General features: G+C 36.4%; 7 protein-coding genes, 1 long non-coding RNA gene and 2 other non-coding genes across 13 annotated transcripts; 7 read left to right on the top strand and 3 right to left on the bottom strand.

Annotated features, from left to right (window-relative positions):
- The first annotated feature begins 44,326 nt into the window (after nucleotides 1–44,326).
- Nucleotides 44,327–46,597, top strand: ier5l (immediate early response 5-like). Its single transcript, XM_073840867.1, has one exon. The coding sequence runs from the start codon at nucleotides 44,469–44,471 to the stop codon at nucleotides 45,375–45,377; it is 909 nt and encodes a 302-aa protein (XP_073696968.1). The 5' UTR covers nucleotides 44,327–44,468; the 3' UTR covers nucleotides 45,378–46,597.
- A 2,156-nt stretch (nucleotides 46,598–48,753) lies between these two features.
- Nucleotides 48,754–66,140, bottom strand: ptpa (protein phosphatase 2 phosphatase activator). The gene is made up of 10 exons (XM_073839944.1): nucleotides 66,089–66,140; nucleotides 64,181–64,290; nucleotides 62,754–62,840; nucleotides 62,500–62,625; nucleotides 62,232–62,349; nucleotides 59,984–60,083; nucleotides 59,697–59,821; nucleotides 58,344–58,444; nucleotides 54,423–54,530; nucleotides 48,754–51,247 (listed from the first exon to the last, which is right to left on the bottom strand). The coding sequence occupies exons 1-10, from the start codon at nucleotides 66,126–66,128 to the stop codon at nucleotides 51,173–51,175; spliced, it is 990 nt and encodes a 329-aa protein (XP_073696045.1). The 5' UTR covers nucleotides 66,129–66,140; the 3' UTR covers nucleotides 48,754–51,172.
- Nucleotides 66,141–68,563: 2,423 nt separating this feature from the next.
- On the top strand, nucleotides 68,564–77,281 carry crata (carnitine O-acetyltransferase a). The gene is made up of 14 exons (XM_073839700.1): nucleotides 68,564–68,707; nucleotides 69,623–69,901; nucleotides 69,997–70,115; nucleotides 72,057–72,110; nucleotides 72,242–72,407; nucleotides 72,567–72,741; nucleotides 74,063–74,241; nucleotides 74,366–74,466; nucleotides 74,566–74,685; nucleotides 74,795–74,917; nucleotides 75,048–75,183; nucleotides 76,093–76,155; nucleotides 76,269–76,406; nucleotides 76,540–77,281. The coding sequence occupies exons 1-14, from the start codon at nucleotides 68,681–68,683 to the stop codon at nucleotides 76,753–76,755; spliced, it is 1,896 nt and encodes a 631-aa protein (XP_073695801.1). The 5' UTR covers nucleotides 68,564–68,680; the 3' UTR covers nucleotides 76,756–77,281.
- A 1,294-nt stretch (nucleotides 77,282–78,575) lies between these two features.
- On the top strand, nucleotides 78,576–95,946 carry fkbp15a (FKBP prolyl isomerase family member 15a). The gene is given in 23 exon segments (XM_073840055.1): nucleotides 78,576–78,640; nucleotides 81,107–81,213; nucleotides 81,324–81,402; nucleotides 81,495–81,564; nucleotides 81,647–81,721; nucleotides 81,811–81,909; nucleotides 84,943–85,092; nucleotides 85,520–85,588; nucleotides 87,995–88,138; nucleotides 88,235–88,366; nucleotides 89,285–89,404; nucleotides 89,520–89,604; nucleotides 89,710–89,789; nucleotides 90,057–90,144; nucleotides 90,277–90,383; nucleotides 90,470–90,568; nucleotides 90,646–90,740; nucleotides 91,603–91,670; nucleotides 91,889–92,020; nucleotides 94,493–94,633; nucleotides 94,636–94,772; nucleotides 95,461–95,604; nucleotides 95,690–95,946. Coding segments are annotated over 23 exon segments (2,442 nt in total). The 3' UTR covers nucleotides 95,846–95,946.
- Nucleotides 95,947–97,882: 1,936 nt separating this feature from the next.
- lrsam1 (leucine rich repeat and sterile alpha motif containing 1) lies at nucleotides 97,883–119,586 on the bottom strand. 2 transcript variants are annotated; one of them, XM_073839739.1, is made up of 25 exons: nucleotides 119,536–119,586; nucleotides 119,094–119,251; nucleotides 118,943–118,999; nucleotides 117,487–117,531; nucleotides 117,320–117,397; nucleotides 117,167–117,235; nucleotides 116,962–117,046; nucleotides 115,763–115,884; nucleotides 115,561–115,651; nucleotides 114,934–115,043; nucleotides 114,807–114,836; nucleotides 114,598–114,720; nucleotides 114,063–114,202; nucleotides 113,877–113,921; nucleotides 110,114–110,184; nucleotides 109,706–109,805; nucleotides 109,367–109,454; nucleotides 109,113–109,187; nucleotides 108,277–108,357; nucleotides 107,928–108,023; nucleotides 104,433–104,531; nucleotides 104,213–104,344; nucleotides 104,032–104,101; nucleotides 103,756–103,925; nucleotides 97,883–100,667 (listed from the first exon to the last, which is right to left on the bottom strand). In XM_073839739.1, the coding sequence occupies exons 2-25, from the start codon at nucleotides 119,163–119,165 to the stop codon at nucleotides 100,545–100,547; spliced, it is 2,172 nt and encodes a 723-aa protein (XP_073695840.1). In that variant the 5' UTR covers nucleotides 119,166–119,251; nucleotides 119,536–119,586; the 3' UTR covers nucleotides 97,883–100,544. The 2 variants fall into 2 exon arrangements, with proteins under 2 accessions (XP_073695840.1, XP_073695839.1); XM_073839738.1 differs by having other exon boundaries at nucleotides 119,458–119,557.
- Nucleotides 119,587–119,714: 128 nt separating this feature from the next.
- rpl12 (ribosomal protein L12) lies at nucleotides 119,715–122,985 on the top strand. The gene is made up of 7 exons (XM_073841007.1): nucleotides 119,715–119,850; nucleotides 121,257–121,330; nucleotides 121,588–121,686; nucleotides 121,773–121,854; nucleotides 122,403–122,489; nucleotides 122,738–122,850; nucleotides 122,941–122,985. The coding sequence occupies exons 1-7, from the start codon at nucleotides 119,814–119,816 to the stop codon at nucleotides 122,944–122,946; spliced, it is 498 nt and encodes a 165-aa protein (XP_073697108.1). The 5' UTR covers nucleotides 119,715–119,813; the 3' UTR covers nucleotides 122,947–122,985.
- LOC141335916 (small nucleolar RNA SNORA65) lies at nucleotides 121,390–121,519 on the top strand. Its single transcript, XR_012355655.1, has one exon. It is a non-coding gene; the product is annotated as a small nucleolar RNA SNORA65 (small nucleolar RNA).
- LOC141335915 (small nucleolar RNA SNORA65) lies at nucleotides 122,538–122,665 on the top strand. The gene has a single exon (XR_012355654.1). It is a non-coding gene; the product is annotated as a small nucleolar RNA SNORA65 (small nucleolar RNA).
- Nucleotides 122,986–124,059: 1,074 nt separating the features above from the next.
- pole3 (polymerase (DNA directed), epsilon 3 (p17 subunit)) lies at nucleotides 124,060–128,325 on the bottom strand. Of its 2 annotated transcripts, XM_073841009.1 has the most exons (5): nucleotides 128,198–128,325; nucleotides 127,913–127,991; nucleotides 127,690–127,775; nucleotides 127,474–127,592; nucleotides 124,060–124,777 (listed from the first exon to the last, which is right to left on the bottom strand). In XM_073841009.1, exons 2-5 carry the CDS (start codon nucleotides 127,976–127,978, stop codon nucleotides 124,602–124,604), a joined length of 447 nt encoding a protein of 148 aa, XP_073697110.1. In that variant the 5' UTR covers nucleotides 127,979–127,991; nucleotides 128,198–128,325; the 3' UTR covers nucleotides 124,060–124,601. The 2 variants fall into 2 exon arrangements, with proteins under 2 accessions (XP_073697110.1, XP_073697109.1); XM_073841008.1 differs by having other exon boundaries at nucleotides 127,913–128,316.
- A 676-nt stretch (nucleotides 128,326–129,001) lies between these two features.
- Nucleotides 129,002–132,375, top strand: LOC141335817 (uncharacterized). Of its 2 annotated transcripts, XR_012355628.1 has the most exons (6): nucleotides 129,002–129,088; nucleotides 129,328–129,673; nucleotides 129,893–129,922; nucleotides 130,391–130,561; nucleotides 131,549–132,250; nucleotides 132,296–132,375. It is a non-coding gene; the product is annotated as an uncharacterized lncRNA (long non-coding RNA). The 2 variants fall into 2 exon arrangements; XR_012355627.1 differs by having other exon boundaries at nucleotides 131,549–132,375.
- The last annotated feature ends 11,804 nt before the right edge of the window (nucleotides 132,376–144,179 follow it).

Raw genomic sequence — 144,179 nt, 5'->3', positions numbered from 1 at the left:
ATTCTAAGTCAATATATGTGTGGAGCCTCTGGAACTTAATTTTCTTTCATTTATGAATTGATAAAACTTGTACAATTGCCTTACAACATATGATGTTTTATTAACAAAGTTCGGGAGGAGCACGTCAGATACTTAGCCTAATTAACACAGCTGGAACTCACTCAAGTCAATCTACATCATGCATAAACACAGCTGACTTACCTCTACCCATTTGACGGATTATCAGCATCCCTCCACCACCCCATCTCCTCACTCCGAGTTCCTTCTACACATATACATGGGGGGGGGGTACTCTAGGTTCGGGCCATTCCCGAGCTCGGAGCCCTTCCCTGGACAGCACGCCAAACACGCTTTACATACTCAAGCTAATTATATGTAAGTGGGAACTCGTGAATAGGATTCTGAATTAATTTGCATCTCTGCCTTAAGAGGTTAACCTATAATTATAAAGTACTATACATGTTAATACAATATGTATGCATTCACATATAGCTTTTATGAGGTTATTAAATAGACCAACCTGCTTGCAGTCGTCTTCTGGAATAATTCAATAATTCAATACATTCACACTGTGTGGTTAGGAAGGTTGTTTAAATGTCATTACTTTTGAGAGTAATATGGTCCCTTGATGGATATTAATAGCATAACAATGAGCTAACTTTGCTTATGGCGCACCAAATCAGGATGCAAATCCTTGGTGCTTCTCAGAAGCTTTCTTGAAATTGTAAGCCATTTACTTCTTTATTGCCATAGATTCAGTCTTTAACTGTCAGTAGATGAACCCATTTAGCATTCGTTGGATTTCATTCAATGGATAATGACTAGAACAGATCAACAATGCTGTAATTTTCTGTTCCTTCCACGCTGTTTGCGACAGTTTTAGCTGTGGGACAAACAATGTCAACTTCCATGACAACAGAAGACATGTTGTAATGCTCCTTTATATAATGATTGTTTTCCAGTTTCTTTGTCAAATGAACAGCCTATTGTGGAATTCGACTGCATTCAGAAGAATGAATTCAGATTATAGGGATGGATATGATATGAAAGACACATTAGAAAACTTTGGTAACTTACTAAAACAAACTTTGTGAGGCTTACTAAACTAACATGTATGAGATTAATATGCAGTTTTAAGCAACAAAACTAGAGTTAACTTGCCACCCTGGACATTTCAAGCTTTGCTGTAACTAAAAAGAAATATCTTGTTTACTCAAGAGTGCACTCTTAATAACACTTTTCTGTTTCTTTTCTATTATCTTCCCTGGGAAAAAGTGACAGGGCTACTTTCTGTATGCAGGAAAAGTCAAAGATGACTACTATCAAAATCACTTCATGTCCCAGTGCATTGTCGTGGCTGAAGATGCTTCAGGACATTTTCTGATAATCTTTCCTGTTCCACCCTCTTTCCCTTTATAACTCATTCTCTATCTTCTGAACATGAACAAACTTGAACAAAGCTATCAGAGAGCTTGGGTTGTATACATAAAATGACTGGTTCAGCAGACTATGGCATAGCAATATGGATTCAATTCATAATTTTCTGCAAAACTTAAAGACTTGATAGCTACACATAGACTTATAGAAAAATCTAAATATTTGTCCACGGAATTAGCACTGTGGCTAAAAACAAAGCTTTGTGGTGATAAAAAGGGGGAGGACGTCACCTGGAATAATTAGAAAAATTTGTTGTTGCACTTCAACTAACGGCCTGCTGGTTTCAGCAATTCTAGACTATTTATCAGGGTAATTTCGCAGAGAATAGCTCACTATTCTAACTTGCAGAAAATTATTTATATACAGCATGCAGAATCACTTTCGGTGCAAGTAATGCCATCTGTTTGACATTGCTTCACAGAGACTGATAGAAACATTTAGGAATAAAATCGAATATGGTGTTGGCTGTAGTCCAAATGTGATTATAATGTAATCTGTACACATCCCAGAGGAAGTGCACATAAGTAAGTTTAATTTGCAGAAAATGATTTGGACAAGCTACACATGTTGTGCAGGCAATTGTGCTGCTCGGTGACTGAAGTTCATCACCTTAACTAGCTAGTAAGGTTATCAGGCTATCAAACATTCTTAATGAAATACCGCTTAGTACTTGATATATGACTGCTAAACTATTAAGATGCCTTAAACAGCTGTGCCTAAAGCTTTGGGTGTAAATTCATAATCTGAATCCATGTTACATGCAAATGTAATAATGCAAGACTCTTGTTAAAAAATGGATGGAATTGGAATTTAAATTACAGAAAGTGGAATTTGCTCATTCTAATGGTATTCTTGTAAATTAAGTGTTCTTCCACATTGGTTCATAAAATATAAATAAATGTATGAAATATAAATTAAGTACACATTTCTTAGTGATGTTTCATTCAAATCTGCCCGACTGTAAGGCCTATAAAATCAAACTTAAAAAAAAATTAATAATTTCCAGTTACTAGACAATATGACCTAAAATCAAAATCTCCATTACTTTAACTTTTTACTTTAATTGCTGAATTATTATTATTTTTTGCCCTGATAGTTATAGATGTAAATTTTTTATGATCTTTCTTTAAACGTTTCCGTTTTGGTCCGTTTACACAAATTAAGTCGGTTAGAAGTTCTGAATTTCGTTTTTTATTTTCTTTTGATTAACTGTACAGTGGGCTTAGCATTTTATTTAACATAAATTAACAAACTCAACTGGAATTCAAAAAGCATTTCCAATTCATCTTTTAATGGCACACAACCTTACATTAACATTAACTTGATTGACAAGCTGGTTTTCATTACAGAAACACTTTTATTACAGTGATTTCCAAAATAAGGTTCAAATATCACCAGGGTCTTGTGGGCTTTGAAAAAAAATTAAGACCACTATGTCCACAACCTTAGCATGCAGCACAAATCAAATGCAAAAAACTCGTCATCTGTAACCCCTCAAAGTACACTACTACAGTAAGATTGTTAAAATTGTTAAAATTGTTTTTTAAAGAAAACCACTAAGCTCTTCTGCTCACCAAGCCTGTGTTCATTTGATCCAAAGTCCAGCAAAAACAGTAACATTTTGAAATATTATTACGATTTAAAACAACTATTTTCTAGTTGAATATATTTTAAAAATTAATTTATTCCTGTGATCGAAGCTAAATTCTCAGCATCATTACTCCAGTCTTCAGTGTCATATCATCCTTCAGAAATCATTCTAATATGCTGATTTGACTGTTAGCGTACATAAGTAGGACTGCATCAACTTCTAGACGTTCTAGATATGGCTTTCATGAAACTCTATTTAATTTTTCCAACAACATATCAAACACATCACAAGACATCAGTGTATACAAAGTGAGATATCTCATTAGATCTTCATCTATCATCTTGTTTGAGGCCTGTTGAGATTAGAGAGGTATCTATTTCTTTACTTCATTTCTCTCACAGCACATTTTACTTCTGAAACCAATTTTTCATTGTCAAATAAAATCACGACTTTAATTTTCAATGATTAATGTGCATATAAATCCCTTGTCACTACCTTAACATCTTTCCAAATCTTGAAAACCTTCAAAATCTTCCAAGTATTACAGGCAAAATTTTGCAGCATACACTGCAGCAAAAAATGCTGGGTTAAAAACAACCCAGTGCAGAGTAAAATATGGCACTCACACATTGTCTGTGCTGTTCTGGCCCAGCGGGTGGGTTAAATGTCAAATATGAATTATTGCCAAAAACAAAAAATAAATAAATGTCCACCTTGATTACTGCTGATGCCTCTAGTAATTATAGTCAAACCAAAAATTATTCAGACACCAGATATAATTTTTGATATTTGTTCACTAGTGGGTGCAGGACACTGTAGCAAAATAAAGTAAACTGTGACATGTTATACCCAAGAATTCTTCATACAGTTGGCTACTAGTAAAATTTGAATAAAAAATTTTGGACCAAAAATTTGATTTGACACTTTGACCTGACCATGCTTTGTTACATACATTTCTATCAAAGTTATCTGACATTATCAAGATGAATTTGTTCTGACACCATTTAACTCTTGCGTTCTTGTCATATTTCATTAGCCTTTTCTAAATTATAGCAAATAAACTGTGATCATGTGAGAAATGTGAAGGTGTCTGAATAAATTTTGGTTTGTAATTCATTTGTAATTATCGAGATGAATTTGTTCTGACACAGTTAAACTGTAAGTTCTTGTCATATTTTATTACCACTTTCTTAACTACAGCACAACTGGGATAATGTGAGAAATTTAAAATGTGTCTGAATGAATTTTGGTTTAACTGTATGTGTCTGACATTTAATTTACAACCCATTTTGGGTTCATTTTAAGCCAGCCATATAGCCATATAGTAATTTTTAACTACATTTCCATATAGTTAATACTAACCAGAAGGCTGGGTTAAACATTTAACCCAACTGTTGGGTCAAAACAACCCAATGACACCATGCTTGATTTAACATGCTATCAGCCTCTTTATTCCAGCAATGGTGGGAAAATTAACTTAACTTCACTTCTATAAATGCAAATTTATATCTGTTTAGAAAGGATTTATTTCCAGTGCATACACCCAAACGCATACAGCCACCACATGTTTAAATTAAGCAAATATTCCTCTTTCTCTTCATCTCAACACAACCACGCAGCACTGCTGTGGAGCATTTTCAGTGCCGCAGCAATGTACAGGCACCAGCGACACACAAGGTGTCATCACGACCACAAATCACTTCCTTGTGAGTGTCTCTTCCCCCCCTCCAAACTCTCTTTCTCTTCCTCTCTCTTTCTTTTTCCCCTCTCCAGCGCGCCATATAGGACGGAGTTAGTATATATCTCAATTAGAGAGCAAGGGTTGGAGTTGGTGAGGGGGAGGGCTTGTGTCCAAGCTAACTCCTCCCCCTGGTGCCCCACACCAGCCCACTTAAAGTGGAAGCAGCAGCGCAGTGCCGTCTGGAGCCCTGTCAGTCAAAAGCCCTGCGGCCCTTTATGCAAATCAGTCTGTCTGTGGTGGACCGGGAGGGGAGGGGGAAACATGTCTAGATTTGTTTGTTATCCGTTATGCCCTCCCCTTCAATTCTTCCACTTCAATTTCTCTCTCTCTCATACACACACACACTAGCACACAAGCAAAGACTCTCCTATATTCCGTTTTTCTCTTTCTTCTCCTTCCCTCATGGTATGCCTTGACACTTTTATTCCTCCTCTTTCTCTCTCAGGTCCCATAACCTGTCCACTTCTACAGCCTTGAGATGAGAAATTGTGACATAGCTGTGAAACTGGGAACCAGTGAGGTGAAGCATGCAATGCTACTGGGCTCTAGAAACTGGGTCGCATAAAAAGGGAGGCTAGACGTGTGTGTGCGAATGTCTGTGCACATGTATAAGGACTGTAAGACAGATCTTGTTTTCAGAAAAGGTGCAACTGAATTTGATACTGATACAGATACTGATATATACTTCGATTAAAGGGTTGAAATTAAATTTCCAGAGCTGGAACGGAAATAAAGTGTCTTTTATCAAACAAGCTCTTATATGGGTCAATTTTGCAATTGTTAATGCACCTAGTTTTGGAGTTCTTTGAAAAAGCAGATGGACTATTTAAAAATTCCTCAAGGAGAATCACCACAATTCCTCATCCCCTTCCCCCCTAAAAATCCCCACTTTTAAAACTAGCAGAAAAGCGTCTGTTTTGAGAAAACAAGACGTCTCCGTGCACCCCTTTGGAATACCCCCTGTCGTGAAATTCCTCGAGATATCAAACTAAGACAGACAAGTGAGACAAGAGCTGCAATGATCTTTAAAAACTGGTGACCAAACATCACCCATCGGCAAAAAGGCAGCTGCATCATCTGTATAAATAAAAACAGCAGGTAAGATTTCAACTAAATCAACATACAAATAGTTCTGACAAGTCATCTGCTTGTCTTCTCCAAATCAGCAACTTCAAAAGTGGTAATGTTAAGACAGCATTGTCTGTCAAGCGATGACGGGATTAGTAGATGTTGATGTAGTAAAGCACAGCACAAAAATAAACTAATTTTAAAAACAAGGTAGACAGGAAGGGAACTTTATTTAACAAGCTGGAAGTCTTTCACTGACAGGATCCAGATGCCATATTATATATTTTATTATTTATTAATTATTTAAGAAAAAAGATGTGTAACAGTCAAGATTTTTAATGTTTTTTAAAAGAATTATCTTCTACTCACCAAGCCTGCATTTATTTGATCCAAAGTACAGCAAAAACTGTACTATTGTGAAGTACTTTTGCTATTTAAAATAACTGCTTTCTATTTGAATATATTTTTAAAATGTAATTTATTTCTGTGATCAAAGCTAAATATTAAACATCATTACTTCAGTCTTCAGTGTCACATGATCCTTCAGAAATCATTGTAATATGGTGATTTGCTGTTCAAGAAACATTTTTTATTGATATTACCATCAATATTTAAAACAGTTGAGTAAATGTTTTTCAGAATTCTTTGATTAATAGAAAGATCCAAAGATCAGCATTTATCTGAAATAAAAAGCTTTTGTAACATACGCTATACCATTCAAAAGCTTGGAGTCTGTTTTTTTGTGAAAGAAATGGCAATTAATACTTTTATTAAGCAAGGATGCTTTTAACTGATCAAAAATGATGATAAAGACATTTATAATGTTACTAAAGATTTCTATTTCAGATAAATTCTGTTCTTCTGAACTTTCTATTCATCAAAGAAACCTGTAAAACAAACTCAGCTGTTTTCAACACAATAATAAATGCTTTGAAATCACATGAATAAATTACATTTTAATATATAATCAAATAGAAAAGTTATTTTAAATAGTAAAAATATCTCAAAATTTTACAAATAAATGCAGGCCTGGTGAGCAGAAGAGACTTCTTTAAAAAAAACTTACTGTTTAAAACTTTTGACTGGTAGTGTAACTAAAAATACATTTCAATGTATTTAGCTTGAAGTGTACTCAACTTCATATTTAATTCAGAGTTATTTTTCAGAGTAGCTGCTTTCATCACTTTTTGTTTATGCATTGTGAAGTCACAAGGGTTAATATGTTTGAGGAAGAAGTCACAAGGGTTAATATGTTGGAGGAAGTTAGAGTGAAAAAACTGGCTGTAATGACATGCTGAAACTAGATCTGAAAAGGGTGTGTGTGTTTGGTAGTAACAGTGCTCACCTGTGGAGACCTGTTGTCTTTCTCTTCCACATCTGAAGACACACATGTGAGAGCAGCGCCACGCTTCTGAAAGACCACATAATCATAACTGTTAATCAGAACTTCAAACTGACAAACTTTCCAAGAGTAACAAAATATGAATAAGTGCTAAAAATACTGTCATCACGAGGCCCTGGCGCACACAGCAGCAGAATACGGTTGCCAGTACTGTTTAGGAGCTGTTCACACAGAACATGTACCGATTTTAAAACAGCTAACGTTACCTTAAAAGCGGCTTAAACGCGGGACGCTCAAAAACAGCTAACTTTAGCTGCGGAGCGCCTGTCAAAGACATCCATCTAGTATGTTTACACCACAAAACAGTCAAGTTGGAAGCGTTTGCTTGCTGTGAACTGGCCCATTAGTGCTAAAAATGGTTACGTTCACACAGTTCAATAATAAACAAGTGTGACACTCCTAAATGTTCAGGAAGCACAACCGTATTTTTATTATATGACAGATGCTGCATCCCAATTCGCATACTATCCGTCCTAAATAGTATTCAAAAGTTGAATTAGTATGTCCCAAATCGTAGTATGCTGGATGGTCTACTACTTAACTTCGGAATTCGAAGTGCGGATAAATGCACACTCTAACGGCTAATATTGCCCACAACACATTGCGCGGTGAACGAGGATTCGATTAGAACTACAAACATGCATAAAAAGTGTTAAAAAACTACAAACATGGAGGATATGCGCGACCAACGGACAGGTAGAGAAAGGGGTTTGAGTGATAAATAATCAATGTGTAACCTGATAAAAAATACATTTATTTAATGTTATCCGTGTTATATTTCAAGTGCAGCAACATTATGAACTTTTATAATGATAGGTTTGGTCATTAACGTTTAAATGCATAATTTTGCAATCAGAGCAGAGTTCTCGGCATGAAAGACTCGTGAAAGAAAGTGCCTCTTCATTTCTCTCTAATACGGTAGGAAAATAAATGAAACAAAATGTATATAAATATTAACTGTGATGATTGACAGGGCAGTTTAAACCATATTTATATATACGTAGATGCCTCATTAGCGACTGTTTCTATGGGCCTTTATATGTAAGCCATCCGCCATTTTGCTGCGGTCCACTTGACGTCATTCACCCATAGAACTATGTAAATCACCATAGTAATCACTGAATATTTGAAATGCCACAGTCCTGCAGCCGTTGGTCTGCGAACCTACAGTATGGTGAATGACGTCAAGTGGACCGTTCCAAAATGGCGGACGCATCTACGTGCTTGGAGAGGTCCAATGGGGTATCTACGTATATATATCTATGGTTTAAACAGTGACAGGATTCAGGTAACTAAGCAACAGAGCATCCGTTAAAGAAGCAGTTATGACGAAGTGGTATGTCCCAAAGCTTGCCTACTATTCTGCTACATTCTCAAAAGTATGTACTTTTTCTTCACAAAAAGAGTACATACTTTTAGTGCATAGTATAAGTAGGCGAATTGGGACGCAGCAACAGTTTGTCTGCCAAGTCATTCGATGTGCGCTTTTCCTGTGTGACGCGTTTTAGTTTTGGAAACTTACAGAGACAAATACACATTATAAACTGTGTGTCATCCAAAGAGTTCAGATCCAATCTTCCACTGGAGTCGCTCCCGTTCGTTTCGTGGTCTAGTTGCTGCACTTCAAACTCCTGCTTTCCGTTAATCAAGATTTGGCAGGTAAATTCACGCCGCTGTTATTGAGGTCGCCATCTTTAATGAATATTTCAGTCCCTGTCACTATGGTTACCAGTGATTTTCGCGGCTATTCCAAGAATAGAAAAGGGGCTGACATTGAATTGTTTTTCTTTTTTAGAAATATGTGTTACCAGTTTTTTATGAAAAAATAATAAAAATAGATATGTAAACAAAGGTAGCACATTTTAATTACTCATAACTGCACTAGTATTGTGGTGTATGGATCTTTATGTATTAGCTAAATAATTTAATATAGATTTGTTAATATATTAAATAATATCACACAACACACAGCCACAAGTGTTGTTTTACTGAATACAAGAAGATGTTTACAAAAGTTTTATTAAGTAGCAATGTTGGGGAAAGTTACTTTTCAAAGTAATGCATATTGTGTTACTCCGTAAGTTACTTTTTATGGAAAGTAATGTGTTATGTTACTTTTGCATTACTTTTTAAATCTGGGCAGGGCTTGCTTGTTTGTTTTTAATATAAAAAGTTCTATTTTTAGTAAATGTACAAGCCTCATGCTGAAGAAAAAGTAAATTTTCGTCTGTAGAGTAGAACGCAGAAGAAGAATGTTCAACAATCTTCACCAAAAATAAAAATAAAAATAAAAAGTTAGTTTTTTTGCTTATTAGCATGGTTGAATTTGATAATCAAAGGTTGGCAGCAAGTACTCTGGTTAATAAAATTGGATTAAATACATGGTATTATACAGGATACAGGATATTTAAATTATTTAACATATTTAATTATTGCAGGTTTGCATTATATTTTGAGTTGCATTTCACTGTATTCATTTTGATAAATAATGAATCTGTTTTTTGGGAGTGAGATGAATTAATGAATGTTTACATTTATTCTAAAACTAAAGTAACATCTTACTCTCAATTTCGCTCAACAGGCACAGGAGAGCTTTCAATTATTAAATAAGGGAAAAAGTCACTTTATAAAAGTAACTTTTCTTGTAAATTAAAAAGTAATGCATTACTTTACTAGTTACTTGAAAAAAGCAATCTGATTACGTAGCTTATGTTACTTGTAATGTGTTACCCCCAATACTGTTGAGTAGTACATAAAGTACTACATAGTAGGGTTGTCACGATACCATAAAAATGACTTACGATACTATACCAGCTGAAGTATCACGATACCAAGTAGTATCACGATACCATGCAGTATTCTGTTAATTTAAAATTCAAATCTACAAAATGAATTAAAAAAATTCATAAATAAAAAGATGTAAATGAAAACAGGCAAGATTTTTCTCTGAATACTTCACTAATGTGAATAAATGACTGGCTATTGTTATCCATGAAATCATGTCAACAAAAGTCATCTGAGCACTGCACAGAAGCTTCATAGAGTGACATTTAGATGTGGTATTTATGCATTTAGACTGTACTTATAATTGCATAAATAATGTTATAAGATAAATGTTTTAAATACAAAACTCTGAATATAGAAATATGTTGGGAAAGAATGGAACATGACGGGAAACTTAAAACCGCCAGCAGATGGCAGCAGTGTTCATGATTGAATCACTGAGTTGTTCAAAAGATTCTTTCAAAACGGCTGAATCATTCAGGGGTGAATCAAATGACTCGTTTTTATGAATGGCTTAGTGAATCAGTGATTCGCCCAAACTAACGCGAATTCAGATTCGAACACAGAAACGAAACTAAAACATCTTGCTCGTGTCTTATTGCTGAACTGTCACGAGCATTTTTGCTGCCATATCTTAAAATTTCCAAGTTAGCAGCTTGTATATTAAAACGTATTAATTTATAATTTTAAAAATACATTAAAATTCTGTCTAGTAAAATATTTTGATGTTTAATAATTGATTCTTGGGCTGATATTTTTTAAATAACATTAGACAGTCGTCTGAATCAGACCCTCTCTTCTGAAACTGCAGCGTGAACAAGGACGTGCGCGTGCAGCTTCTCATTTCAAACTGAACTGAAGCATGGTGAAACACTGAATAGCATATAAAGCCTATACACTGCTTGTACTACACAAAGCACAGCAGAAAGACATTTTGGCAGTCAACTTGTAATGTTTCTGCTGGCGTGCATGAACGTTTTAAACAGTGTTCCTGCCGTGCATACAACATATCTTATGGTGCTACCGTTTGGACGATACTACCGTTTCAAAAATGCAATGGCACCGCGGGTATTTGTAAGCTTTAGTATCGCGATACTACCGTAGTACCGGTATACCGTGCAACCCTACTACATAGAAAAGGCAAAATATAAACAAGTGATTCACATTTGGATGTATTTACAGACATTCTTTTATAATTATATGAAAAAATATACAGAATTTGACTAATAGCAAATGCATTTGGCTTTTTTAAATACAGGGACATTAATAATTTTTACAAATTGATTTTATTTTTCAAGCGAATGTTTAAAATCTCACATGGTCTGCTACTTTTTTTAAACATTATTAAACATTATTTATAAGAGTGTAGACTGGAGCATAAGACAGTCACGCAGCACTACCCCCACCTCCAGCCACCGTAGCCATGGAAATGCCACCCAATCCAGGGCCTAGGAAATGCAGTAAGGGCGGGAATGGCTCGGAGCCCTCCTTCAAACTCTCTCTCTCTCTCTCTAATAACACGCACAAATACATGGCATGATTCAAATGAGTGAGGTAGATATTTACATGCATACATATCAACATTGTCACTGCTCTCACTCATTCTGTCTCATTCACTGACACATAACACTGTGATGCTAACACGCTTGTCATATTTCTCTTTCTCTTAAATACATCGCTCTCAAGAATTTCAGAAAGACTGTCATTTAATGAACATTACAAACTTACCTTGAAATTAATATTTTCAAACATGGAAAAACTATCTTTTTTAAATAACCAGAACACCAGTGTATTTCAGTTCATGGCAGATTCACATCATGTGGTACATCTGTATTGGTACACTTCATGAGATACATTTGAAAGACTATTAATCTTGGATCATTTCCATGTAGGATCTAGAGCACTTATTGCAGCCTCTGTAATATCTAGTAGTACTATATATTTGTTTATTTCTCACACCAGACTCCACTGCAGTAACCATAGCTTTAGCAACCATCAAGGCAATCTGTTTGTCCAGCCAAATGCAAAATGGGGCATGTGCAAAAAAACATTGGAAGTAAACAGACATTATTTGATCATATATACAGTTGCAATCAAACTTACTCAACCCCCTTGACCTGCAAGACATTTTGCTGCAGAGAACAAAATTTTGTGAAAACAATTCAACAAAGGCATCAGTACACAGTTAGAAAAAAGTTTATTAATACACATTTGAGTATTACTGAGAATGTAAGTTGATGAATAATGAAAAAAAAAATCTAACTGGCTCTAAACATTCATGTTCAAAATTATTCAACCCCCAAAAGTAAAATTTTGTGCAAAATCTTTTATTATTTAAAACCACCACTAAACACTACTTGTAAGTGCTTAGAATCTTCTCTCACCACTATTGCAATCTTGCCCCATTCCTCACCAGCTTTCAGATCACTGATAATCTTTGGTTTTCACATTGCCACTGCTTTCTTCAATTTCAACCAAATATTTTCAATGAGAACTAAATCTGGAGACTGGATAGGCCACTCAAGAACATTCTATGACTGATCCCTGAACCATGCATAAGTAGATTTGGATGTATACTTTCAGGTGATTGTCCTGCAGAAAAGTCAATTGATCTTTATCTTCAGTCATTGCACCAAAGGCATCACAATTCTTGCTAAAATGGCTTAATACTTCAAAGAATCCATAATATACTTCATATCCTTCATATGGTCATGTTTTCCACTTCCCCTATAACAGGACTGATGCACCTCCATGTTTGAACATGGAGATAGTATTCTTCTGCTTATAATAAGCTTGGCCTTTTATTGCACTAGACACAATGCGCTGATCCATAGGTCCAAAAATTCCAGTTTGGTCACATCACTCTATAAAACAGAACTCCAAAGGTCTATCCAAATGAATTTCAGCATGTTCAAGTCAGCCTTTTTATTCTTCTTGGTCAAGAGTGGCATTCAACAAGATGCATCATCATGAAGGCCATGCTTGTCTAGTCTTCCTCTTATACACTGCATTAAAATGTTTTTCCTTCTTTTTGTCGGATCATCTTACAAGTCAAGTCTTTGGCTGTACATTTCAGGTTTTTCCGCAGTTGCTCTGATCAAACATTTTATGATATTGGGCTTTTATGTTCAACACCCTTAAAGGTTTTCTGGTACAACATACTTTAAACTAAGGAATAAGGCTGCCAGCTGTGTCTCTAGGAACCTTTAATGTCTTGGAAATCTTCATGCAGCCTTAGACTTTCTAATAGAATAAAACTATTTCTTCTCTATAGCTTTTGTGAGAGCTCTGTTGACTTTACCACATTTGTTACTCAACTTCAGCACATGCATGAGCTAAATGTGTGTATGTGTAACACCCCAAGCTAATTCTTGACTTACTCCTTTAGAAACTCTATTAAAAAACTCCTCCTATGAGTGTCTGCATGTAAAATTGTGTTTGGTCAGTTTGCCTAGATTGTTCAGTGTCCGTGGTGTGAAAATGATGGAGAGCGATTTATGTGAACAGGGCAAAAGAGAAAGAAAAAGAGATAGTTGTAAGTGAGGGTGTGGGCGCAGCCTCTTCCATATTGCCAAATCCAGTTATTAGAAGCGTCTTTGGATTAGTTTTTTTCCACTTCATGTGACACTTTAGAAAGTTACTGTTTCGGTATTTGTCCTATTTAAAACTTGACTCTTCTGCAGTTATATCGTGTACTAAGACCGGCGGAAAATGTAAAGATGTGATTTTCTAGGCCGATAAGATTAGGAACTACACTCCGTTTGCTGCCATAATATGGACGCAGAAGGCGCAGTAATATCACGCAACTCCTGAAATTAGTTCTCAGCTAGGTAACTTCCAACGAGGAACGCTCCCTGTGCATGCAGTTGGTGATGTTGTGCTGCGATGTGCTGCGTGATATTACTGCGCCTGCTCCAGCCATGTTGCAGTAGCAAACTTCCTTGACTATTACGTCAGAATGGGAGTGTAGTTCCTAATCTTATCGGCCTAGAAAATCACATCTTTTCATTTTCCGCCGGTCTTAGTACACGATATAACTACAGAAGAGACAAATACCGAAACTCGTTGGTCATTTTTGAACACGATGCTATTGGTCTAATAGGATTCAATGATCTATGCTAAGCTATGCTAAAAGTGATATCGCCAGAAAAGGAGAACGGCTGAATGGATTTCAAAATGGTAAAAATCAACTTATTAACTCGGGGGGAGTTGGAGAATTAGCCTATTTCCAAAAAAAGTGGAGTGTTCCTTTAAATGTGGTAGCACCGTTGCTATCTACGCAGGGTCAGAAAGCTCTCGGATTTGATCAAAAATATTCTTAATTTGTGTTCCGAAATTTAACAAAGGTCTTATAGGTTTGGAAAGACATGAGGGTGAGTAATTAATTTATTTTTGGGTGAACTAACCCTTTAAAGTGGCACAAAGATTGTAACTGCATATTTAGAGCTACCATATGTCAGTCTCCATTAACAGTCCATCCAAACAGTTTTGAAATAATAGTATTATTTTGGATACAATGCAGGTGTCCACGTAGGTTTGTAACAAAACACTTGCCACATGGAGTATGTGGGGAATTAGCTCCTCAGTGAAAACAGTAGATTGTGTAAGCAATCAGCAATATGATTCTACTAATCTCAAAAGCACCATCTTCATCACAGATCGACATTAAAATGCTAATTAGGATTCTCTAGATTTTTATGATTTTTCAGGACAGACTAAGCAATTGAGTTACTGTCACAAATGTTGTGCGTTCACTTCAAACAGCCGCATTACTGTGGCCATAATCACCACTGTCCTTCAAGTAAGTATGTGACTACATTTTACTATATTTCCTGTTTAAACAGCAAGGAGCTAAAGCTGATGTATGATACTTGTCAATTAAACAGACTTCTCGCAGGTTGCCCAGCGCTCTCCGCTTCCGTTTCCATTGTTGCAAGCAGCCATAGGCCTACAGCAGCCAGAAAGAGAGACTGCCAGAGAGGCCTCCAGGACCCAAAGCTCCTTAGACCCCACATTGGTACCCAGCCTCCATGCCTTGTAAACAGAATTGCAATTTCTTTCCATCTCCTGCCTAACACATTCTGCAACACCAAATATAGCCGCCTATTTCCAGCTCCCCAGCTCTAACGCGTATCCTCCCCCTCAGCTGTCTTGCAAAGGGGGCATCTAATCTGCTTTCTTCTTCACCACTCGCTTGCATTGTAAACCGATCCAAGAAAATATGAAGGGAGAGGGTGGAAGGTGCAAGGATGAGAGAAATAAGAGTGATAGATGGTATAAAAAAGAGAGTGAAAAGATAGAGAGCGAGGCCGAAACAGAACGGGGGAGAGGAGAAGATGACCTAATTACAATTGCCCACAGTGTGAACCATCTCCCTTTGAAGAATATGAAAATTGCAAAGAGACGAGGAAAGCCAGACCAGCCATGATGTGTGAGAAACACACGGCAGAAGAGGAGCGCAGATTGAGCGTGCCTTGTTTTTGAAATCCTTATCACACATTCAGCAAAGATTGTTGGCTGTTCTGACGATGTTTCATTCAAAAGGTCTAAGCTGTCTCCTAAAAGCTTGAAAACTCTGATGTAAATGTTCTATATTGTTTAGTGTTCTTCTTTTGAACAAATTGCTACCTTGTTGCATAGACAGATCAAATGCACCCCTGTCAAAATTCATGTTTTGTTTGGATAAGAGGTTTGAAAATGAACAGTGATTCATGTGCTTGTCATACGACACAGCTCCCCTCAGGTCACCAAGCAGTTGCCGTTGTTGTCTGGAGAACTGAGAATCATGATTTTATAATCTGTGCTGTTTATATTTATAAAATACATTTTGTAAACATGTGTTTCTCTAAATTTAACAATCCATACCAAGATTTCATAATTCAGTACAGTAATACAAATTGCAGTGAAATGTAAACATGGTCAGCTAGCTATATGTGACCCTGGACCACAAAAGTAGTCTTAAGTGGCACAGGTTTATTTGAAGCAATAGCCAAAAATACAGTGTATGGGTCATAATTATGTCAAAAATCATTAGGATAATAAGTAAAGATTATGTTCCATGAACATTTTTCAATATTTTAATTTTTTTTGCACCCTCAGATTCCAGATTTTCAAATAGTTCCTATCCTAACAAACCATACATCAATGGAAAGCTTATTTATGCAGCTTTCAGGTTATTTATAAATCTCAGTTTCAAAAAAATTGACCCTTATTGACTGGTTTTGTGGTCCAGGGTCACATATTGTGTTAAAAAAAATAAATATATGATGCTTAAAGTGCATTATATTATAGTAATATTCCTGAAGTATTCTCAGATCAGTCTGAGACTTCTGAGAATACTCCTTAGCGGCCTGATGGGGGTCTCCATAATGACTGTGTATGATCAAATGCTATGATATTGCCTCCTCCAGACCAAATAAGTAGACAGTATCTCAAATACAGAAATACTTTTTAAGATACAAGCCCATAAAGTACATGCACACTTTGATATATTATTTAGACAGATTTTCTAAAGCAGTCGAGAATAGAGAATCTGAAGTGAGAGAATATGAACGAAAAGATACTAACTTTTATCTATAAGAAATTCATCTGTTTTTCTACCTCTTGACCTAATTAGCAGCAAATTCCCCACAACACGTTAACGTTAATTATCACTTTCCGATGATTCATAAAACTAATTAGCTACACCTTTGAGTAAGGGATGTGAATTCAGTCCAAGCCATCACATCCTCTCAGAATATGAATGAGTCATTTGAAACAGTGTTTTGTCTTTTGCTATTGTTGGTGAATCAGGATTCAACCTGAACGCTACAATAACAAAGCCTGCCCAGAAAGGGAAATTACATGCATACATGAAGTAGATTTAAGGGGTTGGCAACCTTAAGCACTATTGACATGAACAAGAGAGGTTAATATTAATCTACATGTATTTACTTTATTAGTCGATTATTTTTAGATTCAAATATACATGTCAAATGACCCGTTACAATCCTTCCTCATAGTCATAACCTTGTTTTAATTAGCTATGAGCGGTATTTGGAAGGCTTCAAAAGCAATTGTGGTTTTCAACTGAACGGTACAGCGTGGGCAAATTATTTCTATGCCTCACTGGACAGTGTTATCTATTAGGCTAAACAATGCTTTTTGTTCCAAGAAATTATTCAAAAAGAAACATTTTAGACAAAAATTTTGTATAAAACTGATATCACCTTAAACTGTGTATTAAAATGATTGAAAATATGAATTAAAAATAATTATGAATTCAACCTAGGACACATTATCGTTAGGATTTCACACATGAAGCTTTATCCATCCGGTTCATTATAGCTGCTATAGGGAAATAAAGAGAAGAATAACAACGTGCAGTAAACGTCAAAACTGTTTGCATTACAAAACAGTGTGTTCATAATTAAAATAATACATTAAAATAATATAGTAAGATACACAAATATGCAATATCAAGCAGCAAAACGAGTTGTTTTGTACAGCTAAAAATAGATGGAGGCAGATGAGACCAGAAGCCAGACCCATAAAATTTACAAATGGCCGCACCCACTCTTAGAGGAAGAAAAAGGTTGATAGAAAACCTATGACACATAATGGAAATGGAACAACAAACATGACAACACCACTGCAAGTGCAATAAACAGCAAAAATGGTGTAGTGATTTGTCCAGCAGTGTGGTTTACATAAATGAGTTTCAAGGTGAGAATAAGGGGGATTTAGAAAGCATCCACAAAATGCTTCAAAACCTAGACATACACATACAGTCAAACCAAAATTTAGTTTAGACACCTTTAACATTTCTCACATTATCACAGTTTATTTGCTAGTTTAGAAAATGGTAATAAAATATGACAAGAACTGAAAGTTAAACTGTCAGAACCAATTAATCTTGATAAAGTCAGATAACCTTCATAGAAAGGTTCAAAAATTCAGCTGTTAGTGAAAATATTTACACAACTATCAATACTTTGTTGACCAATTACAAAACAATGCTTAAAGGGCTACTCCACCTCAAAATGAAAATTTTGTCATTAATCACTTACCCCCATGTCATTCCAAACCCATAAATGCTTTGTTCGTCTTCGGAACTCAATTTAAGATATTTTGGATGAAAACCGGGAGGTTTGTAACTGTCTCATTGACTGCCAAGTAAATAACACTGTCAAGGCCCAGAAAAGTATGAAAGACGTTGTCAAAATAGTTCAGCCATCAGTGGTTCCATCTGAATTTTATGAGGACAACACTTTTCGTATGCAAAGAAAATAAAAGTAACGACTTTATTAAACAATCCGTCTTCTCCGCATCGCCATTGCACCATTTTGGAGAGTAACGCTATCCCCTGGCCTGGACGCAAACAGGATACGCTGTTCTCTGTCAGCCGGACCACACGAATACGCTGTTTTCGTTCAAATCAACACGTAAATAAATGTAAAAAATGTATCCATGTCACACAGCTGACAGAGAACAGTGTACGCAGTTTGCTTCCAGGGTATACTATCTAAAATGCTGCTATGGTGACGCGGAGGAGACGAATTGTTGAATAAAGTTGCGAATAAAATAATCTTTTCCGAAGATGAGATCATTGTGACTGGTTAGCTGTTTTGTCATAAGCGATAAGAGCTAATCAAATAATATATAACTTTTACCTGAAAAAAATATTGCTGGCGCTGCTTTATTTCGTTGGATTAACTTTTCCCTTCTTTATTCTACATAAAATGAGAACATGGCGACACACACCTGGGCTTACGCCGGAACGGACCACAATCATGATAAACGGAATATAAACATCAGAAATCCATGACGGTTCTCTGTGTTTTAGTGAGAGATGGTGTTTCACTGACCACGGATAAAAGAGAGACTAGCTTGTATTTGATACCGTTTTTAAATCCATTTAGCCGTTCTCCTGTTCTGGCGACATCACTTTTAGCATAGCTTAGCATAGATCATTGAATCCTATTAGACCAATAGCATCGCGTTCAAAAAGGACCAACGAGTTGCGATATTTGTCCTATTTAAAACTTGACTCTTCTGTAGTTATATTGTGTACTAATACCGGTGGAAAATGTAAAGCTGCAATTTTCTAGGCCGATAAGATTAGGAACTACACTCCCATTCCAGCATAATAGTCAAGGAAGTTTGCTACTGCAACATGGCTGAAGCAGGGGCAGTAATATCACGCAGCACATGTGGAAATGCTAACCTAGCTGGGAACTATTTTCAGGCACTGCGTGATATTACTCCGCCTGCTTCAGCCATGTTACGGCAGCAAACTTCCTTGACTATTACACCGGAATGGGAGTGTAGTTCCTAATCTTATCGGCCTAGAAAATTGCAGCTTTACATTTTCTGCCGGTATTAGTACACGATATAACTACAGAAGAGTCAAGTTTTAAATAGGACAAATATCGAAACTTGTTGGTTATTTTTGAACGCGATGCTATTGGTCTAATAGGATTCAATGATCTATGCTAAGCTATGCTAAAAGTGATATCACCAGAACAGGAGAACAGCTGAATGGATTTCAAAACGGTAAAACTCAACTTATTAACTCGGGGGGAGTTGGAGAATGAGCCTATTTCCAAAAAAAGTGGAGTGTTCCTTTAACGGATTTGAGCGCTCACGCTGCACACGGTTGCGGTCTGGCAGTGCATTCCAGGAGCGGTCTGCAGTACAGCGATCGTTTCTGCACCGAGTCTATCCCTGCATCCCAATGTGCATACCATCCACCCTATCTGCCCTAAATAGTATTGAAAATTACTATTATCATGGATAGTATGCCCATATAGTATAGGATAGTATATCATGGATAGTATAGAATGCATATTATGCAGGCCACTTTTGCTGTGCTGGACGCTCTGAATTAAAGTCACAGCTCATTGTTTGCACTAAATATGAACATGGGCTGACTTGAAAATGTAGTAATTACACCATAAATGAATATAATTAAAGTAACTGCCTGTTTTTGCAAAAAGAGTTTCATGGCCAGTAAAAAAAAAAGGAAAGGAGGTGAAGTGAGGCCAAGTATGGTGACCCATACTAGGAATTTGTGCTCTGCATTTAACCCATCCAAGTACACACACACAGTAGTGAACACACACACGGAGCAGTGGGCAGCCATAGCTGCGGCGCCCGGGGAACAGTTGGGGGTACGGTGCCTTGCTCAAGGGACTCACCTCAGTCGTGGTATTGAGGGTGAAGAGAGTGCTGGTTATTCACTCCCCCCACCTACAATCCCTGCCGGACCTGAGACCTTTGGGTTACAAGTCCGACTCTCTAACCATTAGGCCACGGCTGCCCCACACAAAATGTTGGCTGGTGAATTTTCTTAGGTCACCAGCCATTGGCACGTGTGGCAAAAAGTTAGTTTTAGGCCCTGGTTACATACCTCCCGTTTTCATCCAAAATATCTTACATTGTGTTCCGAAGACGAATGAAACTTTTACGGGTTTGGAACAACATGGGGGTAAGTGATTAATGAAAAAAAATAATAATTTTGGCGTGGAGTAACCCTTTAATTTTGTTCAGTCTGTGGTGTAAAAAGGTTGCATTAGCAATTAAAGAAAAAACACTTAAGCAAAACATGGTCAGGTCAAAGTGTCTGAAAAATGTGTATTAATTTTACTGTCAGTCCACTGTATGAAGAATTTTTGGGCATAATATCTCACAGTTTACTTTATTTTGCTGTCCTCACTTACATAAATGAACTATAGTGTCTGCACCCTCTAGTAAAAAATATCAAAAATTCTATATGGTATCAGAATAATTTTTGGTTTGACTGTATTTTCTTCATCCTCACTTCTGGACCTCACCCATTCTGTGAAAAATGGCCTCTTCTTGCATTGCATAACTCTATGTGCCATCTGTGACTTTCAGCACTACACAAATACACACACACACACACACACACACACACGCGCGCGCGCGGGTTATATTCAACTCACCCCTATTGAATTCCCAATGGAAGCTGTTTAATATGGCTACAATAATGTATATATGACATGCTCCTCTTGACCTAGCTGATCTTCAGTCATCATATACAGAGATCACCTTGCTAGTGAGTCTCTTTGAGATCCCTGAGAGGTTAAGCTTTTAACACATTATTGAAAGTGGCTTTTTGATATTCAAATGTAGGTCAGTTTACTAAATTGATGGCATAGAGAAAATCTCCAAAGGTGTTTCTCGCCCATTGCTGCCCATTTGCTCTTCGTTTTCTTTCCTGCTCTGCATAGACTAGCCTACATTTGAATAGAATAAGCATCAGATTGATCGCCATTCTGAAACAAGGCACGGAGACGCAGATAAAAACAACGTAGTATTATAATGTTGATTCACCCCAACGAGACAGGTCTGGGAGGAGGCAAAATGAAATATTTAATGTGTTCTCTTCAACTTGACTGCATCTGTGCTGAGAGGCTGAAAATATCCAACTGGCTTATGTAAGAGCCTGTAGCAACTGTAAGGAGGGAGAAGAATGGAGAGATAGAGGGTGACAGAGAGAGAATAGGGGAGGGAGAGAGAGAGGGAGAGACACAGAGTGTCCCCGCTCTGCAACAGCAGTCTTATCGGGTTAACGCTTCCCGTTCTATTTCCTGCTTCCTCGCTATACCGCTGGAGATTCACGGGTGATTCGTGCCCAGCTGGACGAGCTGTCCTTTCAGCCAAAGGCAGAGGAAAAGAACAAATAAAAAAAGAAATCATTATATGGCAGAACTGGTAAAGAGGATACTTATAACATTAGTCACAACAGTCTTAAATTTGTCTTATCATTGATAATAATATGAAATGTGTCTAGAGGAGCAAATCAGCATATTAGAATGATTTCTGAAGGATCATGTGACACTGAGGACTGGAGTAATGATCCTGAAAATCCAGTTTTTTTTTCATCGCAAAAATTTTTTTTACATTTTACAAATATACAGTTGAGGTCAAAAGTTTACATACACCATGCAGAATCTGCAAAATGTTAATTATTTTACCAAAATAAAAGGGATCATGCAAAATGCATGTTATTTTTTATTTAGTACTGACCTAAATAAGATATTTCATAAAAATACTTTTACAATAGTCCACAAGAGAAAACAATAGTTGAATTTATAAAAAATGACCCCGTTCAAAAGTTTACATACACTTGATTCTTAATACTGTGTTGTGACCTGAATGATCCACAGCTGTGTTTTTTTTGTTTGTTTGTTTGTTTGTTTGTTTGTTTGTTTAGCGATAGTTGTTCACGAGTCCCTTGTTTGTCCTGAACGGTTAAACTGCCCACTGTTCTTCAGAAAAATCCTTCAGGTCTATTTGTTTTAGCATTTTTGTGTATTTGAACCCTTTCCAACTATGTATGATTTTGAGATCCATCTTTTTACACTGAGGACAACTGAGGGTCTCATATGCAACTATTACAGAAGGTTCAAAGGCTCACTGATGCATCAGAAGAAAAAACAATGCATTAACAGCCAGGGGTGTAAACTTTTCAACAGAATGAAGATGTGTACATTTTTCATATTTTGCCTAAATATCATATTTTTTTTCATTTAGTACTGCCCTTCAAAAGCTACAGAAGATAATTACATGTTGCCCAAAAGACAAAATAAGTTAAATTTACTCTGATCTTCAAATTCCAAAAGTTTTCTGAATGCATCATGTTTCCTTCTGGAGCATCAGTGAGCGTTTGAACCTTCTGTAATAGTTGCATATGAGCCTCTCAGTTGTCTTCAGTCTGAAAAGATGGATCTCAAAATCATACAGTCATTGTTCAAATATACAAAAATGATGAAAAACCAAAGAATTTGTGGAACCTGAAGGATTTTTCTGAAGAACAGCAGGCAGTTTAACTGTTCAGGACAAAAAAGGGACTCGTGAACAACTATCACTAAAAAAAAAAAGCTGTGAAAAATTCAGGTAACAACATAATATTAGGAATCAAGTGTATGTAAACTTTTGAACAGGGTCATTTTTTATAAAGTCATCTATTATTTTCTCTTGTGGACTATATGTAAAAGTCTCTTATGTGAAATATCTTCTTCGGGTCAGTACTAAATAAAAAACAACATGCATTTTGTATGATCCCTCTTATTTTGATAAAATAACTAACATTTTGTGGATTCTGCAGGGTGTATGTAAACGTTTGACCTCAACTGTATTTCAACAGAAAACAGTTATTTTAAATTGTAATAAAATTGTGCAGTATTGCGGTTTTCGCTGTGTTTTGCTCAAATAAACGCAGTCTTATTTTCAAAATCCTACAGATCCTAAATATCTTATGGACAAAATAGAGACTAAATGCAAAGTACATTTTCATTAAAAGACCAAAACTGTAAAAATGAACACCGACCATGAGCTGGTCTGCTACCAGTCTAATCTCCCAAGTAATGATATATTAACAGGAGAAAGACCAGAAGTGTATTTAGATCAGAAGCTCACCCATACCTCACTTTCACAAGCTACTAATAAGTTTTTTAATCAAGACAATCACCTGAAGTCTTAGTTCTCCACAGATTCTGCTGCACGAGTGTTCAATTTCTCTTATAATTATCCATTCAAAATGAGAAAAAGGTCGTCCGGGATGGAAGTTTCTTAGTGGAAATTATACTACAGATTGGTGTTCTCCACCAATTGGCGATTAGGCCTGAGATTAAAGGCAGAGAACAAGTGTGGACCGAATGAATTAAATGCAAATTAGACTACAAGACTATGCACACTAGGGTTTAGGGTCCAATGAAATTGTATTCATTCGAATTTTGGACTTTTATATTTATATTTAGATATATAACTATTTGATCATGAGTTTCTGCCAGCATTGTGAGTGTAACTGACGTTTTGTCTGGGCACAGTTGGAGGGGTGGGGTGCTGCTGAGGTTTACATGTAGGAGGATAGTAAACATATTTTATCACTCACTGAAGCTCACAGGCTGTAAATCAAGATCTGTGCCGTATCGCTCCTCATCTCTGGCTTGTAAAATGGATTAATGAGACCTGCCCCTTCTTATGAGTGCCACACACACATACTCACATGTACCTTGTGTGAAACAGACAAGCCATTTCCTCTGTAAATTGTTCCTCTCAGTAAATCATCATTTTATAATTGCTTCTGGCTTTTGTCAATTGTGGTTAGCAGGTAAACGTTAAGATGCAAATGTGTATAATTACGACTTGCTAAAGCATTGCTAAAGGTAACAAATGCTAGAATAACATTTCTCCATCCAGCCAAGTAACCACAACAGACAGCTGTGCAATACAAATATCTCCCAAAGTATAATTCAAATGCGTACAATATTTTGCTAAGATACTCAAACTATGCAAATAAATAAAACTACTACTACTACTGATGATGATGATGATGAAAATAAATAAATACTGTCAATTCTGATCAATTTTACTGCTAGTCCACTCCATGAAGATTTTTTGGGTATATATGTTACAGTTTATTTTGCTATCCTTGCTTACATAAATTAACTATAGTGTCCTGCACCCACTAGTACAAAAAAAAAAAAAAATGTAAAAAATATTTGAAAATTGTACTTGGTATCTGAGTAATTTTTGCTTTGACTGTATATTTTAAAATGTATTTTGAACATACTTACATATGTTTATCTGAAATATATTTCAGCAAATTTCTTTGCTCTTATAAGAGAACCAAAACTCAAAAAAGCTCATTCTTGAAATTAATATTTTTCTGAAATTGGCTTGCTGTTCTTAAATGCTGTCCTTACATAGCTGTAATCTGTTTGAAGGATATTTCTTATACTCATGTCTTACACTAACCATAAACACATATAGTACAAGAGTACACATGTAATATGAAAGATATGTCCAAAATTTGAACTGTAGATATTTTAATTATCATTATTTCATTTAGTACATTTGCACACATGATTATTAATATGACAGATATGTCCAAAATCTAAACTTAGATACATGTACTGGTTCAAAAGTTTGGGATCAGTACTAATTTTAATTTTTTTTAAAGAATTCTCTTATGCCAATCAAAGGCTGCATTTATTTGATCAAAAATACAAAAAAGTAGTACAATTGTGAAATATTATTACAGTTTAAAGTAATGGTTTTCTATTTTAAAATGTCATTTATTTCTGTGATGCAAAGCTGAATTTTCATCAGCCGATACTCCAGTCTTCAGTGTCACATGATCCTTTAGAAATCATTCCAGTATGCTGATTTTCTTTTTTTGTTTAGGATTTTTTAATGAATAAAATTTTAAAAAGAACATTTAAATTTAAATAGAGCATTTATTCAAAATAGAAATAGAATAGAAATACAAAAAACTTCTAACAATATAAGTCTTTGCTATCACTTTGTATCAATTTAACACATCCTTGGTGAATATAAGTATTAACTTTAAAAAAAAAAAAAAGAAAGAATACAAATGTACTGACCACAGACTTTTAAATGGTAGTTAATATTGTTCAAAAGATTTCTACACTGTAAAATGTTTTCACCAGTTTCAGCTTAAAAAGTTTAAGTTTAGCAGCTGACTTAAAAGGTTAAGTTAAATCAACGTAAATCATTTAAACTCACAAGTTAAATCAACTAATTTTGATTGTAGTAAGTTAAAATGACTTGTAGTTTGAAGCTGATTTGAATCTGGTGAAAACTTTTTACAGTGTATTTTAAATAAATGCTGTTCTTTTAACTTTTTATTTAAAAAAGTATCACAGGTTCCAACAAAATATTAACAGGCACAACTTTATTGATAATAAATCAGCATATTAAAATGATTTCTGAAAAATCATGTGACACTGAAGACTGGAGTAATGATGCTGAAAATTCAGCTTTGCATCGCAGGAATAAGTTCAATTTTAAAACATATTTAAACAGAAAATATTTATTCTACACTAAAATAGTTTTTCACAATATTACTGTTTTTTTCTGTATTTTTGATTAAATAAATGCAACCTTGATGAGCATAAGAAACTTCTTTTGATTATCAGTAATATCACACAGGACCAGAAGCCAACACTGTATTCAATTCAACATATTTGACTGCTGGAGTGTTCAAAACACTACTATCCTACAAATATGCAAATTATTAACACTTAAGCTGCAACATACACTTTCTAATATACTGAGTGGTATGTATAGCCAAAAGTAAAAGATTACATTTGTTTGCTATGTGCTCACTATAGAAGACAATTTCAAGACTGTTTGAATGTCATTTTTACAGCGGGAGGCAAGAACTAATTTAACCTCCTACAAAGCAGTATGTCAGTGTGCGCTTATGTGTGCAATCACTGTTTAAAAGACACTGTCATAAATCTGCCACTGGAGGCACCAAAGTCAATGCATCTACAGTGTGTGTAAACACCTGACATGTCCCTCAACACACACACACACACACACAAACAGAAACAGAAAACATGTACATACAGAGACAACTGTCATGGGAAAACACAGCAAACTTATTTGCACATCAACACAGATGAATTTACTGAGAAAAACAAATATGCCAGCTGCCTAAACGATTGATTTACTTCATTTACTAAGACCCTTATAGCACAAAAATAGATGTGTAATATTTGTATATGACTTGTTTTATTGTTTTGGCTTTAGACAGTCACAAATTTTAGAATGCAAACGCTCAGTGGCTATTTAAAGGCATCTTTGAATAGACAAACGCAGACATTCGAACACACATTTATGACAACGGCTGTCAGCTTTTGTTTTTAGATGTGCTGATGCTGTCTGTTGGCAAAAACATCCTCTAAGGCCACACCTCCCGAATCTAGCAAGAAAACTGAGACCTATACCATGTGTCATACAATGAGGGATTCTGAGGAAGTCTTTGTTTTGGATGAGGACAGTGGGATAGAGTGACCCGTAGAGCCCTGGGCTACGTGAGGGTGTGGCAGAGCTTCAGAAACAATGCTGGTAGCTGTTGGTCAGGTACTGCAACCCAAAACAAAGCGGTGGATCTTTCTGAGTAAAGGTGCTGATGTAAATGCTTTTATCCAAAGCAACTGACAAGTGTGTTTAAGGTATACATTTTATCAGTTCGAGTGGTGGGAATCTAGGATATGATGACTTTAAACTTATTTTAGAAATAAAAAACTTTAGTTTTGTTGTTGTTGAAAGAAATTAATCATTTTATTATTAAATTCAGTAATGATAAAATAGATCAAAAGTGACATTAAACCATTTATGAAGTTACAAAAGATTTCTATAGTATTTTAAATAAATGCTGCTCTTTTGAACATTCCACTTTTTACAGAATCCAGAAGAAATGTATCAGCTTTCAAAAAATAATAAGCAGTACAACTGTTTTCAACACTGATAATAATAAGAAATGCTAAATCAGTGTATTAGAATGATTTTTGATGGATCATGGGACACTGAAGACTGGAGTAATGGCTGCTGAAAAATCAGCTTTGCATTATACAAAAAAAAAAAAAAAAAAATACACTAAAAGTCAAAAGTTTTTGAACAGTAAGATTTTTTATGTTTTTCAAAGAAGTATCTTCTGCTCACCAAGCCTACGTTTATTAATCCAAAACACAGCAAAAACCAGTAAAATTTTGAAATAGTTTTACAATTTAAAATAACTGATTTCCATTTGAATATATCTTAAAATGTGATTTATTCCTGTGATCAAAGCTAGATTTTCAGCATCATTACTCCAGTCTTCAGTGTTACATGATCCTTCAGATATAATTCTAATACGCTGATTTGCTGCTCAAAAACATTTATTATTATTATAATGTTGAAAACAGCTGAGTAAAATTGTTTCAGGTTTCTTTGATGAATAGGAAGTTCAGCATTTATCTGAAATAGAAATCTTTTGTAACATCATAAATGTCTTTATCATCAATTTTGATCAATTTAAAGCTTCCTTACTAAACAAATTCTTTTCTATCATTTGTTCCCTCTCCCCATCTTTCTATTCATCAACGAATCCCCAAAAAACGTACTTAACTGTTTTAAATATTGCTAATAATAATACATGTTTCTTAAACAGCACATCAGAATATTAGAATGATTTCTGAAGGATCATGTGACCTTGAAAACTTAGATTTGATTACAGGAATAAATTATATTTTAAAATATATTCAAATACTCAGAAAACTGTTATTTTAAACAGTAAAATTTTTTCACAATATTACTGCTTTTGCTTATTTTGGATCAAATAAATACAGGCTTGGTGAGCAGAAGATACTTCTTTAGAAATTAAAAAAAAAAATCTTACTGACTGGTAGTGTACATTATAAAATATACATTTTAATAAGAAAATTTTAAATTGTGATAATATTTCACAATGTTACAGTTTGATTAAATAAATGCAGCGTTTATCTATTTACTAACCCCAAACATTTGAATGGTAGAGTAAATATAAATGATTTATTTACTTTATTGATTAAAAACTTGTTGTGGCTTAGTGGTTCATGGTTTCACACATTAAACTGTGGTAGTCATATGGACGACAAAAGTTTGAATCTGGCTCAAAACATTTCATGTCTGTTGTTTTTTAATGAAAAAACAAAACAAAACATGGCAATAGAGACTAAAGCAAAAAATATCAATAAATTATATGATTAGGGAAAAATGGCTAACAATTACAAATTCTATGTCAATGAGATATTTTTAACCAATTACTTTTATTCAGCAAGGCTGCATTAAATTGATTTTTAAAAATTAAGAAATGCTGTTCTTTCGAACTTTGTATTTATCAAAAACTTCTGAAAAATGTATCACTGTTTCCAATGGAAACTTTCAGGAGTTTTTGATAAATGTTAAAAATTGTTGTGCTGCTTAATATTTTTGTAGAACTTTCCACAAAAACATTAAGCAGCACAACCATTTTTAACATTGATAAATACAGGAAATGTGTCTTGAGGAGCAAATCTGCGTATTATTAGAATGATTTCTAAAGGATCATGTGACACTGAGAACTGGAGAAATGGCTTAAAAAGGCTTGAAATGGAACAAAAATTTTAGCTTTGATATTATACAGAAAAATACACTACCAGTCAAAAGTTTTTGAACAGTAAGATTTATAATATTTTTTAAAGATGTATCTTCTGCTCACCAAAAATGTAAAGTTTTGCCATCACAGGAGTATATTACATTTTACAAATATATTTCAATAGAAAAGTTATTATAAATTGTAATAATAGTACACTCTATTGTTGTGTTTACTGTATCTTTACTCAAATAAATGCAGCATTGTGAGCATAAGAAACTGTTTTCAAAAAATCTTGGTGAACTTTTTGTCTTAATGACAAAATAGTGACTAAATGCAAAGTATATTTTCATCAAAATACAAAAACTGTAAAAATGAACACTGAACTGTGGTGGTCATATGGACGACACAACTTTGAATCTGGCTTGAAACATTTCATGTCCTCTCCCCACTGTTTTCTTATTAAAAGAAAAACATGGCAATAGAGACTAAAACAAAAATATCTATAACAATTACAAATTCTGCTTATAACTGTTTTTATTATTTTACTTGTGTGAAACGGTATATGATTAAATTTAGAGATTTTGGGGGAAATTCAAAAAATGTCAAGAATTTAGCTATACAGCCAAACCAAATTTTATTCAGACACCTTCAACATTCCACACATTATCACAGTTTATTCGCTGTAGTTTAGAAAATGATAATAAAATATGGCAAGAACTCAGAGTTAAACTGTGTCAGAACAAATTCACCTTGATAATGTCAAATAACTTTGATAGAAAGGTATGTAATGGATTACAATCAACCAAAAATATTTACAACAATATTTACACAACTATCATTACTTTGTTGACCAATTACCAAGCAATGCTTAATTTTGGTCAGTCCGTGGTGTAAAAAAGGTCGCATTAGCAATTCAAGAAAAAACACTTAAGTAAAACATGGGCAGGTCAAAGTGTCTGAATAATTTTTGGTCCCAAATTTTTTAATCAGTTTTACTAGCAGTCTACTGTATTTAGAATTTTTGTGTATAATATGTCACCGTTTACTTTACTTTGCTATCCTCACTTACATAAATGAATTATAGTGTCACGCACCCACTACTAAAACAAAAAATAAAAACTTTAATCTGGTGTCTGAATAATTTTTGGTTTGACTGTGTTTAAAAACACAGCAGAGAAGGAGAGATAGAAGAGGGATAACAAGCCAGAGCAGAGTCCTTGAGTCTGTTGCTGTATCCGTCAAGGGCTTGCTCATACCTGTATCATCTTCAGTCTCTGCTGCACACCTGGCCGGGCCTCCCTTTTAGGTGGCTCCCAGACACGACACAGCATGCTTATGTGTGTGTGTGAGAGAGAAACAGCGAGAGTGGGAGGTCTTCAAGTAATGTACTAATTTCTTTAATAGGGACTTTCCCATTATATTATTTCAGTGTCTTATTTGGCAGACAACGGGTTTGTACACTTAAAAATGTTTGTGATACAATATTAAAACCTGAGCTTTTCTACACGTCTTTGAAAAGTTTTCCAATACTCAGAAAGCAGGAGCTTAGCAGCGTAGCTATTCTCTGAGAAAGTAATTAAAACAAGCAGAAGCCTTCTGACAATTTGAGAGTCAAGCTGGACCTCTAGTGTTTCTCACAAAAAATAAGAGTAAAGTTTTTCTCTCTCCCCCCCTCTCTCTCTCCGCTGAAGCCCCTCCTGGTGGGAGGGGTAACCCCCCGTGTCAAACTTCAAAGAGGAGACTGAGCTCCTCTTGCATTCATCTCAGTCTACCAGCTTAACCACCGAGTTCAAACAGCTCACCCACACCCTGTGAGCTGAGGACCGGAGGAGCTGCGCACAGCACAGAGACAGACACTAGCGCAAACACAAGCACATACATGCACGCGAAAGGCACAAATGCACTAACTTGCATGTACACACTTGCGTAGAGCTTCAGCATAATGTTCAGAGACATTTCTGAATGCAGCCTTTCAGAACTTTCTCCTGAAATTGCTTTGGAACACTTCATGGTAGTAATTTTCATTCTTCACCACATCCAAGACAGACTCTGCTGACCTAATTTTCCAAACCAATATTGGTATCATGCTATTGGAAAAGGTGGAACATGTACTATCTAACTCCTATAAGCTGTACACTCGCACAAGTCTCAAGAGAAAATCAAAATACACTAGCATTCAAAAGTTGAGGCTATAGGATTTTTAATGTTTTTGAAAGAAATCAGTAGTTACGTAAGTGTTCTTTAAATTTGCTGTGGAAATATAAAGGTTACTAGAAAACTAAACAGAATTTAGCAATAATATTAGCAAAACAGTGGCAAGGCTACTAATCTGAAAAGACATAAAGTTACTAAAAATCAAGGTTTTTAGAGTTTATATAACATTTCTGATTGCTGTTTAAAAGTTTGCAGTGGAGAAGACTTAAAAAAAAAATTCTAAAGAAATCTTTCAAGTTTACCAAGGCTGTATTAATTTGATCAAAAATACAGTAAAACTCTTAAAAATAAAGGTGCTTCACGATGCCATAAAAGAACCTTTTTTTTGTCTAAATGGTTCCAAAAAGAACCTTTAACATATAAAGAACCTTTCTGTTTCACAAAAGGTTCTTTGTGGCGAAGAAGGTTCTTCAGATTATAAAAAGAAACCTTGACTGAACGGTTCTTTGTGGAACCAAAAATGGTTCTTCTACAGCAGGGTTCCTCAAATCTTACCCTGGAGGGCCAATGCGCTGCAGAGTTTAGCTCCAACCCTGATCAAACTCACCTGCTTGTGATTCTCTAATGATCCTGAAGACCTTGATTAGCATGCTCAGGTGTGTTTGATTAGGGTTAGAGCTAAACTCTTCAGGAAAATGGATCTCGTGGGCCAGATTTGAGGATCCCTGTTCTACAGCATAGATGTGAAGAACCTTTTAAAGCACCTTTATTTTTAAGAGTGTACCATTTTTATATATTTTAAAATGTAATATATTCCTGTGATGGGAAAGCTGACCATTACTTCAGTCTTCAGTGTCACATAATGCTTCAGAAATCATTCTAATATGATTCTAAGATGATTTGCTGCTCAAAAACACATTTCGTAATTTTATCAATGTTGAAAACAGTTGTTCTGCTTTTTTTTTTAGTTTATTTGTATTATTATTTATTAGCTAATCATTTTAGATTTTTGCACTGAATTACTGAGGTATAGACGTGTGAAACATAATTTTGTTTTTGTGTGAAGCATAAAACTAACAAATAAAAGCAATCTGATATAATACATGTATTTTTGTGAAAACTGTGATGCATTTTTTCAGAATTATTTGAGAAAAAAAGAATGTTCAATGCTGAATTAAAATAATAATTTCCTTCAAATAAATAAATACATTTAAAAAATCTTACTGACCCCAAATTCTACTTCAAACTGTTAATGGCATAATTATCAATAAAAATAACAAGAACATTTAAAAAAAAAAAAAAGGTGTAAGCAATGGTAGTAGAATACTAAAACTATATAAAACAATTACTTAAGTTTATTATTTCTGACTGATCAAAACAATGTTCCAATCATGCTAAAATCCACAATACATAACACTGCATTAAAAAAACTGTTCACCATATCACTGTGTCGAACTCATAGTAGATTATTATATTTGTTGCATAGCAACATTATGCCAAGGACTATATCTTTTAGTGAAGGATGACACTTAAAGGGATATTTCGCCAAGACATTTAAATTGTTACCCTTTATTCACGCTCATGATCATCTTTCTTCTGCAGAAGATGTCTTAAAAATATTTAAGGTTAAAAAACTGTTTTACATGCTGATGGGGAAAAAACAAATCCATATACAGTCAAACCAAAAAATTCCGACACCAGATATAATTTTTTTTATTTTTGTACTATTGGGTGCAGGACACTATAGTTCATTTATATAAGTGAGGATAGCAAAATAAAGAGAACTGTGACATATTATATCCAAAAATTCTTCATACAGTGGACTACCAGTAAAACTGATACAAATTTGGAACCAAAAATTATTCAGACACTTTGACCTGACCATGATTTGCTTAAAGGGATGGTTCGGAGTAGAATTTACTTCATTGCTATGCACTCCGAAGCCTATGTAAATACCCCATCCGAAGTTTTTTACCTTAGTCAAACATTTATGGAGATATTAGAGTTTTTCGAATTGCTTGTTACAGAATGGTACATGTGATGTATCTCGTAAATTGCACCACTAAACGTGCAAGTAATCTTACCAAACTTGTACAGTAGTGTAAATAGGTTATGTACTCACAAAACGCTGCATCGGAACATTTGTAAGTCCACCATGAGTGTTTTAAAAACACGTTTTAGCCGATCCCTACTAGTCTCAAAAACTACAAATGGCGACACGTCGACGTCACTTCCCTGGTTTGAAAAAAGCACGTAAAAGTCCTCCAAGTTGACATGCACACAGATGTAGTAGGAGGACTTTTACGTGCTTTTTTCAAACCAGGGAAGTGACGTCGACTTGTAGTTTCTGAGACTAGTAGTTCTCGGGTAACACGTGTTTTTAAAACACTCATGGTGGACTTACAAATGTTCCGATGCAGCGTTTTGTGAGTACATACCCTATTTACACTACTGTACAAGTTTGGTAAGATTACTTGCACGTTTAGTGGTGCAATTTACGAGATACATCACATGTACCATTCACTCCTGTAACAAGCAATTCGAAAAACTCTAATATCTCCATAAATGTTCGACTAAGGTAAAAAAAACTTTGGATGGGGTATTTAGATGGGCTTCAGAGTGCATAGCAATGAAGTCAATTCTACTCCGAACCATCCTTTTAAGTGTTTTCTTTAATTGCTAATGTGATCTTTTTACACCACAGACTGAACAAAATTACGCATTGCTTGGTAATTGGTCAACAAAGTAATGATAGTTGTGTAAATATTGTTGTAAATATTTTTGGTTGATTGTAATCCATTACATACCTTTCTATCAAAGTTATCTGATTATCAAGATGAATTAGTTCTGACACAGTTTAACTCTGAGTTTCCATCATATGTTATCACCATTTCTAAACTGTATAGCGAATAAACTGCGATAATGTGAGAAATGTTGAAGGTGTCTGAATAAATTTTGGCTTGACTGTATATATTCATACATTTCAAAATATCTTCTTTTGTGTTCTACAGAAGAAAAAAAGTGATGAGGATGTGTAAATGATGACAGGGTTTTCATTTGTGTGTAAACTATCCCTTATAATAGACAATATACAAATAGAAAATAGTTTCATTAACATTTTTAATATGTAGGAAAAGACTAAAATACATCAGCTATGCTTTGTGGCATATATTTTATACAAATAACATACTGACTTGATTATTTGTGGTGAAAAATTTCATGCTTCAAATATTCAAACAGGCTTTACAGGCATTTATTCAAAAAAAAGCGATAGACAGCAGCTCTAATATAGCACAATTTTGATTGTCGGCCCTCATATGAGAATAAGAGCGCTTACTAGTGCTACATTAAGTGCTGACTTCAGTGGAGTACTTACTCTCTGCCCTAGATTCAGGCAACCCACACTAGAGCTCTATATGCAGTCACAAGCTCTGAGCAAATTGCTCGGATATTGACACTGAAGAAAAAGGTGAATGACATTTAATTTTCGGCAGTCATTTAGGATAAAAACAGTGCTTCACCTGAATGAGCATTAGTGACTTTATACCGCGCGCACAACTTGCTCTATTTCCGACGAGGTCTGGGCTTCGGTTCGCAGTTTGTCAAATATGTTTACAACAGCAATTTTTCTCTCTCAAATGAAGCTTTATTTAGATGTGGATCAGTCAGAAGGCCTAAAGGCCTGGTTGTTAAACAGCATAAAGCAGAAATGAAATGCGTTTCAAGTAACGCAGAGTTTTGCACTCTTCGCAGAACGGAACGAGGCGCACATTATTAACAAGAACTTTGCAAACTCAGGGAGATTTTCTCTAGGAGACTTGGAAAGTACCCGCTCCCTCCCTTTTCTCCCCCTCTTCTTCGTGAGAGAGAGCATGTGTGTTCGATTAACATTTGCCGGAGTATTTGTTTATGGAGTGCTCGCTCTCTCGCTATGGCCCCACCCCTGGAATTCCGGGTGTTCCATATTTCCCGAACATGGTTCAGGAATTCTTTGACCTGATTCCACTAACTCTAAGACCACGTCTCGCTTTTTTATTCAAAACTGCAGCACACACACACACACACACACACACACACACACACACACATCTAGCTTCATAATTCAAATGCTGCTAAAAATATGACATTTAGCTTTTATTTCTGCTAGCAAAGGAAAAAACGAAATTTGCACAACTATTTGCAGAAAAAAAAGTCTGAAACACAACTATGTGTCTGCTTTTGCCCCCCTCCCCTCTTTTTCTTTCCGTCTTCCTCTCTCTGCTTCGCTCCACAGACAAACATGTCTTGTTAATCCCTTTGGCTTCCAAAACTATGAACAGGAAATGCTTCTTTTGCATTAGACAAATTTAACATTTCAGTCCTGTCTAAAATATTGGTGAGGAACCAGAATGCTGTCAAAGCTATTTTTTTACAAATTAATTACATTATTCCAAAACAGCTGTGAGGAGTCAAAGTTTAATTCAAATAATCCTATTTCAATGCAAGGAAAGTCAAATAAACAGGTCAATGTGTTTAAAATGAGTTATTTCACATTCAACCAATTGTTGGCTATACAAACACTCTCTCAATCCCCCTCCCTCAGGTTCTGTAGAGGAAAAACCATTAAATTCATTTTGGGAGAGTGACAGAGTGGACACCAGTAGAGGGAGTGTATGAAGAGTGGACTGCACATGTAACCAACCTATACGCCACTTCCTGAGAAGAATTTCTTCAGAACAGAGACACTCCCTACAGCGGCACACAACGCATCCAGCAGCAACCAACACTGCAAGCTTCTGAAGGAGAGCAGGCCGTGTTTGTTTTGCGTTCTGAACATAGTCCTGTACGTCTGAGCTTGTGTGCGTAACCTGTATGTACGAGAAGACAAAGTACATATGAAAAGCATAATAAGGCATAATTAAAGGCAGGAATAGTCTGTACAAACCAAAGTCAAAATTCCTATAAACATGATCATTTGAATTAAATTGTTTATATGTAATACATTTTAAACTACTGTTTATGTTTAATAAATAACCTGACATATGTGAATCAATATACTGCTAAAAAACATCCATGTGAGTAGCAGAAAAATGGGCAAATGCTGTTAATATCTTTTAGATGTCCTTTTTCCCGCTGTCCGTTTGAGCATGTCATTACTGGCAGAGCTGATTTGATGCTCGTATTTTCAGAGGAAATTGTTAGTTCTAATATTTCACTCACACATACACACACAGCGGTCTAAGCACTTCAAGGAGAAATAGGCCCTCTGCAGGAGAGCATTAGTAGGCGAACCTCGAAATCAACGCAAAGTGTCACCACAGCCATTGGATTCGTGACGCACACAAGCTGAAGGATAAAAATAGGGCACCGGCTACACTCTGGAGAATGGCCGTAAAGCTGACACTTCCACGGGCGCTTAAATTTCGGTGTAAACTGAATGTTACGAGCAGCAGTTTGGAGAAGAAAAAACATTTGCTGCGAATTCGCTCATTCCTATGCTTCTAAAGCAGTGCGTGCTGCAAGCGCAACCTCTGTCTTCCGCTGTCACCCTGCAGCGCGCACACGTGGGCGAGCCCGCGCACGCTCTGTTGAGCTGGAGGGAGGAGTAGGCACGCAAGTAAAACATGCATCCTGACATGTGGAACATTTAACTTGTGTGTCGCTACCGCATTATAGAACCGATTTTATTAAGGAGTATATTTCATGATGCTTGCTCGTTTTCGAATAAACATTTAAGTTCTGCACCTAAAGTAGCATAGCCTACTAATTTCACTCTTAAATATTTGACGTTATTATATTACGCATAGTATGTTTTTGTTTTATTTGCTTGCTTACTTTATACAGTTATTCTGGTTGTGTTCCGCGTGTGTAAAGATTTACCTATGGCGGCGTGCATGCGTCCGTGAACGCGCACCTCAATGTCCATATCCACCTAGAAGTCATCAAAAATGCACCCCCCTTCGACTGAAGAGGGTAGTGAGGAGAATAATTTCTGGCACTGAACTACAGCCCTGTTTAAGATAATCTCATTTTAATTTAAACCAGATGATTTTTACCTAGAGTAAAATACTACAAAGTCTTGGTGGATTTTTAAAATCCGTAGGGTCATTATTTGTACTTTGGTCTGAACCAAGGCTGCCATTCATGTTGAAATCAATGAAATTGATTACCAGATCAAGGACAGAGCCAAAGAAAATCCTATTTCTAGCTGTTAAAAACAGAAAGGTTGTTTTTGCTGTGTTTCTGAATTCTGAAATAAAGAATACATGCCTTAGAGATGTACATGCATAAACATTTGTAAATACATATTGTTAAAACATAGAGAAAATGTACATTTTGTAGATATTCTTACTGCATTGAATGCATTAACAGCTCTGAAAAGTGCTTTTTACATTTTATTTTTATTACATTTTGAATAATTACTATGTGTTTGACAGACGTTTGATGCATGTGATCTAAAACACAATCATAACTGCATAGTAGCAACATATTAAGAGTAACTTTATAGATGGAACTGAAGATGAAAAAGTAAACACATACACTCCCAAAAATAAAGGTTCTAAAAGGGTGATTTTGCAGTGATGCCATAGAAGAACCATTTTTGGTTCCCCAAAGAACCTTTCAGTGAACAGTTCCTAAAAGAACCATTTTAAAGAACATTTAAAAAAAGCTAAAGAACTTTTTAGACTATAAAGAACCTTTTCTGCATTTGAAAGGTTCCATGGATGTTCAATGTTCTTCATAGAACCATCGATGCCAATAAAGAACCTTTATTTTTTAAAGTGTATTTTGTGAGATGAAACCACTTTGTAGTTGGGTAAATCTAGTAAAATACTACTAAACTTTGAGTTTACTTTGAATAAGAAATAAATCAAATGAAATTAAATACAAATACTTTCTTAAAGATAGCCTGTGCTCTTTATCGAAAATATGAGCAAATACCTAAATACTGTGTGTATGTGTGTGTTTTTCTGCTTGTGTTGGAGATAAAAAGAGCTAGAAAAAGAGTTTGTGTGTGTGTGTGTGTGTGTGTGTGTGTGTGTGTGTGTGTGTGTACCTGTGTGAGGGAGAGATACAGCTCCCTCTTTCTTTCATTCTCTGTATCTCTCCAGTTCCCCTCCGCACCCACCCCCATCCCTTTGGTGAACACACCCTCGGTCCGTGGCATGCAGATGAGTCTCAACAGGTTACAGGAAGCTGAAATTCCAGAAGAGCTAGAAAGACTCAGACAGGAGAGGCTCATTTGTCACATATGACATCAACTCTCAGACATTTCTTAAGAAAGCCGTTGATTCTACCAAAAAACTAGGTTGCATCTTAAGCAGGTCTCTTCATTTTTAATTAATTAAATCATTAAAGGTGTTCTGTGTAGCCTGCCTTATGAAAACAGCAGTAGCTAGCCCAAATAGAGGACGACTTCCACCCGTCGTATTTTGCAATTATTTAATGGCTGCAGTTCTGTTCTGTTTATTTATGGAGAAGAGTTTATCCGTGTTAGTGAAAATAATCACATGTGGTTTTACTCTAGCCTACATATCGCGTATTTCCATATTATCACATTTTCTTCCAGAACTAATGCGTGTAGAAATTGTCCGACAGACTTTGGGAGGAAAGCAGGCTACTTTCCGACCGTTCGCTCAGCTTGCTTTACGGGAATAGAAACATGCGGGGAGATACAATCATTACCATGGAAACCAATCTTGCCTGAGGAGGATGGGGATGGGGAGGTCAGGACAAGTGGTTGCCTTGGAAACCGCACACATCGCTCACGCTCAGAGCCCTCCCTTAGCGGGCTGACGTATTGCAAAGGGGGTCGACGACTTTAATTGGCCGAAATTCAGCCTCTGGGCTTGACACCTCCCTCCCAACACAGTTCGTGCTCTTAAAGGGGAAATAAAACACAATTTGTGAACCGGGGCTAAAAATACTCCAGGAAAGGATAAGTCAAAATGGTACAGGAATATAGGCTATGCAGGCTTGTTGGTAAAATGTCGCTGACTGCTCTAGTCGCCCCTGCTTTACAAACTGACGTTACAAAAATGGAAAGTGAATTGCGCAACAGACATATAAGCAGAAGGGACATGAGAGCTGTTGTGTTTATGGGCGATAGCTATAATTCTCCAGCTAGCGCAAAACTACAAAAAAAGTCTAAAGGTTTGTCTTAAACACAGTTTCCAAAAAAGGCTAATTTTCTATAGAAAAACATTAGTATGCTAGTAAACTAACTTGCAAATCGAGACACATTTACGTTTTATTAATTTGTCAAGGACGTGAACCGTCACTATTTCTTTTAAAGCTCACTACCTGAAAACATGGCCAAATGTAGATAACAAACCACCAACACACTTAAATCATTGTCGCATAACAAAATAGACTATCCAAAAGTATCCACAGACAGAAACATCTTACCGTGGAAAGCACCATCGCGTCATATCGGTAAGTTTAATTTAGCAGACTTCGATTATATGTTACAGATCAATGCACTTGCCTCGTGGGTTATTCATTTGTGCCTTTTGAGATGTGTAAGGATGTATTTTTACCTCAGCAGCTTTGTCAGTCACCCTTCTATTGACAAAAAAACTGTCTACTACATGCTAGAACGTATGGTGGCGTCCGACCCTGTGAAATTGCATTTTGCGATTTATGTTAAGTTGATTACTTTGCCTTTAAGTTCACAAGGCATCCATCTGCCAAGCGGGGAAAGCTCCGCCCTGATATTTCACCCACTGGTCCTCCTGCCACCGGAATGCCCGCGAGTGTCCTGAGCAACGCAAATCACACTTCAAATCCCACAATGCTCCTCCTTTGATAAAAGTACTTTGGTGACGCCTCAAGACCGGGGAATGTAGTTTTTCTCACGTTCATTTAGAATTACGCTCATTAAACAATTATATTTTGGAATTCTGATTGTATTTGGGTTTTTCTCATTTGACGACGCAGGAAGCAATAGAAAATTGCTTTAGGTGGGTTATGTATATTAAAGCGTATTTCAGCGTATTATTTTTGACGTCAGTTATAAGCAATTTAAATGCTTAAAACTTTGCTTAAACCATAGACTGCATTTGTCAAACAAACGCAAACCTTAATAGTAAACGATAAAAATAAAACTAATAAAATAACTTGGCTCGGTGATTTATTCAAATTAAAACTATTACCTATGTATGACATTCACAGTGCACTCTTAAAAATAAAGGTTCCAAACGTTTTTGCAATGATGCCATAGAAGAACCATTTTTGGTTTCCAAAAGAACCTTTCAATGAACAGTTCCTAAAATAATTTGAAGAACATTTTTCAAAATCTAACAAACCTTTTTTTACTATAAAGAACCTTTTCTGCATTTGAAAGGATGTTCAAGGTTCTTCATAGAACCACTAAATAAAGAACCTTTATTTTTTAAGAGTGGAAGTCATTCATAAAAATCAGTAGATATTACTTTCAGATACTTGCATTGTTGTTGCATGTTTTGTAATCCTTGTTCTGATGTTATTAAGGTATGGAGCAATCATATCTCTCATGGTAGACAGTAAGAAAGAGGTGATCACCTCAGCTAACAAGAAAACAGTAAATCCTATATTCTCTCTGAAGTGTTTAGAAGAGAATTAATTTTCTTTCTGACGATGGAAGTTTATAGCCACTGACCTCTATCACAACCGGAGAGATACCACTGACTGATGATTCACTGTTGCTGGAGTAGCGTTTATGCTTTTTCTATTTACCAATAAATGAGACTATAGGACATAACAGAACATGTGTTGTAAATAAATGTTTTATGTGACTGTAAAATCAGTTAAATGACTATATTCTGCTCACCTATAATTTGTGGTGTTCTAGAGGAAGATGCAAGAATGTACATCTCAGTCTGAAGTCTTTCAAGGAAATGTTCCAAGATGATAAAAGTTCAGATTCAGGTAAAATAGAAATTAGAAAGGGTTTCCAAATGTACGTTTTAAGCTGTACTACAAATTCAGCCTGTATCCACCTTTTTCTTCCGGTAAGAGTGGGTAGCTATTTTTATAGATACAAAACAGTTGTTTTGCAGCTTGATATTGGAAATTATTGTGTCTTACCGTATTATTTGATTGTATTATCTAAATTACGAGCACACCGGTTTGTAGAGAAAACCGTTTTACTGTTTTTACGCTGTTATTCTTCTAGTTTTTTTTTTCCTTATAGCGGATAATGAACCGGAAGTCTCACCCATGTGTTGTTATTTGTACAGTTACTTCATTTTATATTATTTTTATATAATTCATTTATTTATAAATAAACTAATCTAAGATCTGAAGCAATCGTCTTGGAGAGTTTGCCCAGAAGCCACAGCAGTATTTTACCTACTGTTAAATTATTAATAATATTATTTTTAGCTTGCTTAACATTTACTGTTGTTGATGATAATATGAAACATAAAAATGTTAAATAAAATTTCAAGTTAATTGTCAGTGAATCTATAGGTTTTCTGATGGCAATTTTTATTAGATGGATAAGACTTTATTCCAGTCAAGCAGGGATGAAACAAAACTTTATGTTTGGGAAAAAATAAATAGCAGATTCCTTAGCTCTTATTCAACAGTTTTATTATATGTAGTGTATATGATTTAAAAATATATATATTTAAATTACAGTGCAACCTAAATTGATTGATCTTGACATCTCCATTCATGTGCTTTATAGGGCTATTTACACCACCTACAATCACTGAATGTGATGCTTTCACCACACCTGCTTGAAACTAAAAGTTTTGTTGATAAAAGGTGAGAACTGCTAGAAACTTGCAGTTGAAAATTTCTAAAAGGTAAAAGCAAGCCTATAGTATCTTTAGAGGCTGTTGAAAGTGCCACTAATTCCTCTAGCGTTTGGGAATCGCAGATCCAAATATTGAAACCACCCCCAACATGTGAGTAATGTCAGCGATAGACAGACAGATAGACATCCGAGGATACTGTTACGGTAATAGGAAATAGGAAATATATAATAGAATGGTATGACACTGAATGCGAGGTGAAGCATCTTAATTCAGCTCCATGTTTAGAGGCCCATTAGACAAAATTAGCCTGCATTAGGACTAATAGTCTGCAGTCACTAAATATCTGTGTATCTCAAACTTCGTAGTTAGCCTGCTTATTTGAAAATCTTTAAAATCACATATGATTAATATGATGAACTACACCCGTAGTTAGTCTGCTCGGACACCTATTTCATATATCCACCAAAAATCCACCCTGAGATTACTGTAGATGATTAAAACTGAAAAGTTAAGTTTGGAGAAACAGTCTAGCATCATTTGCAGATGCCACTTGGTTTGCTATTTTGTTTTCTAATGCAGTGACATTCATAGATTTGAAAGGTCTTAAGTGTCCAAATAGTAATATGGAGTGGATGGATGCACTGCTGCACAAACATGTTGCATGAAAGGACAAAATTGATGCAGGACTGTCAGATTTATTAGCTAGTCCTTATAAAGTTTTCGCTACTCAGAATCTGAATATGTCTGCATTCTCAGTCCAGAGCAGCTATATATCTGCATGTGTTTCTTCAGTGCAAGTTATATCTTACCATTTAGTGCTGAATTACAGCAGTTTATTATTAAATTAGAGCTAATCTTTTCGGAAGACTTTACTTACTGTACCTCATGCACAGCTTTTCTGACATGAATGTTGCAATGCTGCATGACAGAGCCCACTGCCAAACACAGCAATGTTTTTCTCATAAAGTTATAAGGCATAAGGTTCACTTTGAATTATAAAAAATAACTTTTTTTTGTTTGTGTTTTTACATGGCTTTCATATTCTTACCATGTGACTATAATGTAGCTACTCTTTCTATCATTTATGTTTAGTAATATGTGTTGTTTACCTGTTTATTGATTTCTACTTTTTTTAAATAAAGAATAAAGGTTTGGGTGTTCCTGATTTTGGGCATTGTTAAGATTCAGAGCTTTAGCACTCACTGGAGATCTGAGGTTGCATATGTGTGTGTGTTAAGTGAGCTGATCAGGAATATCTGCATGATATCTATCATATGAATACTATGAAACCAGTATCATACCATACTAAAGAATGCACAGCAATTAGAGAATGCAGCAAGTGTTTGACATGCACAGAACCGAATCTGATATTTAGAAAATTTGAATCAATTTACCGCAATCAGTTTTTTCACATTGTGCAGATGTGCTGACTGAAGTAATGTAGAGGGGGGTCATTCAGATGTATTCTTCTGTATTATTATTTTGAGTTAAAGGTAACAAGTTAAAACAATTTGTAGGTTTATAGAATAATTTCTGACCTGAAACGCAATATAGCAGTTTAACAATGGATGTCATCCATAGACTCAATGAGGTTTGATTATATGAACATCTGTTTTACAGTGCAAAAGGTACATATTAGTGTGAATATCGGTTCTGAAATAAATACTCGCAAATTTTTTTATCATCTTTTCCTTATTTGACTCCATCTCAGACATCCAAGTTAAATCTATGTTGTCCATCTTTAATCAGATCTAAAATGTTCTTGCATATAGAGTATTTATAAACCACACTAAACTTTATAGAAATAAGCTTGGAGCAACATAATACAATAGACTAATCAACATGTAATGCATATATAATATATCTTTTATTACATAGTATGTTATTTACATTTGCTGTCTTTGCGTCTGAATCCTTCATTACATTAACATTTTCTCATGTACCTGTTTACATAAAATAAAAATATGTCAAATATTAAGATTTACTTAGATGTTTATGATCAATAGAGTTACGTTTCATATGCTGAAAGGGTTTGTGCATAAGTTGCAAATCAGTATAATTTTCTTAAAATATGAATTACCAAAACCAGAGTAAATTCACTTTTAATGACTCTTAAAACGGCGAGGTTGTAATAACTCATACAGAGTGTTTTTCAGTTGTGTTAAAGTTACAATGCTTAGCACTTTTTAACTTATGAAATAAAAGATTTTAGTGAATTTGTGTCAGATCCTTCAAGCAGTGTCTCCAGCACACATGACAAGAGAACGCACTCCGATGTACAATGCGCCTCATGAGAACATTCCAGTTTGGTAAAGTCAGTTTGGAATTTGAATAGCACAGAAGAACCGCCTCTCTGCGATTGGCCGAGATCAAAACCTCTGGGTGGAATCTGCTTGTCACTCAACGCTATTCTCGGCTTCTGATTGGCCGGAGTCGAGGTGGGCGGAAAGTTCTTGGCCATATATATACTATGGCAGCAAGCGCAGGCTAATGATTGCCTACGCTCACACGTTGAGGCAGAAACGACCACGTTCAATGTTTCTCCACAGAGCTGACTTAAGCCTTCGTCCCCGCACGAAATATCGTGATTCTGACTAAAAGAAAGTTTGTTTCCTTCATCGGAGAGGTGGGAAAACATCACGAGCCCGACCATGATCAACACCATGGAGTGTGCAGTGGATGCACAAAGTCTCATTTCGATATCTTTACGGAAGATCCACAACTCCCGTACGCAGAGAGGGGGCATCAAGCTGCACAAAAACCTGCTGGTCTCCTATGTGCTGAGGAACGCCAGGCAAGTCTACATGAACGAGAAGTACGCCGAAATCTACAGGATGCAGCAGTACGAGGAGGTGATGACCGTCTGCAACGAGATCCAGGAGCTGAACCCGCTCGACCTGGTGGAGGACTGCGAGGAGCAGACGGGGGACTGCTGCGGCAGCGCGAACGAGTCGGCGAGCCTCTGCGGCGCGCTCCTGCCCGTCAGTCACCAGGCTCCGGCGGTGCAGCACCTCCAGCCCAGCAGCGCCTGCTCGGTGCCGCTGGCTCTCCAAAGCGAAGAGGTGTGCAAAGCGCCGGAGCCCTCGTTCTACCGCAGCTGCTGCGCGGAAGCCTACCCCGTGTCCAACTGTGACTTTTCGCCGGTAAACAACATGCACTGCAACAAGACCACAGTGCTCGATTTGGACACGCATGTCGTTACCACGGTGGAGAACGGGTATTTGCATCAGGACTGCTGCGCTTCGCTCCAACAGTGCTGCCAGGGCGCACAGAGCCCGGCCAAGAAGCGCAAGCTTGACTTTGGGTACTACGTGTCCGAGATCGAGGAGGTACCGGATTTTACGCCGTGCAAAAGAGCGAAATTCGAGGACTCTTCATACGCGAGCACAGAGCCCTTGGACACGTCGAACATTTCCAACCTCATCTCGATCTTCGGCTCGGGGTTTACGGGACTGGTGAGCAGACAAGCGGACTTGGAGCAAGCCTTAAACGGACAGTTCTGTAGCAAACAAGCCCTGGCGAGTTTAGGGGCTTGGACGAGAGCTATTGTAGCCTTTTGACTCTGTGGTTAATGCGAATACAGATACTTTATGAAATTGTACAAAGTCTAAGACAAATTGACTTTTATTTTTGCAGCAAAGTTATTTAAGCCTTTTTTTTTATTTCGGTTCGTTTTTAGTTTCGTTTCAGTGGGGGAGGCGGACAGTGGTTGTAGCCTACCACTTGTGATGATGTATCCTTTAAAAACAAATGTCGATATCACAACAAACGTTTTAAAACGAAGTTGAATTTCGTTGCCTTAAACCCAACGCAGACTGCTAGCTATGGCCACAAACATGGAAAGTCTCTGAATGTTTCGCTCGTGGATTGTTTCTTTTCTCTCTCCCTTCCCAGGAACTTTCACAAAGATGTAATGTAAAATAACATTACAGCTCATGTAATGTTGGGAATAACAGGCTGCAAACGGAGAAGCCTACCCACTGCACGCTTATTTCTCACACAGTACACAACACTTTAAGCAGCCGTGGCACATTTTCTACCGTTTTCACCAGTTTACCAGTAGAACAGGCTACAACAAGAAGACTGCCTGAGCTCCTGCTGTCGCTAACGCAGAGCTCCAGGAAGAGGACTGGCACACACACAGACTACATTCTGTAATAGTATCATACGAGGCAATCAAGTAGGCTAATGAAGGTGCAATATTTGAACCCCCTCCCTGTCGGACTTTCTTGTTTTCTGTATTCTGAAATGTGCTGTTGAAAGTGGCGAGGACTGGTGCGTTTTGTTGACTGCACTGACCTACAGCTCCAGTTCCTCTCCGAGTGTGTTTGTAGTTCGCCTATGCCAGTCACCTCATCAACACTGAACGTTGGGGCCATTAATTAACACTACAACTCCCATAATGCACGCCGTGATTTAATCTGCCAGGTATTTTTGTTGACTCTCCAGCGTTAACCATTTCCCGCCCCCTGACTCTCAGAAAAAGTTTTAAGCCTTCACAGTAATTCATGATGCCAGCATTTGCTTGGTTTTGTGGGTTTGATTTTATTTTCTACAAACTTAGACCTTTTGTTCTAAAAAGGCAATCTCATAAATTAGCCATACGTCCTCACATTATATAAGCACTATGTGTACTGAATTAAAGACGTTTTCAGACGTATTCTCCATATTTTGTTGGTATTCTTGTATTTTTGTGCATATTAAATTGTATATCACCGGGTAAAACTGTTTTAGAAAGTATTTGTTTAAAATTTATAACCTTAATAAAAAATCAAACTTACTTTGCATTGCCTCTTCTTTGACAAACCATTACAGCTGCCTTCAACTGTAGGCCTCATGATGTTGAGCTTGACTCAAAGCAACACAAGAGAAAGGTTATATGCAGAATCCAACTGAGGTCATATTCATTATTATACATTCACCATATTGTCCATAACTAACTGTAACAGAAAATGTTAGTTTTCTAATCAAGTATTAGCCTACAAAACTAAAACTGTGGATTTAAGTTCCTAAATTAATATTCTCAGCACTGTTTTGAATCACCTGACATTTGATTTTAGATATAGCCTACCTGAGGGATAATAAACTGTCACCTCCAGGCCACGAATAGAACTAATGAAAAAGAAAAGTATAAGTATACACAAAGTGAAGAGCATAAAACAAAGCATATCATTTAGTAAAGCCTATTAAAAACTAGGCTTTTAAAGCAAGGAGCAGACCCCTAAAAGCAAACTTTTGCCTGACACAGAGGTATCACGTCCTATTGGCGGGCACTTTTTATAGCCAGAAACTCCCGCTAAACTTGCAGACTGTGTTATCTCTGCTGTATGCCACATGGTGGTGTTCTTCAAAATCAATGAATGAAGGTATTAGAGCGCCTATGTAGCGGCACCTCGGGCTGACCTCGAATCCGCTGCTCCCTGCAACCCCCTCCACCCCTCCCCTCCCCTTCCCCTTCCCTTCTCGTCCTCTCTCCGGTCTCTCTCTCTCTCATCTCTAGCCGAAACCTCTCGACTCCTCTCAATCTGAGATACCGCAGTACGCCCGACACATCAACGTCCAACACACATAGGCTGTTATCAAGTCGTTGTCATGGCTATTCTCGACGAGCTGCTTCGCGCACGTTTAATTATCGCTAAAAACGCAGGTAATTCGGTCGAGCGGTATGTTGTGTACTACATTAATGACGAAACGTTTAAAACCGTGCAAATATGTGCGGTTGCTTTGAGCTAGGTTTGTGTTGCGACGACACGTCTGTGAAAGAACTGAGCGATTCAACAAGGTGAAATTAATGTCGGCTATAGAGCGTGAAACTTATATTTGAAACTTTTAGTTTGTTTGTATTTCCGAAAAGGCTGATTTTGTGGAAAAGCTGTCTATGCTAACGTTTCCAAATCTTATTTTGTAAAAAAGAGCGTTTGTATATTCGTTTTATTTTTGACAGGCGATGCACAACCCGGTCTGTGGTGTGTGGCGAGCTCCTCCGCGTGGCCAACGCGGGAAACGCTACCATGGAGAGCGAATGCAGATTTTCTCATTTTACATGATGCGCCGTCAATTATACACACGCACAGAACATTCAACATAGATAGCACATGTTTCATTAGCCGGTGGACGTGATATATATACTAAATACACTTCTGTTTACACTTTCCAAAATGAGCAGCATTGTGAAACGGGCTCAGTGGTAACATCAAATGTTAATGAAGACAAAAGGCACGACTTTAATCTTATCTTATCTCAACTGCGCCTGTTGAACTCAGCGGTGGAGCCTGCGTCTGAATACAACTGAATAGAAACGGGGGGAGGCGGATGGGTGTTGGGGGTAAATTCGACATGCGTTCGTGTCAATTACTCAGCAAGCTGTGCGAGTTTCACAGTGGGGCGGCTGGACTACAGTGACTGGGCAGATGCTGAATTTGGCAACCACTGAAAATGACTCAACTGAAACTAAACAATGTGAATTGGCCTGGCCTGCGCGTGGGTTTTAAAAAGCACAATATAGTACCAAATTTGCCTCATACATACCCTTTCTTTATATTTAAAAAACACATTGCATTGCAATTTTGGGTTAAAATCTGCATTAATAGCTATATAATGACCATTTTACCTAGAATTATTATATAACTTTAAAATATCAACACTTGCCATTTGGCCTGCATATCTTTCTCTCTGAGGTAATGAAACTTTTTATTTGAATTGTATACAGTTTTATATGAATAAAAGCATGTCACATAACAGGACACTGCTGAATACTTGACATTTCTGTGAACTGTATATTGTGATGAGGAAAAGAAACCACACATTTTTAACAGTGGTAAGGCTTTGTGCTATTAAAAGAGTCGCAATGTTAGCGATTCATTTGCTTCAAACTTAATTGTGTTGGTTGGGAAGCAGATGAATAGTCAGTGCTATGTCCCATTATTAACTCAGTAGTTCTATTAAATCTCAAAAATCATTTTTATTATTCTCAGAAAGACAATTGTCAGACACTAATGATTCTGATGCAATGGTAACTCTTTGAAATTCAGACATGGAGCCGGTTACAAGAAACAGTTTAAGCAAATCCTTAGTTATAATAATTTGTAATTAGTAATATATACACTACCAGTCAAAAGTCTTTAAACAGTAAGACTTTTATTGTTTTTAAAGAAGTCTCTTCTGCTCACCAAGCCTGAATTAATTTGATTCAAAGTACAGCAACAAGTCAAATTTTGAAATATTTTTGTTTAAAATAACTGTTTTCTATTTGAATATATTCCTAATTTCAAAGCTGAATTTTTAGCATAATTATTTCAGTCATATAATCCTTCAGAAATCATTTTAATATTCTGATTTGCTGTTCAAAAAACATTTATTATTATTATGTTGAAAACAGACGAATATATTGTTTTCAGGATTCTTTGATGAATAGAAAGTTCAGAAGAACAGCATTTATGGTAATATTATAAATGTCTTTATCATCACTTTTGACCAATTTAAAGCATCCTTACTAAATAAAAGTATTACTTTCTAAAATATTCTGACTCCAAGGTTTTGAATGGTATAGTGTATAATATAAAAGCTTTTTATTTCAGATAAATGCTGATATTTGGATCTTTCTATTTATCAAAGAATCCTGAAAAAATGTTCTCAACTGTTTTAAATATTAATAATAATAATAATAATAAAAATGTTTCTTGAACAGCAAATCAGCATATTAATGATTTTTTTTGAAGAATCATTAGACACTGAAGACTAGAGTAATGATGCTGAAAATGTAGTTTTGAGCACAGGAATGAATTACATTTTTTTAAATATATTCAAATAGAAAACAGTTATTTTAAATAGTAAAAATATTTCAAAATTTTACTGTTTTTGTTGTACTTCAGATCAAGTAAACGCAAGCTTGGTCAGCAGAAGATACTTGTTTAAAAAACATTAAAAACCTTGCTGTTCAAAAACTTTTGACTGATAGTATCCATCTTAATTTAAAGCATCGGTTTCAACTGCCTGCTGGCATTCAAGCTATAGCAATGATCTTGTAACATTTAACACCTATAGGGCTGCAAATCCCAAAAGCATTGTAATCCTAAGTAGATCGTAGAGATCAGTGGTGCCAAAGGTTTCAACAACCTACTTAGACCTACAAAGCATTTAGTAAAAGCAGCCCAGCTCTGTTAGTTGCGTATAATCCCATGTAAAACAAAAAGGCTTGGTTTTTGAAAACACCGTTTATCATCTAAAGTGCTCATGAAATGTGCAGAACTACTCTGTGAAGTATAAATGATATTTGTGTTGATCTAAAGGTTCACTGCATTTGAGTAAGAAAGCTTTGCACCAATATCTCAGTAATTTTAACATTCAGGCTGTAGCCTGTTCTTTAAAGGATACCCCCTCTGTGTTGGATCTGAAGCAAACTGAAACCATTTATTTACACAGAATGAAATGTAGAAATGAAATATACTTTACTGAGGTTGCATCATGCTAAACTGCTGGATCCAAATTCATTGTTTTAATTTACCAAACGGAAGACTATGTTGTATTAGCTACATGTGGCTGTTTAGAAACTAAATAAGGGTGTTTATTCCATTTTGCTATTGATTTAAATGAAAATAAAAGAAACAAGCACAGCCAAAAAGGTAAAACTAAAGTGTTTGACAACTTATTAATGTCTTACATACGAAACATGCCTCAGCAATCTTTGATAACTGAACAGCAAGAAGTTCACTACAAGTGTCTTTTGAGACACTGATGCTTCATAAACTCACAAACACCCACACACACACACACACACACACACACACACACACACAGAGAGAGAGACACACATTATTGTTCATTGGCTTCAGATCTTTGCACACAGGAAATAGAATCCATTAAACCAAAACCAAGCCTTCAACCATTCATCGTGACAAGCTCTTTCTTTATATACACATAAATAAATATAAATGCCAATCCAGATGAAAATGTATGTGCATAACTGCGTTGAGAATCTAAGTTGCAGGGACTAGATAAGAAAACCTTACAGACAAATTGCGTCACTTAAGAGGAATATCAGAAGTGGGATTTTCCTACGCACAACTAGTAGATTGTGAAGAGCAAGGCTGTTTAGATCTACCGTCCTGCAGAGTTTAGTTCAACTCAACTCAAACACTCTAATCTAGGTCTTCAGGTTTACTTAAATATTTTCAAGTTAGATGTATTAGAGCAGGTTTGGAACTGAGCTCTGCAGGAAAGTAGATCTTAAGGAGTAAGACCAAGCACCTCTGGTGATGAGAATGCATATTTATGTTTGTTAACTGGGACTGAAGTGGTTTCGTCCAACGTTGGGAGTTTTGGTTGTGCTCTCTGATGAGGTGCAGATTCTTGTCTCTCATGGTTTGACTGGCTGGATGGAGAGCAGGCTGCCAAACTTGAAATGCTGGATGACGGGGAATTTTTCTAGACACTGTGAGAGGACGACAGAGAAGGTGTTTGCTAGTATCAATCAACTTTAGAACAAGAGATTATATTTGCTAAACTTTTAAAATGTTTAATGCTATGGTGTCCAAACAGAATAAGACTATATACAGAGGTTATACACTCCTAGTCAAAAGTTTTTGATCAGTAAGATTTTGAATGCGTTTTGTGTTAACCCAGCCTGCATTTATTTGATCCAAAAATACAGCAAAAACAGCAATATTTTTACGGTTTAAAATAAGTTTTTTATTTGAATATATTTTAAAAAGAAATTTATTCCTGTGATCAAAGCTAAATTTTAAGCATCATTACTCCAGTCTTCAGTGTTACACGACCCTTCAGAAATCATTGTAAAATGCTGTTCAAGAAACATTATTATTATTATCAATATTTAAAACATGATTCTTTAATGAACAAAAAGATCCAAAGATCAGCATTTATCTGAAATAAAAAGCTTTTGTAACATTACACACTATACCATTCTAAAGCATTATCATTTTTTATGGTAAAGAAACTATACAAATTAATACTTTTATTTAGCAAGGATGCTTTAAATTGTTTAAGAGTGTTGCAAAATGTTACAAAAGATTTCTATTTCAGATAAATGCTGTTCTTCAGAACTTTCTATTCATCAAAGAAACCTGAACAAATTCTACTCAGCTGTTTTCAACATAATAATAATTATTCATAATTAGTAACAATAATAATAATAATAATAATGTTTTTAACAGCTAATCAGAATATTAGAATGATTTCTGAAGGATTATGTGACTGGAGTAATGATGATAAAAACTTGGTTTAAAAAAAAATCACAGGAATTAATTACATTTTAAAATATATTCAAATAGAAAACAGTTATTTTAAATAGTAAAAATATTTCAAAATGTTACTGTTTTTTCTGGATCAAATAAACGGAAGCTTGGTGAGCAAAAGAGACTTCTTTAAAAAAAAAAAAAAAAAAAAAAAAAAAACATTAAAAATCTTACTGTTCAAAAACTTTTGACTGGTAGTGTATATTCACATAGACTACTGGGGTCAGTAAGTATTTTTTTATATTTTTGAAAAAAGAAAACATGGCTGCAATTATTTGAATAAAAACAGAATTACTGTAAAATATTTTTACAAATGGAAATGTAATTTATTCCTGCAATGGCAAAGCTGAATTTTCAACAGCCATTACTCCAGCCTTCAGTGTCACATGATCCTTCAGAAATCATTCTCATATGTTGATCTAGTGCTTAAAGGGATAGCTCAACCAAAAATGAAAATGCGCTTACCCCCAGGGCATCCAAGATGTAGGTGACTTTGTTTCTTCAGAAGAACACAAACAAAGATTTTTAACTCAAACTGTTGCAGTCTTTAAGTCATATAATGGCAGTCAAATGGGCTTCACGGCTTTGAGAGTCAAAAAAAACATACACAGACAAAACCCTGCGGCTCTTGACAATACATTGAGGTCTTAAGACACCAAACAATTGGTCTGTGCAAAAAAAAAAAACTGAACAGTATTTATATATTTTTTTTTAACCTCAATGTCCAACTGTTCTGAGCATGTTCACAATAGCCGGCGCGAGACGCGTCAATGTGCTGGCATAGTAGACGCATGCACAGAAGCGATCTGTCGTGCGTATACGACACTCATTGTTTACAAAGTGCAAAAAGATTGTGTATACGACGGCTAATCAAAATGGTAATTACTTGTGCTTATTCTGATTGTTGCAACCAATTAAAAACTAAAAGATTACATTTGCTTGCGCAAACTCATCCGGAAGTGTTGACTTTTCTCTGACTCCCAACTTTTGAGCCTGATCGACTGAAGTTATGGTTGCTTGCTCTTCGTCATGTGCCGGCTGTTGTGAACATGCTCAGGACAGTTGGACATTGCGGTTAATCAGAGGTAAAAAATGATATAAATACTGTTCAGTTTCTTGCACAGACCGATTGTTTGGTGTCTTAAGACCTCAATGTATCGACACGAGCCGCAGGGTTTAAATTGGTTTCATCTGTGTATGTTTTTTTGACTCTCAAAGCCGTGGAGCCCATTGACTGCCATTATATGACTGACAGACTGCGACGGTTTGAGTTTCAAATCTTTGTTTGTCTTCTACTGAAGAAACAAAGTCACTTACATCTTGGATAATCTGGGGGTAAGCAGATGAACATCACATTTTCATTTCTGGGTGAACTATTCCTTTTAAGAAGCATTTCTTATTATTATCAATGTTAACAGTTGTGGTTCTTAATATTTTTACGGAAATATTTCTTTCCGGATTTTTTGATGAACAGAGCATTCAAAAGAACAGCATTTATTTGAAATGGAAATCTTTTGTAACACTATAAATGTCTTGACTAATCAATTTAACGCATCCCTGCTGAATCAAAGTTAAGGACTGAAAAGCTCTTAAAGTGTATAGTATCCTTAAACTACACATAAGGCTAAAGGAGATGTGAAGCAAGAACCTCTCAGCATGTATTTCAATATAGAAAAAAGTCAAAACTGAGACAAAGGCACATTGAAATGTCACTCAGATACTGAATTAAAACCTTTCATATATATATAACATTCATATGAATAGCTTTTAAACCATCTCTTTAACTTGTATTAAACTTGCAAGACATCAGTAACAGTCATGAGTCCCTGGCTGACGGAGTCAAAGAGAGAACGAGAGTGTGATATATACGGGGGTGGGGAAAGACAGACAGGGCGAGAGAGAGAGAGGGAAGGAGGAGGGGAATTTGCAGACAGACTGGCCCCTCAGCTTCGCTCTGCGCTGAAGGGAGAGAAGGGGGAGGGAGCACAGCCGTCTTCTCAACAACACAGGATGTGGGCTCTGGAGGAGGGGGTGGGGCACTCGGTTCTTCCCCTCGAACACACATGCTCGCTCGGTTAACTCTTTCAGCTCTGGTCTTAAAACTTCACAGACTGTGAATCCACAGCTTGGCATTTGTAATGACACATTTATAAATGTCACATCTAGACTGTTTGAGTGGGTAGCCTGCAATTCTGGTTTCTGAATAGAGTGTTTATTCATATTTTATTTTTCAGTTATGATAAAACAGGATTTAGAACTACCAATTTACCATTTACATACTCTATACAGATTCATTATCACATTATGTTTACTCCTGACATGTAAAAGTGTTTACAATACCATGATACTTACTTCCGCTTTATACATTCGTATGAGACCTTGATTGACTTTGGACCAAGAAGGAACAGCGCTGATGTTCCAAAGCTGATTCGAGTGTTCGGCAAAAGGGCCTGTTTTCATCTAAAAGAGGAAGAATACGTAGTAGTTAAGATCATGATTGTAAACTTATTTAATGGATTATTTTATGAATTTAATGATGCAAAAAGATATTTAACTTTAAACTGTTGTGGAAAGTTGCTAAGATAAAAATGTATTTTATTCTGAGAAGAAAAGAATACATTTTTATGTTTGTGTTGACTACAGATCATTAAAAAGGGCAAAGACAGTTTAAAAATAAAATGCAAAACAACAAATACCAATATAACAATGGTTATGGTTATGAAAGTGGTTCTTTAAAATAGTTGTAGAAAATTAACAGAATTAGGCACTAATATGTGACCCTGGACCACAAAACCACAAAAAAATGGGTATATTTGTAGCAATAGCCAAAAATACATTATATGGGCCAAAATTATAGATTTTTCTTTTATGCCAAAATCATTAGGATATTAAGTAAAGATCATGTTCAATGAAGATTTGATTTATTTTGAAGATATTTTTTTCAATAAATATATCTGAAATTAATTTTTAATTAGTAATATGCATTGCTAAGTACTTCATCTGAACAACATTTAAGGCAATTTTCTCAATATTTTGATTTTTTTGCACCCTCAGATTCCAGATTTTCAAATAGTTGTATCTCAGCCAAATATCATCCTATCCTAACAATCTATACATCAATGGAAATATTTATTCAGCTTTCAGATGATGTATGCAGCTCAATTTTCAAAAAAATTGACCCTAATGACTGGTTTTGTGGTCCAGGGCCACATATTAGCAAAATACTAACAACAGTACTAAACAAAAAAATAAATAAATAAAGTTACTGAAAATCAAAGTTTGTAGAGTTTACATAATAAATAATGTTTCTAAACACTAAGGCAATCAAAAACACGGTGCTGTTCAAAAGTTTGCGGGGAATATAACTTTTAAATATTTCTGAAAGAAATCTTCACCAACAGTGTTGTTTTCGTCAACGATGACGATGACGAAATCATTTCATTGACGGCACTTTTTTTCATGACGATAACGAGACGATGACGAGATAAAAATGGCTAGTTGATGACTAAAACATGACGAGACGTGTGTGAGTTTTCGTTGACGAGACGAGAATAGACGAAAATGTTAGTGGGTGGTCCGTCAGACGTTTAAAATGCATGACATTTCTGCTTATTGTGCATGCCAATTAAAACCTAAAAAGTATATGCTGCTATGGCAAGCCGTTTTAGCATTAAATACTCTTTGCCATACTAGTATGGCAAGCCGTTTTAGCATTCTATCCATGTTTGGTTACGCCCACCACCTGGCGTGTAGCGCACAACGTGCTCAACACATCACATTGTTGGCACTCAGACAGACAGACGATTAACCATGATGGGTGGTCGCAAACGGCGAGAGGACCTATGGGTGTATTTCAAATATGTCTTTAGCCGCTTTTCCACTATCGGGCCGAACCGTTCTCAATGCTTAACCGTTCTGTTCCGTGCCGATCCGGGCCAGTCAGCACAGATACGGTTTGATTTTCCACTGTGGTGCAGATAACGGAACTCTTTGGAATGTAAATACAAATGCGTCAAGTCGTTGCCTTGGGAACGCAAGAGTAGACAGCCCCACTTCTACTGTTATTGTCCTTTTGGATGTGATATGTATGTTTGAGTTTTTTATTTTTTCCCGGCACTGTTTTGAACTTTTCTTAATGCCCTACTCTGCAAGACACTGCGCTATAATTTTAAAAACTTTTCGTTTCTCTTTGCACCCTCCAGCTGTTTTTGAATTTTTCTTTCTGTCCAAATATCAATATTAGCGCAAATGTTTCATCCACAGACCAAAGTGTCTCAGCCATTTATATTTATATTTACCGTATCTGCTTACTGCGCATCCGCTTAGCCATAGAGAAACTGGTAGCCAGGCAACAGCGTGGCGACGTCATGCACACGCATTTTACCAGCCCGGTTCAGCACGGTTGTCTAACCGTGCCGAGAATTCCGGGCCGAGAACGGTTTGTAATCGTTCCGTGCCGTACCAGGCTCAGGTGGAAACACAACTGGAACTGTACCCGACCGTTCTAAGAACGGTTCGGCCCGATAGTGGAAAAGCGGCTTTTTATGTCTAAAACCATTCCTTCATTATTGTAATTATTGGTGAAAATAGTCGACCCGGAAGCTCACATTGTGTTGAACTATAGATCTGCTATTTTCACAACTTATAAGTGACACTACCCAACAGCAAAATACTTACTGACCTACATTAATTTGTTAAAAGACTACTTTTTCCCCTTATTTGACTAAAACTAGACTAAAACCTTTTTGACTTTTCGTCGACTAAAATTGGACTAAAACTAACACATATAGAAGTGACTAAAATTGGACTAAAACTAATAAGCATTTTAGCCCAAAAGACTAAGACTAAATCTAAGATGGTTGTCAAAAACAACACTGTAAAACTGTATTTTTTTTTAAGTAATTTTCTATTTAATATATTTTAAAATTTAATTTAAGTAATTTAGTCCTGTGAATGCAAAGTTGAATTTTCAACAGTCATTACACCAGTCTTCAGTGTCGCATGAATTTTCAGAAATAATTTTAGCATGCTGAAAACGTGAAACTGATGTTTTCTTTTTTTCAGGAATCTTTGATGAATAGAAATGTCAAAAGAACAGAATTTTTTTTTGAAATAACATTAACATAAATGTCATAAGTGACAGTTTTGATCAATTTATTGCATCCTTGCTGAATGAAGTTATTCACTCTTTTTAAAAAATATTATTGACCCTAAACTTTTAATCAGTAGTATATGTGACCCTGGACCACAAAGCATTAAGAGTCCATTTTTTTTTTAAATTAAGATTTATACATCATCTGAAAGCTGAATAAATACGTTTTCCATTGATGTATGGTTTGTTAGACAATATTTGGCCGAGATACAACTATTTGAAAATCTGGAATCTGAGGATGCAAAAAAAAAAAAATCTAAATATTGAGAAAATCGCCTTTAAAGTTGTCCAAATGAAGTTCTTAGCGATGCATATTACTAATCAAAAATTATGTTTTGATATATTTACTGTACAAAATATGATTTTTAATATGATTAATATCCTAATGATTTTTGGCATAAAAGAAAAATGTATAAGTTTGACCCATACAAAAACTAATTTTTGGCTATTGCTACAAATACAACCATGCTACTTAAGACAGGTTTTGTGGTTCAGGGTTACACGTGTGTCAAGTAAATAACCATAATAAAATTATGAGAATATTATCAAAAGATTAACAACTCTTCTGTAGTATTGGTAATTTGACAGTCATTATCAATTCACTGTACTATGAAGTCTATTCATGAGAGTTTATGAGAGAGAGGGGCTTGTGGGCTGCCCTTGGGAAAGAGTACTTTATGAATGGCTGTGCTGTGCGGCTTTACTCCACACACACACACACACACACACAGAAACTGCTCTCGTCAAGCCGGACTTTCCAGAGACCTACTAGCCCCTCAAAGAGGAATGGAGAGAAGGAAAGGGAGGAGAGAGAGAGAGAGAGAGAGAGAGAGAGAGAGAGAGAGAGAAAGAGAGGAAAGAGAAAGGAGGGGGTGGGCCCTAGGGGCCTTAGGAGTGATTCACAACAACGTGCAGGGAAGGAAGGAAATGACTCATGTGAGTGGAGTCCAAACACAACCTCCCTGAGAGAGAGAGTTTTTAAACTATATATTGTAAGTATTTACATGAATGGAACTTCTAAGTTGTTGTTTGTGTGTGCGAGCTAAATTTCAGCGTGCCGACAAAATGAAAATGAAAGGGAAAAAAGGTCTTTCCATGAGCAGATGCCAGATGACACACACCTCATTGATGAATTTAATGCACTCCAGAAATATGTAGTCTTGGTGGTACTCGTTTATGACCTTCTCCTCCACAAAGTGTCTGGGCTCCAGGGTTGGGTGGTCTACACACAATAGATGAACAAACATAGTTCAGTTACACAACTTGACCACTAGGTGTCTCTATGTTTGTCACTGCAAGCAACAATGAACCTGGATTTAGCTATTCAAAAAGTAGTTTATTAGCTCTAGATACAGTGTTTTTAATGTTAACTAAAAGTAAAAATTTTAAAAACTAATAAAATTGAAACAAAATGCAAGTATTAAATAAACAACTAAGTAAAATAAAAAAATGAAGTCTACATTGCCGTCCAAAAGATTAGGATCAGTAAGATTTTTAATGTTTTTAAATGTAGTCTCCTACGCTCGTCAAGGCTGTATTTATTCGATCTAAAATACAGAAAAAACTGTAATATTGTGAAATATTATTGCACTTTCTAATATTGTTTTCCTATTTTAATATACTTTAAAATAGAATGTATTTTATGATACAGCACTGAATTTTCATCAGCCATTACTCAAGTCTCCAGTGTCACATGATCCTTCAGAAATCATTCTAATATGCTGATTTAATATCAGTGTTGAAACTGTTGTGCTGTTTAATGTTTCTTTGGAAACTGATACTTTTTTCTTTGATTCTCTCATGAAAAGAAAAGTATATATTTAAAATAAAAACATTAAACAATATAAGTCTTAACTATCACTTTTTATCCACTTATCACATCCTTGCTGTATTATTTTTTTTTTAAAGAAAGAAAGAAAATTGCTAATAAATCAGCATATTAGAATGATTTCTGAAGGATCATGTGACACTGAAGAATGGATTAATGATGCTGAAAATTCAGCTTTGCTTCACAGGAATAAATTATATTTTAAGGTGTATTAAAATTAAAATTAGAATATTAAATTTCAATAATATTTCTCAAAATTACAGTTTCTCTTCATTTTTTATCAAATAGGTACAGCCTTGATGAGTAAAAAAAACATTTAAAAATAGTACTCATCCCACACTTTTGGACAGCAATGTATAAAAGTTTAATTGCTAAAACTAAACTGAAATGAATATTAAATCAAAAGAAAAATGCAAAAGAAAAAATTCATCTTAAAAATGACTGAAGCACAAAAAAAACACAAAAATGTAAACTAAAATTGAACAGAATACATAAAAATAAAGCTCAAAATCTAAATAAATAATACGAAAGTAACACTGTCTAGATCTAACAAAAAGCTGAGCTTGTTGTTAAAGACTAAAAAAGGAGGCATCTCAAGGCCAGGAGACATTATCAATAAAATAGGCAACAAAGGAGTCGTCGTTACCTATAAGCTGTGAGCTCCCCCATATGAAGGGAATGAATTGAAAGTCGTCAAGACCCCACACACCCTGACTCCCTGCCGGCTCCATCCTATACGCCTTCTGCAGTTTGCGCATCACTTGCAGATACCTACGCCAATCAGATGATAATGCTTGATGCAAATGAGTTCTAGACAGCTTTACACCATCAACCACAAAATGCAAGCCTAAATTACATTGTCAAAATTGTTTTGTTTTTCATTTAGTGTCCACTAAAGTGCTCAAAAGTCAAGCAATAACAAGATGCACTAACTTCTCAAAAACTTTAAATATGATGGCCAGCTGGTCCTCCACTCGCAGAGCTCCCACCTTACAAAGACAGCAGAGGAACGCAGCAAATGCTGCCTCATGACCTGCACACAGAAACATGTTATTTCTTATGCTCAATAATGCAACCAGTGGCTCTACATCACCACAGCATTGAACCTGATTGTTGAGCTTATAGTAATTGGATGTGATGAGATAACATGGCACTGTACCACAAAATAAGCAAGGCAATTCTATTCCTATTTGCCTTATCATTGCTGGTTAAACTCAAAAATGATTAATTGTCAAATAATTGACTCTTATTAACCCTCTTAAGCGTTTTCAGTGTGAATCATATCAGACTTTATATGAAACAAGAACTGTTTTGTGTACTTAAGGTCTGTAATCCTTTAAAATCCATATCTGAATTACTTTAAGCCCTCAAAAGCATCCAAATGTTGTGTTTCAACAGCACCCTCTAGTGATTATTCAGAGGAACAACATTAAATATATACCTGGATGAGTACAAAACGGACCCTTTTCACATTCACAGAGATCTCTGAATCTTAGATAGTTCACCCAAAAATGAATATTCTGTCACTAATTACTGACCCTCATGTCGTTACAAACCCGTAAGACCTTTGTTCATCTCCGGAACACATATGTGAACCTGGACCACAAAACCAGTCATAAGGTTAAATTTGACAAAACTGAGATGTATACATCACACGAAGCTCAATAAATAAGCTTTCTATTGATATATGGTTTGTTAGGATAGGACAATATTTGGCCAAGATACATCTATTTGAAAATCTGGAATCTGAGGGTGAAAAAAAATTGATTTATATTTATAGTAGGAATTTTACAAAAAATCTTCACAGAACATGATCTTTACTTAATTTCCTAATGATTTTTGGCATAAAAGAAAAATCAATAATTTTGACCCATACAATGTATTTTTAGCTATTGCTACAAATATACCCCAGCGACTTAAGACTGGTTTTGTGGTCCAGGGTCACATATTAAGATATTTTTAATAAATCCGAGAACTTTCAGACCCTACATAGACAGCAATGCAAACACGTTCAAGACCCAGAAAGGTAGTAAAAACAACAACAACAAAAAAAAACAGTCCATGTGACATTAGTGGTTCAACCGTAATTTTATGAAGACACAAAAATACTTTTTGGTCCGCAAATACAACAAAAATAACAACTTTATTCTCTATATTAAATTTTTTTCTACCATGTCAATTTTGGATGCACGTTCACAAGACTAATTTAACAATGTCCTAACTACCTTTCTGGCCCTTGAACGTGGTAATTACATTGCTTTCTATAAAGGCTCAAAAAGCTCTCGGATTTCATTAAAAAAAAAAAATTGTGTTCTGAAGATGAACAAAGGTCTTACGGAAGGTCTTGTTTTAGAACAACATGAGGGTGAGTAAGAATTTACCCTTTAAGCCGTCATAGTTCAGTAAAAGTCTATAGTGGTAAACAGAAACTACAGCTAATATAAGTTTTCCCATTTGTTCCAATAGTAAAAGAAACAATTCAATATAGTGCCTCTATGACTTTACAAAAGAGGACAAAATATTTAGAGATTATATTTATATTATATTTAGTACAGTGTTATAAATGTACCCCAAATTGGAAGTAAAAAACCTTTGCTAGATTTATGATATTTATGGAAATTCATCATTACAGTCTGTGAAAAAGTAAAAATCTATAAAATCTTATTTTGTCTTTATTATTCTCTCTATTAAGGAACAATAGATAAAAGTGTGAAAAGACATCATTTCTCTTCAAAGACAGCTATGGAAAAACACATACACAAACATATGTGACCCTGGACCACAAAACCATCCATACATAAGTAGCACAGGTATATTTGTAGCAATAGCCACAAATACAGTACATTGTCCTTTTATGCCAAAAATCATTAGGATAGTAAGTAAAGATCGTGTTTCATGAAGATATTTTTGTAAATTTCCTACAGTAAATATATCAAAACTTAATTTTTGATTAGTAATATGCATAGCTAAGAACTTCATTAGCAACTTTAATGGCAACCTCTTTAGTATTTGGATTTTTTTGCACCTCCATATTCGAGATTTTCAAATTGTATCTCGGCCAAATATTGTCCTATCCTAACAAACCATACATCAATAAATTTCCCTCATGACTGGTTTTGTGGTCTAGGGTCACACATAAGAAATAAAATGAACATTTATACTCATATATCCCCACACAAACCTGTTCCATAGTCAATCCTGGTGGAGTTGCCCACAGACTCTTTCAAGTAGACGGCTATCTCTGGAGCAGCATCATGACGCTCTGATGGCAGAATGGTCGTGACCAGAGCCTCTGCCTCCTGCACACACAAAACACTCTTAGATCATTTCACCTTGTACGAACAGCACTGCCATTGAAAAAAAAAATGCCTTAACCAATTCTCTCATTTAAACACTGCACTGAAAAATTATACATAAAAGGCCATTTAAAATTTAATTTGGGCACTTACCTGGTCTAGTTTACCATACCATGTGCGGTAAGCTTTATTGCCGAAGCGAGAAGGCTGGTCTACTGGTGGTGTCTCATCAATCCAGCGATCTAATGTTTCCAACATAGCAAGCAACTTCTCCACTGTCTAAGAGCAAAGAAAAGCATGCAAGCACATTTCTATGAGATGATTCATGAACCTGCGTTATTGTGACCAAAACATATGCACCTGTTACTTCTATTACATACAAATCAACAGAGTAAACAGTGACCCACCTCAGACACCTTGTATTCACATGTAAGTTTCTTTCCCTTTACACCCTCATTTAGGGTCAGAATGAATCCCATGTAATCAGCATACGCCTACTTACACAAAACAGAAACATGCTCAAATGCAAGAAAAAGAGGGCTCAATGAATGTTAGGGAGATGTTAGCAAGTAATATAAACTTCCGCTCAAAAGTCTGGGGGCAGTAAGATTTGTAATGTTTTTTAAAGAAGTCTTTTCTGCTCACCAAGGCTGTGTTTATTTAGTTTAAAAATACAGAAAAAACTGTGATATTATTAAATATTACTGCAATTTAAAATGTAAATTAAAATTCATAATCAATGTTGGAAACAGTTGTGCTGCTTACTATTTTTTTTTGAAACCTGTGAAACTTTTTTCATGATTCTTTGATGAATAAAATGCTAAAAAGAACAGCATTTATTCAAAACAGGAATCTTTTCTAACAATATAATCTTTACTATCACTTTGTATCAATTTAACACATCTTGCTAAACAAAAGTATTAATTTCTTTTTAAACGAAGAGAAAAAGAAAAAAATTACTGGCTCTAAACTTTGAATGGTAGTATATATTGCTAAAAAAAAAAAACATTTCTATTTTAAATAAATGCTGTTCTTTGAGTTTTACTCAAAGAATTCTGAAAAATATATCACACATTGCAAAAAAAAATATTAAGGAGCATTGATAATAAATCAGTATTTTAAAATGATTTCTGAAGGATCGTGTGACACTGAAGACTCCAGTAAAGACGCTGAAAAATAAGCTTTGCGTGCCAGGAATAAATTATATTTTAAAATATATTAAAATAGAAAACCATTATTTTAAATTGCAATATTATTTCGCAATATTTAAATATTCTGTATTTTTAATCAAATAAATGCAGCTTTGATGAGCAGAAAAGGCCTTTTTTTTTAAAAAAAAAACATTAAAAATCTTACTGATCCCAAACTTTTGAGCGGCAGTGTATATTTATGAAAAATTATCATTACAATTATTTTGTTTTAGTTTTTTTTTGCAACTAAAAATTATGTTGTGGTTTGTTTTACTACAATTTTAAGTCATTTGATTGTGTCATTTCAACAAGGAATTTAGCTAGAATAAAACCTATTTTTATAGGCCAGAAATTTTCATTTTTAAATTGACACATTTCTAATGAGAAAAAAAACATTGAGTAAATAGCAGAAGTAATAGATGCAGAGGTTCTCTTGAATTTTATTTTTTAGAACTGTCTTTAAAATGTAATGGGGCTGGTGCTGCAACCAGCCACACAACAGAAAGTATGTCAGACAATAGAGATCCCTATAATTATCTTTAAACTCTAGAGATACTGGGGAAAGAGACTGAAAATTAATGAGCTATTTTTCCATCTCTCCAGGTAGCACATAAACTGCTCTCATAGTGGGTTGTACAACATACCTGTGATCTTTTCCATTTGCCCATATCAGGAACCATGCTGATCTCCTTTTTTGGCACCATGAAGTTAAAACTGACAGTATTGGGAGGCTTGTCATCCTCATGGGAGGAGCCTGCACAAGAGATGAAAAATATGATGGACACATCCAATTTTAGTGCCAAATTAAAATTATATTAATACTAATAATAAAACTAAAAAGAACCGATAGCAACTTGATTAAAAGTGGTTTCTGCTATTCTAAACTTTATACATTTCACATAACTTAAACTGGTTATGATTTATTTTTAACACAGTCGAAGGACATGTTGGTTTTGAAAATAATCATTTATCCAGATCCCAAAAAATTGGGTATTAGTAATGCTGATCATCATTAAAACATAAATTAGAATTCCCAGCATTTGTATGGTAATCTGACAAAGGACTGAAGAAGTTTCCCACGGCCCTTGATCAATAAGAGTTGTGAGATGCAATGGTGCCAAACATTTTGATTTTATGTATGCCAGGAGTAGGGTTGCAAAAATATGGAACATTTCTAGAAAATTTCTGAAAGATTCCAGAAATTTTGGAAAATTTTCTGGGATTTTTGGAAAGTTTCTGGAAATTTCCCACCGCTTTGCAGCTCTACCCAGGAGTACCCAAACTCGGTCCTGAAGGGCCGGTGTCCTGCAGAGTTTAGTTCCAACTTGTCTCAACACACCTGCTGGAAAGTTTCTAGCATGCCTAGTAAGAGCTTGATTAGCTGGTTCAGGTGCGTCTAATTGGGGTTGGAGCTAAACTCTGCAGGATAATGGCCCTTCTTTAGGCACCCCTACAAATAAAGTAAAAAAGTTACATATATAATATATATATATATATATATTATTATATATATATATATTTTTTTTTTTAATAAAAATATACAACAATATCAAAACACAACATTCTGTGGACATTTTTTTAACATACCGACTGACTGAAATTTCAATTTTATCTATATATATTTTTTCTACATACTTTCAAAGAATAGTGGGAAGGATGAGGAACCAGCAGCCAGTTGCATCAAATCACCCTCATAATAATTCCCTTACACAAAGAGTTTCTTTCGTATCCTGAGGGCCACCGATAATATAAAAGGTCTAAGGCTGATGATACTTGGGGCAACATTTTGAGCAATGTTGCTGGGCAATTTTATGGCAATGTTGAATCTGGATACTTTAACTCGGTCGTGGTCTCTGTGTTTCACTTGGTTGCCCGTTGATGGCAACGTTACCCAACAACATTGCTCAAAAAGTTGAATTGTGTATCATTAGCCTGAGGGTGTACCTAAACCTGAAAGGCCTCAGTTGGTTCTGAGTAGGAAATATATGAACCTATAATACTGTCCTAAAGAGAAAATGTTTCTAGTTCTCTTAGCAAAAACAACAAATCCCATTTATATGCAGTTGGTTCCCAGAATATACTGTCAGGGTTAAATTATCTGAATATTGTTACATTTTAACAAAACCTTCCACCATTTTATATAAACGTATCAGAATATAACAACATGCTACACACTGAAACCGACAACATTGTATGCTAAAGATTAGGTTTACCAACTAAGTTTTAAACTAAATGTTTTTAACCGCTGTGTCCATCATTCTAACTAAAATATTTTAAACAGCATTGTAAGTACATTAATACTGCATATAAGGGTCATTTGTTAGCAGAAAAAGGCGTAATAAGCTATATATGCGCCACGGCGCAGAGCTGTCAGACTCTCATCGATTCATTACATTAGGCGTGATAAGCCCACACTTAAGCGTTTTTCCTGCACATTTGTACGTCCCTTTCACCCCTTCAGGTGTTGCACAACAACACATACAAAAAGCAGATATCACTGCTATCTTCGCTTTCGAAGTATCCGTGTTTAAATAAAGATTGATGTAAGTTACCTGACGGCTTCTCAGTCTCCGCCATGTTTACTGAGATCATGAAAACACAACCCTTCAACTCTCACCCGCAGTTTCGCGTGAAACATAAAAAAAAAAAAAATCATTGAATGCAAATTGCTGTCAGAAAATATTACTGCAACTATTGTTTGATTTGTAACATGCGTAAAATGTAAATGTAAATATAGTCTTTTATTTCACGATTTCAATATTAAGGAATCAGTACGTATTATATTCACTATTTGTGTGATTCATTAATTGTTGTCAGTGGATTTATTTCACTTCAATATTTAAACTTTTTTTGTTATCTGTGATGCATTATTATTTACTATGTACATACAGTATACATACAATATAAATACATTATAGTTTTGCGTTGTTAAAGAAAAATAAAGCAGGGTTCATTGAAACCTTTTAGGATATTAAATTCTGGACCTTGGAGTTTGCAAATTTGGTTTATAAATTGGTGTTGTAATGAATTAGTAGATTAAATACTTTATCTTTTTTTACTTTCACTAATAAAATGTCTTTCAGATAATTGAGAATAATTTATAATTCAGCAGAATGATGACAGGGTTGCCAGGTTTTTTACAACAAAAACCACACAATTGTTACTCAAAACTAGACCAATCGCCTTTGAAGGGGGTCCCCAGGAAAAATCATGTTCTGGGGGAAAAATGTGTGTTTTCTGGCGCAGTTTCCCTGGTAAAATTCACATTCCAGCTAAATATCACATTATTAAGGTTTCCGATGAGAAGTGATGAACACAAACGTGTGGAGAAACCAAAACAAAACAACAGTCATGATTTAGAAGTACAAAATGAGGATTTGTTGGCGCAAGCTGGACAAAAGTGATTATTATGTTTTAAATATGGATATCCCAGCTAACAAAAAAAGGTCCCCAGGACGTCCCCTAAATGGCCTCTGCGAACGTCCACCGGACGTCATTGTGTAGGGTCCCCGTTACGTCTAGCGGACGTTCGCGAAGACGTCCTCCGGACGTTCACGGGGACGTTCACAGGACGTGCAGCGGCCATTCGGGACGTTTAGGGGACTTTCACTTTAAATTCTCTTTTGTCATTTTATTTTACATTTAGGCTAATCAAATATTAGTTAAAAATTAGTTCGACGGCAATTCTTCCCGTTATCTTCTATCCTAAAACAACAAAATTAAAACATGCAGTAGTATTATGATTTTTTATTTCTATAACTAGTTTGTCCATTGAAAAATAATTTGCAAAGACTGTTGAGAATTTGGATTTAGACCAGGCGGTCAGTTATTTAGTGAATGAGGCTATCCGTCCTAAATGTGTTTTTTTCTTTTGCCGCATTGGCATCTCTGTGTGTATTTTTACCACATGAAAATTAAAAACCTAAGTTCAGTTTCTGTAAATATCATGTACATTTAATCATTTCACCTTTACATACTAAGGTTAGCTTCAAAAAGTGTTCACATGCTAACTGTCAGCAGCCGTACACGACGGACAACTTCAGCAAACGTTTTAAAAGGTTTACTTTTCAGCATTACGACATACACAGTGGTTATGGTAGCTATGTTTCTTACAAAAACACATTGATGTGCCACAGGAGGCCTTTATTCACCCCCTGGTGCCGTGTGAGGCATTTTTTGTTAAAGGAACACACCACTTTTTTGGAAAATTGGCTCATTCTCCAACTCCCCCCGAATTAATAAGCTGAGTTTTTAAATCAATTCAACCGTTCTCCTGTTCTGGCGATATCACTTTTAGCATAGCTTAGCATAGATCATTGAATCCTATTAGACCAATCGCATCACGTTCAAAAATGACCAACGAGTTTTGATATTAATTTGTCCTATTTAAAACTTGACTCTTCTGTAGTTATATTGTGTACGTAATACCGGTAGAAAATGTAAAGCTGTGATTTTCTAGGCCGATAACAAGATTAGGAACTACACTCCCATTCCGGTGTAATAGTCAAGGAAGTTTGCTGCCTTAATATGGCCGAAGCAGGTGGAGTAATATCATAGTAGGATTCAATGATCTATTCTAAGCTATGCTAAAAGTGATATCGCCAGAACAGGAGAACGGCTGAATGGATTTCAAAATGGTAAAACTCAATTTATTAACTCGGGGGGAGTTGGAGAATGAGCCTATTTCCAAAAAAAGTGGACTGTTCCTTTAGGGATGGATGCACTTTATTGGCCTTGTTTTGGACTGTTGACAAAAAACACCCACCCATTGCAATTATAGAGCTTGGAAGTGCCAGAATAATTGTTAAAATAACTGCGATTGCATTAATCTGAAAGAAGGAAGTCATATACACATAGGATGCCTAGACAATGAGTAAATAATGGGCTGATTTTCATTTTTGGGTGAACTATCCCTTTAAAGTCTGTGGAAAAACCACAGACTTGGCAACACTGATAATGACGCAAAAGGGGCTTGGCTTTGTTTTTGTCAGTCCACCGCCGACTAGCGGTGAATTGCAGCAGCGCAACAGTGATGGCGCTCATGGTATTTCTGCAGCTCACACTCGGTGGACTCTGACCGCAACTGATCATTTCTGTCCCTCCTCTCAGGCCTTGATTTGGGGGCGTTTAAGTGAACTTCAGTTATGTTGGGCATTCTTGCCAGGACGATGGTGAGTAAACCAATACAAATGGCTGAGATTTTAAACATAGTTTGAACGTTTATTTGACATAAACAAGGTTAGCTGACAGCCTGAGCCGAGTGCATTATTGACATTCAGGTTGTTTATACTTAGCGGTAGTGCTAAGGACAGTAGGAAGTGCCGACACAGTTCATGGCAGTGATAGAAACAGTGTTCACTGACAGTTGTTTAAATACTTATAAATGCACCTAACAAATCGTGTGAATGTGTAAATAGTCTCTAATAAAGCTCTTTAGTTTTTAATGACAGCGGAAGAATTATATTACATGTTGCATTGGTAGTCATGTGCTGACTCATGTGTTTTACATTTGAGTATTACATATAACATTTCCAGTTATTTATAAATGTTTGGCTATATTAGCTTGTTAATGTATACTTGTGTAATTTATTAGGACTAATATAATAATGTTTACAAAGACTAAGAGCAATGCCAAAATATCATATATGTGACCCTGGACCATAAAACCAGTCAAAAAGGGTAATTTGAAAATCTGGAATCTGAGGGTGCAAAAAAATCAAAATGCTGAGAAAATCGCCTTTAAAGTTGTCCAAATTAAGTTCTTAGTAATGCTTATTACTAATCAAAAATGATATTTTGATATATTTACAAAATATCTTTATGGAACATAATCTTTACTTAATATCCTAATAATTTTTGGCATAAAAGAAAAATCTATAAATTTGACTCATACGGTGTATTTTTGCCTATTGGTACAAATATACCCATGCTACTATGATTGGTTTTGTGGTCACATACGATCTATTTCCAAGGTGAAACTGAACTAAAAGGTTATTATAATATATACAAAAGCTATATTATATCTATGCATCTTTATCATCTATAATGTAATACAGCTGGTGTTATATCATTTGGGATATTTTTAGGTCAAGGCTGGCATGGTGAAACCCTCCGGCCTGGTAAAGCCAGTGTCAGTGACACGAATCGCTGGTCGATACTTGGCCCACCAGGAGAGTCTTCCTAAGCTTCCAGTGCCACCACTGCAACAAACATGCGAACGCTATCTGGCTGCCCTGACCCCCATCGTGGACCCAGAGGAGTTGAATCAAACCCGGAAACTGCTGGAGGAGTTTCAGAAGCCAGGTGGTGTAGGAGAGAGACTACAGAAAGGCCTGGAACAACGAGCGAAGAAGCTGGAAAACTGGGTAAAAACTTGTGCCCATTGTGATCGGCCAGACTAGCTTTTTTTAATGGCCTTATTTTTGTGTCTCAATTGTCTCTCTATCTTTTCCACTGCTAGCTCTCTGACTGGTGGTTACAAATAGCCTACCTAGATTACCGGATGCCTGTTGTTGTCCATTCAAGTCCTGGGGTCGTCCTTCCCCGTATGGAGTTCAGTGATTGTCAAGGCCAAATGAGGTCAGACCAGTGTGTCTACACAGTTTTAAAAGAAATTGATTCTCATACAGTGATTTAAAAAAAATGTTTTATTTATATTTATTTGTTAATATATTTTGCTTAAAATACCCAAATAGTTTTTTTAATACATATTTATGAACCTGAACACTATATTTTACTTAAAGTCTAACATTTTTATATTGTAAGATATGAATACACACTACTAGTCAAAAGGTTTTGAACAGGAAGATTATTAAAGTCTCTTCTCACCAAGCCTGCATTTATTTGATCCAAAGTACAGCAAGAACAGTACAAATTGGAAATATTATTACTATTTAAAATAACTTTTCAATTTTAATATATATTTTATTTCATCAAAGCTGAATTTCAGCAGTGTCACATGATCATTCAGAAATCATTCTAATATGCTGATTTGCTGTTCAAGAAACATTATTATTATTATTATTATTATTATTATTATTATTATTATTATTTAAAACAGTTGCATAATTTGTTTTTCAGGATTCTTTGATGAATAGAAGATCCAAAGATTAGCATTTATCTAAAATAAAAAGCTTTTGAAACATTATCCAATATAACATTCAAAAGCTTGGAGTCAGTATCATTTTTGGGGGGGGAAAGAAATTATAGAAATTAATACTTTTTTGTTTTAGCAAGGATGCTTTAAACTAATCAAAAGTGATGATAAAGAAATTTATAATGTTTCAAAAGATTTCTATTTCAGATAAATGCTGTTCCTCTGAATTTTCTATTCATCAAAGAAACCTGAAAAAAGTCTACTCGGTTTTTAACATAATAAATGTGTTTTGAGCATTTAAATATTGGAATGATTTCAGAAGGATTGTGTGACTGGAGTAATGATGCTACAAATTCAGCTTTGAAATCACAGAAATAAATTACATTTTGAAATATATTTAAATAGAAACCAGTTATGGGGGCAGCCGTGGCCTAATGGTTAGAGAGTCGGACTTGTAACCCAAAGGTTGCGGGTTCGAGTCTCAGGTCCGGCAGGGATTGTAGGTGGAGGGAGTGAATGTACAGCACTCTCTCCACCCTCAATACCACGACTGAGGTGAGTCCCTTGAGCAAGGCACCGATCCCCCAACTGCTCTGGGTGTGTGTTCACGGTGTGTGTGTTCACTACTGTGTGTGTGCACTTGGATGGGTTAAATGCAGAGCACAAATTCCTAGTATGGGTCACCACACTTGGCCTCACGTCACCTCCTTTCCTTTCCTTCCTTTATTTTAAATAGTAAAACTATTTCACAATATTACTGCTTTTTCTATATTTTGGATCAAATAAATGTATAGATAGCTATAAAACTGATAAAAGTCATGCAGTGAAAAACACTTTATGTTATGTATTTATATATAAAATATATTTGTATTTTAACAAATACATTTATAGATATTTATGACCCAAATTGAAGTCGCACTTTATTTTTGTGTTTTTTAATTTTATATATTTATTAATATATTTTACTTTAAAATGTATACATTTTCTCAGTATTTGTGCTCCCTCTGGGAATCAAAACCACGGCCTTGGTGTTGCTACTGCCAGTTTGCCAGTTACAAGAACTTTAAAACATAAATATTATTCAGCGGTCATTCACCTGAATTAAATCCACAGACAGTGACCCATAGTGGCTTTACTGCAGGGTGAAGCAGTTGTTTTCAGTTACTTCTATGATGACCTTTATACAGACTAACCCTCTCTTGCCAAGTTGAGTCAAGTTGAGAGTGCAAACTGTTGCTCTCAGTAAAGTGCTGGCCTAAAGCCAGTCTCCCCACATTAACTATAATGACAGCTTTCACATGTGACTGCTAAAACTGGTCACAGATCAGCAAAGGCACAGCAGGCGCTACTGTATTTAAAGTAGAATAATTCATTGGTGTTAAACTTGTTCAAAATGACTGTAAGAAGTATTTTTTTCCTCACAGATATGCTGCTAAATTAATCGCTGGAGTTTTAGATTTCAAGAGCATGATTGACAAGTGAGTGACATATTACCTACTTTGCCTGTACAATCATAAGTCATTCAGTTCTCTATTACTATTGATTGAATGCTTGAGTGTATAAAGTTCAGATGGTCCAGTCAGACATAATGTCTTTCCTTTTTGATTAGTGAAGCATTGCCATTGGAGTATCTAGGCGGAAAGCCACTCTGTATGAACCAGTACTATCAGGTGCTCTCGTCCTGCCGGATCCCAGGAACAAAGAGGGACAGCGTGGTCAACTATGCCTTGGACAAGAGACCCCCCACACATATCACTGTAGTGCACAACTTTCAGGTCAGTGCCTGTTCCAAAATATAACAGTCCCTGTTTCAAAAGTAACTTGTGATAGGTGAATTAAAGAAAACATTTAAATTAGGATCTGTTAGTACAATACAACTTACTACTTGATAATGAAGCATCTTTTTAACTTGTTCTTTTTATCTCGTTATGCAGTTCTTTGTGCTGGATGTATACAACAGTGATGGCACGCCACTGACCGTAGACCAGATCTACATTCAGCTGGAGAAGATCTGGAACTCTTCTTTACAGACCAACAAAGAGCCTGTTGGCATCCTCACCTCCAACCATCGCAACAGCTGGGGCAAAGCTTACAACAACCTTATTAAGGGTGGGCACTGCCAACAATTTTTATTTTTAGCTATACATATTAGGGCCAGATTTACTAAACAGGGCAAATTAGTGTCAGAATGCAATTCCAAAAAAATGCTGATGGGAGGGGAAAATTCTGGGTGTGATTTACTGACAATGCACACATTAAAGAAAACAGACACAGCATATCATTTCCATAATGACTAGCGCAGTCTACCAAGAGCAGCGCAAATTACTGCCTGCTTTAAGACATTTTGGGCATTAAATAATACCAGTAATTTGATGAGTGCAAATATTTGTAGCTCACGTTGCGTGATTCATTTTAATACTCTGCTCCCATAAATTTTGTGTCTGAAAGCGAAACTCTTACAAATGCATATTCAATAAGGTCAGGCGCAAAATAACTGTCCACGACTTTTCGTTGATAATTCTTCACTGCACGTTTTTAGTAAATCCTGACAGTAGTATTTGTGGAAAAAAGTATTTCTCAGCTTTTATTTACGTTTGAACAAAAAGTGGCATGTCCAAAATTATTCATAACCTTTGCAAACTGTCACAGTCTATGGGAAAATCCAAAGTTCTATACCATTCCAAATAGTCCAAGCAGTTCTAAAGCATCCTAATTACCCTGATTCATTGGGAACAGCTGTTTTAATCAACTCAACAGGTGAAAAACAGAAGCTCTCTGCTGTCGGTTTGTGGACAGTCATGGTTCTTGTAAAAAAAAAAAAACTTGCTGGTTGAATAAAAGTAACTAAGTCAGAATTTGCCAGGGGTATGAACAATTTCGGGTTTGACTGTATATTCAGCCAAGACACATTTAATTGATCTGACATTTATCATTTTACAGATATAATAGAATAATGTTCTACAAGCTTTCAGTTCATAAAAAAAAAATAGGATTAGGGTTAAATTTAGGGTAGGGGTATCAAACAGCACCTGATTACTGGACTAAGTTATCTTTTGCATCTGACTGTGCTAAAATTGTTAAAAATACACAGTTTACATATAAGCACAGTTGGTTATGTTTAAAGTGAAAGTAAATAGTTGAAAGAAAAAAGGATTCTTGCCTGTAAATTGAGTAGGTAAAGTGAAAGAATGGCAGACATTTATGCCAAAGGCCACTTTGGCCTAAATGTCTGCTATTCTTTTTAATTTAAGATTTTGTTTCCTTGTAATGCTTTGTTTTTAAAATAAGGAAATCGGTTTGTCTGTTCTGCTCAGTCAACTTGGGATATAGTAAAACCAACATAATAATCAAATAATCGTGATTTTGCTGAAAAAAATTGTGATGTGATGTTTTTGCCTGATCGCCCTCTCGTTTTTTGTGTCGCTTTCAGATAAAACAAATAAGGAGTCTGTGAGAGCCATTCAGAAGAGTATCTTCACGGTCTGTCTGGACGCTCCCATGCCACGGGCGTCTGATGACATGTATCGCACCCGTGCTGGAGTTCAGATGCTGCATGGAGGGGGAAGCAGGTGGAATAGCGGAAATCGCTGGTTCGACAAAACATTGCAGGTTAGACCCCCCATGCGTTGTGTGAGGATTCTAACTGAGAAAATTAAGCCTAAATCACTGATGTTGACGCATAAATAGATCAAGTACAAGATCCTGATACTGTCATGATTAATACTGTTTGTAGTTTATTATTGGAGAGGACGGGACATGTGGGCTGATCTATGAACACGCCCCAGCTGAGGGCCCTCCCATCGTGTCACTGATCGACCATGTGGTGGAATACATGTAAGATTAACAATGATGAAATGTAAAAAAAAAATGTTTTCCCATGGCAAGATTGTAAGCATGGCTTACGCAGCTAAGATTTACGACATCATTTTACAGGAAGAAGTCAGAGATGGTCCGTACCCCAATGGTCCCACTGCGTATGCCTCAGAAGCTTCGTTTCACCATCACACCAGAGATCAAAAATGACATTGAGGATGCCAAACAAAACATGAACATGTAAGAAATTGAGATATCCCACATTTTGATTGATTGATTGATTGATTGATTGATTGATTGGATAAACAACTTGTTGAAGGTTTGAAGGTTCTGTTCTCCTTCTATGCAGCATGGTGCATGACTTGGACGTGAAAGTCAATGTGTTTCCTCATTTTGGCAAAGACTTCCCAAAGTCGCAGAAGATGAGCCCTGATGCTTTTATTCAGGTGGCTCTCCAGTTGGCGTACTACAGGTAAACTACCAGCACTGCCATTAATGGTATTTGCGGTAATTATTTCTTAACTGTAACATCCTTCTCTTGTTAATAAGAAGTTAATGATCATTTAGCTTATTCAGTTGATTCACAGACTTAACTGTTTCAGGATTTACAAGCGCTGTTGTCCTACCTATGAGAGCGCTTCCCTCCGCATGTTCAGACTGGGCCGAACAGACACTATACGCTCAGCCACCATTGACTCAGCCAATTTCGTCAAGGCCATGGATGACCCAGCCAAACATGTACGGTCAACTCTAGTAGACATGAGAGTTGAATTCACATTATACTACAGTTCAAAAGTTTGTGGGTATATTGTTTTTTTGGAAAGAAGTTAAAGGGATAGTTCACGCAAAAATAAAAATTATGTCATTAATTACTCACCCTTATGTCGTTCCAAAACCGTACGACAAAGACAAAGGACAAATTAAGATATTTTTGATGAAATCCGAGAGCTTTCCGACCCTGCACAAACAGCAATGCAACTGAGATGTTCCAGGCTCAGAAAGGTAGTAAGGACATCATTAAAATAGTCCATGTGACATCAGTGGTTCAACCTTACTTTTATGAAGCTACGAGAATACTTTTTGTGCATAAAGAAAGCAAAGAAAAATTACTATATTCATTTTTTTCTTCCTTGTCAGACGCTTGTTTGACAGCCACGACTGACACGGAAGAGAAGAAATTGTTAAATAGCCATTAATTTTGTTTTCTTTGTGCACAAAAAGTATTCACATAGCTTCACATAAAAGTAAGGTTAAACCACTGATATCACATGGACTATTTTAATGATGTCCGTGCTACCTTTCTGGGCCTTGAATGTGTCAGTTGCGTTGCTGTTAATGCAGCGCCAGAAAGCTCTCAGATTTCATTAAAAATATCTTAATTTGTGCTACAAAGTTGAATGAAGGTCTTAAAAGTTTGGAACAACATGAGGGTGAGTAATTAATGACAAAATGTTCATTTTGGGGTGATTTATCCCTTTAAAACTTCTACCAATCCCAAACTTTTAAACCATAGTTTACATCACTTTATAAATATTTTGCTATGGAGCTTGCTTTTTTGATTATCAATATTAAAATCATCCTATTATTGCATGTGTACATTTGATCCAGCATGAAAGAAAATGTAACTCATCTCACTTTGATTGACAGAACACAGAGAAAGTGGCTCTGCTGGAAAAAGCAATTAAAGCACACAGAGCTTACACAGACATGGTGAGTAAATACATACTGGTGATGTTCAGCTGATCAACAGTAAGGATGTGTATTTAATTATTGTTCTGGACTAAGTATATTCCTCATTCTCCATCCTGTGTGTGGATGTGCAGGCAATCCGAGGTCAAGCCATCGACAGACATTTGCTCGGACTGAAATTGCAGGCTATTGAGGACCTGGCTGCCCTGCCGGAGATATTCATGGATACCTCATATGCTGTGGCACTGCATTACAACCTCTCCACCAGCCAGGTACTGTCAAACAGCTCTCTGGTCACTGCTAAAATGATATTGCTGTTAAACTAAAATCACCAGATCATGTAAAACTCATCTTCTTACATATGATTGAATTGTACTTTTAATTTTTCCACTCTTTCACTCCCAGGTGCCAGCTAAAACTGACTGTGTGATGTGCTTTGGCCCGGTGGTACCAGACGGTTATGGTGTGTGCTACAACCCTATGGATACCCACATTAACTTTGCAGTCTCTGCTTTCAACAGCTGCCAGGACACTAACGCAGCACATATGGCCCAAGGGCTAGAGGATGCTCTGGTAGACATGAAGACTGTCCTGGAGCGGACTCCCAAAGCCAAGCTTTAAAGATGATTATGTCAATTACACTTGTTCTTTGACAAGTTTAGTCAAGACATTTCAGTTTACAACTGCACCCAAACAGGAATTTTAAGTAGAGATTTTATTTAGTATTTGACCAGTCCAAACCAGAGTTGCCTGGACGCCATTGGACTGTGGTCTTTAATGAGCCTTAACACTAAATAATAATCTTTAAATTTTTATTTAATTATGTGTTTTGGCGTTCTGTTTGTTAAACAGATAAAAAAAAATCAATTAGGTTTGTCAACGGGTTTTGCCGATTTACTTTCGTTGTAATGAGTTCACAGTACAGAAAATGTACCTGATGCATAATAGTGAACCTGTGATTTAAAAAAAAAAAATAAACTTTTGTGACTCTTCATTGTATATTAGATATTAAATGTAATCATACAAATAAATGTTTTGATGTCAATGTAAATAGTGACATTTGCACTATTAAATAGCCCTTTGTTCTTTGTACCCTGTTGTAAATTTGCACATTAACATGCTTTTAATAAATATCTACTCTTTTAAATTCTGTTTACAATATTTTTTTTTATTTTTTAAATTTGGGTGTGGTGATTATTCGTCATAATTTGTTCTTGTGCATAACAATGTTTTTGCCATTTACTGCTGTCTTCTTTTTGTCTGTCTAATGTTGTACAGTGGTGACCAAAATTATTAGAACACTAGTATTTTCACCAGCAAAAAAAATGGTTTTAAGTCAGTTATTTCTGTCTTTTGCTGTAGTGTGTCAGTAGGAAAACATTCATTTTGCCATTAATTGTAATAATCCAGTGTCTGACAACAGCCAGTGCTCTACACAGAGATCTGATCTTATCATCATCCAGTCTGTCTGGAATAACATGAAGAAACAGAACAAACTGAGACAGACTGGCAATGCAAAAGGAGGGTCACATTAAATATTGATTATTTTTGACAGCATCCTCATTTTACAGCATTTTTATTAGTGCCTAGAACTTTTAACAGTACTGTAGCTTTGCAGGTAGGTTTCTTGAGGCATCTTGGAGATTGTTGCTGTTCTTCTGGGTTTAGTCTGTCTCAGTTTGTTCTGTTTCTTCATGTCATTCCAGACAGACTGGATGATGATGATGAGATGTGGAGCACTGGCTGTTGTCAGACTCCTTGTGCAAACAAAAATCTCACTGGGTTATTACAACTAATGGCAAAATGAATGTTTGGAAATGTAAACTGATATTTCCTACTGACACACTACAGCAAAAGATAAAAATAACTGACTCAAAATCATTTTTAGCTGATGAAAATACTAGTCTTCTAATAATTTTGGCCACCACTGTAAATGTATGTAAAATATCACTGCAGTTTTTTTTTGACTATTTACTCTCTGCCTTGTTACATATATATATAAGAAATGAGTAACCTTTTTTATGGTCTGGTTTACCTTTCAGTAACGATGCTTTTTTTTTTTTACAACATCACATTTTGTTATAGGCTTTTCTAGATCAAATAAACAATAGTTTACATTTTGTTGATTCAATATTTAAAAAAATCATTGACATTTTTGTCACAATCTCTAAAGGTGTGGTTCAATCAGTGACCCCTAGGAGTCCCCAATTGATCCCCGATTATCTGTCACTCGTCACATGCTCTTGTGTGTGTTATCAGGTATATTTTGTGTGTGTGTGTGTGTGTGTGTGTGTGTGTGTGTGTGTGTGTGTGTGTTATGCTGTGTCCTCCCGTTTACCTGTGCTCATTATATCCCACAAGAACAGAATGTTTGTGCATATCAACTCGCTCACAGAAGCCAGCGCTGTTGACTCAGTTGTGCGATACTCAGAAATTATAGTATGGAAAAAATTAAAGACATTATTCCTGATTATAACGACGGAGACTTTTTGTGTCCTAAAAGTGGGTAAGTGTGAGAAAAGAATATGGTATCGTGTTGTTGTCGCATTCATAGCCTAATCTTGGCATCAACATACGTTAAATAACGTATTTTAGGAATTGTAAATTAATTACTATAGCTATAGGCATATATAATTAGGCTAATATTTTTTAAACGATACACCAATGAGGTGAGGTCTCGTTCTTTACTGTATTGTAACCTGACTGTGTCCTATTGAGTTCAAGCTGTGATTTTCTACAAGCTTTATTGAATGTGTTTAGAGTAAAATGGTGTTTTTATTAACCGTCCAATTTTAATATAACAGTAACATATTTAAGAGAGAAGGTTAATGTATCGTTTTCCTTACATTCGTTAATTAAAGCTTTGTCCCTCATTTTTCTTATATTACTCCATATCCTGTCAAAGAAATTCTAATGGTTTTTCATTTCCTGATAACACTAAGAATAATTTCACATTTACTTTTCTATCTTATCAAATGTTATTGATGAAAGGAATGTAGAACTAAACATAGGTAATACAGAACAAAATCTCAACTCTAATTTCAGAGATAATGTCAAAAAAGCCAAGACAGTATAGCTGTGTTGTATATGTGACCCTGGACAACAAAACCAGTCTTAAGTAGCGTGGGTATATTTAAAGCAATAGCCAAAATTACATTGTATAGGTCAAAATCTTTCTTTTATGCCAAAAATCATTAGGATATTAAGTAAAGATCATGTTCCGTGAAGATATTTTGTTAATTTCCTATCGCAAATAAATCAAAACTTAATTTTTGATAAGTAATATGCATTGCCAGGGGCGTAGCAGCCAATTTAAAAGTGGGGGGGGGACAGTATGGTGATCTTCATACAGTATAATAAATTCTAAATAGAAGAACAATGGGCATTTTACAGCACCAAAGTGGCAATTTGAGGACACCCAAGAGATTTGCGCTGTGATTGGCTAAATGTTAGTTCACTCAAATCTAAGTAACAAATCAGAGAACAATGGCGGAAATATTGGTGCTAGGTCAAAAAAAGTGCGGGGGACATGTCCCCCCCGTCCCCTCCGGTTGCTACGCCCCTGTGCATTGCTAAGAACTTCATTTGGATAACTTTAAAGGCGATTTTCTCAACATTTAGATTTTTTTGCACCCTCAGATTTTGTGGTCTAGGGTCACATATTCTTATTGTATATTCTTTCTTTCTTTCTTTCTCAAATTTTAGGTTAACAGTTTGACATTGAATCAACCTCCCTATCTACATAAAAGGGATTTTAAGAAAAGAAGGAAGTTTCAAACTCCAAACTTAGTTTAAAAGTACAAAAGTGTTTTTTTCCTAATGTGACTGGAATTTATGTTGAAAGTTCTGATTTTACTTAGACATTTAGGCCCAGTTTCACAGACAGGGCTTAGACTAAGCCAGGATTAGGCCATAGTTCAATTAGGACATTTAAGTCATTTTTATAAACATGCTTAGAAAAAAACATTACAGGTGTGCATCTTGAGACAAAACAAAGGCACTGATATATTTTAAGATCAATCAGTGCAATTTTGTTTCAGTTGAAACAGCTCAGACTTACAACTCAGACTTTTTTCTTTGGCCCATTTCATTTTCCGCTTGTTGAAACCACGTTGATGAGGTGAGGCTCCTCCTTCAATAATTTAATTCACATGTTAGTGATTACAGTGCATTTCATTTGGGCTGCTTCAAAGCTGTACCCACTGTAGCTGATCCCAACCAAGACAGGAAGAAAAAAGGAGGAAGATTATATATATATATATATATATATATATATAATTTTTTTTTTTTTTTTTTTTTTTGAGGCTTCTTAGCCTGTTCCTCAGTGACAGAAAGCTGGCGGCCATGTCAGCTGTGTGGGACACTGACTATCTGTGGAGGGAGGTCCAAGGGTCAGTCTAATAATGTGTCTTCTTTCATGTGGATTTAATCATAGATGCTAGACAGGACCATGTTGTCCTGCAATTGTAGTTTTATTTCATGCTGATCCAGTGATTCTTATGTGCATGCCATCAATGTAGTGACCTGTTGTCATTTTAATGGTAAATAATATTTTAAAATATTAGCATGTACTGTTGAACTTTCTTGCATCACTGTTGACAGTGTATTTTCAACAGGCAGCATCTGGATATTTTAGCATGGCATCTGTGGAGGGGTCCAATGTTCTGTCAGAGCATTTGCTGTGTAATTTCCACATCACATAAATAATTCTTCTGCTGTTTTGTTGATTGAAAGTCTGCATAGATGGTTTTCAACAGAGTAGTGAATTCATAGCTTGCTTTGATACATTTAAAATATTCATTAGGATATAAAATCACTACAGATAAGATAAATATTAAAGGCAGTTTGAAGGCTGTAAAACATTAAATGTGTGTGTGTGTGTGTGTGTGTGTGTGTGTGTGTGTGTGTGTGTGTGTGTGTGTGTGTGTGTGTGTGTGTGTGTGTGTGTGTGTGTGTGTTTGCACTCCTATAGGGCAAAGTTGGCCTCTCTCTTTGGTCTGGACCGAGCAGAGAATCAGGGAAATGAGTCCTTCCAATTCACTGCCCCTAAACAGCCAAAAAAGTCCTGTCCCATATTAGGTAGGTGGTATGGCAAATATTTGCATTTTGGCACAATTTCATGTTCCAATCATTTTGAATCTTAATGTGTGCACATAATTGCTAATGTTTTAATCAGTGTTTTTCTTTAGGCCCGCCTCCTCAGAAGCCAGTCGCTCCACCATGTGCTCCAGCTGTGCTGTTTGCTACAGCTGTTCATGCCTTCAGCTTGTTAGTATGAAAATGGCAATTAACGGATGTTTACAAACTTTGAATTAGCATTAGTTTACAAATTTCTTAAATGAGCTTTGATTTTCTACCAGTGTGAATGGACAATACGTGAAGCAAGGCAAGATAGGAGCCGCTGTTTTAGGAAACCATGTCACCAAAGAGGTAAAAGAAGCTAATTAACAGAAGCTAATGTGCATTTTCTTTGGTCATTCTTTTAATCATTTTTCTTGGTCTGCTCTTATAGTACAAGATTCTGTTGTATGGCAGTAAGCAAAAGCAGATCACAACAGCTAGAATCCATCATGGATTTGTTCTCACAGTGAGTGTTCATTCTATTGTATTCTGTTTTATTCTATTCTATTGTGTTTTGTTTTGCTGCACTCATCAACTCTTCATACCTGTCCACAGGTTCAGCCCTGTAACTATGTCACTTTCTATGATGGCCAGCAACAGAACTGGTCTTTAATGTTTGACTCTGAAAAGTCCATGCCTGAGTTCTGTAAGGAGGTAATACTTAAACTCAATTATTTGTTGAACATAAAAGATGGATGCATTCAAAGGAAATTCTGGTTTTGGAATAAATTATTCTGTTTCTCAAAGTTTGCCTCTTATTTACTTTAGAGCAGGGGTTTTCAAACCTGTCCTGGAGCCTCCCCTGCCCTGCACATTTTGTATGTCTCCCTTATTAGGCACACCCAATTCAGGTCTTGCAGTCTCTACTAATGAGCTGATGATTTGAATCAGGTGTATTAGATGAGAGAGACAAGCAAAATGTGCAGGGCAGGGGAGGCTCCAGGACAGGTTTGAAAACCCCTGCTTTAGAGCTCTAGGGTTCTGCAAAATTGTTACAATGCAAACATTTTTTTTTTAAATTTCAAGTCCCCCGTAGTCAGAGGCGAACCAAGGTGAAGTGGGGGCCCCAGGCAAAATGAATAGATGAGGCCCTTCTAAAAGATTATTTCATTAATATATCTTTGTTACCTAAATACACATTTATACAACATACAAAAAGTAGTCAAAACACATAATATAACATAGTTTATTTTTTTAAACAAAGTGCATATTCTTTAACAAAATATTAATCTAAAACCTTAAAGATACTGAACAATCTTCTTATTTACAGTAATGGATTGTCACCTTAAAAATGGTGCTTACGAGCCTTAGCTACAGCAAATGCTGTCACTATGTCCTCCATATTCAAAGACCTTCGTATATTCCGTTCAATTGTTTTTTTATCTAAAGATTTTTTTTCCTCCCAACAAAACAATGCAACTGCCCACACTGCAAATACATGGCTTGAGAACAAGTTCATCAGGCTCATGTTTGGCCTGGTCAGACTTCAGTTTTAAACCCTATACAAAATATTTGGTCACTGTGTAGAATATTGACTATTAGTTCACTGTTAGTTGACAATTATGTTAACTCAACTATTTTAATGTAGAAAAGCTAAATAAAAAATGTCAACTAAGTAAATGTAATGATATTTATTTAAATTGTTTTGTGAGCTCTCCACTGGCAGCAAAACACAGTATCAAAACTTGCCAAGTCTGATGTTCTGCCCTCCAAAAGCAAAGTACAGTAACTACACATTTGGTCAAAATTGAATTGAGGCTTAAAATGGACTTTGTGACAACTGTTTTGTCTCGTGGCAAAGTCTCCTGGTTCAATTTTGTTCAATTTTGTCCCATTTCAGAGAAAAAAGAGTGTTTGACTAGCTGTCAAAAAACTTTAGAGGAACTCTCCACTTTTTTTGGAAATAGGCTCATTCTCCAACTCCCCCCGAGTTAATAAGTTGAGTTTTACCATTTTGAAATCCATTCAGCCGTTCTCCTGTTCTGGCGATATCACTTTTAGCATAGCTTAGCATAGATCATTGAATCCTATTAGACCAATAGCATCACGTTCAAAAATGACCAACGAGTTTCGATATTTGTCCTATTTAAAACTTGACTCTTCTGTAGTTATATCGTGTACTAAGACCGGTGGAAATGCAAAGCTTCAATTTTCTAGGCTGATAAGATTAGGAACTTCACTCCCATTCCGGCGTAATAGTCAAGGAAGTTTGCTGCCGTAATAAGGCTGAAGCAGGAGCAGTAATACCACACAGCACATGTGCAAATGCTAAACTAGCTGGGAACTCATTTCTGATAATACTCCGCCTGCTTCGGCCATATTACGGCAGCAAACTTCCTTGACTATTACGCCGGAATGGGAGTGTAGTTCCTAATCTTATCAGCCTAGAAAATTGAAGCTTTGCATTTCCACCAGTCTTAGCACACGATTTAACTACAGAAGAGTCAAGTTTTAAATACAATAAATATGGAAACTCGTTGGTCATTTTTGAACGCGATGCTATTGGTCTAATAGGATTCAATGATCTATGCTAAGCTATGCTAAAAGTGATATCGCCAAAACAGGAGAACGGCTGAATGGATTTCAAAACGGTAAAAATCAACTTATCGCGGGCTATGTTATGTCGGAACTCGGAACTGGGAGTACATCGATCTAGTACGAGTTCACGGGTGGGAAATCACGGGTTTGACTGCCGTTCCAGTGCACTTTCACGGGTAGAAGATTGGAAAAACACAGCATAACTCTACTCCCTTTGCCTCAATGCTGCATTCCAGGCAGGTCTTTGAGCTCGTAAATCACCACTTTAAACCACGACTCACGACTTTGTAGCGTTCCAGGCAAGTTACGCCAAACTGCCTGGGTGCATTTATTAATTATTATTATTTTTATATTATTATTAAATTGACTGCACCGTTATATTATCCTAAGCTCTATTTTTCCACTGTGTACTACTTGCATAAACACCGCATCCATAGGGGCTGACATTGTTGTTTCGCAGGCTATGTTACGTTAGAGCTCGGAACTGGGAGTACATCGATCTAGTACGAGTTCACGGGTGGGAAGTAACGGGTTTAAAAATGGTAAAAATGCCTCTTTTATAGCTACCGCTATAAAACTGTTTTTACTAGCGGACAACTACAGTGGATACTGTAACATTCGTTAAAGTTACTTACTTGATGATGTTGTGTCCTCAAAATGCCCCGAAGGCTTGAATGCAGCCTAGATAGTGATTCCAGGTCACGCCCGCGAGCGTCTGAAGTGCAGACGCCAATGCGGGAGAAGTGCTTCTTACTCCGGCAACTGTTGCCGGGAGTTATTATTCTAGTTAACGGTTAGTAGTTAGCGGCTTTGCTCTATTTAATTTTTGGTTTTGTGCTGGTAAATCCTATTGGTATATTATGCATGCTAATGATATGAATCTAACAATTGACGTGATTGGTTAATGAATTTTGTGACGTAGCAGAAAAAGGGCTGTTTCAAAATACATTTCTGGGATAGCCTTTGGGAAACCACAGTTTTAAGGAGAAAATACTAAGCAATAGTGTTGATTAATGTATTGGCACATGGTTTGTCTAAAAAAAGCATATTAAAAATGCCACATATACAAATAAACAACACAAACAACTTGATTTTCACTACAGGGGATTTTAATTTGACAAATGGACTATTTATTTTCCTGTTTCTCAGGTGTGTGTGGCCCGGTGGAACAGTGAGGCTTCGTCAGACTCTCTGGTTACTCAGGACCTGGTCCATGGAGAAGGTCAAGTTGTTAATATTGGGGACACAGTGGAGGTGGCCTATTCTGGTTGGCTATTACAAAACTATTCTTTAGGACAGGTGATTATTTTCAACTTTGTAATTGTTATTTGTAAACGCATTATGGCATTTTTGTACAGACCAAATAAACTGTATCAAAAATGAAAGTGATATTAAATAAATGTTAAAGTATTTACAGCATCTTTAACTCTAGAGAAGCTTCTATTCATAGTAAATAGTGCTGAGTGGAATCACTAGGCTACTTTTCCTAAATGTACACAGTATGCTCTTGATTTTTTTTACTTAAAAGTTCTTAAAATGTAATTGAGCACATTTAGCACACAGCTCACTGTGCACATTCTTGTTGATTAGTCACAGCTCAATATAAGTCATGCACCCGTTGAACTAATCAGTAAACAGGCTATTTAAATGAGTTTCTTTGGCATGTTTGCTATGCAGCTGAGGATCTATAAATGTGAAAGTTCAGTGTCTCTGTCTGTTTTTTCAGGTATTTGATTCCAATCTGGGGAAAGAAAAGCTGCAGCGAGTAAAGCTTGGAGCAGGCAAAGTTCTGAGGGTGAGCAACTCTTGATCATGTGACTGTGACCACAGTATTGCTTTAAAATGATTATTAAGGTGGTCATCGGATGCCTATTTTCCACAAGTTGATATGATTCTTTAGGGTCTTAATGTAAAGTCTATAACAAACTTTGATAATTTCTCAATGGTAGTGTAAAACAACACCCATTTTATATTGTCAAAAACAGCTCTTTTCACAATGACTCGCTTTGGTGCATGTCACTTTAAATATTGCTGTAACAAGCAGCTCTCTTTGTGACTGTTAACTTCAAGCGATGCCATAGAAGAACCATTTTTGGTTCCACAAAGAACCATTCAGTCAAAGGTTATTTAAAGAACCATCTCTTTCTCACCTTTTTATAATCTGAAGAACCTTCTTTCACCACAAAGAACCTTTTGTGAAACAGAAAGGTTCTTCAGATGTTAAAGGGGTCATCCGGTGCCACATGCACTTTTACAAGCTGTTTGTGTGTTAGGAGTGTGTGTACACAACCACCCTAGAATGACAAAGATCCGCCCAGTAGTTTTCTTTTAATTTAGTAAAATAATTTGCCCCTTCTCATATCGAGCCGTTCTCAGATGCCTGTCCTTGTGGTGTAACACCGACAGAGGCCGCTCCTGCGATAGTTGATAGACAGCAGTGTTTTAGCATAGACCCGCCCTGAGTGTAAACTGACAGCACTGAGGGAATGTGACCGCTGATCTATCTAAATGGGTTAACGTTTACACGAATCATTTGTGTGAACCATACTCACCATACTGCTTTATAAACGAGGGTCAGTATAAAGCTTAGCTTTGTAACTAGATGGTTTAAAACGGTGTCTGTTAATGATTAAGATGTAACCTTAACGAAATACCTGCAAACGTGTTTACAGCCCGCAACTGCATATGAGTAAAGACTGTAACACTCACATATATGTATTTCAATATAAGGACGGAGTAAGTTGTGTTAACCGATCACTTTTATGCTCTTGTTCAATTAGCTATACCTCAGTAAACACACCGCGTTCGTCTCTGTACCACAGTAAACACATCACGTTCAGCTCTGTACCACAGTAAACACATCACGTTCAGCTCTGTACCACAGTAAACACAGTAAACACACCGCGTTCAGCTCTGTACCACAGTAAACACATCACGTTCAGCTCTGTACCACAGTAAACACAGTAAACACACCGCGTTCAGCTCTGTACCACAGTAAACACATCACGTTCAGCTTTGTACCACAGTAAACACATCGCGTTTGTATCTCTCTCAGTACTCTACCCTGCCAATACATATAAAGATAAATCAAAGTGACATTAAAGGTTGTATCAGCGATTTCAAGCCTGAAACATAAAGTGTCAAATTCAGCTGACCTTTCTTCATGATCCGCTCGCTGCCTGCCCCATAAATCGACTGTCACACAAATTAATGGGGCAGGCAGCGAGCGGATCGTGAAGAAAGGTCAGCTGAATTTGACACTTTATGTTCAGGCTTGAAATCGCTGATACAACCTTTAAGTTTACTAACCATTCAGACACGTCCAGTATAAGCCGTAATTGCCGAACTTCTTTGCGGGTGTCATCTTGTTTCGGTTCCAACTCCGGTTTTTAAATTAAATTTTAAATGGATGGGGTTGTACAGTGTCTTCAAAGCCCCCTCAAGTGCCATTTTCCCCCAAACTATACAACTATACCCCCAACTGTTGTCTAGGCAACACCCCGTGTGCTATGTAATGACACGCCCCACACAACTGAGGGGCGGGGTGAGCAGAGGTTCATTAAATTTAAAGGGCCAGGTACTGATATCGCTTGCTGAGAACAGAGGCATTTTTACCAGGTAAAATTAGTGTGTTTTTTTACACTACCACAGAGAATTTTTAATCAAAGTATATTACAAACTTTTCATTATGACCCTAAAGCATCATATTAACTTGTGGAAAATGGGCATCGGATGACCCCTTTAAAGGTTCTTTATGGAACCATTTAGACAAAAAAGGTTCTTCTATGGCATCGTGAAGCACCTTTATTTTTAAGAGTGTAGGGGACATTCTTGTCTACTCCTGCTTGGGCGTCGAAACAATGGTGGACTGTTTACAGCTTACTCAGGGTGGGTCGATGCTAAAATGATCATGTCAGTCAACAATCGTGGGAGGGGCCTGTGCAAATCTACATCACTCTGCCAAGAATCAGTGAATGGCTTGATTAAGCAAAGTGGTTATGATTTATAGAGATTAAAAAACACACTAGGTGGATTTTTATCATTATAGGGTGGTTGTGTACACACATTGACACATTTAAATTCAAACAACTGTAAAGTGAATTTTACATCTGATGACCCCTTTAAAGAAATGTGTAACAGAAAAACTGGTAGTTCTGTCAGCTGTTGTGCCATCAAGGCCTTATGTTGCTTTTTCTCACAGGGATGGGAGGAAGGGATGCTTGGTATGCAGAAAGGAGGTCGACGGCTCCTTATTGTCCCTCCTAATATGGGTTATGGGTCAAAGGGTGTCCCTAACTATGTGCCAGCAAACAGCACTGTGGTCTTTGATGTTGAGATTCATAGAGTAAGGCACTGACAGTGTGAATATAATTTAATATGCCAGTAGCAAACATCTGTAATCTCTCTCTAACTCCTTTTTTGTATATTTATCTACATGTAGGTTAAGTTCTCCAAAGACCAAATTAGTCGGAGATCAGTTGACACCTTCAGTACATCTCCAAGCACCTGTTCCGACACTCAGAGTGAAGAGAACTCCAGGCAATTGGTCACTGATACAGATGAGTCAAAGTGTGTACAGAGAGGATACCTTTGGATTGTTGATGTTGATATTTAACTTCACAGTTCATTCTATCTTCAAAAAACAGAATGTAAAAAATTATCTTAAGTATTTTTGTAATTTAAAAAAATCAATGCATCCATAAAACAAAATCATTTAGCTAAATTGTGTAAGATATATCGAATTATATTTATTTTTCTTACCCAATTGGCAAAAAAAAAAAAAAATTATCTGACAAACTGAACAACATTTAGCAAGTTTTAATGCTTAAAAAAATTACTCACCCACGTCGTTCCACACCCATAAGGCTTTTGTTGACCTTTAGAACACAAATTGAGATATTTTTGATGAAATCCGAGAACTTTCTGACCCTAAATAGACAGCAACACAACTGATATGCTCAAGGCCAAGAAAGGTAGTAAGGTCATTCTTAAAATAGTCCATGTGACATCAGTGGTCCAAAGTTGTATTTTTGTTTTCTTTGTGAACAAAAAGTATTCTCATAGCTTCATAACATTACAGTAGAATCACAAATGTCACGTGGACTATTTTAACAATGTCCTTACTACCTTTCTGGGCCTTGAATGTGGTAGTTGCATTGCTGTCTATGCAGGGTCTCAAATTTAATCAAAAATATCTTAATTTGCATTCTGAAGATGAACGAAGGTCTTTTACAGGTTTGGAACATCTACATTTTAATTTTTTTGGTGAAATATTATTTTAAGACACACATCCATAAGCTGACTTTTATGAATTTTATAGAAGTTACTGATCATTTGTTTTCAGAGACAAAGCTCCTAAGATGAAGGTGGAATCTGAATGCTTGACAGTGAGTAATACTTTCTTCTTTTTTTTTTTACATTTAGACAGATGCTATGTGCCTAAAGCAGCTAAAATGCTAACGCTCCAGCTATATTTTGTTCTTTCTTGTAGAGTACAGGTGCTTCCAAAGCCAAGCTGATCTCACGTAAAGCCAAGATGGGTCAACCCATGCTTCCCTTTCTACCTGGGGCCATTCCAGCTCAGCCCGACCCAAGCGATTCAGAAACAGAGGTCAGGAGAATTGGAGTGTATATGAATGTAATGCTATTTAAATCTCAGATTTGCTTCTTGAATGGCCTGTGATGTAAAAGCACAACTATAAACTCTATTATGTCTCTTTGTGCAGGATACCAGTGGATTGATTTGTGATCCCTCTCTTTCACATTCCCCTTTTCCAAAACCTGCACAAAAGCCCTGCAGTTCTCCATCTTGTATGTGTAAAAACAGTCACAAGTAATCAACCCCTCAATATTAGTTAACTCTTTTTAATAACAGCTGACAGGATCTTTGTTTTCGTGTATTGGTGTTTGTTGTAGTGTCGTATCAACCTGGTGATGCTCAGAAACAGGAAGCAGTACCACCACAAGCAGACTCAAATACTAGTCAAGGCTTTCAGGTGAGTAGGGTTTGACACTATAACCAAAAATGCTATTTCAAGAAATTGCTGTTCTTTTGAACTTACTACTATTCAGGCAGCGCTGTTTTTAAATTGATAAGGATTTTTTTTTTTTACCAAATCAGCATATTAGAGTGATTTCTGATTGATCATGTGACACTAACGATTGGAGTAATGACTGCTGAAAACTCAGTTTGCATAACAGGAATGAATTAAAATGTAAAATATATTAAAATAGAAAAACTTTCTCTTTTTTTGGATCAACAGCCATATTTCTTAGGACAAAATCCTTATTTTCCAACACAACTAGACTCATTTACCTCAATCTACCCATCCCAGCAAATTCCATACCAAGGTAAGATCTGAGCCTATTACTTTTTGTGCACGCAGTACTTGCTGACATATATGACATTTTATTTTAATAATCAATTAATGCATGCTATCACTGGAAGTTTTTCACTGAATGCAAACATTTTGTTTAAAATAGCACCTGATATCACATCATTCTTGATGTCTGACGCTCGCCAACATAATGCAGAAATTCTGCTGGCTATTGAAAAGTTGGCACGCAGAATGGACCAACTGACCTGCAAGGTATATTTGTGCAATATAATTTATTTTTTTATATTTTTTATTAGTTCTTATAAGATTAGAACTGAGATTTGATTTATTATTTTCAGGTGGATGAGTTGCAAAAAGAGGGTCGCTACTCTTTCAGACTCTCCTCCGTGTCCTTAGAGACAAACATGATCCTACACAACATTCAGAGAATCATTCAGGTTTGGATATAAGGATAAGGATCTTTTTGTTATTTAAATGCAAATAAATAGGCTTTTAAATGGCATCTGTGTTTTAGGACAGTATGTGTCTGAAAAAGGAAGTTCTGGAGAAGAGTTCTCAGGTGGAGGAACAGAACCGCAAAACAGGGGAGCTGAGTGAAGAGAAAAAGAGGTGTGTTCTACTGCTTTCTTCACACTCCAGTTTCCTGCTTTCCAGTGAGATTTAAAGGGATGATTTACCCAGGCTTTTCCAAGCTTATATAATGACAGTGAATGGCTGTTAAGATTTTGAAGTAAAATAAAGTGCATAAATCCATCATAAAAAGTACTCCGCGTGGCTCTGGGGGGTTAATAAAGAACTTCTGAAGCGAATCAGTGCGTTTGTGTAAGAAAAATATCCATAATATTTCAAACTTTATAAACTACAATTTCTAGCTTCCGCTAACTGTGGTATGCACATTCACGAGAGAGTGGCATTCCAGCAGATGACGTAGGAAGTAGAAAATAAAGAGGTGAACTTTATTTGACAAAATAAAGAGGTGAATTTGGTGACAAATGCGGAGGTGACTAACGCAGAATCATAGAGGAGAGAGCAAAACAAAATACCGGTCATGAATTAGTAGTACAAAACCAGGATTTGTAAAGAGTAAATTATTTCGATATAAGCCAAAAGGAGACTGGTTTTTCTGGAGCTCACGTTTTACATCATTTTCTGGAACGCCACTTTCTTGTGAACGCACATATGACAGTTAACGTAAGTTAAAGATTATGGTTTATAAAGTTTTAATATGGATGTTTATGTCACACAAATGCATCAACTCGCTTTATTAGCCTTTATTAGTCCCATGGAGCCGTGTGGAGTAGTTTTTATTATGGTTGGATGCACTTTATTGGACTTCAAAATCTCAACACCCATTCACTGCCATTATAAAGCTTGAAGGGCCAGGGTATTTTTTATATATAACTCTAATTATATTTAAAGGCAAACAAAAGTACATTGACACACAACCAATTGGTGTATTCTGTGAGTGCAGGTATATGGAGCTGCAACACAACCAGACATGCCACCTTCAGGCTAAACAGCAAAAGGTACAACAGACATGTGGATTTATTTAATTATGCAATGTTTGTTTATTGGCTTAGTATATTGTAATTTCATTTCTGTTAAACTTATGTGTTGTATGTTTAATTGGTTGCTTTGTTTCCATGTTGATCTTATTGTAGGTGTGTGCTGGTGAATTGTTTGATCAGAAAAAAATGCCTTAAATCATCTCTTTCAGGTTCATTTATCTGGGGAATTGGGTTCCTCCACCACACAAGCTTATCAGCTGCAGCATGAGGTACTGAATCTCCAGCAGAGGGCGACAGAGATTCAAGCTGAGCTCAGGGCAGCCCTGGAGGACAAACACAATCACTGTGCTCAGATCAGCTTTCTGGAGGCCCAGGTGGAAGGTGATCACAATATTTCATTCAAGTTTTATCTCTACTCATAGAATTATTAATTTACTCATCCCTATGTCATCCAATGTCTTTCTTTCTTCAGTCGAAAAGAAATTAAGGTTTACTAAATTAAGGTCCACGATTTTTCTCCATATAGTGGACTTCAATGGGGACCAGCGGATTGAAGGTCCAATTTGTAGTTTCAGTGCAGCTTCAAAGGGGTCCACAAGATCCCAGCCAAGGAATAAGGGGCTAACCTACTGAAATGATCGGTCATTTGCAAAAAAATTAAATTTATATACTTTTAAACTACAAATGCTTATCTTGCAGTGATGTAGGCAGAAGTACCTACCCAGGGTTTACAAAACAAACGTGCAAAGAAAGTCAGCTCCCTTTACAAAAAAGCAGTACAACGATGACAGACGATTTTGAAGTTGGAAGAGAAAATGAGATTGAGTTTTTCGCCCTACCTTTTTGAACCAGAGTACACAGATGAAGAGCTAACCACGCGTGACCTTTCCAACGTGATTGCATAATGTGTGTGAAAACGTAGAGCTATGCAACATGAGCATTTGTGGTTAAAAAGTATATCATACATTTTTTTTTTTTTTTTAAGAAAATTACCTATCGTTTCGCTAGATAAGACCCTTATTCCTCGGCTGGGATTGTGTAGAGCCCTCTGAAGCTGCACTGAAACGGCAATTTGCACAACCCATTGATCTACACTAAGGTCCACTATACGGAGAAAAATCCTGGAATTTTTTCCCTTAAAAAAGCTTAATTTCTTTTTGACTGAAAAAGAAAGACATGAACATGATATGGGGGTGAGTAAATTATCAGGACATTTTTATTCTGGAAGTGAACTAATAATTTAACATCTGTGTTAGACATTTTAACTTTTAAAAACTGGCGTAGCTGTGTCGTTTTGAGTGGGACAAAAATCCTAAACTAGCACATTCTCTACAAATAAGATTTTTTTTAAAAAGGTACTTAACCTTTTTGAGTCCCCCCCATTGTTCACAATAATGTTCAAAGGCGCCATCACTTTCCAGCTGTTCATAAATAAAAATTATGGATCAAGTCATCTTGAGGCCACCTGGGGTCCGTTCTTCGTACCTCGCTAACTAAGTTAGCTGGATTTGATTGTTGACGATTTGGCATGATCTTGGATTGTTTGGTTCTTCGAAGCTCATCCTGGACTTGCTGTCATAGCAACAGCTCTGCAAGCTTAAACCTGCTCTGGAGCAGGTTTATTTCATGTAAACAGGATTTAGGCTGCGCTCCTGGCGGGTTATGATTGGTTGAAATGGCGAGGTCACATCTGATTGGTTAAAGAGCACGACTGACGCGGACTGACTCACGTGGGAAAAGAAAAGTATCTTGCAAGAAAGTGTATATATATGACAGGTTCCAAAAAATATTTGGCAGCACAACTGTAGATATTATCCAACATTGATCATTCTAATAATAAATCAGCATATTAGAGTGATTCCTGAAGGATCGTGTGACACTTAAGACTGGAGTAACAGCTGATCAAAATTCAGCTTTTCATCACAGGAATAAATTCTATTTCAAAGTATGTTAAAATATATTAAAAAAACAAAAACATTATTTTATTTTGTAAAAACAATTTGCAATATTACTGTTTTTTCTGTATTTTTAATCAAATAAATGCAGTCTTGATGAGCATAAGAGACTTCTTTAAAGACTATTACAAGTCTTACTGACCCCAAACTTTTGAACGGTAGTGTATAAAAAAATAAAAATATAAATAAAATAACATATCAAGGAAAAAACATGTAACATGGGCAGCATTAACGCGTTTAATTTGTTCACTACTTTTTGCCAGCCCTCTCTCCTTGCTTTTCCAGCCTTTGCAGTTTTCCCTTGCGTTTTAATTAAACTCTGAAACTCCTGAAATCCCTCAATCAAGAGTTCTTGCTCTGCTGCAGAAAAATACTGAGCGCGCTCCTTCGTCATGTTCGCCGACCAATCAAAGCGTTGCCGATCAATGTTTCTACTATCGATACGTAGCCCCTTTTAAGCCACCCAGTGATCTCAAATAACTTCATCCAGCTATACTAATCATCAACAACAGGTGCGTTCGGAGAACCGAAATAGCGAGCTCATAGTTAGCGCGATGATTTGATCTTGGATGTGTCATTTGATCCTGGATGTAGTAAGCGAGGTACGAAGAATGGACCCCTGGTGGGACCTGGTCCCCATTTGATAACAAAAATGTGGAAGAGTGTCTAGATCAGTGGCTCTCAATCCTGGTCCTGGGGGACCCCTGCTCTGCACATTTTGCATGTTTCCCTAATTTAACAATCATCAGCTCATGAGGAGAGAGATCCATGAACTGAACTAATCAGCTAATGATCTCAGTCAGGTGTGTTAAATAAGGGAGACATGCAAAATGTGCAGAGCAGGAGTCCCCCAGGACCAGGATTGAGAACCACTGGTCTAGATAATGTTTTTTTTTAGAGCTTGTGAAGCAAAGAGAACAGTCTGAGCAGCTGTGGAAGGCAGAGAAGCAGAAGTGCAAAGAAATGGAAGCCATTATACAAAACATGGATGGGGACATGAAAGATCTGAGGGGTGAAAAGAAGAATCTGGATCAGGTGTGTATAGTTTTTATAGGTGTGTATTTCAACCCGTCTAATTTAAATAATTGAAAAAGCATGAGAGAAGTCAGCAGGAGATCCTACAGCTCCTCATCCAGCTCAAAAAAGCCAAAGACTCCACTGAACCACTCATGAAGCAGGTATATTTACTTTTTATAGGGTTACTCCACCAAAAAAAAGAAATAGCTCGCATCATTTACTCATACTTATGCTGTCTTTCTTTAAATGAACACAAACAAGGATTTTTAGAAAAATAATTGGTCTTTGTGAGTCTAGTTGGCTGGTAGGATTGTAGGTTTAAAAAAATGAATTTCCATCATAGCAGCAGGCAACAGGGTTAGTAAATGAGAATTTTCATTTTTGGGTGGAAAAGCTATTAAAGGCTTACTCCACCCCAAAATGAAAAGTTTGTCATTAATCACGTTCCAAACCCATAAAAGCTTTGTTCGTCTTCGAAATACAATTTAAGATATTTTGGATGAAAACCCATTGACTGCCAAGTAAACAACACTGTCAAGGCCCAGAAAAGTATGAAAGACGTCATCAAAATAGTCCATCTGCCATCAGTGTTCAACCATAATTTTACGACGCTACGAGAATTCTTTTTGTACGCAAAGAAAACAAAACGAATGACTTTATTCAGCAATTCGTCTCCTTTCTAAAGCTTTTACGGATTTGGAACGACATGGGGGAAAGTGATTATTGACAAAATGTTCATTTTGGGGTGGTGTAAACCTTTAAGTTTAGATATTTTAGTATAAGAATCTAAACAACATCACAAAGTAATAAAAAGATGAGAGATAAAAAGCGCTTATTTTTATAGCAAAGTCTAAACCTGAAACTGAGCTGGTGTATCTGATGCAGGTAAAATGCGTGATGAATGGAGTGTTTCAGTCTCTCAGGACAGAGTTTGATTCGCAGGAGTCTTATAGTGGACACACAGTCCTTGAGATTCTCCAAAACACCATCAAGGTACTGTCCAACCAATCAGGTCAAGGTTTGATGACCATTTAGATAGTGGTTTCTGGTCTTGCTGACACCTGCTTTTCCTTTACAGAGTACCACCATGAAACTCCTCTCAGAACCTTGGGAGCTTGAATCAGACATAGATGAAGATAAAGTAGAGGAAGAGTACTTGTCTACTGAAGAGTGTTTGCAAACGGGAAACATGCAGAAGGAAAACAATGAAAGAGAGAGAAAAGGCCAACATTAAAAAAAAAACACCTGCAGATACTGTGGATATTACACTCCATTCAACTATAAGCATTGGTTCGCTTAAGGAGGCTAAATTATGTTCAATAAATGAGCAGCTTATCCTTTCCCATTGTTATGAAGCATGCAGTTCTTCAGTTATTTAACTAGAAGAACCCTGATCCATAACAATAGTGTCTTAACTATGACACAACTGGATATGACTAACAAGGTTGTAAGCCAAATAAAGTTAGCTAGATGCATATAAATGTAGTATTTGCTTAGTTTGTTTCAACATTTTTCTTAAGAGAACATTATCTAATTTAGTATTTACAGTTGAGGTCAAACGTTTACATACACCTCACAGAATCTGCAAAATAACAGGGATATACAAAATGCATGTTATTTTTTTATTTAGTACTGACCTGAAGAAGATATTTCACATAAAATACGTTTACATGTAGTCCACAAGAGAAAATAATAGTTTTATATTTATTAAAATGACCTTCAAAAGTTTACACACACTTGATTCTTAATACAGTGTTGTTATCTTAATGATCCACCTTTTTTTTTTTTTTTTTTTTTTTGGTTTAGTGATAGTTGTTCATGAGTCCCTTGTTTGTCCTGAATGGTTAAACTATGTGCTGTCCTTCAGAAAAATCCTTCAGGTCCCACAAATTCTTTTTTTTTTTTTTTAACATTTTTGTGTATTTGAACCCTTTCTAACAATGACTGTATGATTTTGAGATCCATCTTTTCACACTGAGGACAACTCATATCAATGACTATAGAATACCAAAGACATGTCACTCGTGTGGTTTTGAATGGGGAAAAATGCAACGGTCATCATGGCCGCGAAGCCCCGCCTTCTTAGTGAAAGAGCCAATCGTTGATGAGTAAAGTCAGTGCCTCACTGCAGCTGCAGTTAGAAGTCCCGGTTGCTATAGAAACAGTCGGCGCTCTAAGACGTGCGTTCAGTACTGCGCATGCGCACTGGCTCATCTAGCTGGAAAAATAAGCATTTTTTTAACGCTATTAAAGCACAAGGAACTAAATTTATGAGGCAGTTCTTGTTGGATTTCTTTGGAGATTTCAAATATGAAATTTAATCGTAAGTTTGGCAAACAGTTTTGGAGAATTTGATGTTTCCCCATTCAAAGAGATAGGAGCTGCACTTGGATGCCCGAGAGGCGTTTCAAAGATGGCCGCCGAGTGACATGACTTGTCTTAAAAGGACTTTGCTCATATAAAACTCATTTTTCAACTATTACAAAAGGAAAAAATGATGCATTGAGAGCAGGGGTTGTAAACTTTTGACCAAAAAAAAAGATGTGTACATTTTTCTTATTTTGCCTACATATCGTATTTTTTCATTTAGAACTGCCCTTCAGAAGCTACAAAAGATACTTATATGATCCTCAGAAGACAAAATAAGTTCAATTTACCCTGATCTTCAAATTCAAAACGTTTTTACCCCCTGCCACTTAATTTCTTTCTTTCTGAAGGATCAGTGAGCGTTTGAACCTTCTGTAATAGCTTCATATGAGTCCCTCAGTTGTCCTCAGTGTAAAAAGATGGATCTCAAAATCAGACAGTAATTGGTATAAAGAGTTCAAATACACAAAAAAGCTGAAAAACCAAAGAATTTGTGGGACCTGAAGAATTTTCCAGAAGAACAGCAGCAGTTTAACTTGTTCAGGACAAACAAGGACAAAAAAAAAAAAAAAAACACTAAACAAAAAACACAGCTGTGGATCATTCAGGTAACAACACAGTATTAAAAATCAAGTGTGTGTAAACTTTTGAATGGGGTCATTTTTATAAATTCAACTATTATGTTCTATGTGGACTATATGTAAGCGTCTTTTATGCAATAATATCTAATATTGATTGATTGATTGATTGATAATATAAATAAAAGTAACACAAGGCAAGCAGTAAGAAGTAAATGGAAAATTAACAATTTTTGTCTAAGAATTATGATATTTTATATATAAACAAATGCATCTAAACAATCATATGTTACTGTAAATCTCTTAATTATAAAAGCACACTAAAACATAGTCTGGTAGGTTTATTTTGCAGAGGTTTAACAGGTGTGATAACACTTCAAATCAACAAGCAGCATTTCAGTGGATGTTGTTGGTTGGGTACAATTAATAATAAAAACATTATTATGAATATGTAGAAAACATGTAATGGCATCACATATATGGTAAATGAGTGTAACGTAGAGACTCAATCTCATCTCACTTTGTCATTACAGATAAGGTGCCATTTGCTTGTATAAAATAACCACAATCTGTATCAGTTCTTGTGAAATAAAATAACCTGCCATCAGAGGATAGTTTATACCACAGTAACTTCTCCATTCTACTAAATATTATTTAAGTGACAGATGCACAGCAATTAAAAGACAAACTTGTCCAGTTTGATCCATACAGCATAACTGTATCACACAAAAAAAAGTTTATTTATCATGCTGATAAACACTTAAAGCTCATTTTTTGAAATAAGAAATTAAATGAACATTGTTTTATTTACAGAAAGATTGTATTTTTAAATTATGTACATGTTCAGTAAGAAGCAAACTTACATATAAGAGCACTTAGATGAAGAGAGGTTCACAGAGGTACACAGATGTAGGAAACGCTATTGCGTGTGTTGCTGAAACTGGATAGTTGAGTGTAAAATGACTTGCGGTGCATTTGTTCGGATGAATGTTTAGAGAGTTATATAGGAAGGGCAGTGCTTTCAGAAAGAGTTCAGCGTCAACCTATATTTTCCTATTCTGTGTTGCAAAGTCAGTTCAAAACATTTCAAATGTTGAAGTCTTTTGAAGTCACATTTAAACTAAAAGTTTAAATCTTACATTAAAAATTAAAATTACTTAACTGGTCGAAGTATTTAAATACTCTCTAATGGCAGTATAAGGATAACTACGGTATAATCATCGCTATATTAGCATCCACACCAACAGACGGCAACAGTCTGTTTATTATAAGCTACCGGTCAAAAGTCTCTTCTGCTCACCAAGCCTGCATTTATTTGATCCAAAGTACAGCAATATTTTTACCATTTAAAATAAGTTTTCTATTTGAATATATTTTAAAATGTAACTTATTCCTGTGATCAAAGCTAAATATTCAGCATCATTACTCCAGTCTTCAGTGTCACATGATCCTTCAGAAATTATTCTATATGCTGAACTGCTGTTCAAGAAACATTTAATATTATTATTAATTTCATCATCAATATTTAAAACAGCTGAGTACCTTTTTTCAGGATTCTTTGAGGTATATTTATCTGAAACAAAAAGCTTTTGTAATGTTATACACGATACAATTCACGTTTTTTAGAAATTTGATTTCCATTTAAGATAAATGCTGTTCTTCTGAACTTTCTATTCATCAAAGAAACCTGAAAAAGTTATATTCAGCTGTTTTCAACATAATAACAATAATAATAATAAATGTTTTTGAGCAGCAAATCAGAATATAAGAATGATTTCTGAAGGATCATGTGACTGGAGTAATAAGGCAAAGATTTCTTTAAAATCACAGGAATAAATTACATTTTAAAATATGTTAAAATAGAAAAGTTATTTTATATAGTAAAAATATGTCAGCATTTTACTGTTTTACTGTTCCTTGAACAGTAAAATAAATGCAGGTTTGGTGAGCAGAAGAGACTTTTTTAAAATAAACATTAAAAATCTTACTGTTCAAATACTTTTGACTGGTAGTTTAAGTTCATACTGTAGTTATGTCTGCTGCCACTTTAAATGCTCAAGCTCTCAGTCAGACAGATTCTGATGTAGATTCATGTAGATGAACTTGTAAATATTTTTTATCAGTCATCAGCTGGAAAAAATGGTTGTGATAGTGATTCCAATGATATAGTTTTCCTATGTTGCTATCATTATAGCTGTGGTGTGATACCCCAATTCTCATAAAATTAGAATGATAATTAAAACTTTATCATTACAGTTATGTGAACATCCCTGAAGGGTGATAAATTTGATCTTACTGTGCCACATGAAGTTAGAATAACATGGATGGCAGGGCATAGGGCAGACTGTGGCATTTTTCAGATTTAGCTTTACTATAGAGCAGTGGTTCTCAATCCTGGTCCTGGGGGACCCCTGCTCTGCACATTTTGCATGTCTCTCTTATTTAACACACCTGATTGAGATCTTCAGCTCGTTAGTTCAGTTCATGGATCTCTACTAATGAGCTGATGATCTCAATCAGGTGTGTTAAATAAGGGAGACATGCAAAATGTGCAGAGCAGGGGTCCCCCAGGACCAGGATTGAGAACCACTGCTATAGAGGACATGCAGATATTTGAAATATAGTTGGGAGAATGAGTCGACATTAAATACAGAAGAGGCACAAGTGCTTAAAGCAGGTACATACATAGGCGAAACTAAAGCTTAACAGTCATATTATTATTATTATTATTATTATATCTATTCCTATACGGTTTGAGTTAGATGAACCACTATCAAATACTCTGTTGCTGTGAATTCAATGGAATGTGACTAGATGCCTTAATGTTTAAGCTTCTCTTTGATTGGGTGGTTGTAGTGGAAGAAAAAATACAGTAACTTCTAAAGTGCTTGAAGGTTCACATACTATGATTTCATGCAGCAAATGGGAGGAAGGAACAACATCGACGCGTGAGGTTTGATCCTGACCATGGAAGGTTGTTCGCCGTCTTCAGCCGTGGTAAAGACGGACACGCTGAGATATAGAGCCACGGCATAGAGGGCAGGACTGCAGGGCACCGCTGCAAGTCTGACAACAGCATACGTGCCCACACGGCAGGAAGATCACCTGTGACTGTGACACAAAGCACAACGGGAGAGGAAATTAACGTTTATTTTGAAAAGCTGCTGAAAAGCAAAACTTTTACGTTGTTACAAAGAATTTATATTTCAAACCAACGCTTTATGGTTTATTATAACGTAAATGATGTCTCTTACTGAAATTTGTAATAGAAAACCAACGAAAGATTCACATTATTTAAAAAATCCACATTGTTTTATACAATATTTTGGACTAAGGGAGGCAACACTATTCAATGACATCAAATGGTTGCCGCTACCTGTTGCTATTTTTACTGCAACACAACTCGGAAAATAAAATACTGATACAATGCCACATTGTGCGGCTTTTGGTTGTAATTTTCAGTCGAATGGCAACAAGAGAAGCGATGTACTGTAAGTCTTCACTGCTTTTCCTAGCAATAAGAAGAGGAGCAAAGAATGGAAAGATGCCTGTGGACAAATAAAACTTCCTAAAGATCTGCGTCTTTGTTCTTTCAACTTTAGCCTTGATGCCTTTGAAGCTTTTAACGCAAGATGATATCCTGGCAGGATGTAAACATGCCGAAGCTTGTCATGACGCCGCAGCCACTGAAGGAGTTTCTCAGTGTGGATTTCACTCGATATAAAATATGTATAACATACATCACTTCTCTTGTTTCCCTTCGACTGAAAAATTACAACCAAAAGCCATCGTATCAGCATTTTATTTTACGAGTTGTGTATTGAGTTGTGTTGTGGTGTGGTGAAAAATAGCAACAGGTAGCGAAAGTGCGACAATTTCAAGTAATTAAAAATAATGGCGCCCCCCATAGTCCAAAATATGTATGAAACATGTTTTTTTTTTAAATAACATAAATATTTCATGGGTTTTCTACTACATATTTTAGTAAAAGACATCATTTACAATATATGAAGCCATACAAGTCTTAAAGGGTTAGTTCACCCAAAAATGAAAATTAGCCCATTGTTTACTCTCACTCAAAGCATCCTAGCTGTGTATGACTTCCTTCTTTCAGATGAATGCAATCGGAGTTATATTAAAAATTGTTCTGGCTCCTTTAAGCTTTATAATGCAATGGTCCAAAACAAGTCTAGTAAAGCGCATCCCATGGTCATTTTCATAAACGAAAACTAAAACCAAGATGAAAACGATTGATTAGAAAACATTTTCGTAAACTAAAATAAAATAAAAACGTCACAATAAACTAAACTAAAACGAAACTTTTATCGAAAAACTGACTGGAATAAAATAATAATTATCAAAAATAAATAATCGTTTTCGTAATGGTGGAAAAAAATAATAAAGACTGCGACCTGAACAGGGGGGTGTTCCATAAAACAAGTTTACCAAATAAGTCAGGCTTATTTCAGTTAGTCTGACTTATTTTGAGCCAAATCAAGTGACAATAAGTCAGACTAACTGAAATAAGCCTGGCTTATTTGGTAAACTTGTTTTATGGAACACCCCCCCAGCACCCGCATTAAATCTAGGCTACTGCATCAACACAAGCAATCAACCAATATAGCAGAGCTGATTATTCATTAAAAGATCACGCTCATTTCTAAAGGACAACCATTCCCAATGTCTATTAAACCTTTGAAAAAGTCTTACGGAACATTCAAATCTGTATTTGCACTGCCGTTGACACAGAGAGAACAGTCATCATGTTTAGGTAAGAAACAGCTTCACAAACAGTCTTTTCAAAAACCCAGTCATTTTTATTATCACAGCAATACTGGGATTAAAGGTCATAGTTTTTAATATAAAGACGGAGATCGAAACAGAGCATGTCATCTTTTGAAAGTAACTGGCGCTTCAAATAACGTTTGTGTCGATTGTATTGTTTCACCACTAGGTGGAAACAAGCAACTGGTAAAAAATGTATTTGTCATTGAATAGAGAGATTCTTTCAAAAACGCTGATTCATCCAGTAATGTTTTTATGAGCGAGTCATTTATTCATTCAAACCACTTTTTCAGAAATTTCATATAAAAATATATGTATTTAAAATATAATTTATGTATTAAATGTTTAATAATTCATTCAAATGAATTAAACACGTTTAAATAGACTGCAGCAATTAATATTTTGTCTCACATTATTTTGCTTAGTTTGAAATTGTGGGGAAATCGTGATCTCTATTTGATCTCTAAAAAACTTAAACTAAACTATATAAAAACTAAACAGAAATGTGTTCACAAAATAAAAAACGAAACTAAAACGAACAAAATTGTTAATGAAACTAAATTTTATTGCAAATTTGAAAACTATATTAAAATAAAACAAACTTTTAAAAAGCATAACTATAATAACCTTTGCACATCAATCCATAATAAAAAGTGCCTCACACGGCTCTGGGGGGTGAATAAAGGCCTCCTGTAGCGAATCAACATGTTTTCTAAGAAAAATATCCATATTTTAAACTTAATAATCAATTTAATCTAGCTTGCGGCAACTGGTCATACACGGAAGCAGTTCCTGGCGGATGACGTATGGTGGCGTTGCGCATGCACTGCTCAGATGTGATGAACACAGACATGCAGTGGAGAGATCAAAACAAAACGGTCGGAAAATTAGAAATACAACACGAGGATTTGTAAAGAAAAATGTTGGAGGATTTCGATATAAGCCAAGAGGAGGCTGGTTTTTGCTTTGCTGAAGTCGGGAAACTTGCTTCCTTTGCTGCTGTAAATAAATGTTGGTTTTCACGAGACGCACAGGCTCATGCGCAACGCTGATACGTCATCCGCCCTGAGCTGCTTCTGTGTACAACTGTTAGCGCAAGCTAGATTAAAGTGATTATTACGTTTTTAATAAATGCATCGATTTGCTACAGGAGGCCTTTCACCCCCAGGAGCTGTGTGAGGCACTTTTTACTATGGATGCACTTTATTAGACTTGTTTTAGACTGATTGTATTATAAAGCTTGAAAGAGCCAGAGCAATTTTTTATATAACTCTGATTGCATTCATCTAAAAGAAGGAAGTCATATACACGTAGGATGCCTTGAGGGTGAGTAAATAATGGGCTAATTTTCAATTCTTCAAATTAGAATTGAGAATTTTATATAAAAAAGAACCGTAATATTTTTTTGCCTTACCTCATGTTCCATGCACACCACACACTCTGAACTGCTGAATCTATCAAGACCTGGGGCAGTCGGGGTGAGGGGGGTGTTGGGGGTCAGTGGAGGAGTGAGTTGCTGTTGAAGTGGGGCACTTGGAGTGGATGGACCAGCTTCTTGCAGCTCTTTTGCTGATTTAGGTAATGCTGAATGGACAACCAAGTTATGATACTCTTAATCACCGGGGAGAATTCACAAATGTCGCCTAATAAAAAAAATAGCATGTACTCAAGTAAAAATATGTATTCTTACGATCAGACAGAGTGCGTTCTCTGGCCCAGTGGAGAAGAGCTTTTTGCACACCAACCTCATTAATCCCCAACTGTAATAAAACACAAAATATTTATTGGACATAAACCTCTACTGACAAATTATTAGAGACACACACACTTTGACAAGCACTATTGCTGAAACACAAAAAAAGGTGGCTGACCTTTCTAAGGTCTTTAGTGGTCATGTGTCGCAAGGCCTCGGCAGTGATTCGATGGTGAGCTATGATTGGCAGGTAGTGTTGAGCCGAGAGTTTACACAGCAGATTACCCAGATCAGCATCTATAGCTGCCTCCTTAAGGAGAAATGAGAGGTCAGAAGAGAGTCTGTAATTTTGTGATTTAAACACAGGATCTTTAGGCCTGTAGGAGAGCTGCTCTAACCTGCATCCGCAGAGACAGAGGTTTGGCATTCAGGAGCCTCTGATATTGGATCATCCAGTAGTTCTGCTGATTGGATTCACTTTTCTGCTCCAACTCCATCTGAGGAGCAAAAAAAAAGCTTAGAAAAAACAAACCATATACATACGCATCTGATGTTTTTATCAAAGTCCTACACAAATTCAAATGATTAAATTGAAGTTAGTGAAGACTACCATGTCAGAATCTAACATCATTTTTTCCACATCAGTCAGGTATAATGCAGGGTTATTTGAACTGGTCTGTATTTTTTTTAATTGACAGAAATTAAATAAAATAAAATATTTTTTAAAGGCTGTTAGATTGAATGTGTATTTCTTTTAGATAATAAGATGTCAAACAAATTACATAAATTAAGCAGTAAAATACAATACGCTGCAATAAATGTTTTGCTATTATATATTTTTAAAGGCTAACATTTCTCTGATATTATTGTGCATTATAATGATACTTTCCATACACATTTACACCTAATTTAAAATGTAAATTTCAGACAAAATCTACACTACCAGTCAAAAGTTTTTGAACAGTAAGATTTTTAATGTTTTTTAAAGAAGTCTCTACTGCTCACCAAGCCTGCATTCATTTGATCCAAAGTACAGCAAAAACACCAAACTTTTAAAACATTTTTACTCTTTAAAGTAACTGTTTTCTATTTAAATATATTTTAAAATGTAATTTATTCCTGTGATCAAAGCTAAATTTTCAGCATTCCAGTCTTATTCCAGTCTTAAGTGTCACATGATCCATCGGAAATCATTCCAGTATGCTGATCTGCTGTTCAAGAAACATTTTTTGTGTGTTTTTTGAGCGGCAAATCAGAACATTAGAATAATTTCTGAATGATCATGTGACTGGAGTAATGATGCCAAAATTTCAGCTTTGAAATCACATGAATAAATGACATTTTAAAACAGTGTTGTTTTTGACAACCATCTTAGATTTAGTCTTAGTCTTAGTCTTTTGGACTAAAATGGTTATTAGTTTTAGTCAAATTTTAGTCACTTCTATATGTGATAGTTTTAGTCCAATTTTAGTCGACGAAAAGTCAAGAAGGTTTTAGTCTAGTTTTAGTCAAAAAAAGGGGAAAAAGTAGTCTTTTAACAAATTAATGTAGGTCAGTAAGTATTTTGCTGTTGGGTAGTGTCACTTATAAGTTGTGAAAATAGCAGATCTATAGTTCAACACAATGTGAGCTTCCAGATCGACTATTTTCACCAATAATTACAATAATGAAGGAATGTTTTAGAACATAAAAGACAAACAAGGATGGAATGCTCAAACGGCTTGCCATACTAGTATGGTAAAGAGCATTTAATGCTAAAACGGCTTGCCATAGCGGCAGGTACTTTTTTCGGTTTTAATTTGCATGCACAATAAGCAGAAATGTCATGCATTTTAAACGTCTGACGGACCACCCACTAACATTTTCGTCTATTCTCGCCTTGTCAACGAAAACTCACACACGTCTCGTCATGTTTTAGTCATCAACGAGCCATTTTTATCTCGTCATCGTCTCGTTTTCGTCATGGAAAAAAGTGGCGTCAACGAAATGATTTCGTCATCGTCATCGTTGACGAAAACAACACTGTTTTAAAATATATTAAAACAGAAAACTGTTTATTAAAAAGTAAAAATACGTCACTGTGTTGCTGTTTTTGCTGTACATTGGATCAAATAAATTCAGACTTGATGAGCAGAAGAGACTTCTGTAAAAAACATAAAAAATCTTTCTATTCAAAAACTTTTGACTGGTGGTGTATGTGACCTAAATGTAATTTTTGCCACAATGACTGAAGCATGTGAAATGTTTCAGTTAACAGATCCAATTGACCCTTTGTAGGGACCAATCATAACAAAGAATCTGCCATTTCGTCCTGCAAACAAAATAGACAGGAGAGTAGATTAACAATGGTGGACTTGAACTTGAAAGATGATGTGTATTGATATCTTTCTGCAATATACCTTCTGATGTTCATATATGTTTATTTTGCGCTATAACTAGTAAATAGGAAGAGATGATCATGCATGTCTGTTCTAGGGCTGTCCCCGACTATGAATTTTCATGGTCGAATCAGATTTTTCAAATCTTTCTATAGTCGACCGATAGTCGAATCATCTAGTCCTGTGTGTGTGTGAATGGTTTGGGAGGGGCACGACACTATAGTCAGCAGGAGGGTAAAACTATTTTTATTTTATTTTACACACAGCAACAACTTTTAATAAAGCGACCAAAACTGCCTGCCAACTGACAAACAAACTTATTTAGGTTTAAATAAAAACACCGAACGCGTCTTTTAGTTCTAAAAACACGAGGCGCACAGCACTGCCTTTTTGGTGACTTTTAATAAAAGAGCAGTGTGCTGCGTTTTTTTATATCTTGCTAACCAACGACCAAAACAGCTGTCCTGTCAGTCAAATCAAAGGATTATAGCACGAGCGCTTTTTGCTGTTAAGTAAACTGTCATATTAGCAGAAACCCTAAATAATACAGCTCCGGGTTACCCACGATAGACAACAAAGGTTTCTCCTCCATTTCTTGCAGTCTCCGGACTTTTTAAGCAACAGTAAACTTTCGTCACCACAACAGAAGGCCCGCCTCTCCAAAGAACGCGAATGACGTTGGGCGTTTTTTCCGCTCAGAGTTGATTTTTTTTCAACTTCAGGCGCTCAGAGCACTCCTGCAAAAACGAGAGGCACAGCAGGCGGCGAAAACGCGAGGCGCCGGGGCGCATAAACAGCGCGCAGAACGCTCACTGCCAACAGAAAACCATTCAAAAGAGGCGCCTCTAACTGCAAAAACGCGTTCGGTGTGATCACGGCCTAAAATAATCCCTGCCGTCAAGATGGTCCTCATCTCCTCATGGATCAGGGAAAGTGAAAATTAAATCTGTCACAGGGGTGGTTGGATTTATTCACAAACACATTAAAAATATTTATTGAACGCTTCTTTCTTTTCACTTTTGTTTTTACTGCATTATCATAATCAAAGGCTGTATATAACTTAATATAACCGTACAAAACCAGTAGTTATGTGTGCAATTAGACATTGAGCACCCCCATATTGCCAAAATGGTATGATGCTCGTTTCACCCGCGAAGATTCGACTGTGAGATCGGTGGTCGAATCAGGCTCCGCATATCGATGCATCGAATCTTCGACTATTCGGGGACAGCCCTAGTCTGTTCATGTGTTGCTTGAACTGAAGCACTACAGCGATCTGTCATGACACATTAAAGAGCCACAAAATAGTATTTATTAATGATTTAAAGCTAAAAGTTTGTTTCATACCAAAAGTTGTCAGTTTCCTCTTATTTTGTGAGAACATGAGTTGTGGCGTGAGAGCGCTAGGGCTCGTCAGATGTAGCAACAGTAACTAAGAGGGAGCGGGTCTTTGCAAAGAGTCAATTTCCAGTGTCTCTTCTGAGAAATTAAGGAAGCTGGTCCAGAATCACTTACCAAAACCATCCTGAGCTCCTCCTCCCTTTGATCCTTCTGTTTGAGTAACTGCTGCAGCAGGTCAGTCAGAGCAGTCCTCTGGTCAGCCAGCACCTCCTAACACACATACAGTCAATACAGCAAATACACACACAAAACCACAATTCCAGAGCGCTGTGATAACTAAGAGGTGGTGTAGGCATGATATTTAAACATGGGATGAAATGGCCAGGTAGTCTGAAAAAAGAGAGATGTAAAAACAAGCAAGAGAAGTGATGTGCAATGACAGAGTCATCATTACTCCTCTCTACACTCCACAGCATGATGAAGCACTGACAGAACCACCACATCATCTACTGCTGTTACGTACCTGCAGGTTCTCAGTGTCCAAATTCCTCCTTTTAACCTCCAGCTTTGTCAACTGCATTAACTCTGCTTCTATGAGTTTAATCTATGGATACAAGCATACAGTGGGGGTGTGAATGGCCCCATGGAGACATGATAAAACAGCCACCTTTTGGCTTCTGCATCCAATGAGAGGTGGGATGTGAGAAGCATGGGCTGACTGAAATTAAAAAAAGCTTTTAATGACTAGAATGACCATCTGAGACATTACTTACTCTAACATTATATAAGCTGACCGTGAAATACCCACTGAATGGCTTTGTTAATGAGTATACTACCATTCAAAAGTTTGGGGTCAGTCATTTCTTCTAAGAAATTAATACATTTATTCAACAAGGACACATTAAATGCATCAACATCCACAGTAAATACATTTAGAATATTACAAATACGTCTATTTAAAATAAATAAAATAAATGCCTTTCTTTACAACAAAAATAAGAAGCAGCTCAATTTTCAACACTGATAATTAGAAGCGCCAAATCATTATATCAGAATGCTTTCTGACGGATCATGTGACAGTGAAGCCTGGAGTAAATTCGGCTTTGCATCACACAAATAAAATGGCATTTTTAAATGCATTAAAAACTGTTTTAATCAAATAATGCAGCTTTGGTCAGTTTTAGAGACTTCTTTAAAAAAAAAAAAAAAGCCCAAACTTTTGAATGGTAATGTATATGTTAATAAATGACAGTGCTGATAAAGTTAAAACTTCTTCAATCAACCACTAGTATGATATAAATCCCTGTATCTGTGGGGTATTACCCTCTTCTATCCTTAAGGAAATTTTAATCAGCGTACCTGATTACGGATATAAGCATGCACACTGTCTTTCTGGAGTTGGAGGGCTTCAAAGGCGGCCTTCTGCATTTCCTCCTGCAGACAAAGAGTCAGTTAGGGTTAATCATTCTAGGCCTACTTGACCAACAATGCACCACCTGTAATATTTACAGTAGTTCAGTAATGTATTTTGTGCCTGTGGAGTGAATGGATGGATGGAGTGCAAACTAGTTTTCAATTTATGTACGTGGTATGTTAGTGATTTAAAAAGTTACCTGTTGAAGGATCTGACTAATGGCTTTGCTTTTGTCTAGCTGCTGCAGGGACAACACTTGGTCAAACTTTTTATCCATAAAGTCCAAACTAAATGAAGGAAAAAAAAAAAAAAAAAGAAATTAGGACACAAGAAAAAAAAATAGAACAGTTTACTCATTGCTGTTGTTTAATTTTAGCAAGTGATTTTAAAATCAGATAATGTCTCTTTGAAATCATATGTCATATAAGACGCATTTGAAATCTCGCCTGACCACTTGTGGTCAGATCACAAGAGACAGACATTAATATCATGTGTAGACAGAGTTCAAAACAATATGTATTGGTGGGACATGAAGCACCTCCTGCAGGTCTCAGACACCAGAATCTGTGTTTTGGCTTCCCTTGCCTCCTGTAGTAACCTTAAAGAGTAGCTCTCTGACAGCATCCTTTGCATGGCACCTGCAAACATGTAGCCTTTTTCAGAGCCTTTTCTCAAAGTTATTCATTTGGGCTTTTGAGACAGTAGACAGGATAATAAAATTAGGGAGAAAGAGAAGGGAAAAGGAACTGGGACACGACTCAGGTTTAATTCAAACTATGAGTACCAAAGTTCAACTTGTCTGGAGCAGTTTGTTTGGTTTGAGCTCTGATTTCTAATGACTTAAATATATAAAACAAATTATCTATTTAAATATAAAACAAAATATCTGAACTAACTGTAAAACAATAAAGCAATTTTAAAGCTAAATGTAACTTCTTAAACTCACTTGCTACTTCCTTCTTCCTAAGAGAGTTGGCTTCATCCTGTGTGATGGCAGTAAGGTGGTCCATTCGTATGCTGAGAAAACAACAACAAAAACAACACATTCATAACTTTATCTCTATTCAAAAAAAAAAAAAATCTAGGTAAATCCCATATTTCACAATTTTGTGTGTGTGTGTGTGTGTGTGTGTGTGTGTGTGTGTGTGTGTGTGTGTGTGTGTGTGTGTGTGTGTGTGTGTGTGTGTGTGTGTGTGTAAAATCTATAGGGCTAAAGGCGCCCCGAGGTAAAAGGCGCCTTTGATATTATTTTTCTCTAAACCACTAAAAACAGAGCGTAGCACTTTCCAAAACATCCGTTTTTAATGTACATGTGCAATTTTGACTGATTCTTGACGCGATCACGGGCAGCAGCGCAAAGTCGATTCTGTGCTTAGTAGATGTAATGTTTGACGTTTTTAAAAATGTAGATTTAAGTAGCAAATGAGAATCGCTAAAATTCTTGAATATATCTTGAGACAAAGGTCTTCCTAACGATTTTCAGTTTTGACTAAGATGATTAAAGCAACAGTTTATTTTAAATAACGAAAGAATATGTAAAAGTATGGTATTTGGGTTAACTATGGATATACACCTATTACCACCACTGAATAAAAAATAAAAAAGGTAATTGTGACTTTTTCTCTCACAATTTTAACTTTTTTCTCAGAATTGCATGATATAAATTCCAAATTGCAGATTATAACGTCTAATTTAGAGTAGGGAAAAAAAAGACTATGTTCTCAGAATTGTGAGATGTTAAAAAAAAGTCATAGCTGCGAGATATAAACTTAGCCTGGGTGTCCCCATGCTGCCTTCCGCGCAGCGCGATTTTATTCACGCTGGAAGGTAGCATGGAAACCATGGACCAAATTTTCACCTCAGATAGGGAACCAATCACAGAACGGGGAGGGAGCAGCAAGACGATGACGTCTTCTATGCGTCGCGACTCACCGAAGCAGTTTGTTTATAACTATGGATCCAGCATGGCAGCAAGTTATCATTCGATGCAGCCGTTCACATGTCGCGCCTAAAAACGCGTGGAAAACGCTAGGCGCATCACTTTCTCCTTTCCAAACCGCAACCGCGTTGCTTCCATTATGCGCGCGCATACCGCGCGTCTACATTTGAAATAACGAACTTTAGCGCGCAAAAGACGCGACATGTGAACGGCCCCTTAGATAGTGTTCTAAGTAGTTTAGAACGCAAGTTTATTTTGAAAAAAGAGCAACTTTTGGTGTTAAACCATCGCTCTGTATACGTCATCCGGTATGATTGAAACGATTGGCTATGAGCTACGCACAGGCGAATTTGATAGACATTCGTAGCGCCCAATAAACGGCTCTGGGCATTCGTAAACCACGCCTCAAATACGAGAAAATGAACATGTGGTTCCCAGACCACGAATCATGACGAAGTCATAACGTGGTCTGGCGTTAGCCAGGCTAATATAAACTGAGAAAAAAAGTCAGAATTGTCAGTTTGTCTCACAATCCTGAATTTACAACTCGCAATTACGAATCTGTATTATGCAATTATGGGAAAAAATTTTGAATTGTGAGAATTGCAATCAGCGCCGGCGCTCCGCACACGCACTGCGCGTAGGGCACCAAAATCTGGGTTGTGAAAAATCATCACAACAGGCTACTAGTATAAATAACAAATAAAATATGTCTAAAGCATGTTGATATACAAAAGCAAGTTCAGGTATAAAACAATGTTAATTTCAACATTAAACTAATATAAAAGTGTTTATATTCACCGCCTGTGTTTTATCCTATTGGTAATTATTGTAAAATAAACGCTAAAACGCTTGTGTTTTCTGAGTCAGTGTCTAGCAAGGACGAAGTTGCCGATCACCATTTCCTCTTTGGACGCGCCTTTAGAGAAAAATTAATCTTTACAAACTACACAATGAAAGTTTTTGTTTTTGATTTGTTCTATTTCGTTAAGTAATAATTTAAAGCTTTCTATAAATACATGTATCTTGTCTGTGAGTTATGAATTCGCTGAGTTTTGCTGAGAAGAACTCCTGTTGAGATGACATGAGGGGATCATGTTTGTTTTCAACGTTTCTGAGAAGGCAAAATTGATCAAACACAATATGATCAACTCATTCTCTGCCGTTGGCCGCTTGGTCGTTACTTTAAAAATCAAAAACTTATATTTAACGAATAAAAAATGCTCCAAACGTTTTTTTCTAAATTAACTTAATAAAAACGAAACAGGCTATAATCACTTTGCGCTACATACAAAACTGGACTATTTTAATAGCTGAAACAATAGTGCAGGGCTCTTATGTGTGTGACAGCAATGCTCACCGTAAATAATACTAATAATTGTAATTATTATTTTAATTTGTAGACTAAATAAATGGGTGCACTTAAGACAGTAAACTGTTTATAATGAATGCTTTATTTTTAAATAACCTTTTACAGCTTTGGAAATGTGTTATACTATTCATTCTTAACACGTAGACGAATTTTGGCGATTTTATTATAAGCTTTTCACCCAGAGTTAGATGCATGCTTTGCTGTTAATGTTATTATTAAATAAGGCCTCTTATTACATTGCATTCAGTTTGAGAGCAAAGGAATGACAACATAACCTGTAAATTGTTTGTTTTGTATTGCTTTTTACCTTTTCCTCTCCAAACTCTATCGTTTTTTTTTTACAAAATTCAGGCGATTTTATATTTTGAAAAATAAGGCAAAGCCGTTTGAACCGTGCTCTTCAATTATTATTTTATTTTAGTGCGTTAAAGTCATAGACTGTAAAAAATATGGACGTAGTGTCCGTGACGTCATCCGTAGGTAACCTAAGAGAACCTAACTAAGAAATTCTGAATGGTTGTTATTCCTTTGGTGGTGGTGGGTGGTTGGTGGTTGGTTTGGGGGGCACCACCAAGCATTTGTGCTTAGGGCACCCAAATGACTAGCGCCGGCCCTGATTGCAATTCTGAGAAAAAAGTCAGAGAGTTTATATCTTAATTTCTCAGAATTGAAAAGGTTTATATCTGACTTTATAACTTACAATTGCAAGTTTATATCTTACAATTCTAAAAAAGACCGAATTGCAAGTTTATATATCGCAATTCTGACTTCATAAGTTTATATCTTACAATTCTGAGAAAAAAAGTCAGAATTGTGAGATAAAAAGTCGCAATTAAATTTTCTTTTCTTTTATTCAGTGGAGGACTTCAGTGGACTTCATTTTTACTATTACATTTCATTTTTTGATTTTATTATTATGATTATATTATTATTATTTACAAAAAATCTATTTCAAATAATTTCACAATGTACAATGTACAATGTTTACTGTATTTTTGATCAAATAAATGTGACTTTGGTGACCATAAAAATATTTTAAAGTCCCCAAACTTAGTAGTGCATATCTTACAAACAACAGATTCTGATACACAACTAACACTTCACTGCAGTGTTTGTGAAACCACAACTTAAAGTAGCACTCCAGATCTTTCTGACATCTCCAAAAATCCCTGAATGTAACAGTAAATGTTGAACTCCAAATTGCCAAAAGCTCTGTGTGCAGTAGCAGCACCACAGCAGGGGCACTGTCCAAACAGCTTAGTACTTGAACTAAATCTGGACTGAGGGTTTCTTAAGTGGCGCCATTAGATAGAAAGAAATTCAGTTAGGAGGAGCTGCATTGATGGCAGGGGCCCATACTCCATTAGAGGATTCGACCCATGTGTAATTCCCACTCACCGGTCTTCCTCCAGAGCTTGCAGAAATTCAGCGCTCTTTTCCTGCCTATAATCAAATGAAAACAAACACACAATAAATAACGACCCTTCAACTACACAATACTAATTCACTTAGCATGATTAAAGTGATCATGATAGCTACAGAAAAAGCAAGATATTTCAAAAATGGTTCACACTGTACCCTTACCGTTTGTTATCAATCAAGAGGTCTGAGATGCGAGTCATGATATTGGTCTCTGCCTGACGTACTTTATCCAGCATTTTCTGCCTCTCTGTTTCCTGAGCCTTCTGCTGCTGAGACACACCAAACTCTAACCGTTGCTGCTCCTGAGAGACAGAAAAGCACAGAGATAATAAGGTCATGGTAAATGAATTATTAGCTAGATAAGCAAAGTAACTGTACATATTTCAGGAAGGATACATTAAATTGATCAAACATAACAATAAAAACACAGCTTCTCAGTTTCAACAAAAATATTAAACAGCACAACTGTTTTCAACAGTGATAATAAGAAGTTTCTTGAGCACTAAATCAGCATTTTAGAATTATTTCTGAAGCATCTGAACACTTACATTTTTTATTAAAATAGAAATAAAATGTCCTTTTAAATTTTAACAATATTTTATAATATTACTCTTTTACTATATTTAAATTTATTAAAATGCGGCCTTGACCAGAGACAATTATTTTAGGGAAATAGATCTACAATAGAAATGTTTACCAGTTTGACAGACAGCAAGACATCCTCTTTGCGGGAGTTGTTGAGGAGAAAGAGCTGTGTGTGCTCTCTCTGTTTCTCTTCAAGATCTTTCTCAAAGATCAACTTTTCCAGCTGTTTCTGCTCCTAGTGAAGAAGCAGAGAGAATGTGATGTAAATACTATTTCACTGGTTGATCCAACAATAACAAAAAGAAACCAAATCGAACATACCTTCCTTTTCTCATAGTCCTGGAATTTGCTCTGCCGTGTCAGATAGAATACGTTACATCAACAGATCAAATGGCACGCAATATTTCTGGGCACTGTTTGGAATGGCTGATAAATAGTGATGACTGACCTGCCAGGCTATCTCCTCACCATCAACACAATCCACCTCCTGCTTCCCTTCATCATGCTCCAGCACAGGCAGGAGATACTGGGATGGAGGGCAATACTCTAGACCCATCTCTAAATCCCAATAAAAGAGTTATGAAATAACTAAACAATCCAGCTGCACAGATTGGCCTTATACCATCACACATGGTTACAATATTAAAGGGATCACCAACTGAGAAACCTAAATTCCCTTGATATTTTAACATTTAAGAGGTCACTGTACTAAAAAAACATCCTGTAACTTTCTGGTAAGTCTAAAAACAGTTTATATTAACGTCTGTCAGCCAAACCGACAGGTTGTGGAATGTGCCACTTTATGACATAATAGCGTGGCTGAACACTGACTCCACAGAAGAAGATCAAGAGCAGAAAATAGCCTGTTACTTCTAAATTATGTTTTTTGAGGTCAAAATCTTGATAACATTAGAAGAGGCCTCAGAGAAAAGTACAAAATAATAAAAAAGCAAGTATTTACCATATCTTGTGCATAATCTGTATTGTACACAACCTGTATGTACCAGTTTGTTACAGACTGTAATAAAAGAATGCTGTGTAAAGTAGTGCTCAGTGTCTTCTGACAAATTCATACCTGAGCAGAGGTAGCGCTGCACTTCCTCTGTGCCGGCTGTACACACTGACGCAGGTGGATAGCTCATAACCCCTGCATCCAGGATCAGGCTCTGCCACACCACATATACACATACAAACATGAGAATGTCTTTGCAGTGGCCATGTGAGCTTGTAAAAATATGCTTCAACATCTTATCTTAAATTGGCTTTTAAATACTCACTTCCAAAGTGCGAACATTGGCCAGTTCTTTGGGTAATTCTTTAATGTTGTTCTCACTTATGTCCAGTGTACGCAGGCTGCTCATGCGTCCCACAGACACAGGAATCACAGTAAGGTTATTCCCTATATCCATCAAAACATTTTGTCAATTTAAATGGTTTATGCTTTTTCACCATTTAATTTAATGTAAAATAGTGTCTAGAAGGCCTAAAATAAACTGAAAAAAAATCAAAAGACCATCCAAATCTCTCCAAAACAGGTTAAAGGATCAGTTAGTTCACTTCCAGAACAAAAATTTCCTGAAAATGTCTTTCATATCAAGGTTTTTGAGGAAAACATTCCAAGATTTTCTCCATATAATGGACTTCAATAGTGGCCAACTGGGTGAAGGTCCAAAATGCAGTTTCAATGCAGCTTCTAAGGGCTCTACATTATCCCAGCACGACGAATAAATGTCTTAACATCCATTTTCTAAAAATATAAATAAAAATGTATATACATTTTAACCACAAAAGCTCATTTTGCACTAGCTCTGTGATGTACGTCTTTACACACTGTGTAATCATGTTGGAAAGGCCACACAGGGTTAGTTCTTCGTCTGTGTAATATGGTTTAAAAAGGTATGGTAGGGCGAAAAACTATATCTTATTTTCTCCACCACCTTTAAAATGATCTCACATTGTTGCGTTACCTTTTTTTGTAAAGGGTGTTTGACTTTCTTTGCACGTTAGCTTTGTAAACACTGCGTCAGTTCTTCCGCTTACGTCACACGCGACCTTTCCAACATGATTAGGTAACGTGTGACAACGAGCTAGTGCAAAACGAGCATTTGTGGTTAAAAAGTATATAAAGTTTATTCTTTTTTTAGAAAATGACCAATCATTCTGGGATGTAGAGCCTTTTAAAGCTGCATTGAAACTGCAGTTTGGAACTTCAACCCATTGGCTCCTATTGAAGTCCACTATATGGAGAAAATCCTGGAATGTTTCACTTAAAAACCTTAATTTCTTTTTGAGTGAAGAAAGAAAGAAATGAACATCTTGGATGACAAATTATCAGGAATTTTTTATTCTAGAAGTGAACTAATCCTTTAATAACTACCTGGAATCTACCGCAGTGCTCTAATGCAGGTGCTTAAAAAAAGATATTAATGAACACCTTTTTGTGTGCAAAAATATTTTTTAAAAGCACAAAACAAACCTTTTACATTAAGTGTCTGTAGATGCCGTAGATCCCCTATAGAGTTCGGCAGCTGCTTTATGTGATTCTTCTCTACATTCAGCACCTTAGAGAAGAAATCAGGGTTATATGTAAGCAATAAATATGTAAGATACTAATTATCAATGAAAAAATATTTTTTAAAAATTGGAAAAAAAGCTTTTTTTTCCAAATACAGCAAATATACCTGCAAGGACGAAAGCTGCCCAATGTCATCAGGAAGTGACGTGAGCTTATTTTCATGCAGATCCAACACCTTAAAAATTGACACAGAAATGTTGTCACTGGACAGAAGTCTAAAATTTCTTCGGCACTGTTGTCATCAATCAATATCTCTCACCTTTAAAGTTGCTAAAGCACCAATGCAGCAACTTTTAGGAACAAGTGACCTCAGGTCATTTCCATGAAGAATAAACACCTGCAATTAAAGTGGAAACTGCTGTGAAAGATCTATTCCCTCTGACCACCGAAAGTTCAAAGAAAAAACACTGCAGTAAATTGACTCACTTTTTTCTGGAGGACTTTACATATAGAGAAGGCACTGGAGGGAACCTGCAGACAAGAATAGAGGGTTTTCATGACGCGTCATCAACTGGTCATATTGGCAGCACTGAATGTAAACAATGCTGTTGAACCGAACCAATTTTGCTGATTATTGCTGCTGAAAATGGTCAATTATTGACATGTTTTGGGCTGTACTTATCGGTCGGATCAGGAAAAACATTTGGAGTTATATAGAACCAGGATTTCCAGGGCAAGAATCTTGACAACAGTCATTCGTGTTTGTTCTTATAATTTCCAGTCAGAACGGTGAAATATTAGGCTAATATCTTAATTAATACTGCTCATACGTGTCTTTACAGCTTTCAGTTTCTGAAAAGTGTTGTGTATTTGCTATGGTGTTCATCACAGCGCCAAATACTTAAATATTTAAACTTAATAGGCAATACACATAACATAAACTGCCAATGAAAAATTCTTATAAACATTCATTAATCTTAGGTAATTCCTATATTTAATAAATTGTTATTGCAACTGTGTTATTTAATGAGCTAATATGAACTAAGAGTTGTATTTTTTAACAAAGATTAATAACTTATGTAGAAAATGTAATTATTGCTCATTGTGAATATTAATGCATTAACTAAGAGATCTTCCTGTAAAGTGATACCTATCGGTCTTTATAATTCTTTTGCACTTTAATCTGTGGAATTAATTTTTACTATATACATTTTCCGTGTATTGCTTTATTGTATTAAAATGTTCAGTTATTTTTGTTATAAGAAAATACCTGTTACACTGTTTTATGACACCACTTTTTTGCAAATAAATTTCAAAAACATGATAATACTGTATACCGTGATAAAAGAATTAATCAATTAATCGCAACATGAAAATTGATACTGGCATATCCTTATGCATGTTGCATATTTTTACTTTTTTATTTAAAGAAACCAAACCAATGTATTGTTGACATTTGTGACAACGAGAAAAGCAATAAAGGTTTTTCAGGAAGAGTCTTTTCAGCTTGTTTTTTTTATTTTTATATAAAATTACGGCATACAGTTGCTTCAAACAAAGGTATAAAGCTATTTAAAACATCAATTAATGTAAATTGTGATAATCGTAATTAATAATCGCAATTACAATTTCAAGTGGAAAATCGACTATTATGATTTTTGTCATAATCGTGCAGCCCTGATCAAACACACCTGAACCAGCTAATTAATCTCCTAGGTAGCACTTGATAATTACAGATAGTTTTGTTGGGGCAGTGCTGGAATTAAAGTCTGCAGGTAGGTAGATCTCCAGGAACAGGGTTGGGCACCCCTGCTCTATAGTGTAAGAACTACTATGATATGTATGGAAGCTCACATATCTAGCAATGATTCATTCTCTGTCTTATACTTAAATAAACATTTCACCAATGAGTAAATAATGATATTAGGGCTCTGTGATTCACCTCAGTAAGCTCACAGGCAGAAATGTCCAGAATATCATCAGCACCTGCTTCTTTAGCCTGCACAAACATAAGCATGTGTGTTAAGATTTAAAGCAGTGCACTGTGACAACAGGACGTTGATAAAAAACAAAAGTGGCAATCGAAAACTCACCAAGCACAGCTGGTACTCCAGACGCTTTATGGAGTCCTCACTGGGTTTCTTCTTTTTGGAGAACAGAAACATCCTGAGGCAAGTGAGATCTTGTTTGTCTAATCAAAACCCCACAACATCCACAAAAGCCACTGGATGTTAGTGTGACACTTGACAGACTGTGGTATTGACATTGCCAAAGAAACAGAAACAAAGTCAAGTACGAGAAGAATCACATAAATAATCACTTGTTATATCACATATTATAATCACTCGATATAAATAAATAGGACTATAACGTTACAAATACTCCCTATTTTTCGTTAGGTTTTAATGGATACCGAAACCTGATTTTGTAGACAAACAACGCGCAATACGTACATACCTTACACAAAAAGACGAATACACGCGATTAACCTGGGCTTCTTCAAATGTTTTAATATCAATTTATTGCCCGTCTTACCTAGTACACGATATACTCCCTCTCTGGCACCGCACACATACACCAGGAACAACTTCTCGGATGTTGTGAATGACGTAATGCTTCGCCGCAGTGTGAAAGGTTGCTCAGTTCTCGCGATACTTCGTGGTCTATATATTGCTGGCGCCACGCTTCTTCGGCCTTTTCCATTTTCACTTTGGTGGTGAAGGTGCAACACTTTTCGGTCGTCCCGAATCCGGGTTCATCCGACACCCTCACCAACTCTAAATCGAACTGAGCGCAACATCATCTGATACAACATGCCTCCTAAATTCGACCCCACCGAGATTAAAGTTGGTATGTCTGTGGAATACGATTACCGTTTGACGGATTTTTGCTTAGGTCTGAGCGGCCATGTCTGCGCCTTGGCCTCTCGCGTGCTGGAGCTAAAAATGAGTAGAAAGGTAAAACGGAAAAAAACGGTTTAGTGTAGTTTAACTATTTTGAACAATATGTACATAGACAACAATATTTGTATTTTAACATAGGAACATTAATTTTAAATGCTTTGTTTAGGAATGCTAGCTGTAACTTATCCGTGCATTTGGCGTTTTGCACGATTCGAGTAGTAAGAATATAACGTTACGTTATAAAATACCGATTTCTATCTGTAGCTTTACAGCACTCCGGATAGAAAGAATGTGTGCGTCTACACATGGACATTACGGAGCTGTTGTCTCTACTTTGTACACCATGGTTTGTTTCTTTTTGGCTGAGCCGTAAGCAGCACGGCTTTTATACGTGCGCAAATGTGTGAACTAGGACTACAAAACATATGGGTTATTTTTTTGAGAATGAAAGAACTTTTTATTTATGTATTTGTTAGGATGGGACAGTATTTAGCTGAGATACAACTATTTGAAAATCTGGTATCTGAGGGTGCAAAAAATCAAAATATTGAGAAAATATCCTTTAAAAATGATCAAATTAGGGCTTAGCTGTGCATATTATTAATCGAATTCAGTTTTGATATTGGTAGTAAATTTACAACAGTCTTCATGGAACATGATCTTTATTAATATTCTAATGATCTTTGGCGTAAAAAAAAAAAAAAAAATATATATATATATATATATATATATATATCATCTTGACCAATACAAGTGTTTTTGGCTATTACTAAAAATATATCTGTCCTACTTAAGACTGGTTTTGTGGCACAAAAATAACCAGCAGGGTAAGGGAAGAATTTAGCGTTTGCAGCCTAACTTGTTTTTGTCTCTACCCATCCAGACCATGTAGATCAGGGGTCCTCAAACCCTGTCCTGGAGGGCCACTGTCATTCAGTGTTTAGTTTTTTTCTTCAACACCTGCTTTGAAGTTTCTAGTATACATTTGATTGGCTGGGTTCATGTGTGTAATTTTGGTTGGAGCTTAACTTTGCAAAACAGTGTCCCTCCAGGAGCGGGATTGGACACCCCTGATGTGGAAATTTGAAATGGGTAAACTTCAGGGGGAAGTATAACCTTTTGGAAGTATCCTAGTACTAAAATAATTGTTCTAGTAACCGTGCCTAACTTTGAGTTAGGGACCTTGGTATAAACCCCTTTTAACATCCGTGTAATATTACACAGCATTTTTTTCCCCTCATGGCTTTAAGAAATATCACACTGTGATGTATTACAGTGTGACATTCTTTGGTAAAAGTGTAGTAATTGTAGTAAATAAAACAAGCGCACCAACACTGTAAATTTTTCTTCCAGTGTACATGAGATGCACAGGTGGAGAGGTTGGAGCCACTTCCTCGCTGGCCCCCAAAATTGGACCTTTGGGTCTTGTAAGTATAGCTATCTTGATTCAGTCTGCATTTTATTCTATTCTCTGTATCATAAGCCACCCGCCACAGTGCTAGTCTTTAAAAGTGACTTTGCACAGTCCAGTGGAGGCTTATAGTGACCCAGCTTTAGGAAGCAGGGGTGCCCCAACCTAATGGACAACTCTCTGTGCCGAAAGGCTTGGAACAAACCGACTGTGTCCCAGTATATTTGCTCTCTTCCTAACTAGTATGCTCATTCTTTTTCTGTTTCTCCCCAGTCCCCTAAAAAGGTGGGTGATGACATTGCAAAGGCCACTGGTGACTGGAAGGGCCTGCGAATCACTGTGAAGCTGACCATTCAGAACAGACAAGCAGCGGTAAGCCCTTGAAATGTGTTTCAGCCTTTATTTTGCCTCTTGTGGTAATCTAGCTTTTAGATGCTTACATGGATTTATTGCTCCAGATTGAGGTGGTGCCATCAGCCTCAGCCCTCATCATCAAGGCGCTGAAGGAACCTCCCCGTGACAGGAAGAAGGTCAAGAACAGTAAGTAGCTCTTTCTGGCCTCTTGTGGTTATTGCCTGTTAGCCTCCCGCCACACTGCTTGTCTGTAAAAGTGACTCTGTAATGCCAAGGGAAGGCTTATAGTGACCCAGCTCTAGGAAACTGGGCTGCCCAACTTAATGGCTGACTCTGTGCTGAAAGCTCTGGAACAATTTATATTGCACTTGTTGGTCAAAATGTTGAATGATGCACACTGCCGTTCAGAAGTTTGTCTTCAGATTCCTTTTCTAAGATGCATTCAATTTATCAGAAGTGGTGGTAAAAACAATTTTACACATTTACATCCCTTATGCGAAGAGACAAATGTACGCTAATAACTGATTTTTAATCAAAACGTAACTTTTCAGTAAGATTTAATTCAACCAGGATGCATTAAAATACAGTTACAGTAAAGTTTGATTTAAGTGACTTGTGCTTAAAACATGTAAAACTCACTGACCCCAGACTTCTGGAAGGGTAATGTACATTGTATTTGTGAGTAGCATATTCTATATGTTCTGATGTTTGTATCCTGTCCTTTTCCTTTCTAGTTAAGCACTCTGGAAGCGTTACTTTCGATGAGATTGTCGCTGTTGCTCGTGTCATGAGGCCACGATCTATTGCCAGGGAACTTAGTGGTAAGTTTAACAATTTACCATCTTGGAGCAATTTTTATTGATCAGCCCCCCGCCACTGTGCTAGTCTGTCAAAGAGGACTATGTACTGTCCAGGGGGGGCTAATAAAAACCCAGCTTTAGGAAGCAGGACTGTTCAACTCTGTGGGTAATCCTGTGCCAAAAAGTCTGGAACATGCATTATAACTGTATGAGTGAGTTATTTTGAATTGGATGATGGCACAAACTGACCTTGTCTTTTTGTTTCTCAGGCACCATTAAGGAGATTCTTGGCACAGCTCAGTCTGTGGGCTGCACCATTGATGGTCGCCCTCCCCATGATGTCATTGATGACATCAATGCTGGCAAAGTTGAATGCCCAACTGTAAGTATTAAATGTCATTTATGTTTTGAATTATATATATTATTGGCGTTACTTACTGGTTTTAACTGCTTTTTTTTCTCTTTCTTGCAGGAGTAAAAAGAGGATTGAAGGCAAAATAAAAACATTGTAAAGACATTTCAAGTGTTTTGATTTTCTTTCAGTGGTTCTCCAACAGGGGTCTTAAAATACTAAAACCACAAATCAAGATGTAAACAGTTTGTTTCTTTTGAAGAATTTGTTTCATAGAATCATAGGTTAACCCAAACACTCCCAACTTCAGTTAAAGTTAGTAAAAAAAGCAGCATGGTCATAAACGCAATAATGCATATCTAAGACGATATGAGGGACCTTTGAAGCGAGAACCACTGATGTAGAGATTGACACCTTCACCGAGAAGTGTATATTAGCCATTCTACAGAATTGGTGCAAACTCGTGTCCCACAACCAAAAATCACATTTAGGTTTTATGTACACAACTGTTCAAAACTGTTGTTCAGAAGCATCTGAAATTGTCACTACTGTAACGTTTGAAGTCCTGGTAGTGACTTTTTCTTGTTACATAAAATTGTCACTACATGTCATTGTTTTCAGTAGCGACAAAAGGGAACACAATTGGTTATGCCAAGTTTAAGTAGTGTAGTAGTATGTGGGTTAAAATTCTTTAATGTAGTGTGGTCACCACCAAAACATTATCACTACTGAAAATGTGCCTTCACTACCGAAACACGTTTTGTCAAAGTATATTGAATTATCAACTTATGTATCAGTATAATCAACTTTTTGCTATTTAAAAAAGAAAAAAAATAGATTCAAAATCTCAAATCACACTTGAAAAATTGTTAAAATTGATGTTATTGATTTATCTCTGAAAACTTAATATTTACAAGGAAGAGGTCAACATAATCCTTATTAAATTATATATTACTGTTTCAGTAGTGACACATTTAGGGGGAAGACAAATATTCCAGAAGTATCTAAAAATATAATATTAGAAATAACAGCACAACTATTAGAAATGTGTACCTTGAATATTATACAATTTGCATACATAAATTTGTGGAAAAAGACATTTTTTCCAAGATGTTTCCAACTCTGACTTTGAATCAATTCTGTAGAATGGCCCATATATTACTATATTTAGTGGGCACCTTATTTTAAAGCTTTTTGCTTTTTTGCAACATGACATTAAACATATAATTGACAAGTAGAAGCTATTATAATTATTTATTTGAAAAAATAGGTAACATTTACTCAAATATTCCCAAGTTGTACAAAGACTCAGTACAAAAGTATATAAGCTTAGGTATGTGTTTTTGGCCTAAAACAAAAGCCTGACTTTTAAAACAGGAAAAAAAAAACTGGCATAGTATAAATGTTTCACAACAGCTGAACTTTTACAAAATGCTTAAGTACTTCAAGCTGCTCACCTTTTATTTATCATCCAAAATCATTAACATCCATCACATTTTTCCTATTTCTTGACTCATTCTTAAATCCTACAGCCACTACTGTTATATAAGTGAATTTGAAGAGATGACGTACAGTGTCTCTTAAAATACACTCCAGTGTATTCAAAAGAGCTCTCCGCAGGAATGTTGCCACAGTTGTCTTTGTAGTTGCTTAATTTAATAAAGTGAATCATTTATATTCAGTACCATAGGCTTGTCCTTGTCCCACTATTAATGTGGAAACTATCATTTGCCACGGTTGATGGAAACCAGGACGGACTGAACAAACAATCCTGCTTCTTCTCAGTTCTCCACATCCTCCTCCTCTCCTTCATTCTCTCCCTCCTGCTCATCATCCATGTGCTCGTCTTCCTCTTCATCTCTACTCTTGTCATTCTCATCTGTGCTGTTCTTCTTTTCCTTGTCCTTACGTTTTTGCTCAGATGCCTCCTTCTTGCCTTTTTGACCTTTCTTGTAAGCTGTTAAAATAAAAAAGCACAACATCAAACATAAACCGTGTAATATGTCAGATGTTTTTATTAATTCATACATCTCTGGATCTGAATTCTTTGGTTTCAAATAGAGAGTTTTCACGACATGTCATCAATCAGCAATATTGGCACATAACAATGCCACATACTGAACATAACAATGCCACTGAACCGAACAAAACTTTCATATTTTGCTGATTATTGCTGCTGAAAATTGTCAATTATGGTCATGTTTTGGGCTGTACTAATCAGTTGTACCGGAAAAAACATTTGGAAAGCTACAGACTGCCAAAAGTTATAACAAATCAAGGAGAAGAGTGCAAAAACTGTCTGAGGAACAGACAGTGGTTGACCAAACCGACCCAGGATTTCCAGGGCATCTTGACAACATTTGAGTTTGTTCTTATCATTTCCGGTCAGGTAGGTGAAATTTTAGGCTAATATCTTAACTGATATGGCTTGTACGTATCTTTACCGTCTATTAACTTTAGTTTGTCAAAAATGCGCCCTTTCCTGCTTACTAAGTCCTTCTTAATATGTGACCCTGGACCACAAAACCAGTCGCTGGGGTATATTTGTAGCAATAGCCAATAACACATTGTATGGGTCAAAATTATTGATTTTTCTTTTATGCAAAAAATCATTAGGAAATTAAGTAAAGATCATGCTCCATGAAGACTTTTTTGTAAAATTCCTACTATGAATATATCAAAATGTAATTTTTGATTAGTAATATGCATTGTTAAGAACTTAATTTGGACAACTTTAAAGGTGATTTTCTCAGTATTTCGATTTTTTGCACCCTCAGATTCCATATTTTCAAATAGACGTATCTCTGCCAAATATTGTCCTATCCTAACAAACCATACATCAATAGAAAGCTTATTTATTGAGCTTTCATATGATGTATACATCTCAGTTTTGTAAAATTTAACCTTATGACTGGTTTTGTGGTCCAGGGTCACATATGATAAAGCAGCTTCCACACGTTTTTCCATGGTTAGCAGAACAATGTATTCAGCAGTGGCGGCTCCTGACAAATATCTCTGGGGGGGCAACTGTTCCGATTTTGGCAAAGATAACCGCTTTAATGGGTAAAATGATAAAATTCAGATAGCCAACTTTACAGCATTACATTGCATTGTTTGATTTGGTTTCCCTGTTCCTAGATGGCAACATCAGGCATAAATTGTACAAACTGTACAGTATTTTGAATAGCTATATTAAATTTATCGCAATGGTCTCAAATACACTGAAACACTTCCACCATGGCCATCAAGAGACACACTGTCATCAACTAGTTTGCCCTCTAAGAGTAAAAAAAAAAAAAAAGCCATACTGCTTTACAATTAAAGACTTTTTATTTCTCATATTAAAACTGTAATTAATCAAATCTTTCCAGAACATATTCAGTATAAATTTGGCTGCCAATATGCAATCAATACAACTATTTAAAATTCAACATTTGGAGAATACAACATATAACATACAAGGCCGTAACCAGGGTTTGAAAATTATTGAGGTGTTAAGAATTGTGCTATAATAACACCCACAAATGCACTACATATAGCCTAAACTTCAAAATAGACAGACATGTAAATGATTGTGAAAGATTTTTTATTCAGTATAATGTTTTACATGGAAAGTTCGTTTTTTTTTTTTTTTAGCTGAGGGAATTATTATTTTATAACAAGTTATAAAAATAACGTTAGAATAATGACACTGACATAAAACTAACGTTCAACTTTCCACTTTATAAACGTCCCAAAGTGTCACACTAAATTGGACAAAAGAGTCAAAAAACACGTATAATAGGTGGATCTGGCAACAAACGGAGGCTGCTGCACCCGCGCTCTCACTCAACGCGCTCTCAAGCTCCGTTCACTGCGCTAGCTTCTCGTAGCAACATGAATTGCAAACACTCATGTGATATGAGGTGGTTTAAACGGCTAAATAATCATTCGAAGAGCTTGACATTTTATTTTTGACTATAAAAAATGACCGAGGTCCGGACCTCGGTGACCTCATAGCTGGCTACGGCCGTGATAACATAAACAATTCACCATTTAATAACACACATCACTTGTATTGAAATTTTGCTCGCCTCTCTTTTAAGCGGGCAAAGTGATCAATTACCCTCTCATTAAAATCAGGCTTGTTCCTCACAAGTTCCCTCTCCATTGAAAGCATGGCCAATGCATTCAGACGTCTCGCTACACGCGTGCGTGCTGTACATCTTCGAGCACGCATCAGTGCGTATTACGAAATCACGTTGGGGCGAGCCCTCCCGGTGCCCATTGAAATGCATTGTAGGGTTCAAAATTTGAAAAAAAAAAATCTCACAATATAACTCTATGAGACCGGCTGGGGCGATTTTCAATCTGACTGAGATCGCCCCAAGGGGGCGGGGTTTTAGGTTTGAAAGTGACATTCAGGCTGTTGATTGTACAGTAATATGCAGACTAGGACTAGCAAAATAAGAGTCTTTTTCTCCTCTCTTTTTTCGTGTGGCTCAAGGAGGGCGATGCACTATCGCCCACCATGGGCCAGCCGCCCCTGGTATTCAGTGGTACATTAACCATCCAATCCATGCTGTTGTTTACATCTGAGTATCGCCTCATGGCCGTGCATTCCAGGTAACTGACCAAATTGTGATGTAAGTGCAAACCCTCTGTAGTATTTACCTTCAAGTGCTTCCCTCAAGGGTTGCAAGAAACGCTCAAACTCCATCTCCTCCATAGCTGACATCACATCTCCAGCGTTGAGTGTCTTCCTTTTTGCTTTCATAGCAAAATTATTGGCACTGGTGTCAACAAAACAGTGGATATTACATTTGGATAGGTTGCCAGAGTAAAGCTTCTCATTAAAAAACAAAACAAAAAACAAAACGTCGTGCTTACCAAGATGTTGCATAGAGAACGAAAACACTTGCTGCTTGAGAAATGGCTCTTCTTGCTTCCTTGGACACATTCACCCCGTCTGGCAACTAAACATAAGGAAAACAATTTGACTGCATAGTGCATACTAATAAACAATATAAGTAATTAAAAGAGACAATTTACGTAACGCTTTCATGTCTATGGATAACAAAATAACTAACGCTAGCTGTGTCTTGACACTTACTGCCTCCTTTATTATCCTCGTGATGACAGCATTGGGAAGATTGAGGTCCTCTGGTCTCTCAGCCATTACACTGAATACACTTAAAAGAGATGCAAAACGACGATGTAATGTGTTTGTTTTAAATTAACCGATTTGTGTCAAATAACATGCGTGATCAGATGTCAAACCGAACAACCGCGAAACTTCGAGTTAGCTTAGCCGTGTAACGTTAACTTATCTGAGGGTGAACTGACTCGAACTACAATCTAAAACGACTAAAGTGCGTTAAATAACGAATTTCGTTACCTTAAATATGCGTTAGATGTTTAATTAGTAGATTTAACCGCAAATCAGTTCACAACAGAACAAGCGAATAACGTTACAGACAAAAGCTAGTATGCTTCACTGCTGTGCAGCCCGCTTGATCATCCAAACACATGCGTTCACCTTTCACCTCTCACCGCTCTGTCCCACCAACCAATAGCTGTTCGGTTATGACGTCAATTTGTAGGCAAACGCGTAGTTTGTATATAAAGTGACACTTTAACGTTTTACATGTTACATAAATCACACAGAATACCTCAGATGTGAATTTCAAAGCCGTTTTTTTTACTACGACGATTCACATCCTGGTGGCAGTTGTAACGTTAGTCCTGTCAGTGAGTAGTCCTTATGGAGGGTTTGCACTTAAGTCACGGTTAATGTATTATTGAATACATTGTTCTGCTAATTTATACTGTCTAAACCACGGACAAAACGTGTGGAAGCTGCAAAATAATATAGAGAATCACTTAATAAGTGATATATTTTGACAAACTAAAATTAATAGGTGGTAAAGATACATACGAGCAGTATAAGATATTAGCCTAATATTTGACCTACACTGTAACAAATTGCTGTATTTTTTACAGCAAAATTATACAGAAACTTACTGTTTTGCCAATTTACAATTTATTGCTGTAATTTGCAATGCATTATGGGTTATACAGGGTTTTACAAGTGTTAACTGTATATTTCACTGTTAGCTGTAATTTATTTACATGTAGGAGGTGCTTTGACTGTATTTTAAATATTTTTACAAGAATTTACTGTGCTGTGGCATTATGGGATTGCGCGGGCGGATATGTTGTTTTGAAATCTGGTGACGTTAGACTGAAGCACAACGACAACATGAAGATAAACGGCAATCGATTTTTGGTAAGTTTAATTAAATTTACTTCCATAAGTATTAATTATTTATTTTAATGTTAAGTAATTCATATCTATCTATCTATCTATCTATCTATCTATCTATCTATCTATCTATCTATCTATCTATCTATCTATCTATCTATCTAAACGTTAAAAGTTTTATCAAGATATCGCTCTAAAGGTTATATTTAGCTTTTGTAAAGGGATGTGTAACGTTAGTTAACTTTATTTATCTGTTGCTTCAGGCGAGGAAGAGAAATGCGGTGCGCGCCATTTCAGAAAGCAGACTAAACTAAGGTAAATCTTTATCGTCATGTTAATGTTGATATATACTGCAGTTTGTTAGCTTTATTTGCCTTTGCTTTCTAGTGAACATGTAGTTTGGCAGGCATAGCATTGCTATCGAAGTGCGTGTGAAACGAAACTAACGTTATATGAGGTGCATTTGTCTTTGTTGATAGAAAAACATTAATATTACCATCGCTGGAAGAGTTCTCTTGAAACGTGAAGTTTATTTTGTAAAGGAATGTGTTGTTAACTTTTTTCTTTCTCTTTTTTTCACGTTTTTCACGTGCGATCCGGAGCTAAAAGGTAAAAACATAATGTCATGCCGTCTTAATGAATACTGCTTTTTGTAACTGATTCTTCTTCATCGATCTAACTTAAGTGCGAGACTAAACTAACGTTACATGAAGTGCTCAGTTGTCTTTGCTTTTGAAAAATGTAAATATTAACCTCGTTGGATGAGTATGAGATGTGTCGTCGTAATATGTGTCGTTAACTTCCTTTATTTTTTTATATTTTTGTCAGGCAAGCCGAAACACCAAGGAGATAATAAAGGTAAAAACATAATGTCATGACGTTGATGAATGCTTTTTGTTACCGATTTATTTGCCTTACTCTCGATAGAGTATTTTTGAAATTATTGCATATAAATAGACACAGAATATAGACTGAAATGCTGGTTTATTGAGAACGTGTAATGCCAGTATTTTTAGAGTCAAAACCAAACGTAATGTAAGTTAAACAGTTTTGCTTCAAACGATATAAGCAATTAATCTGTCGAAATAACAAGCTAAAAAGTTGTCATATAACCTACTTGTACATAAAGCTTGAACCTAAATCTAAATGAGAAATGTATCACTGTAATTTCTGTCAATATGAGAGCAATACCAGAGTAACTGCTCTTTCACCTGTGGAGTTGGCTACCTGACTGTTCCCATGCTTTTACAAAATTTTCAGCATTCAAGTCTCATCTATATAGAGACCATAAGACTTATAACATGTTGCCTGTATTTATTTATTTAGGTGAAATTCTCACTGCAACTCAGTGGATGCTGAGTATTGAGGGCCAAGTGGTCGTGAATCCACACCCCAACTTTGTGCCTGGATTTGCTGCTTTGTTTGCATCATACTACATCTTCAATCTGGTGTACCAGCATGAGGCATCCTGCATCCAAAACACAAGTTTATCCAGAGGTAAAAACAAAAAAATACTTAACTATGCATGTGTATTTATATTACTTAAATATAAAGGTTTTGTTCACCCAAAAATGAAATTTCAGTCATTAATCACTCTCCCTCATGTCATTCAAAAGCCATAAGACCTTTGTTCATCTTTGGAACACAAATCATTTTTTAAAAGAAATCCAAGATGTTTTTTCCCAGAAAGGTAGTGAATACATCAGTGGTTCAATCATAACATCATGACGCGATAAGAATACTTTTTGTATGAAAATAAAACAAAAACAACAACTTTATTCAACATTTCGGCATCGAGTATCCCTTTAATTTAATAAAGTGACAAGAATACTTTTGTGCACCAAAAACACACTCCAGAGACTGAAAGAAATTGTTGAATAAAGTAAATTTTATTTATTTATTGTGCACAAATGTATTCTCATTGCTTCATAAAATTAAGGTTGAACCACTGGATTCGCATGTTTAATGATTCAGACCTGCCAACCTGTACACATTTTGCATAGCGGCTACGCATTTTGACTTCAAAGTATGCTGGTACGATTTGTCACTCTAAACTATGCAAAAACCTGTTGACCCCTTTGTGCTTAATGTTAATTTAATATTAACAATTGGTGTAAAATATATTATAAATACATATTAATTAAAATGTTGTACAATTCAAATTCAAATTAAATTATTCTGAATTCAGTTATTCCCAGTTCCCAATCCAGTGAAACAAAATACTTTATGGCTTCAATTTTTTCCTCCATAATGTGGAAGTCATTGAGAACCAAGGCTGTTTGGTTTACTCATTCTTTGCTATTCTTTTATTATAGTAGAAGAAATACATTTATTCAGGTTTGACAAAACTTGACATCATTTCTTTTTTGGATGAATTATTCCTCTGTAATGCATTACTATAGTTCATCAAATGCTTTTGAACTATTAAACAAGTTTTAATAAATTCTGCACATGCTTATGTTTGTCTGTCTGATGTTTGTGCAGATGTTTTGTTGGAATCAACCCACACTCCGGCACCAAGACGGGCACATCAAAGGTTGGAGCAAAAAAAAGGTGGGAAGGTCTCCGAGAAGAGGAACAACACAGTCAATCCTCATGTGTGTTCTCATCTCAGAAGGCTAATGGACTTTGAGTGGTTAAGCATGTAAGTTTACAAATGTATCAAAACTACAACTACAGGAGAAGCCATCTATAAAATAACAATTGCTTTCAGATTTGTTCTTTGGTCATGCTAAAAAATAAAATAAAAAAAACTGGTCAACTTACAAAAAATGTTAAAGAATGTTAAAATGTTTTAAAAAATGGCTAAATGTTTGTTTGAGTATTCTAGGTTTAATGAATCAGCAGTCAGTGCCATTCTGTTTTTTGAGCCTAAAGGGATTGCCATCATTTACTCACCTTCAGTTGTTCCAAAATTCTGAGTTTCTTTCTTGTTTTAAGATATTTTAAAATGTTGGTAACAGTAGCCATTGACTGTCATATTTTGCCCTATTATGGAAGTCAATGGCTTACTTGTCTGGTTATAAACTTCATTAAAATATAATCTTTTGTATTCAACACAAGAAAGAAACTAATAGTTTTGGAACAATTTAAGGGAGAGTAAATAATGACCATTTTTATTTTTAGGCAAACAGTCCCTTTAACTTTTATTTAACTATTGCTTTATGCTTTAATCTTGAGTTGTTTGTAGTTGTATTGTAACAGCTGATTTTTTTATAATTTTTTCTGTAGTTAAAAAAGTAAAATTGTTACTAGTGACAGTGCTGAAGTGTTGTCAGGTGTCAGCTTTAATAAACAATTTTCTTACAACAGCTTTGAATTTGAGTGATTATTTTTTTTAATCTTTGTTTTAATGCATTCACGTCAGTATAATGGTAAAGAGCACAGTACAGTTCACAGTTAAAATAGTTATTTACAGGAATTTCATTGTAAAAAATATTACAGCTACATCTTGGCTTTTGCTGAATTCACAGGATTTTATTGGCAACTTTTGTTGCCAGGTACATACTGTAATTTACCGTAATTACAAAAAAAACCTGTAATGCCTTTTTACAAGTTTAATTTTATAATCCTGTAAAAAACACAAAAAATTACTGTATTCTGCAAACATCAATTTATTGTAAATTGCTAAGCAGTATTATACTGTAATCCATTTTACAGCAATTAGCGGCTATTTTACAGGATTTTATTGGCAACTTTTTTGCCAGTAAATTATTGTATATTCTACAGTATATTTTTTACAGTGTACCTGACCGGAAATGATAAGAACAAACATGAATGTTGTCAAGATTCTTGCCCTGGAAATCCTGGTTTAGTTTTGCTAATCACCTTTTGTTTCTCTGACAGTTTTTTGCACTCTTCTCCTTGATTTGTTATAACTTTTGGCAGTCTATAGTACTCCAACCCCCAGTTTCACAGACAAGGCATAAACCTAGTCCCAGACTAAAATGTAAGTCTGAGCTGTTTCAACTGAAAGAAACTTGCACTGGCTGATCTTAAAATATATCAGTGCCTTTGTTTTGTATGAAGATGCACACCTGGAATGTTTTTTTCTAAGGCATGTTCATAAAAAATACTTAAATTTCCTAATTGAACTATGGCCTAATCCTGGCTTAGTCTAATGGTGCGTTCACACCGCCCAAAACGTCAGCGTCAGTTGCGGCAAGATTACATGTAAAGTCTATGGTTGAGTCCGTCAGAGGTCCGTCAGAGGCTCTGCGGTGCGTTGTGTGCGTTGGATCCGTCAACTTTTCAAGCGTTACCTACGTTTCAAGCGTTAACGCAGCAAACGCAAGCAACGCAGAAGTTCAGCTAGCTGAACTTTTGACGGACTTGACGCAGTGCGTCAACCAATCAGAGCGTCTCACTGTAGCGACGTCACCACACGTTTCTTGAATGAAGCGGGAGCAGAAAAATAACATTTTCAACAATGGAAGACAAAAGCTCATTGTAGCCGTCTGCAATCGCAGAGAATTGTATGATCCGTCCTCGTTGTTGTATAAAGTTAGGAATGAAAAGGAACTTGGATGAAGATCGCTGAAGAGATCGGGATGTCGGGTCAAATCTTTTCTCAACGTAATTATTTCCCATTTCGTTAGCTAGCGAAACATGGTCATGAGAAGATTCCAAAATGTCCAGTCCCTACTAGTTTGCCATGGTTTATTCAGGGGAAGTGTGCAAAAAGCGGTGGAGGAGTCTGAGGGACAGAGCGTTGCCTGACGTGTGCGGTGTGAACGCACCAAAAAGCAAGCGTTGCAAGCTTCAACGTACATGCGTCAAACTAGATGCGTTGGGAGCGTTGCCTGACGCAGACAAAGTGTGCGGTGTGAACGCAGCATAAGCCCTTTCTGTGAAACCAGGCCCAAATGTTTTTCCTGATCCGACTGATTAGTACAGCCCAAAACATGACAATAATGGACCATTTTCAGTGGCAATAATCAGAAAAATATATGAGATTCATTTGGTTGATTACGTTCAGTGCCGCCAATATGGCCGACTGATGACACGTCGTCAAAACACTCTATTTAGCAACATACGTTTAGGAAAAAAACACAATGCTTTAGACAAATCTTATTTTTAGTCATAAACTGAAAATTTATCTTTTAAAAAATCATAGAAAGTTCCGGAGGAACCAACTTCTTAGTAATTATTGTCTTCTGGGTTCTCTCTTTATTTTTCTAGTAAATCATGAACAGTTGCGCATGGATTTTGCTGTATGGAAAAAATGCGTATGGTTTATAAATAAAACAGAGAAACAACAATTTCTCTGTTTCAGTGTTTGATTTCTTTTGGTTTGTGGGCTGTTGTTTTTGGGCCACTCAGCACCATTTAGATGGCAATTTGATTTATCTGCATCTCAGATCGTGTGAAGTATAAACTCAAAATGTCAGAATGCACCTCTGCTTAAACTTTTCTTTACAATTCAGCCGCTTGCTCATCTTATCGCAAAACAAGTCCACATGACTGATGTGTTTATTTTCATATTAGTGGGACTTTCTGAAGCATGTGCAGTCGTCACGTAGCAATACAGTGCAACTGTTCAATTTACACGGAATGTATATTGTAGTAATTTCATGGTCTTGCAAGCGCGTTTGCTAATGTTCTCAGATCATCTCCATTTATAGCATATGTTTCAAATATTGCTTGCGTGGGAATGAATGTGAGACATGATGCATTGTTGCTTCGCTGAACCAGAAGCAAATAATGGAAAAATGTTTTTTTTTTCCCCCATGGCTAATTCTCCTGATTTGCCTAATCTATATATTTCTATATTCTTAACAGTGGAACACTATTACATATTATTATTGGTGAGGCTTTATGAAATAAAACGTAGCTTAGCTTGCTCGTCTCCATGTGTGGTCCCCCTGAAATAGCAGTTTGGGATTTATAACAAATTGCATGTAGATTTTTCCATAATGAACAGACCCATGAAAGTGAAGTGCTGGTGGGTGTGGCTTTTTTACACCTCTATCACGATTTAAATGTTTGCCATGCAGTTGTGTCAACCTCAATTGTGGTAAGTGGCAAAGACTTTCCATGACACTTTTTCCCCCTTTCTTTGATGCTCATCAAATGTGTTGAGGTTAGCTTCATTAGCTCATAAAGCAATTAACATTTAACATCATCTTGTCTTTTTATAGACATTGGTAACGTTTCACTCTTTTTCTTCACCCTCTGGCAATGATGTCATTTAAATGCTCACATTTTTAATGACATCTTTAGCTCTGAATATGACTTAGCATGGCTGCAGTTTATCATAGGCCTACTAGCTTGTGAGCTAGAGTAGGTTTAGAGTTTTAGGATAAACCAGATTTAATAACAGGGAACAAAAGACATCACATTTGGTAATGTTTTTCTAAGTCGATCTCAAATGAGGTCAAAGTATTGTCTTTCAAATACCACAAATCATATACAGTTGAGGTCAAAAGTTGACGTAAACCTTGCAGAATCTGCAAAATATTAGTTATTTTAACAATATAAGAAGGATCATACAAAATGCATATTATTTTTTTATTTAGTACTGATGTTAATAAGATATTTTACATAAAAGACGTTTACATATAGTAGCTGAATTTATAAAAATTACCCCGTTCAAAAGTTTACATACACTAGATTCTTAATACTGTGTGTTACCTGAATGATCCTTTTTTTTTTTTAGTGATAGCCCTTGTTTGTCCTGAACAGTTAAACTGCCTGTTGTTCTTCATTCTTCGTTTTTCAGGTCCCACAAATTCTTTGGTTTTTCAGCATTTTTGCATATTTGAACCCTTTCTAACAATGACTGTATGATTTTGATATCCATTTTTTCACACTGAGGACAACTGAGGAACTCATATGCAACTATTACAGAAGGTTCAAACGCTCACTGATGCTCCAGAAGGAAACACGATGCATTAAGAGCCAGGGGTGTAAACTTTTGAACAGAATGAAGATGTGTACATTTTTCTTATTTTGCCTAAATATCTTTTTTTAAGTACTGCCCTACAGAAGATACTTACGTGTTTCCCAGAAGACAAAATAAGTTAAATTTACCCTGATCTTCAAATTCAAAAAGTTTTCACCCCCAGCTCTTAATGCAATGTTTCCTTTTGAAGCATCAGTGAGCGTTTGAACCTTCTGTAATAGTTGCATATGAGTCCCTCAGTTGTCAGTGTGAAAGGATGGATCTCAAAGTCATACAGTTATTGTTGGATGGGTTCAAATACACAAAAATGCTGAAAAAAATCAAAGAATTTGTGGGACCTGAAGGATTTTTCTGAAGAACAGCAGGCAGTTTAACTGTTCAAGACAAACAAGGGGCTATCACTAAACAAGGATAATTCAGGTAACAACACAGTATTAAGAATCAAGCGTATGTAAACTTTTGAATGGGGTCATGTTTATAAATTCAACTATTATTTTGTGGACTATATGTAAACGTCTATTATGTGAAATATTCAAGTCAGTACCAAATAAAAAATAACATGCATTTTGTATGTGTCACACCCCCGGACTTTTAGTTTGGTTTCTCCCATCAGTTCCCCCCGCAGATCTGAGTGTTTTGGCTTCTCCCTCATTGTCTCCACCTGGATGTGTAATCAGTCTGTGTATTTAGTGTGTGTGTTTTCCCCTCAATGCTGTCGGTCTTTAATGTTACCTCCTTGTGTTCCTGTGTCTGCCTGGTTCCCATTGGATTTATTAAATACTCTTACTTTTTATTACATCGTTGTTCGTGTGTTCCTGCCTGAATCGTGACAGAAAGACTGACCGAAACAGTTTTTTTTTTTTTTTTTTTTGCGTCTTACCACGTTTTTATTTCTCGTTTGCATTTCCCAGTCTTTTTGTTTCCGTTGTGTTTCCCCCATGGATTCCTTCCACGTCCAGAATTCAACCTCCTCCGGCTGAAGCAGGGGGATTTACCTCTCATGTTCCAGCTTGTAGCTAACACCACCAGCTATCCGGACGACGCGCTCTGTGTGTTCTATGACGCTAGCCTCAACGCGTCATGCAGAGCGCCGTCGTCCCAGGACGGCCCTCGAGCGGACTTCGCCGCGTTTGTGGAGTGGACACTGGCGAGAAACAAACCCTCGTTTTCCACCCGTTCCCAGGAGAACCTCTTCAGTGCCACTCCAGACCCAGAGCCCAGCCAGCCACTCCGACCCGCGGATTACGAGCCTGAGCCCATCATAGACAGGAAGCCCGAGCCCGGAGCGGATGGGCTCAAAACTTCCGACCAGGTGCGAGAGCCGGCCATTACATCTGCGACGGTGGAGTGCTTCGTGGAGCAAGAGAGGGCGGTAGAGAGCCCTGCCCACTGCACCACCACTGGGGGTGAGCATGAGCACAACTCTGGGGATTTAATAGACTTTGTCACGGAAATACCTGTCTGCCTAAATTTCCCACCCACCCTCCCTCTTCTGTCTCTGCCTGATTCTCCGCTGGTTCTGCCGAGCCTTCCAGAATCCCCGCTGTCTTCTGTCTGTCCCCTTGCTCACCCTCAGTCCACCATCTGTGCGGTGGGTTCGCCGCGGGTCTGCCAGTCTCCATCGGTGTCATGGCTGGAGGATCCCTCACCATCGCCTCCAGCCTCAGAGTCCTGGACTTCGCCTCGGCCCTCCGACCCTGCGGCTCCACCCCGGCTCTCTGCTCCCTCGTCTCCACCGTCGCCCGTCGGTCCACCAGCTCCACCGGGCTCCATCGTCCCTCCGGCTCCGCCCTGGTCAGTCGTCGCCCCTCCTTCGCCTCTGGACTCTACTCCTCCGGCTGTGCCTCGTCGCTCCGTCCCACCGGCTCTGTGGACCTCCTCCCTCCTGCGGGCACTGCCTCGGCCCTCTGTCGCTCCAGCTCCGCCGCGGACCTCCGGATCTCCATCTCCGCCTTGGTCGCCAGAGCCTTGGGTTCCGCCTTGGCCCTCCGGATCCGCGGTGTCGCCCAAGATCATCGGCTTTCCGTCTCCGCCTCGGGCTCTCCCACCACCTGCTCCGCCTCTGTCGGTCGGCCCCATGGAGTCGTCAGCCCTTCCTCCACCATGGCTCCTCCCTCCATCGGCTCCACCGTGGGATTCCATCATGGTTGAGTTCTGGGTCCCACCTGGCTCCTCCTGCTCCAGCCCCCTCCTGTCACCTCCTTGGCTCCTCCCTCCGTCATCACCTCCATGGACTATTTCGTCACCACCCTGGACTCCATCTTGTGCCCTCCTCCTGGGAGTCCGTCCTCCACCAAAGCCCCCTCCTAAGACTTTGTACTGTTTTTTTTTTTTTTCTCTGTCTGTCGGCATGAGGACGCGCCTTCCGGGAGGGGGAGGTAATGTCACACCCCTGGACTTTTTATTTTGGTTTCTCCCATCAATTCCCCCTGCAGATCTGAGTGTTTTGGCTTCTCCCTCATTGTCTCCACCTGGATGTGTAATCAGTCTGTGTATTTAGTGTGTGTGTTTTCCCCTCAATGCTGTCGGTCTTTAATGTTACCTCCTTGTGTTCCTGTGTCTGCCTGTTTCCCATTGGATTTATTAAATACTCTTACGTCGTTGTTCGTGTGTTCCTGCCTGAATCGTGACCGTATGATCCCTCTTATTTTGGTAAAATAATTAACATTTTGCAAGGTGTATGTAAACTTTTGACCTCAACTGTATTTTAATTTGCCACATTATTGAAAGAGAGTCTGAAGTCTTTTCTTTTATCCCAGCTCTCTATCAACGTGAAATCATCGTAATGAACACATCTGTACACCTGAATAGCATTTAGGACTGATAAAAGAAAAATGTGGATGTGATTTTGGTATCAGGTGGTAGTGTATGATAGCAACACCAGGTGTCACTAATAATACTGACTAATACTGGAGTTTTTTAATAGCAGCATTATTAAGATCGCTCCCTTTCTCTCTCTTATAATTAAGACCATCTATATTGTAGGAATAATTCTTGATAAATTAGTCAAATTAATTTCTTTTTTTACCTTCAGCGTAGGAATCTCACAAATTTGAAACAAACTTGATTAAAAATCACTATTGCTTTCTTTTCACAAAAATTAAAGTCACTGTGTTACCTCTAAAGCAACAGTCACCTTAATTTTCGAGTTTCTAAATGAAACAGCCGCAAAAATGACTTTTTTTATTATAATTAATTGTAATCGACTGAACTGTATCATGTGACATGCAGACTATTCATATTTTCATGTTATTTCTATTAAATAAAAATAATGCTTTAGTCTATTACCTTTAGATACTGATTCACACTTTTTCCCAGTTATTTTCATAAATAGACCATTTATGGTTAGCAATTTTCTGCTTGAAATAATGCAGGGTTGAGAACATTCTGTTTCCATATGAGATACTTTTTAAGACACCAGCACAGTGTTTCACAGGACTTCATAAGAATTCTACAATAAAACTATTTAGCTGTAATTTCTTACTTGATGTAAAATGTTTTTGTGTGTGTGTGTGTGTGTAGTGAGATAAAGTTACTATTAAGAACAGAGAAAAAAAACATTGTTTTTTTTTAAAGGGTGATGTGTAATTGTTTCCGTTGCTTTGAGCCAGTTGATTATGACTTCATTTAAGTGTCTTTAGGAGTTTCATGAATTTGGTGAATATAAATTACTAAATTAAATCCATTTTAGTATCTGGATTCCACAATAAAACCCATTGTCCCACTAATTCAGATGACTAATACAGTGACAAAAATAGGGAAGTGTAAAGGCTTGGTCAGATGTTGACATAAGTCAGGATTTCAGACCACAAAATTGTTGTTTTAATTAAATGGAAATTTCCAACAAGAATATAAAGGTTGATGACAAGTATAGTTAAAGCTGAACTAAAACATATGGCGAATCATTTAAATGCATTGCTTTTAAAAACACCCTGCACCGAACTCTTCAAACAACTTCTTGAAAAGTTTGTTTCCATGAGTTCAGAGAATGTGTGTGTCAGACTATTTACAACCTAAACCAAAGAATTTTCACCTTCCACTATAAAGGCCATCACTTATTATGACTTTAACTCCATCACGTGCTTCCATGGGTCACAGTTCCTAAGGAAGGATAGGAATTCTGAGTTTCCCAGTCTCATTCGTTTCCTTTCAAGGTTCAACCAAGACAGTTTGAATAGAAACAGGAAGGTCCATCCACCAGCCCATTCCAGTAGATGTTCTCAGGAAAGGCCACATCCAAAAGAACACATAAATACTGCTGTCATTGTCTGAACATTTGTCTGCTTCGCCTTGAAGACAGACAGGCATCTCTCTCAAGAGGTCACCCAAAGGCTTGTTGATGGAAATTTGCATTGGAATACAGTGCCTTGCTAAAGTATTCATACCCCTTCATTTTTCATGTTTTGTAACTGTTTTTAATTACTTTTTCCATATCAATCTACACTCCATGCACCATAATGACAAAGCAAAAACAGAATTGTCACAACATTGCATAAGTATTCATACCCTTAACTCAGTAGTTAGTTGAAGCACCTTTAGAGCCTCAAGTCTTTTTGGGTATGATGCAACATGATTTGCACATCAACATTGGGCAATTATCTGCTTCACCTCTCAAGCTCTGTCAGCTTGGATGGGGCCTGGCAGACATTTTCAGGTTTCTCCAGAAATGTCTGATAGGGTTCAAGCCCAGACTTTGACTGGGCCACTCCAGGACATTCACAGAGTTGTCTATAAGCCACTCTTGCTGTGTGCTTAGGGCCATTGTCCTGTTGGAAAGTGAACCTTCTGCTCTGTCTAAGGTTCTGAATGCTCCGGACTGGGTTTTCATTAAGGCTATCTCAATATTTTGGTGCACTGAGCTTTCCCAGCCCCTGCCACTGAAAAACAGTCTCACAGCATGAGGCTGCTACCAGCACACTTTACTTTTGGGATGGTACTCTGCAGGTGATGAGCAATGCATGGTTTCCTTCAAGCATGATGGTTGGAATTGAGGTTCATCAGATCACAGAATATTGTTTATCACAGTCTGAGTATCCTCTGGATACTGAGGAGAGGATTGAGTCTTGGCACACCACCATTAAGCCCAAATCGGGGAAGCGTTGCAGTGATGTTTGTCCTTCTGTAAGTTTCTCCCATCTGCATATATGATCATGGAGTTCAACTAGAGTGACCATCAGGTTTTTGGTCACCACTCTACCAAAGGTCCTTCTCCATCAACTGCTCAGTTTGGCCAGGAGGCCAGCTCTAGGAAGAGTTGTGGTTGTTTCAAACTTCTTCCAGTAAGGTAACAGAGAGTAACAGAGACTACATGTTTCTATGAACCTTCAATGCAGCAGATTTTTTCTGAACTCCTTCCCAGATGTGTGACTTGATGCAATCTTGTCTCTGAGCTCTACAGGCAGTTTTTTTTTTTACCTCAGGGCTTGATTTTTTGGTCTGATATGCATTTTCCAGCTGTTAGACCTTTTATTAAGACACGTGTGCCTTTCGAAATCATACCCATTCAGTTCAATTTGCCACATGCCACACTCAAAGTGTAGTAACATCTACAAGCAATATTAATACTCCTGAGCTAAATTTCAACTGTCCCAGATAAGGGTATGAATACTTATGCAATGGAATCATTTAAGTTTTTTATTTTTAATAAATTTGCAAAAATGTTAAAATGTTTTTTGCTTTTCCATTATGGTGTATGGAGTGTAGATTAATGTTGGGGAAAAAAGTAATTTAAAGCATAAGGTAGCAACATAAAATGAGAAAAAAATTAAGTGAAGAGATTGCAGTGGTCTTATTCTGTGTTTGTTGGCTGCAGATAGTACATATTTTCCTCAGTTATTTTAATTACTTGCATATATCAGTGCTCTGTACTTTGTATCTTCATATAGGATTGAAAGATGGTGTTTCACCTCATACTTTAATCTCAAATGAATTATTACAATGAATGGCAGCATTCTGACTGGCTTTCACACCTGTTTGAAAGTAAATACAATGACATTATAAATGCCTTCAAACATCCCTATTTGGACAAATCTGTTTACCTCAAATACTTTCAGGAGTGGACATGTGAATTTGACTGTATTTGAATTAGTAACATATTGCATAATTAAAATGCTTGACTTACTGTTTGTTTGGATTCTCTGCTTTTTTTGGCCAGCTGTTTCCGTTTTGTTTTATCTGTTCTTAATTTGAAAAAGGACACCGCATAAAACATTTCACTTGATCACCACAATCACTTTCACTGAGTCTGTAATTAATCAAAATACATGAAAACTCTATCCATGGAGCCTTTTAAAAGATCATAGAAATATAATTTTTGTTTTTTTTTAATTATATTACAAAAATCTGCTTTCTTTCATTCATCCTGAGTCAACGTTTCCATTTGGGAAAAAGCATTTTCATGACTGGAAAAAATATTTTGGGAATCTAATTTGACCTTTTGTATACTTTTATACAAACTGTAAATAGCATGAAAGAGACAACTGCTTACTTGAAGCAGCCTGTAGACAAGTTAGAAAGGAACAGCACTTATGACCTAATACAATTAAAGAAATAAAAGAGTGAAAGGTGATATAATGGCACTATCAAACTAAATTGTCTTTGCATGTTGCTACATCAACACTGTTAGATGTCAATCCAAAATGATTACCATACTGGCTGGCACAACATTAACAAAAAATGAGTGCTCTATGAAGGACTGTTTACATTTTTCTATTATTAATTATACCGATTGACCCAGGTTTTTGCACAGATGAAAACTGTTATGCAGTCTGAGTTTCTCGCTGTCATAACAACATTTTTTAGCCTCCAAGAGCAGAACCAAAACATTGGCTGCAAGTTGCCATCAACAGTTACCTCAGCCTCGCCTCTAATCCTCCCTTAAGCAGGGACCTGATCTTCACCCACACATCTGTTACACCTCATATCTACTGCACACCTGGAGATCTTGTCTTTCACAGAGGACAGTTGTGTTGTTGAAGGTTTGGGCAGCGGAGGAGCGGAGGAGGGTGCTTCTGCTCTCTCTATGGCTGTCAACACCTCCATTTTGAAAGAGTGAAGGAGCTCAAACTGCATGAATAACAGGCTCACGTGAGTGATGAGAAGCCAATGTCTGAATGAACCTCATTGAAACACCTGTGGAGAACACCACCTTCACCTGTTTGAACTTCTGACCTATTTATGAGGTTAAGGGGCCACATGCTGCAATGCAAGGGACAGAAAACTGCAAAAGCTAAAACATGCAGCTTGCGAAGACACAGCTGATACACATTATGTGGTTATGAATATGCAGGAAATATCTTGAACAAACATCTCTCCACAAGAAAGCTTTCAAACCTATAGAGTGTTTTTTTTTTTCTGGTATTACACAGCTGGTCAATAATGCTATTAATTCTGCCAAGATTCTGATATCCATATCCAATGGACACTTGCTATACACAGGCCAAGGGAAAGGAGTCGTGATTGGCAGCGAAACAACACAACTCACTCAGTTGCTCATGACAATGCCAACATGGCCGCAGATGTAGTACAAAATGTAGTGCATTTTTTACATTGGTGAAGTTTTAAATGTAGAACCTACGCAGTATGTTACATGCAGTTGATAAGTAGAGACAAGCCACAGGAAAGAAAAACAAAAGGCCTGAACAAAGGAATACGTGCAAACTGCCCATAAGCTATGCCTAGAAGGGCGCAAATCTTATGAACTGTTCTGCTGCTGTCTGCAAAGATCATTTTCACATGGTCTGGGAGAAAGTGGGGAGTGAAGGTTCAGATTAAAATATACTTAGATCAGTAGATCTAACTTAGTTTAGAGTTTGTTTAGTGTTTTTTTTTACAGGCATCATTTGTCAAGACTTCATATTTTGTAACTTAGCCTAGTGTTACTGTAAATAAAAACACACACACACACACACATACTTAGCTATCTAAATGGGGACATTACATCTATTGTTTTTATATACAAACAGTTCTACCCCTAACAAAAAACTTTCTGCATTTTTTTACCATTTGATTATTAATCTTTTTTCCTCATGGGAACCAAAAAATGTCCCCACAAGGACAAGGATTTTGGATACTGCTATCTTTGTGAGAACATTTTTTCTCTATAACATAGGGTATAACTGAACCCCCCACACACACACACACACACACACACAAACACACATTTCAAATCACCTCAACCACAGATGCTGCATTTACTGCTTCCAATTTTTT

The sequence above is a fragment of the Garra rufa genome, chromosome 5 (assembly GCF_049309525.1).
Source record: "Garra rufa chromosome 5, GarRuf1.0, whole genome shotgun sequence".
Lineage (NCBI taxonomy): Eukaryota > Metazoa > Chordata > Actinopteri > Cypriniformes > Cyprinidae > Garra > Garra rufa.
This window is presented reverse-complemented; position numbering and strand designations above follow the sequence as displayed.

What these genes read in the sequence shown, in the direction of transcription:
- ier5l (XM_073840867.1), top strand. Translation starts at nt 44,469, where the DNA reads ATGATCAACACCATGGAGTGTGCAGTGGATGCACAAAGTCTCATTTCG.
- ptpa (XM_073839944.1), bottom strand. Translation starts at nt 66,128, where the DNA reads ATGATCTCAGTAAACATGGCGGAGACTGAGAAGCCGTCAG. An exon ending in GCAAATGGAAAAGATCACAG is followed by an intron (nt 62,841 to 64,180) that starts GTATGTTGTACA and finishes TTGTGTAAGTAG; the next exon opens with GCGTATGCTGATTACATGGG. An exon ending in ATATTTAAAGTTTTTGAGAA is followed by an intron (nt 59,822 to 59,983) that starts GTTAGTGCATCT and finishes TGATTGGCGTAG; the next exon opens with GTATCTGCAAGTGATGCGCA.
- crata (XM_073839700.1), top strand. Translation starts at nt 68,681, where the DNA reads ATGTTGGGCATTCTTGCCAGGACGATG. An exon ending in TTCAAGAGCATGATTGACAA is followed by an intron (nt 72,111 to 72,241) that starts GTGAGTGACATA and finishes CTTTTTGATTAG; the next exon opens with TGAAGCATTGCCATTGGAGT. An exon ending in GCCAAACAAAACATGAACAT is followed by an intron (nt 74,686 to 74,794) that starts GTAAGAAATTGA and finishes CCTTCTATGCAG; the next exon opens with CATGGTGCATGACTTGGACG.
- lrsam1 (XM_073839739.1), bottom strand. Translation starts at nt 119,165, where the DNA reads ATGTTTCTGTTCTCCAAAAAGAAGAAACCCAGTGAGGACTCCATAAAG. An exon ending in AGGACTATGAGAAAAGGAAG is followed by an intron (nt 114,721 to 114,806) that starts GTATGTTCGATT and finishes CTTCTTCACTAG; the next exon opens with GAGCAGAAACAGCTGGAAAA. An exon ending in TTAGTCAGATCCTTCAACAG is followed by an intron (nt 109,188 to 109,366) that starts GTAACTTTTTAA and finishes CTTTGTCTGCAG; the next exon opens with GAGGAAATGCAGAAGGCCGC.
- rpl12 (XM_073841007.1), top strand. Translation starts at nt 119,814, where the DNA reads ATGCCTCCTAAATTCGACCCCACCGAGATTAAAGTTG. An exon ending in CAGGAAGAAGGTCAAGAACA is followed by an intron (nt 121,855 to 122,402) that starts GTAAGTAGCTCT and finishes TTTCCTTTCTAG; the next exon opens with TTAAGCACTCTGGAAGCGTT. An exon ending in TATTGCCAGGGAACTTAGTG is followed by an intron (nt 122,490 to 122,737) that starts GTAAGTTTAACA and finishes TTTGTTTCTCAG; the next exon opens with GCACCATTAAGGAGATTCTT.
- pole3 (XM_073841009.1), bottom strand. Translation starts at nt 127,978, where the DNA reads ATGGCTGAGAGACCAGAGGACCTCAATCTTCCCAATGCTGTCATCACG. An exon ending in GTTCTCTATGCAACATCTTG is followed by an intron (nt 127,593 to 127,689) that starts GTAAGCACGACG and finishes TGTTGACACCAG; the next exon opens with TGCCAATAATTTTGCTATGA. An exon ending in CTTGAGGGAAGCACTTGAAG is followed by an intron (nt 124,778 to 127,473) that starts GTAAATACTACA and finishes TTATTTTAACAG; the next exon opens with CTTACAAGAAAGGTCAAAAA.